Below are 143,288 nucleotides of genomic sequence, written 5' to 3' on the forward strand. Positions count from 1 at the left end.
GCGTGTATTTTATTATTTTTAATAGTTGTGAACCGCCCATAGAACTTCAGCTGTTGGGCAGTGTAGAAATATAATAAATAAATAATAGTGTAATGATAATAATAGCACCCTCCCACCCATGTTCCCCAGCGACTGGTGTTGCACACTGCCTCTGTTGCTGGAGGTAGCATAGAGCCACGAGGACTAGTAACCGTTGATAGTCTTCTCCTGCCGGAATTTGTCCAACCCCTTCGTTCTCAACTAAGATGGGAAGTTGCATCCTTTTTAAATTTAATTAATTAATTAAGGGCGCAACCCTATGCATGCTTAGGCAGAGAAAAGGCCTACAGCGCCCAGCATCCCCCAGCCAGTGTGGCTGGGGGATGCTGGGCGCTGTAGGCCTTTTCTCTGCCTAAGCATGCATAGGGTTGCGCCCTTAATCAATCAATCAATTAATTAAATTTAATCAATTAACCAATTATTATAATTATTTATATAATTAATTAATAATTAATTAATTTTAAAGGAGAACTTCAAATGCTGCAGCCGAGTTTGAATTCCTAAACGGCGCTGGCGGTCCGTGAAAAGTCAAATAAATGGGCGAATAACGAGCAAATCCCGCTTTAATCCTCGACACGTGTCAGGAGCATCAGTCCGGGAGGGGGAAGGGGAGGGGGAGGCCGAGGCCCCGCCCCCTGCCTGCCGGGCCACGCCCACTCTGGCCTTCTTCGGGAGCCACGCGGAGCCGCCCTGGCCACGTGACCGCGGCCGCGCGGCTCCCCCGGAAGCAGAGGCCCGCGCAGCCTCGTTCTGGGCGCGCCGTGACGTCACGCCCGCCCGCCCGCGCTCTTCCCTCAGCTTGGGCGCCGGCCTCTCTTCCCTCTCTGCTCGGCCCCCCCCTCGCCTGCCCCGACTTCCGTTTTCCGGCGGAAGCGAGGGAGGGATTTCCTCTTCCGGGTACGGGTCCCCAGGCGGAGAGCGAGCGAGCGAGCGCGCTTGAGCCCCCGGGCGCAGGACGGCGAGGCTGAGTGAGTGGCGGGCGGCGGCGGCGGGCGGCTCCGCGGCGGGCGCGCCAGGCCGGCGGCGCGCGCGGGGAGGCCGCGGGGCCCGGCCCGGCCCGGCCCGGCCCGGCGGCGCTTGACAGGACGCGGCCGGGCCCGGGCCGGCTGCCTGGGAGCGGGGGGCCGCCTCGGGCATCCTGGGCGGCGGGGCGCGCGCTGCTCCGCCGGCGACAGCTGGCAGGCCGCCGCTCCCGTCATCCCCCGCCGCTGGCGAGGCCGGGTGGGAGTCGTGGGCCGCGGCGGCAGGGCCGCCCGGGGGCCCGCCCGGCGCTTTCCCCGCCCGGGGGCGGCCTCTCGGGGCTGTTCGCTGTGCAGCCGTGCGTCGCTTGGGCGTCCTGCCGCTTCCTCCAGGGAGCCCCAGGCGGCCTACATGGCCGTCCTCCTCCTCCCCCGCTCCGCTTTGGCCTCACAACAGCCCTGTGAGGTAGGCTCGGGTCAGAGTCAGCCACCGGCCCGAAGCCACCCAGGGAGCTTCATGGCTGCGTGGGGACTAGAACGCTTCTGTTGCTTATTTATATATTATTGTTAAACTTCTTGCAAGGACCTCAAGGCAGTTTACACGGCTCTTCTCCTCTCCATTTTATCCTCGCAACAACCCTGTGAGGTAGGCTCGGGTCAGAGTCAGCCACCGGCCCGAAGCCACCCAGGGAGCTTCATGGCTGCGTGGGGACTAGAACGCTTCTGTTGCTTATTTATATATTATTGTTAAACTTCTTGCAAGGACCTCAAGGCAGCTTACACGGCTCTTCTCCTCTCCATTTTATCCTCGCAACAACCCTGTGAGGTAGGCTCGGGTCAGAGTCAGCCACCGGCCCGAAGCCACCCAGGGAGCTTCATGGCTGCGTGGGGACTAGAATGCTTCTGTTGCTTATTTATATATTATTGCTATACTTCTTGCAAGGAACTCAAGGCAGCTTACACGGCTCTTCTCCTCTCCATTTTATCCTCACAACAACCCTGTGAGGTAGGCTAGAATGAGAGTCAGCGACTGGCCCGAAGTCACCCAGTGAACTTCATGGCCAAGTGGAGACTTGAAACCAGGTCTCCTAATTTGTGACAACTATACCACCATAGCGATCTTCTTCTTCTGAACTCTGTTTTATATAAAAAACAACAGAAGGAACACCTACTGGATTAGAACAAATGCACCATCTCTAGCCTGGCATCTGCCCCCCCCAACCAATGGCCAGCCAGGAGCCCCATAAGTAGGGTGTGAAGGCAATGGTCCTCCTGCTGTTGCCCCATCCCCTTGCCATCTGGTATTGTGAGGTAGATTGGCTCCGGACATGGAGGTTCTGCCTTCCTGACCATAGGATGCTTAATAAAAAAACAAGCCAAGCCAGAACGAAACAGCTGTGTGGTCTGGCATTTCTGTTTCTTCCCCAGCACCCAGCCAGATTCTCCTGGGGAATCCAGAAGCTAAACTTGAGGGCAGTATCCCTCCCCTGCTGTTTCCCCCCAGTAACTGGTATTCAGAGGCCTTTGAACCTGAGGCTTATATATAGCCATCATAACTAGCAGCCTTTGACAGGCCTCATTGCTTCCATGTACTTGTCCAGGATCCTTTTAAAGCTGTGTAAGCTCATGGCTGTCACCACCATATGGCAGTGAAGTCTATAAATCAGTGACATTCTCTGTGAAGAGGTACCGAGTTTTGTTCGTGCTGAATCTACTGCCAGTCAGCCTAGTTGGATAACCATCTAATGTTTTCCACTTTCTCTACACCATCTGCCTCACCCTCCCATCATGTTTATGGCGGCAGACAAGTTATCTTTCTAAACATTAGAGGGCTTGGCGCTGTCGTTAAACAAGCCAGAGCGACTGTAGCAAACACTTTCTCCACCCCATGCACAGTTCTATAAACCTCTGTCATGCCGCCACTTTGCTTTTTCCTAAGCTAAAAGCCCTCAACGTTGTAATCTTTCCTCATGGGAAGTTGCATCAGCCCCTGGGCCATTTTGGATGCCTGCTTCTGCACCTTTCCCAGCTGCATAACATCATGATTTGAGATGATCTTATGTACTGAGGAACTGGTAGCCCTCCAGATGTTGTCGGCTTCAACTCCCATCAGCCCCAGCTAGTATGGCCAATGGTCAGGAATGATGGAAGTTGTTCAGTCACATCTGGAGGGCCACAGGTCCTCCACCTCTACTGTCCACAGTATTCAAAGTGTGGCCTCACCATAGGTTTGTATAAGGGCCTTAAGATCTCTCTTGGGAAGCCTCTGTTTGGCTCCTGGGAAGTAGGTGTGGGAGGAGGGAATAAGGTACATTTGGCTGTGTGACTGTCCACAATGTATGTGATGTCTTTAATGTGAGGCCAGATGGGTAACTGTGTCAATCTGTTAGAGCAAATGCATTCAAAATACAAGTACTGTGGCATGTGAGGGTGGCTATGCTGGATCAGACCAATGGCCTATGTAGTCCAGCGTTCTGTTCTCATAGCGCCCAAATGCATGCCTGTGGGAAGGCCATGAGCAAGATATGAGTGAAATATACTCCTACTTGTTTTCCCCAGCAACTGGCGTACATAGGCATACTGCATCTGATACTGGAGGTAGCATATAGCTATCATGGCTAGTAGCTATTCATAGCCTTATCTTCCATGAATTTTACTCATCCCCTTTTTGTTTTTCTGCTACTTCTTGCACTTTCTGATGTGCATCAGCTATTTAGTATCAGTGTTACATCAACATGGTATTTTAAAAGTCCTTCTAAATGTGTGTGTGTGTGTGTGTATATATATATATATATATATATATATATATATATATTCTTCATTGCCCCTCCTAGGACCCTGTGGAACTTTCTTAGGCCACTGGTCCATAATGTCTGATACTACCTACTCTACTAGCGATCCAAGGTCTCAGCCAAGACCTTGGAGAAACCTGCAACCTGAGATGCTTTAACTGTAGAAGCCGGAGACCTTGTGCTTGCAAAGCATGTGCTCTGCCATGTGTTGCTTGGGGCCGGGAAACCTGGGTTCAACTTCCTACCACCTTGGTTACGGGTTTGACTTGGGCAAAGCACTGTTTCTCAGCCTTGATACCCAGTCTGTGAAATGGGAGCAATCAGGGCTGGATTAACAGTTGGGCTAAGGGGGCTGCAGCCCCTTAGCCCACCATCTTAGAGGCTCCACTAGATAGCCCAGCATTCTGTTTAAAAAAAGAAACAGAAGTCTCTATCCCTTGTAGAACCCAAGATATGAGATAAAACATTCAGGCACTGTTCTGTCCAATTATTTTGTGAGAAATGAGTCTGCAGCCACCTTTTAGTGTGTTTTGGCTGGTCTAGTGTCCACCATTATCCCCCCCTTTTTTTTTATTACTGCCCTACTCTCACAGGAGTGCTGTTTCATTTTCCAGGGTCCTATGAAGGGTTCTTCTCCATGTATAGTATAGAAGACTGCCCATGTCTCAGTCTGTCACTTGTAAGACCAACCCCTGTGATTTTTGTGTTGTTGTTTTTCCCACCGTACCCCCAGCATCCTTTAGAGTCATACTTGGTGACCCAAAGGAGCTAGTCACCTCATGCCCTGTTACAGATAGCAAAAGCAAAATGGTGGCCACAGGGCATGTATTTTACCTCTCTGTAAGGATCCTGGCTTCATTGCTGGAGTGTGGTGACTTCAATTTGGAGGTCTGAAAAGTTGTATGATCGTGTAATTAGGGGCCCACACATTTTGGCATATCTTAATAGCCCGGCCCAGTTCTTTGGTTGCCAGGACTCTGCCCCCCTCCTCCCCCAGGCTCGACCACCTCAAATACAGCACAAGTGTAAGGACAGTTGTCCCCCTCACCTGAGCGCCATGATCAAGAGGAGGGCTGGAAGTTGTCTCTGTCATTCTGTACTTCTGAACCATTAGGAGTGCTTCCAAAGTACAGTGGCAACACCCGAGAGTTTTAGCCTCACTTTTGAGCATGGAGCTTGGGAGGAGTGCGGTGATGATCCCCAAAGTTGCATTGTGCTTTTGAGGTGCTGGGCGTGCCCTTGAAGTGCAGTGTAATGCTGGTGAGCCCCAGCTTTCCCTGTAAGGGTGAGGAGGATATCCCCATAACTGCACGATGCCTTATGAAGCCCCACAAAGTACATGACTGTTGAGACAGTTCCCCATCTCCGAGCTTGAGGGAAGGGCTAGAGCTTGTCTTGGTCATGTTGTGCTTTGGAGGTGCTTGGGAGCACCTTGCAGGAAGCTCCAAGCTCAGAAGCAGGAGTGAGGCTCAGCACACTCACCAAGAGAGGGTGGGATGTTCGCCATGGCAAGCATTTTGGGGGACCTCTGCCTGTAATGGTTGACACGTCCATATCTGTGTGAGTGTCTGTGTAAATCAGGGCTAGGCAACATGGTGCCCATGGGCACCAGTGTGCCCCCAGACACCTTCGTTGGCACCTGCCAAGGCACGCTATCCCTCCCACCTTTAATAAAACGATTAGTGCTTTTTCTTACTGGCAGTTAAGATCGCTTCAGAGCAAAACGAGGGCCTCCAGCTGCTGCCATCTTCATTGCCATGAATGCTTCTGGACTGCATGATGGGACTTTGACATTCTTAGGAAATGAAGATATGAGAGAGAATGCTTCTATGTGTGGTGCTCCAGAGTGTGAGAGAAAAAAGTATAGGGATAAATGAGTTTGCTGGCAAAGGAAGGGGGGGGGGTCAGGGGAGTCTTTTATGAAATCGGTTTCTGTTGGAGCTGAAAACTGGGTTCAGAGGAGTTGCTCAGTGTGTTGTGGCTCAACCCCACCTCTGCCTTGTACTTAGTGACCTGGTTTACGCTTAACAAGAAGCATCCATGGGTGAATTTCTCTTCAGGGCTTCTTGTTGTGGCAGTGGCTGCCGCTTTGAATATTCGAGCCACAGCAGCGGGGTGCCAAAGCTTGTTACATGCGAACACTGTGAGGGTGGTTGTTAGGATGGTTGACAAGCCCCACCATGGCTTGGATATTCAAAATGGTGCCGGCCGCCACAATGAGAAGCCCTGTGGGGAAGTACATCCACAGTGGCTTCTCGCTACGTGCAAACCGGGCCAGTCTTTTGGGCAGGTTACTTGTCCTTTGTGACTAACTATACCTCCCATGGCAGCCATTTTGTGGTGGTGCCCATGATAGTTTCTCAAATAGCCAAAGGTGCTCCCAGGCCTAAAAAAACATTGCCTACCCCTGATACAGATTTTCATTTCTTAAAAGGAATGTCATGGGGCCATTTAGGGAGCAATCCTATGGCTGCTAGACATTGGCTAGACGGCCATAGCATATGGTGTTTTCTGGGAACCAACCTCAGAGCCCACACTCCAAGGTTAGTTCCCGGAGAACCGACCTCCCCCCACTTCTGCGCTGCCTTGGAGGCAGTGCGGAACAGCCCCATCCTCCGCGCTTGCAAGAGGAGCGCAGAGCGGCCAAAAAGGGGCATGGCTGGGGGTCTTCCACTCTGTGGCTGTCTAGCTGAAAAAGCAGGGCAGGAGAAGCGCGGCGGGAACTATCCCCTCCGTGCTTCTCCTGCCCTGGTTCGGATAGGCGGTTGCCTCCAAGTTCGGAAGCGGCCGCCTATCTAGATAGGATTGCGCCCTTAGTCAACTTGGAATTGGAGCGAGTTACCTCTAAACTGCAGTGAGACTAATTTGCCTCGGGTCATTCTTTTGTGGCTTAGAGTGCAAAATATCCTTAATAGATATTCACAGTTTTCAATAAGTAAAACACCACTAGAACTTTGTGTATTAGTTGGTTCTGTTTTCCATCAGCTCTTGTAAGATGCTTTCCCTACTAAATGACTCTTTAACCAAACTCTGGTTTGTGGCAAATTGGGCCTTTATAAATACTCTAAGGCAGTGATCAAAATAACCCTAAGTCTGGCTGTAGGAATTATTGATTCTGATAGGTGCTATTGTCACCTGGAGATTCCCATTCCAGCCTCTTCTGAGTGCCATCACACCAGCCCACATGCCCATCTGTCAGCACTCAAATTCTTCTACCCACAGTAGAGCATGGAAAAAGGAAGTTGCAACATCTTCCTTCTTCCCCTCTGCCTGAAGAAGAATTGAGTGTTGCCAAAGGGCCGGCATGCAGTAGTACTGAGAGAAGGCTGGGACAGGCTCTCTGCTGACTAGCACTAGTCAGAACTAGGGATGTCAGAGAAATCTGCAATAGATTCAAATGAAATCAAATTTCTGTGAATCCAACCTGCAGGTTCTGCGGTGGACTGGCTTTTTCCATTTTGTGTGGATCCCATTGACTTGCAGACCAGTTTTTTAAAAACTTTGTGGGGAGATTAGCACAGGTGGGCATTAGCATAAGTGCACATTTGTGAACAAAATTATCGGACAAAAAATCTAATTCCAATTTGGAATGAAAGATGCTTGACAAGCCGTGAAACAGACACAAGGGATTCAACAAAATACTTACATCCCTAGTCAGAACCAGTACCTTCTGTGGTCGAGGTTTCTGACCACATGGAGGGTCTATTTGAGTCTGCTGCATGAACCAGCCTTTAGCTCATGGGAGGGGAACCTCCTGTCCATGGGCCTAATCCAGCCTGCGGCAGTTTCCTATTGGGCCTGTGGAGCTTTTCTGGATCCTCCAGGGGGCAAGACTTGGCCTCCAAGCCACACCCCCTGGAGGAATCCCTACTGTTATCTCCGATCTTTAATTGGAAATAACAGCAGCAATTTCCCTGCTTGTGAGGGTTGCGCAGATAATGGTGGAAGATGCAGGCAAGTGGAGGTCTTGCCTGCGTGACACCTGCCCCAATGGGGGAAGCTGGCATGCAGTGAAGCAGGGTCCTGAGAGATGCGCTGACCACACGGTGCTTGCCTGGGAACCAAATGACATGGAGTGGAGCCCTGCCCATTTGTCCCATGGAGGACTTGGAGGGGGTCATTTGTCTCCTTTTAAAAATCAAATATGTGAGCAGTTAGCTCTGATTCTCCCAACTGAGGTTCTGTATACTACTATATGACCTCGATATTTGAGGGAGCGCTTCTCCCTAAATATGCCTGCCTGAGGACTTAGATCTGTTGTAGTTGCCCTCCTCTACATCCCACCAGTATAAGACATACACTATGGTGGGACGTTGGAGAAGGCCTTTCTGTTGTGGCACCCTGGTTCTGGAATGTCCTCCCCTTGGAGGCCTGATAGCCTTGAGAAGAGAAGACTGAGGGGAGACAGGATAGCGCTCTTCAAGTACTTGAAAGGTTGTCACAGAGAGGAAGGCCAGGATCTCTTCTCGATCATCCCAGAGTGCAGGACACGGAATAATAGGCTGAAGTGACAGGAAGCCAGATTCCAGCTGAACATCAGGAAAAACTTCCTGACTGTTAGAGCAATACGACAATGGAACCAATTACCTGGGGAGGTGGTGGGCTCTCCCACACTGGAGGCATTCAAGATGAGCCTGGACAGCCATCTGTCGGGCATGCTCTGACTTGGATTCCTGCATTGAGCAGGGGGTTGGACTCGATGGCCTTGTAGGCCCCTTCCAACCCTGCTATTCTATGATTCTATGCTATTCTATGATTCTATGATTTCAGCGCCAAGTAAAAACATGGCTTTTTACCAAAGCCTCTGAGGGCTAAATGCATTCCCTAAAGTAGCGCCCTGTTTTAACCGTTTTATTGTTTTAGATTTTAATTGATATTAGTTTGTTTAATGGTTTAATATGTTTTTAACTGTTTCAATTATTTATTGTTTTATACTGTTTAAATTGATTTTATCTGTTCGCCGCCCTGAGATCTTAATGATATAGAGCGGGATATGAATGTTTAAATACATACATACATACTTGGGGAATTGCTATCCTGGAGGGACTAAAAGGCACTGGAAGTCAAGACAGGATAAGGGACAAGTATGGGGTTGGAAGACTCAGAGTGGGTGTTGGAGTCAGTAAAGTATTTGATCACAGCTAGTCAACATGGTGTGAATTTTGCAATGCTTTGGCTTGATTTCCAGGTCAACTTGCATAGTGGATTCAGACTTGCATGTTCCAATGTCACATACAAGATAGTATTTACCTTGTCCAAAAATCCAGTGCCTGAATTGGCCGTTACGCCTCGAGGACATGGTGTGTTTATCCTGTTATGACAGCTGTCTCTAGAAGGAGAAGTGCCCCAATCCAGTTAAGGAAATCCATGCCTGGAAGCAGGTTTACATGTGTGTAATCACTAGCTGGATCTTTTAGCCTTGCATCTAGTGCAGTGGACTTAATGGTAGCCCTGTGAATACCTGTGGCCACTTCTGGTAGCCACATGAGGGGTGTTTCCTGCTTCCTCCTGACCCCACCTCCCTCCATTGTTCCTATTTGGATGTCTACCGTTCCAGCACATATAACCACCAGAAGAAGTTGGACATGTGGCTTAATTGAGAGAGAGGTGAGGGGTAGGGACAGAACTAATGTAGACAGATTTGCAATGCAGGGAACCTACAACTATTTGCTCTTTCCAATACTGTTGTGTGATCTCATGAGACAGCTTAAAACAAAATAATTAAGTGGGGTTAATTATTTTAATAGGTTAAAACAAAATAATTAAGTGGGGTTAATTATTTTAATACCTATAATAAATAGGTTGCCTCTTGCACTTTGAAGATATTTAGCCTCCCACATAAGTTGACAAAAGTTACTAGCCCACAGAAAGGATGCCTGCTCCCATAGCACTTAATTTGCCATTTTATTGGAGAGGTCCTTTGGATGGTTTTCACCATCAGTTTGCTGTCATCCATGAACTTTGTTACCTCACTGCTTATCCTTGAGTCTGGATTGTTTTTGAACAAATTAAATAGCACTGGTCTCAAAACAGATCTTTGGGAAGACTCTCTATTGTGAGAACTGCCCATTTACCCCTGTTCTTTTTGCTCATTGCCCTTTCTCTTGCATCATAGGTCTCAGATAAGCGGATTAGCCGACATAACACTAGGGCAGTTGAGAGCTTGCACAATGCTGCTGTTGTTGATCTCAAATACAGGTTTGTGTATGTGTGTGAACTTTGTGGGGATGCTAAGAATTTTGGACTTCATCCTTAAGTTAGGTTGTTTGGGCAGTTATTTTGCTGGACGCATCTCTGGCTCGGTTTGTGAACTCCCCCCGCCCCTTGTGTCACCTAGCTGCCCATTCCTGTTTTCTCCTTTTCTCACGCTGCAAGGGCATTGTATTACATAAGCTGGATTTGAAACATTTGCTGGACGGCTGCTAGCTAGAAGTGGATGGAGAAAGGCAAAGTTTGCAGACCTAAGCAGAGCCACGTTTCACCACCAGTTCAAATAGTTCTGAACTTCACAGTTTTCCAGCACTTAAAACTGCAAGAGATACGATTTGTTGAAACTAATTAAACATTTACGCACCACCATCTTGACAGCAGAGGTGGCCTGGTCTCCCCGTACAGCAAAATGAGGTGACAAGAAAGGACTGTATCACTTCAGACTGCAGCCAGAAGATTACATTTTAGAATGCTCCCCTACCTTAGAAACAAATCCACCCTGGCCAGAAGTACATTTAAGATCGCCACCTTGTTCTGGTCTTTAAAAACTGATCTCCCTCCTTTTCCATCCATTCCCTCCTTCCTCTTGTGTGTTTTGTCATTTTAGTTCGTAAGCCTGATGGCAGGCCTGTCTTTTAGCTCGTGATAGATATATAGGTAGATCAAAACTGCTCTCTGAAAAAAGAGAACTGATCCAAGCAGGGCTTTTCTCCCCAATGTGCTAGTTCCCATTTTCATGGAATATTTTATAGGGAAACATTTTAAAAGGCCTGCAGTCTGAAATGGTATAATCCACCTACCGACGGCCTCTAGATCCTATTATCTTAGTGCACTCACTGTAATGCTAAAATATAGAAATACCCAAATCAGCAGTGCAGAAACAACATAAAACCATTTCAAAACCAGCCTGTCAGCTTAAAATTAGTCTATTCTCCTGTAGCTTTACAAAACAAAAGTCCTAGGATGTCCAGTCTCAACCACTGAAGCAGCCTCATTTGATCCCCCCCAGCGGCCTACCAAATGTTATCCACGGTTTTGTTGAATGATCTTGTGCTTCCTATTCTCCTAAGTGAAAATTCCTCATTGAAATTCCAGGTAGCTTTCATACAACCTATGTTGCTCTCTCTGATGTGTTCTTGGAAAGAAACTGCCAATCTTGGGGGGAAAGGGAAAGACTTTTGACAAAACATATTTGATCCTATTTTATGTATTTACTTAAGGCATTTTATAATAGTAGTAGTAGTCATACAAATATAGTCATAATAAAGTCAACAATATAAAACTAATAGATGTGCCAATGCATCATAAAAGACTATATTAGCTATAAAAGCACATTGCAGAGACCAGGACTTTAAAAGACTTTAAAAGACAGAGAACAGGCTTCCCTGTCCCATCAGTGACTTCATTCAATTCCACGGCATGTTCTCTGTACCTACCAAGGACGTTTGCTAGGTGATGCTAACTTTCTTAGGGATCCTGGCCAGTGGAGTCATATTAGAGAGAATAGACCCCCCCCCCCAATACTGAAGTAGTCCATCTCTGTTCTTAACCTGCTAGCAAAATGCCTGAAAAGACTTGTCATGGAAGACTCTCCCACACCATAGGGCCACAACAGAGAAGGCCCCATTCTTGCTTTTGATGTTAGAGGGCCCTGCTGTGGGACCTTGTTTAGATCTTGGAAGTTTTGCATGGGAAAAAGATAGTTCCTGAAATCCTTTTGCTGCATTATTATTATTATTTTAAAAAATGCTGATCAGGGAAGTGCAAAGAGACAGAAGCAGCAGCTTTTACAATTCTCAGGGTCATCTAGCTTGATGAGGTTAGTTGTCTGTTATCTCCCTGAAAAACATAAAGTCAAAAGCAAGTCTCTTCCCTACCCAACTCCCCCTGGGTCCAGCTTAGGCAAGAGATATCTTGCATTTTAACATTTGTGTTTGTAAAAATGTAGTGCGTAGCTTGGTTCCTTTTTAGAGGGGGCAGGGCATTCTGTGTGTTTGGGTATTAGCAGGTGATCCAGGTTCAACACTTGTTAGCCTGATCCTTGCACAGAAAGCATACATGGAGTCATTTATTTATTTATTTAATTTATTAATCGCCCATCTGGCTGGTCACCCAGCCACTCTGGGCAATGTACAACAACAAAATGGTTAAAACAATAAAATTCTACATTAAAAACATCATAAAAAATACCCTAACCCACCCCAAATGCCTGCCTGAACAACCATGTTTTTAATGCACGGCGGAAGCTCATTAAGGAGGGGGCATAAGAGCTGTCTTGAGTGCAGAAAAGGGCTATCCAGGGCTCTGGATAGGGGTGAATGCTCCTTCCTTGTTCTCCTCGACCTCTCAGCGGCTTTTGATATCGTTGACCACGGTATCCTCCTGGACCGCCTGGAGGGGTTGGGCATTGGAGACACCGTATTGCGGTGGTTCTGGTCCTTCTTCTCCGGCAGGTACCAGAGGGTAGCACTGGGAGAAGAGGTTTTGGACCCATGGCCACTCACTTGTGGGGTGCCACAGGGTTCCATCCTCTCCCTGATGCTATTTAACGTCTATGTGAAGCCGCTGGGGGCTATCAGGAGGTTTGCGCTGCGGTGTCATCAATATGCGATACCTCTCATTCAAATCTTCACCAAGGTTGGCCGTAGAATCCCTGTCCAAATGCCTGGAGACGGTGAGTGGCTGGATGGGGAGGAATAAGCTGAAGCTGAACCCTGACAAGACCGAGGTACTTTTGGTGGGAGACGAGGAGGCTGGGGGATGTTGACCTGATGTTGAATGGGGTACGGCTACCCTTGAAAGACCAGGTCCGCAGCCTGGGGGTCATTTTGGACTCCCAGCTGTCCATAGAGGATCAGGTGTCAGCTGTGAGCCGGACAGCGCTGTATCAACTCCATCTGATATGGCAGCTGTGTCCCTACCTTCCCGACCATCTGCTCCCTTTGGTAGTACATGCCCTGGTCTCCTCTCGTTTAGACTACTGTAATGCACTCTATGTGGGGTTACCCTTGAAGACGGTTCGGAAGCTGCAGCTGGTACAGAACGCGGCGGCTCGCCTGATTAAAGGCAGCCGCCAGCGAGATCACATCACTCCAGAACTGGAGGAGCTGCACTAGCTACCAGTTGTTTTCCGGGCCAAATTCAAGGTGTTGGTTTTGACCTTTAAAACCCTATATGGTTCTGGCCCAGCCTATCTTAAGGAGCACCTCCAGCAGCACCAGACAGGCCGCTTAACAAGATCAGCCTCGGATGGCCTTCTCTCTGTCCCATCAGCCAGGACAGCTAGACCGGTGGGGACGAGGGAGAAGGCCTTTTCTGTGGTGGCCCCCACTCTGTGGAACCCCCTCCCTAGCGAACTCTGCCATGCCCCCTCTTTAATGAGCTTCCGCCATGCATTAAAAACGTGGTTGTTCAGGCAGACATTTGGGGTGGGTTAGGGTATTTTAGAAAATGTTTTTATTGTAGAATTGTATTGTTTTAAACTGTTTTATTATATGCTTTGTACATCGCCCAGAGTGGCTGGGTGACCAGCCAGATGGGTGATTAATAAATTTAATTAATAAATAAAATAAATAAAAAGCATAAGAGACTTCCGGAAGAAACGCAAAGTCACTACTGTCCCTAAAGCCATTGGTGTGTGTGTGTGTGTATGTATCCCGGATGTGGATAGAAATCTAGGGTAGAAATAGTAAATAAAAAAGAATATAGCTGGGATAAGTCTCTCCCCCCAGAGGTGGAAAAAACCCCAGCTGTTTAGTTACCCATGGACCTAAAACTCCAGTATTCTTGCCAAGAAAACCCAATGGAACGTACCATAAGGCTAAAAGATATGACGCCGGAAGATGAGCCCCTCAGGTCGGAAGGTGTCCAATATACTACTGGGGAAGAGCAGAGGGTATTTCCAAGTAGCACCAGAAAGAGTGAAGTGGCTGGGCCAAAGCCGAAAGGACACTCAGCTGTGGATGTGTCTGGTGGTGAAAAGAAAATCCGATGCTGTAAAGAACAATATTGTTTAGGAACCTGGAATGTCAGATCAATGAATCAAGGTAAGCTAGAGGTGGTCAAACATGAGATGGCAAGATTGAACATTGACATCTTGGGAATCAGCAAACTAAAATGGACAGGCATGGGCGAATTTAATTCAGGTGACCATCATATGTACTACTGTGGGCAAGAATCCCTTAGAAGAAATGGAGTAGCACTCATAGTCAACAAAAGGGTGGGAAAAGCAGTACTGGGGTACTATCTTAAAAATGTTAGAATGATCTCAGTACGAATCCAAGGCAAACCATTCAACATCACAGTAATTCAAGTCTATGCCCCAACCACTGAGGCCGAAGAAGCTGAGGTTGATCGGTTCTATGAAGACCTACAACACCTTCTAGAACTAACACCCAAAAAAGATGTCCTCTTCATCATAGGGGATTGGAATGCTAAAGTAGGAAGTCAAGAAATCACCGGGATAACAGGCAGGCATGGCCTTGGTGTACAAAATGAAGCAGGACAAAAGCTAATAGAGTTTTGCCAAGAGAACACGCTGGTCATAGCAAACACTCTTTTCCAACAGCACAAGAGACGACTCTACACATGGACATCACCAGATGGTCAATATCGAAATCAGATTGATTAAGCTCAAATATTTTGGCCACCTAATGCGAAGAGAAAACTCTCTGGAAAAGACCCTGATGCTGGGAAAGACTGAAGGCAAAAGGAGAAGGGGACGGCAGAGGATGAGATGGCTAGATAGCATCACCGATGCAATGAATATGAACTTGAGCACACTCCGGGAGAGAGTGGAGGACAGGAAGGCCTGGCGTGCTATGGTCCATGGGGTCAAGAAGAGTCGGACACGACTGAACAATACTTGGCACCTAGCACACCTCCAAGTATTCAAAATGCTTGATTCATCTACCTCAGGTATGGGCAACCTGTGGCCATCCAGATATTGTTTGACTCAGAGTCCCATCATCACTGATCATTGCCCATGCTGGCTGATCAGAGCTGGAGTCAATCATCTGGCGGGCCACACGTTGTCCACTGCTGACATACATCATCTCAGCAATCCTTACAGCAACCTTGTAAGGAAGGCTGTAGTATTCTCTTATTGGAGATGTGGGTTGGGGAGTGGGGACTGAGATTATAGGTAGATAATCAGTTACCTTGACTTTTCAGTCTATGGTTAGTGCTTTGAAGTAATTGACCAGTGCAGCCATTTAAAAAAAATGATTGTACTATAAGTGGAATTGAAAATAAAGGAATTGCTAGAAAGGAATCTGAAATAAAACTGCCCGTACAAGGAATCATAAATAAAACTGGCAATATAAGGAATGGAAAATGAAACTTCCAGTATAAGGAATCAAAAATAAAACTGCCAAGATCATACTCCCCGTATACAAATCTGTGGTGCGACCACACTTGGAGTACTGTGTACCGTTCTGGTTACCACACCTAAAGAAGGACATCATAGAGTTGGAGAAAGTGCAGAAAAGGGCAACTAAAATAATCAAGGGGCTAAAATGACCCCCCATAAGGAAAGATTACTATGTCGGGGACAGTTTCACTTAGAAAAAATGTAAGTAAAAAGGAGACATGATAGAGGTGTACAAAACTATGCATGGTGTGGAGAAAGTAGATTTCTCTCTCTCATATAATGCTAGAACCTGGGATCATCTCATGAAGCTTAACAGTGGGAGATTCAGGACAGATCAAAGGATGGACTTCTTCACACAGTGCAGAGTCAAACTATGGAATTCACTTCCACAAGATGTCGTGATGGCCACCAATTTGGATGTCTTTAAAGGGGGGTTAGACAAATTCATGGAGGAGAAAGCTATCAGTGGTTACTGATGGCTATGTGCTACTTCCACTATCAGCAGCCATATGCCTGTGTACACCAGTTGCTGGGGAACATGGGCCGGAGGGTGCTGTTGTGCTCATGTCCTGCTTGTGGGTTTCCCATGGGCAGCTGGTTGGCCGCTGAACAGAATGCAGGGCTAGATGGACCATGGTCTGATCCGGCGGGGCTCTTCTGATGTTCTTAAGTCATTCCAGATCAATACAATTAGGATGCAAGGCTGCCTTTTTGATTTCTTGCTCTTCTAGATAATTTGGAGCAATGGCTGCTCTTGGACACATCTGCATGTTTTCCTGTTGGTGGGTGGGAAACTTTCTCCCGCTATGCCCCCTTGGGGGTTAGTGTTGATAAAAGAAAATATTAAGAATATATGGGGCCACACTGCGGCTAGAGTTAAGTATTTTTAAATTCCTGTTGATTTCAGTAGGAGAGTGTTAAGCATGTACATAGCTTTCCTACTGAATTTAGGGGGGTTAAAAGTGCTTAACATCAGCTGGATGTTACCCATGGTGTATGAAATAGGCATTTCAGTATAACCAAATCTGTGGATGTGACCAAATCTGTGGATGTAAGGCTATGAGTGGTTGCTCATAAAAGAGTTTATTTTTTTGTTTGCTTCATGTCTCTATCTGTAATGGGAATATTGGTGCTTTCTCTCAATAGCCTGTTACAGGAGTGGTCATGCAAAAGACTGCACAGAGACTTGTGCAAGTCGGGGTATGTGTGTGTTTGTAAATCTAAAGGGAATAGCCTAGCCTACACCTTGGCTCACACTTATTTTGCATGTAGGGATCTAAGGTTCAGGGGCAGTGGATTGTCCAAGATGCCTGGTGATTTTCTGGCTGAGATGGGGCTCGGATCCAGGGCCAAGTGCCCGCACTACTTATTGTATTGTGCTGCAGTGTCCTCCTCAGCATATGACAACAGTGCATTTTCTCAGTTGCCAGTGTGGGATTGGGGGCCTGTGGTGAGCACCCATATGGCATGGGTACTTATGACTGCTGGTCCTCTTAAAGCAGGGTATGAATCTGAAACTACACACACTTGAAAGTCTGTGATTTTGCACATGGCAGAGCTGCTGCCTGGGGTTCTGTGACCCTCCCCACCCCACCCCACCCCACCCCACCCCACCCAGCAATAGTGGTGGCCCATCTGCCTTACCAAGGTTAGCCTGGAGCCAGCCTGGATGGAAGGACATGGACCTGATGGTGTTCAGGGCAATACTCCCCTCCAGAGCCCCTGCCCTGGAAGTGGGCATCTTGAGCTTTTGTGCTGGGCCAAATCCCCTGGGCGGGACTATACAGACCACCTGCGAGCCCCACTGTGGTCCTGGGTGGTCCTGAAGCATTGGCATGGAGATCAATTTCAGGGAGAGAGTGGAATTTCACTGAATCCCAGCCTGGTTCTTCCATATTTCTTGTATTAAGACTCCCATCATCCCTCATCATTGGCTGCTGGGGCTGCCGAGTGTTGCAGGCCAAAACCTCTGGAGAGTCCTAGGTTGCAGAAGGCTGCTGTAGTGTGTGAAGGAATGGTGGGGACTTCTTAGGTTGTGCTGGAGAAGCTGTTTTTTGCTGTGCAACTATCTAGTAGCATCCATGCTGACACTTTTCCGTTTTTCCCCTCTAGCAAATGGCTGCTAAAATTGGAGAGATTCCTCACTTGAATAATTCCGCACCACTTGTGGACCCCTCAGTCTATGGTTACGGAGTAAAAAGGCCCCTGGATGACGGAAGTAAGTTCTCTTCTTTTTACTGCTTATGGTATTATTTGGGGCAGCGCAGAAGGGAATGACGCCTGCAGTTTGCCGGAGGTCTGCTCGTGAAAGCAGAATCTCTACAGTGGTTAGACGAATTGTCTGGTCTTTAGTAATTATCTGTAAGCTTCCCTATTCCTAGTCTTTTTCCAGATAAAAGAAACTGGGGACATTGAACTGCACCAATAAAAGCTTTGGGCAGTATCCATTAGTCTCGTTCCGCAAACTCAAATGGCGCTAGCGGAGCTCAGCTGAGTCTTTCCATTGTGCACTCACTTGCCCATTTACTCTTGCACAACCAGTTGCGCAAGCCGTCACGTGAACAGCTGTGCAAGTGGAATGCACAACCAGCTTGCGCAAACCTAACTTCAGTTGGATTCTTCTCTTGCGCGTAGTTCAGAACCTAGTTTCTGCTAGTGCAACATCATTTGTGCTAATGGAACGGCACAGTTGGATACTGCCCTTTGCGTCCCAATAGTGTCAAATGTCATGTAGGTTCTTGGAGATGCTGATTAGCTAGAAGTGAAATTCAGTTGACGTTTACCCTTATTTTGGAAAAAAGGAGTAGGCTAACAGGTAGCAGAGGTTGTTGGCCCAGATGTAATGGCTGAAGTCCTGCACAGAGTTAAGATATGCCTAAGCCCTCCTGGATTTCAGTAGGTTTCAGTCAGAGATGGGCAATCTGTGGCCCTCCAGATGTTTTGCCCTACAACTCCCATACTCCTTTATATTGGCTGTGCTGGCCAGGGTTAATGGGAGTTGTAGGCCAGAAGATCTAGAAGGCTACGGGTTGCTCACCCGTGGTTTAGATGCAGCTAATGGTATGGGACTGGTTTGACTGTGGGATTGCAGTTGGATTGGCTGTTAGCCCTGTTCAGCCCTTTGCTGTCACCTTGGTGTCACTTGGTCCTGTGACTGTGGGTCTTGTTTCACCTCTGTCCTTACGTCTTCCTGCAAGTTCAGCTTAAGCCAGGAAGTAAGAAAAAACCCTTAATGTTATTTTTACCTTTTGTGATTTCAAGGTTTTCTTCCGTTTAATGCCCAGTTTTGTACAGAGAATCAAGATAGGGGGCGTGCAAAGAGCCATATCCATTGAGACTTTTTTGCCCCCCTTAGTAGCAACTGTCTTCCCAGAAAGCCCCTCTCAGGGGTAGCGCCCCCCTCCCCCGGAGTGGCATCTGATGTGTGAGGGGCTGCAACAAGAAACAAGTTGCCCAAATTCCTGTATGTGGTCGGAAGGCCTTTTAGGAACACATGATGTCTTTAGATCCCAGCAAATATCTCTCCCCTCCTCAACCGAGGCCCACCACTGGTGAGCTGGGGAAAAATGGGAAAAATACTTCTTAAAGTATTACTTTCAGAATGATATGTTAAAATACTTTTCTTAAATGTATTACATTCTAGCTATTGCTGCCCTTTAGCTTTTCAGAATGCTGATTAGTTATTAGGAAACAATATTAAGGTGTTTTTGTGGAAAACCTACAGTACAATGTGTAATTCCTGTGTACTTTAGCCCAGTCTTCCTCAACCTGCATGCTGACTGGGGATGATGGATTTTAGTCCAACTCATCTAACGGGCGCTAGGTTGGGGAAGGCTACTTTGGACATACTAAACTCTGTACATTCCTGACTTGCTGTGTGTCACTAATTGTGCAAATGTACTCCTAATTCTTAATGCTAGGAGATGCTTATTATGTTATGAGGATGTTAATTTTCTGAACTTCCTGTAAAAACAGACTGTTCTTGTCTGTTTTCTATTAGTGATGAGTTCTATATAGTTAGTTGGATCGAGACATAGTCGTACTTGGAATAGACTCATTGCAGTCAATGGGACTTAATTTAGTGACTTCTTTAAACCCCCTTGATTGTAGTGGGTCAGCTCCAAGTATGACTAAGTCTCGTTGGTTTTTGCTTACCACAGTGGCTGCGTTCGCACATAATGCTAAGCCATGGTTTATCTTAACTATTGGTTCGCTGCTTTAGCCATGAATTGTCTTGCAGACAAGCAAACAAACTGAGGCTTGTTTTCCCTATTAACTAGAGTTTTAACCCATGGTTTGTTCTTGAGTTAAAACTCTGTGTTTCTCCTTCAACAACCCAGAATTCTAGGTTCGGACATAACAGAGAACAATCAATGCAGTTCCTGGGTTGTTCAGCAAAGTGGGATCCAGCTCATTTGCTCCTGCGTGCTCCAAAACAACCTATGGTTAACAAACTATGAGTTGTTTAATTGTTAAAAAAAAGTGTCAACGACAAGCCAGATTTCAACAAACCACACTATAGCTTAATGTTATGTGCAGACCAGCCCAGTGTGTTCAATTTTCTTCTAGCCAAGACATTATAAGTATGTTTAGGAGGCACCAGCCTGCAGCTCCACATCGGGGTATGATTATTTTGAAACAAACTTTTTCATAAGTGTATCACACAGTACCGCTGTGTGTGTTAACTGAATTATGATATATTTCAATCCCAGTCAGTTGTGTATACCTGCTAATACTGGCATTAATTCTCACATATAACAGGAGATGGCCCTGGATGGATTTATTTAATACACTTTTATCCCACCTTTCCTCCAGGGAGCTGAGTGTGGTTCAGAGTTCCCCTTTCCCTTTATCCTCACAATAACTCTGTGAGGTAGGTTAGGCTGAACCTAGGTCACCCATGTCAAGGCACAGCACACTGGCATATCAGTAGGCTTCAAAAGAAGCATTCCCTTGGGGAAATGCATTCGGGTGCATATTAGCAAGGAGCCACAATTGTTGCTGAATTCAGGACTTCTCATTTTTCTCGTAGTAAATGTTATATTTCCATTAAAAAAGAAAAAGCCCCTGCATTTTCAGTTATTGAAAATTGTACGTCTCCATGGTGGAAGAAATGTGCATCTACTCTCGAAGTAGCCCTGTTTGCAGTGCATTGCTAATGCCTTTATAATGACCTGTCCAATTCCTGATGAAGTTCTCATGAACTTAGCTTCCATGCCAGTTTGCATGAGCTTGAAGCAGCGGGGCCACAGGACCGTTGGCTTGTGATGGGAAAGGAAGAGGTGCACCCCAATCACCATCCTGAAGCAGTTTGCTCCTTGAGGGGCAGCTCAGGGGACATGTTGGTGGAAGGGCAGCAACCACAGCAGGACGAGGTGGGGCCAAGGACTGAGTGCAACCCAGGATGCCGTCCTGTGGGTTGAACGCATCCTTCCTGCCAACTGGAGGAGATTGGGCCAATTGTTGCAGTTCTCTCCCTTGGCCAGCCCTTCTCAACTGTAGGCTTATAGCCATAAAACATATGATAGTAGGGTGATGTACTTTTTAATAGTTTTTATTTTAGAAGCCACGTGCTTACTGATCATCCTGGTAGCTTCATGCTCCATGGCCAAAACACTGGGGAAACCCAAACAGGGTTCTTTCTTACTGAGCAACTTGGGAGAATAATGTTTGCACATCTTCCCTTGCATCCTAATAAGTAAATGACCTAGAGCAGGGATGGGGGACATGTGTCCCTCTGGGTGTTGTTGGAGTGCCACCCCTGCACTGAGATTCTGCACCCTGGCACCAGGTGCCACAAAGGAGAAAGCATACTGCTCAGTTTTATTCAATACAATTTCTGCAAGTACAGGCATGGGCAACTTGTGGCCCTCCAGATGTTTTGGCCTTCAGCTCTCTTCAACCCTCAGCATTGGCTGTGCTGGCAATGGCTGATGGGAGTTGTAGGCCAAAAGGACTTTTTCCTTTGCCGCCCCTCAGTTGTGGAATGACCTGCAGAAATGCGTCTCCTGACCTCTTTGAAGGTTTTTAAGCAGGAATTAAAAACTGTTATTCCGGCAGGCCTTCCCTTCTTAGAACTCTTGTTCCTTGCTGACTCTTGTATACTGTTTTTAAGCTGTGTTGTTTTATTGTTGGATTTTTGTTTGTTTAATTGTTTTTATTTCAAAGTTGTTTTTAGCTCTATGTTCATATATAGTATGCTTTTATGCAAATGGTGTTTAAACTTTGTATATTGTATTTTAATGTTTTCACTTTTGTAAACCGCCCAGAATGCTTTGGCTAGGGGTCAGTATAGAAATGTAATAAATAAAAATAAAAACAAACAGTAAAATATCTGAAGGGCCACAAGTTGCCCACCCCTGATCTAGTACAATTGCTGTGTCCACAAGACTCCTACTAGAACAAATTTGCCTGTTGGGATACTGGCCCAACAGGCAATAATTACTGAATGTTGATGGCTCACTGCACCTTCTTGACACCTTCAGTAAACGGGCATGGCCAGTCCTTTCGATTTTCAGGGGGAAGCAAGACCCAGGGCTTTTCCAGGCAGGCTGGAATTGGCTGGCTGGGGAGTCCTTTGTGAAAGGACACCTTACCTTAAATCAGGTGTGCAGAACCTTAGGCCTGGGTGCCAAATCCACCACTCCAGGGTTCTCCATATGACCATACCCTCTTTCCCCATCCACCAATCACTGCTGGTTTTCCAGCTTTCGTGCCACTTCCCCCCCATTCTAAAAGGTTGAAACGCCTTTTCTAAGGCTTCACAACTGGCAGAAAAAGCTTGAAGCTAGGTGATGCTGTGATCTTTGGTACCTTGGGGCCACCGCTTTTCCCTTCAGCCCTGCTGTCTCCTGGACTGTGGCCCCCGAAAGCTGCTCAAAATGGAATTCAGCCTTTGGGCTGAAAGACGTTCAGCACCCCTGCTTTGAATCAAGAAAAATGGATCCAATTCCTCTCGGTTATAGATGTGTATCTGCTAGCTGTTTGTTTTATGCTATTTTCAAAGAAGTCAGTATGCAGAGATGCAAGCCACTCGTTACGCTTTCCCGCAAGACTAGGATCATCCAAACAATGTAGTGATGTCAGCAAACTAATCCAGCATTGTCAGCAAACTAGTAGAGTAAGTTTAGCGGAGCAGTGTATATGAATCATAATCAGTGGGTTCACAAAAGTTCAGCAACCTGTCCTGCAACCGTGATTCATATTTAAATCTTAAGCCACTTCTACCCCTTTAGTAATGTCTTGTTTCCCTTGCTCATAGACCGCTCTTCAGGCCCATTTTTTATGCTAGTGTCATCTGAGCTCTTTGTAAGGTAGGGCTGGATATGCTTCAAATAAATGTTAATCATCAGTGGATAAGTTTACATACGTTATACATATCACGTTAGACATCTATCCCTGCGCAAGCCCTGATCTGCTGGCAAAGGCTTCATAGACCAGCATCTGCTTGAAGAGCATTTGCTAGATGTTGTTGTTTATTCGTTCAGTCGCTTCCGACTCTTCGTGACTTTGTGGACCAGCCCATGCCAGAGCTTCCTGTTGGCCGTCGCCACCCCCAGCTCCCCCAAGGTAGAGTCTGTCACCTCCAGAATTTGCTAGGTAGCACACCCCTTTCAACTGGACCCCCCCCAAAAAAAATCTTCTTTGGAGTCCTAAGCATCCAGTTGTTGATCCCTAACTTATTATTCCTGTTGTAATACGGGCTCCACAATTGCCCCGCACTCTCTTCTTGCTGCGAAGTGATGGGCAGAAATGTGGTTGCTGGAAGGTGGCAGGGGAAAAGAGGGGAGACCCCTGTCTTCCCCTCCTTCTAAAGCACTTCCCGTTTCTTTTCTTGTGTCTTATTACTTGTGCATATTCTAAGCCCTATTTTCTAATAGCCAGGAACGGCAATGAGCTTTCAGCATCTGAGGGGACTTCAATGCTGTACCTATCCATTTCTGTAAATGAACAGCTGATTGATAGAGGATTATGGATCTGAGACTCGGTGGCAGTGTGCTGATCGTAACTAGTTCTAGGCACTCTCCTAAGTGCGGGGGGGGGGAGAGAGATTTTTTTGTCACATTGAAGAAGCTGTCTATCCAGCCATCCTCCTGCTTCCCTTAAAGTAGCCTTAATCTATGCCTTGCAGCAACTGGAATTGGCTGAACTGACCTGGGAGATGGGCATGAAATGGAGCTTGAAACACAGAACTGATTCTCTTCTTCCCGCACCCTTTCAATTATTTGCAGCAAAACGTGCCTGCCTTTCCTAAAGCAAGCAGCTGAAAACCTGTAGTAATTGGCTTGCTCCAGAAACACGCCTCCTTTGCACTGCCGTGGTTTTCTTAAGGAACTGAGAGCCTGCTGGGCCGCATTCTAGCAAGTCTGCCTCATTTCTGTTTTAATTTTTATCCCTTGTATCAGAAGTCCAGAAAATTATAGTCTTTTTTTCTTCCTCTTCCCCATTTTTGGAAGCTCTTTGCTAGTTGACCAGCATGGCAGAAATGTTTGTAAATTACCTGTCTTAGTCGTTTGTGATGTAAAAGAAAGGGGAAGGAAGCGAGAGCTTTAATGTTAATATGCCTGCCCCAGGTGGAAGCTATTTAAACATGCTGTGGGTGACCAGATAAGGGGCTGTAGCAGAAACCGCTTTAGAGAGCAGTCCTATGGCTGCTAGACAGGTCTGGATGACCATAGGATTTTTTGGTTTCTGGGAACCAAGTTCGGAGCCAGGGCTCCGAGCTCAGTTCCCAGAAACTGTGCTTCCTCTGCCTCGTAGGCGGCGTGGTTCTTAATGCGTAAAACCAGTGCAGAGTGGGCAAAACGGGGGTATTCCTGGGGGAGAGGAGGAGACCATGGAAGCGTCATTACAACACTTATGTGCCCTAGGCGCCCGCCCCCCCGCTCTGAGGTCCCCAGCTAGATAGCTAAAATTGGCTGTCTAGCTGCAAGTGCAGGGCGGCCGGTGCGCAGAGGAGAGGATCCCTTCCATGCACTACCTGCCCTGCATTGGATGGTCAGCCCCCTCTGAGTTTGGAGGCAGCCAACTATTCCGATAGGATTGCACCCTTACACACTCATGTGTTTCACATGGATCTGTCTCTCTGTGTGCTCCCCTGCAATTAAGCTTAATGCAGAGTGCTGCTTATAGGCCAGTGTTTTGCTAGCTGCTGTACAGTAGCCTTCCCTAACCTGGTGACTTCCGGATTTTTGGGACTATAACTCCCATCATCCCTAACCATTGGCCCTGCTGGCTGGGGCTGATGGGGGTTGTAGTTGAAAGCATCTGGGGAGACCCAGGTAGGGGAAGAGTTGAGAAGTGAGGAGGGCTCTGACTGTGAGGGCTTAGAGTGTACCTTGGATAGGCAACACAGAGTTGAGTAGTGTAAACAGGCAAGGCCTTGATCCAGATTGGGACCACTGTGCACGGGTAGCGGGGATTGAACCTTCCCACCCAGCTGCTTTCTCCCCCTAAATTTGTGTTATGGTGTTTGTGAAGGTGAAAGAAAGAATACCTCCGTTGGGCGCATTTAATGTCGTGTGTAGTTCAGCCCTAAGACGGCCTCTGTCCTCAGGCTAGCCCACGCTTCCTTGGGGCTGCATTCACACATTCTTACAGCGAGGGTGTTGTCTGACCCCCCATTGGTCTTGCCTTGATCCATTATGAGTTGCACCCACAGGAAGGCCCTGCTTCGAGCAGTGATGTGGGGTTTGTAGCGAATTTTGAATTGGAAAGTGTCCTGGAAAAAGCTCCACTGCCTGTATTGAAGGTCTGATTTAGCATGTTTCCTTGACTTATTTAAAATGTTGTTTTCTAAACACGTCATGTAAACACTTATACAAGCTGCATAAGTGTCTGAAAAGTCTTTTCTGATAGCCCAAAGTTGTTAAACTGAAATATTTTAGGGGGTTGGGGGAATTGAAGTGCACCATATGGTTTAAATGTTTTATTAAAATGCAACTAAGCTTTATTTGGAAATTATTTTTATTGGAATACTGAGACATTGACCACTCAATAGCAACCACTTCCCTTATTTATTTATTAGGTTTATATACCACCTTTCTGTAACCAACTAAGGCAGTTATTTACAAGGATTCAGACAAGGATGATAAACACATACAAACAAAATAAAACATTAAAAATAACCTCACGGGAGATTTAAAGGAGAGGAAATGAAGGCAATGAAAGTAGTTAACATGCTAATTTTAGCCTACCTGAAGAACTGTGGGCACTAACTTATTCCTCAGGATAGCCAGCTGAAATGTTAATTAAAACCTTGATTTTAGATGGAAAATGTTTCTATGGGAAAATATCCACCCCATGTTACTGACCATGAGGCAGGTGGGTATTGTCCACGGGACACAATCTGTTAGGGAGTACTTCACATTAAAATGCAGGAGATCAGTGCATGAGCATGGCGAAATACCTGCCTGTTTTCTGTGTGTCTTCAGGGTACAGCTCTGTTAAGGTAAATCCAGTAGCCAGATGGGAGAGTATTGGAATGGCAGGGGCCGTTAACGGGAAATGAGGCTGATTTTATGCAGTATTTTTCCTTATTTTGCAGTAAAATGACTGCCGTTAAACTTAAATTGTGCTCGATAGATGTAAAAGGGGGGAGGAAAAGTGTACGCGATGGCCCTGTGAGTTCAGCCGCCCCTCCTCTGCCATTTCAGAGGCTGATGGGAAGTTTTCTGCCTGGACTGTAAACGGCAGCTTGTGTTCTGCCCCCCAGGTTCGCCTCTCTATTAGGTGTACTCTTTCCAGAGCAAAATGGGCTCATTTGACAGTGAATGGAGCTTTAGATTGTTTGCGGCAGCCTTGAGCTCCGTTGTCCTTTACATTTCTTTCCTCCCCAAGGCTTGCTGGAGAGGATAGCTGTCTTCTATTCTTATGACTTGCCTTTCTGTCTCTGTGTGTTGTGGGTTTCGTATTACACAGAAGAGGAAAGACGTGATCTCTGGAATGTATTGACAGATGCCAGTTTCTGAAGAATTCACATGCTTACAGTGGCAAGAAAAAGTTTGTGAAATTTGATAGTTTACAGAAATTCCGTAGTTTCACCATGATAGCCTTTGTGAATCAAAACCAGTCATTTTCTAAATATCCAATAGGGTTTATATTATAACCAATTTCATGACCTGTGAAGTAAAATGATGTATAAATTAGGCAAACAATGAGTACTTAAGAGTCAGGTTATGTGCAAAAATAAGTGAACCCCTGGTTGCATCAGCTCAATTAAAGGGAATAATTAGAAACAGGTGTTTAAGTAATTAGGTAGATCTTTGGGGGTGAGTTTGGGAGGCCCCACCCTATAAAAGGATCAGAAACTTTGTGAGTTTGGTATTCACCATATGATTGTGTGGAAACATGTCATACCATGATAAAAAGACATCTCTGAAGACCTCAGAAAAGCAGTTATGCTGTTCCTAGAAAGGGTTACAAAAGCATTTCTAAGGATTTGGGGCTCCACCAATCCACTGTCAGACAGAGAGTCTACAAATGAACCACTAAGAGTGATCATCCTACCAAAATCTCTCCAAGAACAAACTGGCACATTGTCCAGGAAGTTAAAAAGAACCCCAGAGTAACATCCAAGGATCTGCAGGCCACTCTCGTCCTGGCTAATGTGAGTGTTCATGACTCAACGATAAGAAAAAGACTGAACAAGAATGGTGTTCATGGGAGGATAGCCAGGAGGAAACCACTGCTCCCTAAAAAGAACATTGCTGCCCATCTGAAGTTCGCTAAAGATCACATAGATGATCCTCAAGACTTCCAGAACAATGTTCTCTGGGCAGAGGAGTCAAGGATAGAACTTTTTGGCCTCAATGAGAAATGTTATGTTTGGTGACAAACACTGAGTTCGAACAGACAAACCTCATCCCAGTCGTCAAGCATGGTGGTGAGAATGTGATGATTTGGGCCTGCTTTGCTGCCTCAGGACCTGGATGGCTTGCTATCATTGACACAACCATGAGTTTTGCAGTGTATCAGAAGATTCTAGAGGAGAACGTTAGACTATCCGTCTGTGAGCTGAAGCTGAACTGAAAGTGGGTCATGCAACAAGACAAAGATCCTAAACATACAAGCAGATCTAGAAACGAATGGCTGCAGAAGAAGAAATTCCGTCTTTTAGAATGGCTTAGTCAAAGTCTGGACCTAAACCCCATCAAAATGTTGTAGCAGGACCTGAAGTGAGCTGTTCATGCAAGCAATCCCTCACAGAGTTGAAGCAGTTCTATAAGGAGGAATGGGCCAAAATTCCTCAAAACTGATGTGCGAGACTGACCAACAGTTATAAGAAATGCTTACTTGAAGTCATTGCTGCTCAAGGAGGTTGCACCAGGTACTAAATCTAAAGGTTCACATACATTTTCACACATAGTTTAAAGAGCATCATGTTTGTATGTCATTTGTTTAATCAGGTTATCTATTGTTCTTTAGGATTATGGGGTTAGATTAAGATCTAATAACATTTTAGGTTGGAAATATGTGGCAGTCCTAAGGGGTACACAAACTTCTTTTTGCCACTGTATGAAAACCAGGCCTCAGACAGCCTTAGATTGTTAAGAACATAAGAAGAGCCCTGCTGGATCAGACCAAAAGCCCATCTAGTCCAGCATTCTGTTCACACAGTGGCCAACCAGCTGCCCATGGGAAACCCACAAGCAGGACATGAGTGCAACAGCACCCTCACTCCCATGTTCCCCAGCATGTGGTGTATATAAAGCATACTGCCTCTGTTACTTGTGGTAGCATATAGCCATGAGGACTAGTAGCCATTGATAGCCTTCTCTTCCAGGAGAACTCCAGCCGCAGTCTAAGGCTGTCTCTGAGGCCTGGTTTACATAAGCATGTGAATGAGGTGGTAGAGTCTTGAGGCAGAGATTGGACTGTACCAGTTCAAACGCCAGGTGAGGGATTCACCTTTGAATGCTCCCCCTGTTTGAGAGAGAGAGAGAGAGAGAGATTTCCTGCAAGTACATTGGGAAGGCCTTTTCCCTTGATGCCACCTTCCAAGCCACCCTCAGAGGAGGAATCTGGAGGAGAACTTTAAAAAATGGGTGTAGTGTGCTGGTAGGTTCATGCCGGAAGAATGGTGCCCCCAAGAGCTTGTGGCCATGTGTATCTTCCTCATCACATTATAACGAGCGATGAGGAAGTGGGGCAGAAATGAGAAGTGGAGGAGGAACAAACCAAAGAGGAATCCATGGAGTTCCTGGGTAAAGAGAGGAGGAGTGTTTGGGGTGGCACACACTTCTGCCTTTGTGCTGAGTGGCACTATCCTTATTCCCCTCACAACAATAGATGTCTGTTAAATCTACTTTGCTCTTGGTTCCCCAGCTATAGCAACCTAGTTCCCCACTCTGTCCCACGATTTTCTGCTAGATGTATTAGTAGCCAATAAGAGCTCCTTCAACTGGCAATGGGAATACGCAAAGATGAAACTGGGATTTAGTAACACAGCAGCAGTCCCCTATTGCGAGACGGACTGTAATAAAAATATAGGTATTTGATCAATATCTTTGGGGCCTGTATTGTTGTGAAGCCACTGATGGAGAACAGAGCAGAAATAGATTGTCCCTCTTCATCTGCGTTTATTTATCTACAACATGTGTTTAATCAGAGACTTTATGTGTTTTTTCTTTGCTCACGTATTTATTGTGCACTTCCATTTTGTCCCCCCACTTTTACTCCTGAAGTGGCCATTTCATTTCGGGTCAAAAAGAATGTGCAGGTGGCTAGAGAGCGGTTTGGGAAAATGTATCTCATTGCCGTTTGGTCGATTTCCTCGGTACTTGCCATCTCGGCCCCTCGGCAATACGATGTAATTGAAATGGTTTCAACCAGTGGTTAGCTCTGAATGGCCCATTTTTGTCTAATGTTTAGCTAGGGCTGCACTCGCATGAACAAAGTGAGCTACATTAGGTACTTCTGCAGGTGTGTGTGGGGGGGATGTGCCTTCTGCTGTTAGCACAGCGTCTTACATACAGGAAGAAACCTTCTGTCAAGGGCTCCTTGGAGGCCTCTCTCAGTCTAATCCAGTAGCCAAGTCCAGACACAGACAAAGGGATTCCTTTCAAAGCTATATTCTTCTTTTACAACTTAACAACTATACCGTTTGCAACTAGATCTGAGCAGCACAGTACCTATGCCCTAAGTTGGAACAGTTGGTCCCCGTTTGAAAGGGAATTACTGGCAGACCCCTAAACTTAAGGACTAGGGAGAGTCCCTCCCCTTTTCCCTTGGATCCTCTGGGCGCAGCCGTTGTTTGCGAGCTAACCGGGCACTACGCCTCCTTTCTGCGCCCTCCATCTGGCGCCGCTCTCTGCGTCGGTGTCGCGCATCCACCAAGTCTGCTATCTGCGCTCTGTCACTCCCTGGACTGCTTTCTAAGCTAGGAATGCTGGTGGGAGGAATCTCCGTCAGCTGTTGGCCCTGGGAAAGAGGAGCGCGCTCCTCTCCCAGGAGCAACTGCTCTTCCTCAGAATCAGAACTACTCTGGGACTCCATGGGCTCAGTGTCCACCCTGACACCTTCCTTGTTGGGCAGATCATGTTTGTGAAGTCATAGTGCAGCCCTTCTCCACCCTGGTACCTTCCAGATGTGTTGTACTACAATTGCCATAATGCCCAGACAGTATGACTACTGGCTGGGGATGATGAGAATTGTAGTGCAACAAATCCCAAGGACACCAAGTTGGGGAAGGCCATTGGAGTGCATGGATATCTTCTGTAGAAAGCGAAAGAGTGATAGTCCGCCTTTTGGAGTTGGGGTCATGTGCCACCAGAGGGGAGAGGGGGAAGACTTTATGTGCTGGACTGCATGATTGCAAGGTGGTTATTAATAAGCCATTGTGGCTTGTAAGCCACCAAGCATGAGCTGTTTGCGTGCCGGCCATATTTACAATTACCTTTCGCTTCCCTGGCTTGTGATACCTGAACATAGCGAGGGTGGTTGGCTGAGGTGGTTAACAAGCCACCCAACAGCATCCGAACCCAGCAAGGGTGGGTGGAGTGGTTAACAAGCTACCCAACAACCCAAAACATCCCATCGGTTTTGGTTGGTTTGTTAACCACACCAACCAACCACCCTTGGTGGGTTCAGATGTCACAATAAGCCATGCTGGTGAGGGGTAATTACGCAAATCGGGCTGGTACAAGCAGGGTGGTTAACAAGCCACCGTGGCTTATTAACCACCCTGCGATCGCGCAAACTAGGTGTTTGCTTTTAAACTATAGGGCAATATTAGTCCGAACATTTTACAGCTCTCTGTCTTCATTCCTCCTGACTGTGGTCAATACCTCTCCTTTTATAACCCAGTTTGTGGCCTAGCCAGATGTTACATTAAACATTTGATGTTGTGTGACTCTTTTTTTAAAACCGCAGTCACCAGGGTCTGTGTGTGGGCTTGGTATTGGGGCCACAGTGAGCAGGGGCATTTTCAACCCTTTCCGTCCATGCCAGGGTCCTGATGAAAGTCTTCACTTCCCCAAAGCTGCTTGCTGGGGGGGGGGGGGGGCAGCACAGTAGGGAAACTGCAGTTGGTGCAAATTGCAGTTTCCTTCACATGTCATGTGGCAGCTTTCAGGAGGGGTGTGTGTGTGTCTGTATCACAGCATTGGGAGGAAAAGGTTTTGAAAGAAAAAAAACTTGCCTCAGTCATGATTACCTGTTTCCCCCATGGCTACTATTTATGGTTTAAAAAAGAATCATGCGATGCAAAACTACACATTTAACATAACCCTTGGCCATCTGACTGGGAGCAAAATGTGGTAAAATGTCATTCTATGAGCACGTTTTGTGAGAGACACAGGGCAAGGTATCAGAGAAAATCTACAGAGTAAGAATTTTTATGGCAAGTGTATTTAGGTTTGTATCTCTGGTCTCTGTGCTTACTTTGTATACCTTTAAGCTTTACATATTATCACAGACTGTACATCTTGTATTGTTTGGCCCCACTGTTTATAACCTATTTCTCTGTACCTGTGTATCATTAATATGCCAACTGAGGATAACACTTTACACATCCGGTGAAGTGGACTCTAGCCCTTGGAAACTTATACCACAACAAGTCTGTAAGGTGCAGCAAGGCTTGTTCTTCTAGAACAACTATGTGTATTCAAGAAAATGTTCCAAACCTGACCTTTTCAAGAGATTCATAGAAATGTGTAAGTGTGATTCATTTCAAGATGGTTGCTATCTCAAGCCAGCTGACTGGATTTACTTAGATATTGTTCTCACCCAACTGTCTTATGGTTTTTATCACAGTGTTAAAAGGTAAAACTAAAAAAACCTGGTTCTTTTCCTCCTGGATTGGTAACAAATTCATCACTTTCAGGAATTGTGCCAGCATTCGCTTGCAGGTTTTAAAAATGCATTTAAAATCAATTGGTGTATAAAATGTTTCAAACTAATTTGATTCAGGCATCTTGCCAAACTATGGTTTGTAGTTAGAACCAAAATCATGACTTAAGTTTCTAAAAGCACAACAGCAAACCATGGTTATCTGAGCTTTTTTCTATTCTCTCAGCATCCTTCTGTGTGATGCAGCAGCTCCAGAGACACTGTGATAACTGTAGCTAACTATGGTTTGTCAATTCAGACATCATGCCAAACCATGGCTTGCAAACTGATTCTGAACCACGTTTTCCAATCCCGGTTTTGCTGGCTGATCACAATCCATCGTTTCTCTATTCAAACTTTGCACCAAACTGTAGTTAAACTTCCTTAGGAGCAGCTTGTGCATACTGCCTGTATTGAGCCAGTGGGCCAGTTCAGACATCATGATAAACCATGGTTTATTGTGAGAGGAAGAAGCCACAGCAAGCCTTGGGCTTGCATGCTTCCCCTTCCCCTCTACTCCTGTGATCATGAGGAGGAAATCAGAAGTTTTCATTTCAGTTCTTGATTAAGCGCAGCTTGTAATTTTATTCAGACCCGACAAGCCGTGGTTAATCTTAACCATGGTGGTTTGGAACAAGCCAAGATTAACTGCAGCTTGTCACTTTGTCTTAGAACCCTAACCAAAGTCTTCTGGGTTTGGAAGAAATTACGAGGTACAGTTAATCAAATAAGGTGAAAGCTTCCAAACTCTTGTAGTCACACTGGAGAGGACGATGGGGAGCATGTAAGCCTGAGGTTTGCTATGGTTCATTCCCCTCCCAATAATTCATGGTTTAGCATGACATCTGAACCAGTTTGGTTTGTCTACTCTAGTGAGATGAAGTTACCTGTTGCAATACAAGGGCAATCCAGTAGGAAGTTTTGTGTGGTGTTTTCCTGTAGCCTTGCGCCCCCCCCCCCCATTTCATATTAAGTCCTTTCTGTGGGAGAGATGAATGCAGTCAGTGCTAACGGAAGCATTGTGACGGGGTTGGGGTAAGACACCATCTGGCAACCTTGCATAGCTCAGCTGCTCGTATTGAGTAGAAATGTGATAACACATACAACTTGGTGATGGAAGGTTCTTTAACAGCCCTATTCCTTTAACAGGTCTTCGTGTAAGTTGGCTCCATGGAGCACAGATAAGAGAGACCCAGAGAAGTATGTTGCAAGCCCTCTCTCTCTTCTCTCTCTCTCTCTCTCTCAATGCTTTTGATCTAGACTAAATCTCCCCAAATCTCTGTGTTTTGGCTTCTCCTTTTTGTTTTTCATGTATACCAATCCGCTTGATCTTTTTATATTGGATTTAATTTGGGGAGGCTGGTGGTGGGGTGTGGGGGGAGGCAATACTTTTCTAGGGATTTGGGGGACAGGCAGGATTCTCTCCCATGCTTCTCAGCATGAGGGTGAGGTGGATCAATTTCCTATTCTGTGTTCAGCTGGACACTTCACTTCAAGAAATCCCCTCCTGTTTTTGTCCCATGTAACGCATTCATTTCAGCCACTGAACCCAAATTGCTGTTTTTGCTTTGCTCCTCTTTTTCCCCCTCGATGAAAATGGTAAGAACTCTTTTCTATAGGGATGAAGTTAGTTTATCCGTGCTAATGCTTTGATTTTTCTTCTTTCTCTCTTCTCTGCCACAGTAGGTAACCAGTTAGGGGCCCTGGTACATCAAAGGTAAGCAGTGGGTTATGTTTTATTATTTATTGATCACTTCTAATTGTTTATTGATCTGCCATCTGTACTGGAGTGTTAGGAAGTCAGAGGTTGAGGACGTGGCAAAACTGTGTAGGCTCAATTTCTCACTCCACATCTCAGGCTGAGGTTCTTTGCTTATGCTTCTAGATATTGTATGCGTCTCTTGGGGAAAGAGGCAAGGTGTGTGTGGCATTAGTAACACATATGGGGAGGCCTGTATTGAATTAAACTTGTGTCTTCGGCTGGGATCCTTGGAGCTACCTTGGGCAGCCAAGTGAATTTTTTTTTTTTTTACATAGAACAGCAGATTCCTGTGCCATATCATGAACTGCTTTTAAAAGTCCAAGTTGAATTCAAAAGCAGATTGTCACGTAACATTCAGGAGGAATTTGTGCTCAAGAATTGCATGCCCAGAGCTGCCTTGGCCACACAGATCCAGCATGGCTGTTTGGATCCCAGCCTTAGTTTTGGCATTGGAGCAGGAACTTTATGTAATTGCAGTAGTAGATATTAATCCCTCCTCGATTTTTGTTTCTCTGAAACCCTTAATATATCTACTCATCAGACATAGTAGAATTTATAGAGCATGCCTTAAGCGTTCCAGTCACTTCATGTTACCTTTGTAATAGCTCCCACAAGATGTGATAGTTTAGAGCAGGGGTGGGGAACCTCAGGCACAGGGGCCAAATGTGGCCCTCCTGGGGCCCCAGTCTGGCCGTGCCCCCTTTCCCCCAACTACTGGTGATTTTGTGGTCTCCTGGCTTTTGTGCACATTTTCCCCCATTCTGAAAAGTTTAAAATTCCTTTCTTAAGGCTTAGTTACTGGAAGTAAGAGATTTATGCTAAAACATGCTGTTATTGTTTGTAATTTTTGCCCCTACCCCTTTGTCTTTAGCCCCGACTATCACTGGAATGAGGCCCCCGACATCTTCTCCAAAACCAAATTCGGCCCTCGGGCCAAAAGATGTTTGTCACCCCTGGTTTAGATGCTTAGATGGCATTGAAAGGAGATTAGACAAATTTGTGTCAGAGGAGAGATCTATAAAGGGCTACTAAACATGATGGTGAAATGTTCTGAAATTATGGTGAAATGTATTGCCTTCATGTTCAGAGGCAATAAACCTCTGAATTCCACATGTTGGGGGGCACACAGTGGAGGGGAGTTATTACCGCCACGTCCTGCTTGTGGGCTTCCCAGAGCATCTGGTGGCTATTGGGAAGCAGGATGCTGAATTAGATGTACTAGTTTTGATCTGATCTAGCAGGGCTTCTCTTACAGCAACAGCTCAGTTCTATATCAGGTATACATGGTTAGCTTTTGTGGATAAAGTGTTAGCTTTTGTGGATAAAGTTTTTCTAGTAGACAGAAGGAAGACAGTGTTGATGTTCTTAGCCTTTTAAAAAAATACACTTGTGTATTTTTTGTATTCCTTTGTAAACCTCTTCAGAATTTGTTCAATAAGAAAATGTATATAAATATTGTTAATTGTTAATAATTATTAGTAATTGGCAATAGTCGGACACGACTGAATGACTGAACAACAACAACAACAAATATACAGCTTGTCATTGAAAAAATGGTTATTAATGATTATCAATAAATAATAAATGTACAATAGTTATTAATAATACATGACATGCATAAGTTGAAGTGTTGTATTAAAAACCAAAAGTGGTTGATGGCTGCACGCTGCTTCCATCTTTAACTCCATCTGCCATCAGGAAAAATTCAGAAAAATGGCCTATAGACATGGGAGCTAAAAGATTTCTGAGCTGATAATTGGTGAGTACAGAGTGGGTTTCCTTGGAGACTTTGAAATAAGTTGAGTCTGCTAAGTATTTGCAGTTCTAAGCATCATTTAAAAAGTCCTGTTCATCTTCTATAGCTACTAGGTTAGGTCCTTGATCCTAGTTGCTAAATACGGCACCAGTGAAAAAGGGCCAAGAATAATGGAACAGGTTGACTTGAACCAAGGCACTTCAGAGTTTGAGCACATAAACCTTGTTGGATCAGACCAAAGTCCAGCTAGATCAGCATCCTGCTTCCAGTGGCACTTGGACCTAGTGCGTCTGAGTAGCCCACAAGCAGGCCGTAACAGCGATACCCTTCTTCTGTCTGTCCTCAGCATATGGGACTCAGACCTCCTTTGAATATAGAGGTTCCACATCGGTAGCTTGGGTAATAGTCATTGACAAGTGAGACCCCTAACAAAATGTGCTGTGTCCTCACCTCCTTGCAGAAGTGTTCTAGGTTCCAGCCACCCATGCCCCCCCTCCAGGATACCATTAAGCTGCAAGGAGCTTAAGCAGGCAGATCCACTGTCCTTCTCTTCCCACCCCACATCACATTTCCCCGCTAACTGATTCCATGGCTACTGAGAGTGCTCAGTCCTCATTGGGCTGGGTTGGGGGAGGTTGCCCCCTAAGGGAAAATATTATGCATGTTTAGATAAAAAAAGAAGTCCTACAACACTCTGCATGCCCCAGCCAGCCATGGCTGGCTGGGACATGCTGGGAGTTGTAGGAGTTTTTTCTGTCTAAACATGCAAAGGATTGCTCCCTTAGATTTTTAAAGGTGGATTTTGTATATTTCTGCAAACTTCAAGGTTCCCTTGAGCGTGCTGTTACTTCCCTCTTGCTTCTCAGTGGGCCTTTCTGAGCTCCAGGCCTGTTCGCACTTACCACCTGAGTCTGCTATTATAGTCACCGATATACAGATTCACGGAGGGTAGGCTGCTTTAAAGACCACTGAGGTTCTGTAACAGTTTCTAGAGGGGTAGCTGTGTTAGGCTTGCTGCAGAAACAATGGTGTCTCTTGTGGCACCTCAAAGACTAACTGTTTAGTGTTTTTTTTTGTGGAGGGGGGGCAGGTGATTTTGTGGACAGATGTGGACTCTAGTCCATGAAAGCTTATATCACAATAAACTTATTCGTTTTTAAGGTGCCACAAGACTCTTCCTATACGCACGTGTGCGTCATCACATCTCGTTTTAAGAGTTTTAAAGGCAGCCTAAAAATAAGGGACATCCTGGGTCCAACACACAGAGTTTCTTGGTCTACAGCAGAAGCTACATGCAACATTGCTTTAAGCTTACTTCAGTTTAAAAACAACATCCTTTTTAATATGTTAAAGTAAACCTGGGATTCTTTGGGGACATTATGGCAGGCGCTGCCTGAAAGCCTGATTATTCAGTGCGCGGCACAGCCGTAGCTGTGCAGCTTCCAAATTGTTGAGCTACTTTCTACTTCAGTTTCTGGGAACTAAAACTGATTTTTGAAATGTAATGTTCCGTGACTGTTGATATTATTGGGAAGGTAAGAATTTGTATTCATTGTAATGAGCCTTCCTTTCTGTTCCCTTCAGGGCAGTAATAACCGAAGAATTCAAAGTGCCTGACAAAATGGTTGGATTCAGTAAGTATTCCGGTTGAGGTGATTTTTCTCTTTGCGGCATTTGGGTCCTCTAAAACGCTCATTCCGCTGAAGACTAATTTGTATTATGATAGGTAGTGTTCTGTGTAGCGGTGCAGGTTCTGTTAATGCCGCTGAGAACGTGGCAATTTGGGGGAAATGCTTTTTCTGTGAACTTTAAAATCAATTGAGGATAATTTAGTTACTTCCTGACTGCTTCAGCAACCTGCAGTTAAAGATCTAGATAGCAAACTTTGCTGATACTGTGCCTAGGTGATGAGCATAGAGAAAATTGCAGCAGGAGAGGGGCTGCAAATGGAAGAGGATACACCATTGAGGGCCCATTTAAAGAGAGGCCTCATAGTTCAGAGACAGAGCATATGTTTTGTATGTTCAGGGTCCCAGCTTTAGTCCTTAGCGCCTCCCATTTTGAAAGGCAGCAGGGGTGAAAACAACCCTGCTGGACATGACAAGGGTCCATCTATTCCAGCATAGATGCCTCTTGAATGCCCAAAAAACAGGACTTTGAAGGCACTAGCCCTTTTCCACTGTCGCTGCTGTGAAGGTAAAACTAGGTACCCTACTTGGGTACATGGAGGTTCCATTTAGTCGTCGTCATGAATAGACCGCTCCTCATTCATTAATCTCATTCCCTTTCTAAAAGCCAGGTTTAGCTACTGTCCCTCTTCACCCCATCCCATCGCAGCACATTCCTTAATTTATAATTTATGAATGTATAAATACACGCGCACACACACACACACACACACACACACACAGTTCTGATTTGTTAACAGCAGCAACAGTGAAATTGTGACCAATTCTGAATTTTCTTTCAGTTATCGGCAGGGGTGGCGAGCAAATCTCCCGGATTCAGGCAGAGTCAGGCTGCAAAATTCAGATTGCGCCAGGTAAGGCTATTCTCTCCTCCCCCCCCCCCCCCCCGGCCCTCATCACACCATTTCCAGGGAAGCAGCACAGCACGCATCTGCAAGGCTTTGTCAGGAGTAAGCTAATGACGTTTGTTTCTTTAATCCTGCTTTTCTACAGTAAAATTGTAGTCGAAGTAGCATGTGACCAGAACTCTCTTTTCGCGATAGAGTATGGGAATATAGTATCTGCTTTAAAACACTGTAACTTAAAAGCTTGGGTGTGGAAAGAAATGCTATACAAAACTTCCTTTTGGGGTCCCTTAGCTCTCACCCCTAAGGCCCCTATGCAGCCTGGGCCAGTCTCCAGTCCTTTGCCCCTCGCCTTTCAAATGAGGGGTCAGTCCATACCCAAGACACACACACACCCATCCCACCTATGAATGGAAAAACCCCAATAGGGAGAAAACGCTTTGCTGCCCTTTCAGTGGCCACCCATCAGCAAGCGAGTCTGTCCACCGGTGGCTGTGACTTTATAGCCTGCCCCCCGAATGTGCTCACAAGGCACCGAAAATGCACTTCCAGATTGAAGGGCTGGCACAGCAATCTCATCCGCTCCCTGGCTTTGATGTCCCGGGCAGTTGTCCTTGGGTGTAAGAGAAACCACCTTGGGGCGCAGGTGAAAAAAGTCCCGCACCCTATTCTGTTGCTATAACCCAGGGGGAGCCAACCTAATCTGTTCTGGATTCCCCCCTGTGGCTGACGGGCTGGATGATGTCAAGAGGGCAAGGGCCCTCCCGGGACATCATTGTGTATGCCCCAGACCCCTTTTTCCTTTCTCTGTACAGAGATAGGCATGGAGCTCTGTGTCTCTCTCTGCACGGGGAAAGCAACTGGGCTGGCAAGCAACGAGCCAGCTCCAGCTGGGGAACAAGTGGCAATGGAAGGGACTTGGCCGGGTGTGGGGGAATCCCCTTGCTATCTCTGATCAAACATAACATGGGGATTCTTCTCTGCAGGCTAGGGGTGGGGCTTGCGGAAAGGAGGGGCCCACAGAGGGTGTCCAACCCTCTGCGTGCCAGATTGGGCCCTTTGGCCGAAGGTTGCCCTCCCCTGCTGTAACGAGCCTCCAGACCTGTCTGTGAAATCACAACCTAGCCTTGAGCACACTCCCAAGGAGCAGTTTAGATTTTCAAGAAGTCGAGCATCCATTCTGTTCTCCCAGCAGTCTTTCGTCTAAACCAGAGCTGCTGCCGTCCAGATTGCAACACACATCCCAGCGGATTGGAACTTAAGAACCATGAGTGGACAACAACACTTGTGAAACAGGGTTTTCCTGCCTCCTTTTTCCCTGCTGCAGCCTCCTGGCGCCCCCCGCCCTGCAAAGTCACTCTTTAGAATCAAGGGACCCTTAGGAACAATGCAGGATCTGGGGCAGGGAGAAACTGGAGAACCCCACCCTTGCACGAGTGGAGCAGTCGTCCACTCATGCAAGCAGGCCTTGGATCCATGTGTGCCTTTACATGTGCGCAAAAACCCCTTCCTCCAAGGAGCTCAAGTTGGGTTGTGTGGACTCCCTCTCCCCAACTTCAGCAACCCTGGGAGGGTAGGTTAGGTTTGTCAGAGAGCAACTGGCCTAAAGTCTCCCTGTGAGCTTCGTGGCTGAAGAGCTGGATGATGCATGGGCTTTGGGGTCCATTAGTGTTGCTTGCCGCCCTGATGGCATTTGAATAAGACACCGGGGGTGTGTGCTGTCACTGGCTTGGCTACATGCAGGGTGTGTGTGCACGTGCACGCACACACACGTGCTGCAATTTCACACAGGTACAGGACAAGGTCAGGTCTTAATAATTGATAATATTAATAATTGGTGATAGAATAATGATAATTGATCATTGAGAATAATGATGATAAAATTGAGACTGGGTACAGAAGACTTTCACCGGAGACTTTCCTCCCACTGGAACCTAAAATCAAAAGACCAAGCATCCAGTCCACATGGGTGCAAAAGTAGCCTTGAAAGTGTCTGGAGCCAGTGAAGTGGCCGGATGAGATCTTTGGCTGTGTGTGTGGGGGGTGGGGGGGAGGTCAGTGCTCTGCATAGCTCCTTGCCCCCTATGACTAGCGAAAGCAAAATTAAGTCATGCCGACTAAGGGAATTTATGCCAATTTACGCACTTTGTGTGATTAAACAGAGTGCAGAACTCATTTTGTTGAGTTTTCCTTTAGTATGGATTACACACAGCCCTGGCTTCAGATCCAGGTGGAAGTTGATATGCTCTGAGATTCGTGGGATGCCCAGTACCTGTTGTCTTTTTTTCTTTTCTTTTTCTGCTTTACCTTTGCAGACGGTGGTGGGATGGCTGAGAGACCCTGTGTGCTCACCGGCACGCCAGAGAGCATTGAGTAAGTTTTTTAAATACATATATATGGTTTGCTTTCACTCCCTTCCCTCTGTTCTCTTTCCTCTTTCTGTTTTTTTCCTTGTCACCTTTTCTTCTCTCAGTTGCTGCCACAAATGAGTGACAACCCTTGGCCAGCTGTATACTTGCTGTGCTCCAAGCCTCAGGTTTTTTTAGCTTGCTTTTGAAGTCTTCCTTTATTTTTACTCCCTCTTCCCTTCCCCAATGTAAACACTCTCATGAGTCCTATGCAGAAATGCTCTAATGAGTTTGCTTGTGAGTGGGGAGTGCATTAAGGCGGAGGTGGCAACTTTGGGAAGTCTGGGGGCCATTTTTGCCACCCCCAACACCCCACGTGGGCTGCAGCTCCCCCCAGGTACCAAAAGTTGGGGGGAAATAACAACAAAACAGCATTCGGAGTCGCTACAGAGTGCCCAAAGGGTCAAAATGTTGCCCTTTTAGACACTCCATAGTAGCTCCAGATGCCATTTTGTTTGCCCAGAAACCATTATTTAACCCTCCTCCCCTTTTGGGGGGTTCCCACCAAAATTCAGGGGGTGGCAAGGGGTTGCCTACCCCTGCGTTAAGGGGTTGAAAGGTTATATCAGCCTTGCAAAGAAGGCCACAAAAGCTTTAAGTAGCTTTTACTTCTGACGTGCATCTGTATCATCATTTATGGCACATTGTGATCCACAACAGGGAAAATGACTCCTCCCCAATCTGGAAAAATTGACACAGTTTGGTCACTTGGAGGAGGGCTCCCCAAACAAAGCTTGGCTTTTGAAAGAGTACATACTTTTGGGGGGGCTTGCCACCAAACCCTTCCTCCCCCCCCCGCCCCCAAGTCCTCTTCCATATGCACTGGGGGAGGCACTCTGTTAATAGTGGGAGACGCTTTGGAGGACTCAGGGGGAGGCAAGGGCTTCCTTCACTTTCGTTGCAGTTCAGCAAAGATAAGAAATAGTCCAGGGGGGACTCTGGTGTTTCTTACCTTCTCCAAGCTGCCGTTTTAATGAGAGAAGACCTCTCTCTGATCTCCTGGCTGACCACAGAGGAGTTATTGATATGTTTATTTGTTTTATGTATTACATTGCTATACAGTCCAGTAGCTGAAGCACTCTGGGCAGTTCTCTTGCATTTGCGCCAAGAGGGTAGATGCTAAGGAGAGGCAGCAGCATCAGAGGCCTCCGAAGAACACCACAAGCAAGAGCTTGTGCGTGTGTCCTGCTAGAGCAGGGTTGGGGCACCGTTGGGCTCCAGCTCTCATCAGCCCCAGCCAGCATATCAGGGATGATGGGAGTTGTAGCCCCAGCAACGTCTGGAGGGCCACAGGTTCCTCACCCCTGTGCTAGGCAGTGAGGAGTGCTTGCCCCGATGAATGGGGGTTTGGGCATCTGGCCCGGAGGCTGTGTTCACTGGCCGTTGGTGGCCAATCAGGTGGCTCTTTTATCCATGGTGGCTGAATTCTCAGGATGTCTCCAGTTCATCGCCCTTCCCAGTTTAAAGCGGGGCTGGAGAAGGCCACCTCAACGCCACCAGCACCAAGCCTGAATAAAACTGGGAGGTGTCGTTTCTAAAGTTGCCCCCAGCCTCAGACTGTCCCAAGTTTGTGCATTTGGCCCATGCATGATGGAAACCCCACTCGCCACTGCCGCTTGTTCGGTGCAACATGACCCTCGGCGCTGCTGGCTGTTCTCCCCCCCCCCCGCCTCCTTGCAAGACCCTGCCACCTGGCAGCCCAGCGGGGGGGTTCTGCACTCTCTAGCCCTATAGAAACTTTAGGGACAGTGTTTCCTCCCTCCCCCTTCCCAGGAGCTGAGCTTGCCTCTCCCAAGCCATTTTGAGGACCTCTCCCCGCTGGGACTTGGAGCCACGAGCCTCAGCTTACAGGAACCCACTTAACAATATGGAGCTGCTCTTTCTCTCCCCCAGCCTCTGGGTAGGTGGGTTTTTTCCAGATCCATCTGTGGGAATCTTCATTTTCTTTTAACAAGTTGCATTTGGATGATTAAAAGCATTGAAGGAAAACCCTTGAAGTTCTCAGACAGTGTGTGTGTGTTGTTTTGTACAAAAAGGTCTGTTCTTCATTATTTTTTCGGTTTAAGGAGTTTTCTCATTGGGCTACAATTCTGCAAGCACTGAGGCAAAACAAATATAATTGACAAGAGCATGCTAGATGGCAAACAATATGGGGCACTGGGTTTTTTTTTTTACATTTTGGTGGGACTGAGGTGAGTTCTACCCCCACCTCTTCCACTAAATGGATTAGTTTTGGAGCAAAAGACAGCTGTAAAAATAAAAATCCTACAAGATCTGCAAAGGGTGTGGGTGGTTGCATGCATGCATTTTAGAGAGACACTGGGCAAAGACCTGAGCCCCCTGTCCTATTTGAGGCATTCTGCTGAAAACTCTAGTTCTTCAAAAGTAGGCAAGGACCTGAGTTTGGTTGGCTGCTGCATGTAGTCAGGGTGATACTTGGGTTTTTATCCTGCTTAAAACCTGCGCGCCCATGCAGAGATGGAAAGGGTGGGGGGTTTTGTTTCACTTTTGCTTCATGCTTAAAAAATGCTGTACACATGGCTGCTTGAGACAGGCTCCACTTCAAAGGTGGCTAACTCATGTCCCAGGGACCATTAACACCAAGGGGCAGGCGTGGCACTTCTGGACAGGAGCAGGAAGGTCAGGCTGGCTTTCTGACCTGCCTAGGAACATAGGAAGCTGCCTTATACTGAGCCAGACCATTGGTCCATCTAGCCCAGTAGCGTCGACGCTGACTGGCAGCAGCTGTCCAGGGTTTCGGGCAGGGTTTTTTCCAGCCCTACCTGGCAATGCTGGGGATCAAACCCGGGACCTTTTGCATGCAAAGCAGGGGCTCTGCCACTGAGCCTCTCCTACACTGTGCCGCTGCCTTCTGTGCAACCCGGTATATTGGAGGCAAAACTGCAGCGCACGCTAAGGGCTGCTGTCTTAAAGGGAGACATTTTTCTCCCTCTCAATACTAGAATGCAAAGGGGTCCTCCTATGAAGCTGATTGTGGGGAGATTCAGGACAGATAAAAGGAAGGACGTCTTCACACAGCGCAGAGTTAAACTGCGGAATTCGCTACCGCAGGATGTAGTGATGGCCACCCGTTTGGATGGCTTTAAAAGGGGGCTAGACAAATTCCTGCATGAGAAGGCTATCCATGGCGGCTAGTCCTGATGGCTGTATGCTCCCTCTAGTGTCAGAGGCAGTATGCCTGTGTGCACTAGTTGCTGCGGAACACGGGCAGGAGGGTGCTGTTGCACACGTCCTGCTTATGGGTTTTTCGTGGGCAGCCTGTTGGCCACTGTGTGAGCAGAATGCTGGACTAGGTGGACCCCTGGCCTGCTTCAGCAGGGCTCTTCTTATGTTCTTACACTTGGTGTACTCTTGACACAAACATTGGCTTCTGCTGGTCTGACATAGTTGAGATTTAACCCATGGGTGCTTTCTTATGTCAGCAACGTAGCGTGCAAACAAGTGTGACGTGAGACGTCCCGTTCCAAGGGTCGAGAACGACGTTTTCTTTTGTCACAGCAGTACTAGTGTCACCTGCAGTGGGTTGTGTTGTTGTTGTTTTTTACTCTGTGTGGAGTAACAGCAAATCAAGCAGGCCTTTCTCCACCCCATCCCCAAATGCATTTGAGCAGGGAGTACTCAACCCAGCCGAAGCAAGGATGGTTGGTGTAAATCTGCCTCTCTAAGGTGAGACTGGCAAAAGGAAAGTGCCATGTTGGGGTGGGTCTAGGTGGGAAAGGCCGCGAGGAAAAGGTCTTTGAGATGTTCACTGCATTTTGTCATCCTCTTCTTCCGTTCCAAAGTCGACGGGGATGTATCTGAGAGGGAGTCTGATCTGAAACGCAGAGTCGCCGCAGCGACTGCCAGTTATTTCCTCATTTCTGTTTCCTCTCCTTTCTCCTCCTTCCCCCCAAATCTCCTTCATTCCAGTGACGTTCTCCCCCTAGACCCAGCCAGATGGGGAATGTGTGCCATCTAATAGGTGTTTTCCTTGAGGAATTACTTTTCTCTGTTTCTCCCCCCCTAACAAAGACAGGCAAAGCGGCTATTGGGGCAAATCGTGGACCGCTGCCGGAATGGGCCTGGTTTTCACAACGAGGTGGATGGCAACAGCACGATCCAAGAGATCCTCATCCCGGCATCCAAAGTGGGCCTGGTGATTGGCAAAGGTGGAGAAACGATAAAGCAGCTTCAGGTGGGCGGAACGCCGTTTCTCCCTCAGAGTTGTCTCACCCTGTCGACGTGAGGAGCCATACTCTGTCAGGGGAACTGTGAGGTCCCTGGCGATCTTGGCTTTCTTTGCTAGCTTGCGCTCCTAGAACAGAAAACAATTGCCCTGCTCAAGTGGAGTGAAAGGTCGATCAAGTCCAGTCGCCTTGCGTGGCTGGTGAATTATGGGAGCGTTAGTCCCACGCATCTGGAGAGTACTGTCAGGAATGAATCTGAGCACGTGGAGATGTCTAGCAGCTCAGATCCAGAGAGAGAACAGCCAGAACAGGGGGAGGCACCCTCCCTAGTGAGCTCAGATATGGCAGGGCCTTCTTCCCAAGACCTTGGCGCACAGATGGCTCAGCCTGAATGCCTCCCCCCCCCACTTCCTTCTCCATGAGAACCCAGGGTTTGAAGGAGGAGGAGAGTGAAGGGCATGACTTGAGGGATGCTAGGGGCCGTCGCAGAGCGAAGCGGAAAAAGTTAGAAGTGGAGCTCAGACGCTCCGCCAGGTTGGCCACTCATGGAAGCCAACATAGGAGGGCGCTGCCCTAAGGGAGGGGCATCCCTGAGAAGCTAGTCTAGCCGAGAAGTTCTTGCTCAGACTGCTGGCAACTTCTCTAACTTCCACTTCGGCTCCTCGGTTGATATTCGTAATTGTGTGGAGTAGCTGTTTCCATTGCAGTCTGAGAGTTTCCTAGAATTTGCATTGGTAAGGAAGCGAATCATTAAGTAATAAAGTAGTGAGCCTGAAGCCTGGTATCCTGGAGTGTGTTGATTGCGAAGGGGGAGGACGAAGGATTGTGACAAGTACCAGGCTGGTTCAGTCCTTCCCTTGGGGCAGGAGCATTGGACCTCTTTCAGCCTGCGGGCTGAATTCAATTTTGGAGAAGATTTTGCAGGCTGCATTCCAGGGGTGGGTGGGGCCGAAAGCAAAACGCTGCAAGCTGGAGGCAAAGAGTGCAGTGCCAAAATACTAACCACACCAGTGTATTTTACCTTAGGGATGTAATCCTGTTGGGATTCCCATCAGCCTTTGAACTCAGAGGCTGACGGGGGCCCTGTGCAGAGCGGCAGTCTTCACCTCCATGTTCCCCCTGCTCTGCATTTTTAGCTAGATGGGTGTTTTAGCCCATCTAGCTCATGCGTCGGGGAGGGATGGGGGCTGTGGATAGCTCATATCCCTGCTTCCCCAGTCCCCTCTCTGCCCACTGGAATGCTCCCTTCTGTCCTCTCCGAGGTCGCCTTTGCGATCATGGAGAGGCAGCCAGTTTGGTTCTTTCCATGCCAGCTGTGAGGGGGAGGGGAGCTCAGACTCCCGGGTCCGAGTACTGTCTCTGACATCGGATCCAGGAATCCGAAGTATCCTATCCCCTCTGCAGCCACCGCTGACTCTGTCTAGGGGCCACAGGATTGCTCTCCCCAGCTCTCACTGCCCATAACTAAGCCTTAGGAGAGGCATTTCAATCGTTTAGAATGGGGGAAAGCAGCACAAAAGCTGGGCAACCACCAAACAATCAGTGGTCGGAGGAAAGGGGGTTGGCCAGGGAAAACGGGGGGTGGCTATCCGGAGAACTCCGGAAGGCTGGAGTTGGCCCCCAGCGCTGAGTTTCTACATCCCTGTCTTAGGAAGTTGAATTCCCTGGCCGGTGCCCTGTTCAGTGGCTAGTCTGCCCTTCCATGGAATTGCTACATTATTTCCTGAGGGTCTCTCTTCGTGGACATGCCAAACGCAGCAAGAACGCTTCTCATACAAAGTGAAACTGCGAAGGGAAGAGGCCCTTCCCTGATCGCTTTTCCACTTTTAATTTTACGATTGCTTGCTTGTCTGAGCCAGACTGAACCCCTTAGATATTTGAATGACCCAAGCTTTACGGGCTCCTGTTGCTTCTTCCTTTTTCCTTCCTTTCTATTTTCATAACGTTCTGCCTGTTTTGGCATTCTATTTATTTTCATGTTTGTCCATTGTCTGCGTGGTGCATGTGCAGGAACGAACAGGCGTGAAAATGATTATGATCCAAGATGGCCCTTTACCGACTGGAGCGGATAAACCTCTTCGGATTACTGGAGATGCTTTTAAAGTACAGGTGTGTATCAAAGAGGATTTGCAGTCATGCTGATAGAATTTTCGAAGGATTTGGAATAATGGCACAGTTGGCGACGCTCATGTGAGCGGTGCTCTCGGATTTGTGTTGGGGGACAGGGATGGGGGGACAGACAGCTCAGGTCTAAGGTCCAAACAGTCCTCTCCCCATTTACATCTGGCCCCCTTTACATTAGTGACCCACCCAAATTGAGTCTGGCCAAGTAAAGAAAACAAGAAGGAAAGCCTGCAGATCCTTGAACTGTGAAAAAAATGAAGCCACCTGCCCAATGCTTTGTGAGAGTACAATACAGCAGAAGGAGAGCCAGTGTGCTGTAGTAGTAAAGAGTGTTGGAGACCCATACCCAAACCATACCATACCCATACCCAAACCCATACCAGGGAAACCCATACCCAAAGCCCCACTTGGTCATGAAGCTCACTGGGTGATCTCGGACCAATCACTATAATCACTCAGTCTGTGCATTCATTTTGGTGTTACTCTCTGGCCAGCTTAACACTTGCCAATGTGGCCTCCAGTACGAAAAAAGCTCCTGCTCCTTTTTTCATTACGTTACATGAGGCCGGTAAGGTCTGGATGTGGTTCATATGATGGACTCCCCCCCCAAAATTTGGGATCTTGGTCCAAGTAAACGCTATATCCAAGGCGTATTTGCGTCAAGGAACTTTCTGCAAACTTTCACGGTCTGCATAAGCCTGTGTGGGTGCGGTAATGCAAACACTCCAATACTGGACTCGGGTGATGAGTGCCAACAGAAATGGAGCCACAGGGGCACCACTAAGAAACAAGAAGGTGAGGTAACAGCATGTGATAGGAAACCGAAGGCTTGCAGAAGTACAAAAAATATCCCAAAAGACCTCAAACCCTAAGGGGGCAAAAAAGGCCAGCCCAAAGGGGATTCAGCATGCTCAGAAGCCATAGAATAGTGTATATCCATTGGAAAAGAGAAGCAGGGAAGGGGTTGGAATGGAGTGCCCTGTTTGAAAGGGCTGGCTGGCTGGTGCCCTGACTGGCTGGCTGGTGCCCTCCTGCTAGGAGGTGAGAATCCTTTGCAACGTATTCATGCAGGTCCCCCTTGTTTTATTCTTAATATAAATCCATTTTCATCCTCCTGAATTCTATAGCAAGCAAGAGAGATGGTACTGGAGATCATCCGAGAGAAAGACCAGGCAGACTTCCGGGGCGTACGGAATGACTTTACTTCCAGAATGGGAGGAGGCAGCATAGAGGTATAGATTCTTTTGTTTTTCTTCCCTTGCAGAATAATCAGTGGTGGTTGGGGAGGAGGGGTCAGTCTTTTTCCAAAATTCTACTTTCAGAACTTTCAGGTGATTGAGCAATTCCTTTAGCTATGAAGCTCCTACTTCTGAAAAGAAAAACAGTTCCTCACCCTGGTGTGCTTTGCTTCATGTGGATTTCTAGAGTCTCAGCTGAGGTCTTCCATGGCTCTGTAACCAGAAATGCCAGAAGCTGAATCTGGGACCTTCTCAATGCAAAGCATGTGTTTGTCCAATAAGCCTCTCTCCAGCGAGGCAATGATCTTCTCTCTGAATGAAGATGGCACATCCTTTTCAAGAGGAATCTTGAAAAGATTTGGCACCCTGTTTTTAAAAATAATGGGTTTTAATATGGAATTTTATTTATTTTATCTTTTATAGTTCACTGCTCTGGAATCTGTTCAGATGTGGAGCCGTATACAAGTGCAATCAATCAATCAATCAATCAATAATCACTTCCTTAAAAAAATTAAAAGAGGGGGTGTCCTATAATACAAAGGCTGGGTTCTGGTGTGCAGACCTTTGGGCCAATGTCGTCTATAATATAATACAATATATTCCACGTTTCAAAAAAAAATTCTGGGGTGGCTTTACAGCAAACACAACCAAAATGCGGTTATTAAAACTAATAAGTGATTAACGGTATTCAAGCACAGTGTAAAACCAATGTAATCAAGAACTAAATTTGTTTAAAGGGCTGAGAATATAGGAAGACATTTGCCTGGTGCCAGAAAGATAACAAAGTAGGCACCTGGTAGACCTCCTTGGGGAAAATGTTCTGTAGCCTGAGCACCAGGGCAGAAAAGGTCCTCCTGCATTGGCACCCACCTTGCCTCAGATGGTGGGGGCACCCAGAGCCTTAAAAAAGAATCTGAACATGCAAGCGATGTTAATTTTGCATATATATTAGAGGCATTGGCTGCCTTTGGACCATGGTTTGAAGCTGGCTTATTCCAAATAAACCGTGGTAAACATGGAGTGCCTATTTTTTTGATCGAAAGGTGGGGTACAAATGAAATAAATAAACATTAACTACAGTTTGTCAGTTCAGTTGATGCAACAAGCTTGTGGTTGGGTAAGAACCGAAGTGGGGGCTTCCAGACTCCTTGTGATCACACTGGGGTAGGGAGCACATTACACCCTGAGGCTCACCTCGGCTGGTTCTCGTCGTGCTAAACTATGATTTAGTACAGTGTCTGAACCAGGCTGTTGTGTCTTTGAAACTTGGCACAAAGGAACTAGTCTTCTGCTCCTAAATGTTCCTGTGGAAAGCCTTCGGTGGGATTTAATCCCATGCATGTGTGTTTCAGGATAACATCGTAAAGAGCCTGTCAAAATGTTACTCATCCCATGAGCAATAGCCGCTTTTAATCCAAGCTCTGTCTGTTGAATTCCCCTTGTGATGGGCAAAAAGAAAGTTGAAGGGAAACCCTGATCAGGCTGCCTGCCTGTTCTCATTCGTTGTTTCCTTGCTTACCTTCTCTGTCCTTCACATCTAATTAACCTTGCTCCTCCCCCTCCCAGCTGTTAGGGGAAACTATCTACTAAAGAAAAATCATTCCATCAGGCTGCAGCAGAGGGAGAGATGGGAAGTAAGGCCACACCATTGGCTCTGCTGAGAGAACAGCTCCTGTTGGCTTCTCCTTTGCCTGAACTGTTTCCATCCCAGTTGTCCCTTATAGGACTGTTGTAACTTGAAAAACTGGTGCCCGAGTTTGCTTTTTTCCTCCTCCCTCCTCCTCCCTTATTCTTTTTGCATCGTGTCTTTTAGATTGTAGGTGTGATGGCAGGGACTGTCTTTTTTTTGTTATTGATCTTAGGTAAGCTGCTCTGGAAGCCTTTTGGGCTGAAGAGCAAGGTAAAAATGCTTTAAATAAGTACGAGAGGTAATGGACAGAGAAATGCTATGATCCTCTCCAGCTTTCTCTGCTGGCCCCCTGGGGAAGTCTTCAGAATTCTCCAGAGCCAGAGCCTGGCATATCACATGATGAGTAAACTAGCCACTTAGATTCTAACCAGAACACCTTGGTTCTGCACTTATTCCAGGCCTGCAGTGGCATTGGGCCCTGTTTCTGGACCAGTGGAGGATGGAGGGTTTAAAAAAATACTCTTAATTTTGATTTGATGGTATCCGTGCGTTTTGGTTTGGAATGTCTTATGTGCTGGTGGTTATAGAATTGTTGTTACGTCTTTGCTGGAATGTGTTACTGCGTAATGTGTGGTGGTTCTTGTACCATCAGTAAACTGCCTTGAGTGACATATGGCCTGGAAAGTCTATGAAATAGAATATTCAAAGATCAATCTTGGGCACCTGTGCAGCTATCCTAGAGCGTGGGGTAGGGATGGGATAGCCCAGGGGTGCAGAACCTCTTTCAACATGAGGGCCAAATTCCATCTCAGAGAAGCTCTCGGGGGCTGCATTCCACCAGTGGGTGGGGCCAAAGGCAAAAGGGGAGGGGCCAAAATACCAGCATATTTTAGCTTAAAGCTCTTGCTGCCCAGTAACTAAGCCTTTGGAGAGGCATTTCGGCCTTTTAGGTTGAAGGCCTGATTCGCCCCCTTTGCTGTAAAGGATAGTGAGGTTCCAAGGTAATAGGAGGGGCTTAAGGTAAACCCATCCCCTGGAACTTAGTCATGTGGATGTGAGTGTAGCTTCTTCCAGATACTGGCAGGGTACGTTGGGGAAATAATGCTTCCTTTCTGCCCCCTTTCCAACATAGGTGCAACTAACTCCAAGAATAGCGAAGTTGAACTTTGTATGGGATGATCTGTCACCTCTTCCAGATTGGGGGGTGGGGTGGGGGGGGGCATTTTAAAGTACACAGATGTGCCCCTTAGTGTTATATTAATGCCTAGGTGGTGTGTGTGGTTAAAGGGGGCTCTTCCAGTCGTACCCCTTCTCACTGCTTTCTCCTCAACTGGCAGGTGTCTGTGCCCAGGTTTGCTGTGGGAATTGTAATAGGAAGAAATGGAGAAATGATAAAAAAGATCCAAAATGATGCTGGTGTTAGGATTCAGTTTAAACCAGGTTTGTAGACCTTTATTAATTAATTAATTAGTTAGCTGGTTGGTTGGTTGGTTGGTTGGTTGGTTGGTTACATTTCTGTACCACCCAGTAGCCGAAGCTCCCTGGGCGGTTCACAACAGTTGGCAATTAAAGCAAAGATCTGTCTGATTTCTGATGTACAGCCAGTAATTGGCAACCGTTTTCTCTCTCTCTCTCTCTCTCTCTCTCTCTCTCTCGTATGAACCTGCTTTCTGTGATGTCAGACCATTGGTCCATCTAGCTCAGTATTGTCTATGGTGGGCATAGTTGGAATCATGAGAGTGTTGTGGGCACTCTCACAAAATGGCTGCCATGGAGAATGGCTGCCATGGTGGCCACGGCTGGTCACAGAACCCATTTCCCAGAAAGCAAGGTGGTGAAACTAAAAAGAGAAGTACCTTGGCCAAGAACCTAAGTATAAGGCAGAAGTGGGGTCTCAGCTCCAAAACACAAAACCACTCTTTGGAACCACCGTTTCTGCTCCAGGGCCCATTTCACAGGAGGGAAGCTGTTGAGGCTCAGAGATGTGGGGCCCAGAGGCATTCTTGGAAATAATGATGGTGCAGGAGGTTGAGACTTCCCTTTGCAGCATGCCGGCCACCCAGCTACTTTTCTTAATTAAAAAAGAACGTGAAATAAAATACAAATCAGGGAGCCTGGTGGACACCAAGTGAGAGGTGTCTGCAGCATATTGGTCCACCTTGGAGACCCCAGCTGTATGCTGACCAGCAGGAGCTCTCTAGGGTTTCAGGGACGAGTCTATCCCACTCTTACCAGGAAATGCCAGGGATTGAACCCAGGACTTTCTGCATGCAAAGCAGGGGTTCTGTCACTGAGGTTACGGCCCTATCCCCCACCTCGTTTCAGTGCAAGGCCATCGCCAGAAATTTGGGGAAAGGAAGGGGGCACGCAGAGCAGAAGGGCATGTTTTGTGCGGCACTGGAAACCAGTGCACCTTTCTGTCGCACTGGAGGCCTTTTCCTCGCATGGGGGACTTGTGCCTCTCTGCCTTTTCTCTCTGTTTGCATTTAATTTAGGTTCTGTTTCCTCTTGCTCCACAGATGATGGGATTAGTCCAGAAAGAGTCGCACAGGTCATGGGCCTTCCAGATCGCTGTCAGCATGCAGCTCACATCATCAACGAGCTCATTCTCACGGCACAGGTAGGTGGGGCTGCCTCTGTTGAGGGGTTATAGCAGGGGGTGTGGAACATGGGGCCCTCGGGGGATTGATGATGCACTCCTACTACTCCCACCATCCCTCAGCATTGGCCAGACTGCCTGGGGCTGATGGGAATTGGAGTCGAAGAACATCTGGAGGGTCACCGCTTCCCCAGCCCTGCTGTGTAAACTCGAGTGCCGGGAAGCTGCAGAGACAAGTTCCAGCGCATGCCTTCGAGTTGCTTGTGCCCAAGCAAGGACCGCTTATGTCTTGCCACTAGACAGGGTCAGGGAGAGGTGCGGGCGTGTTTCACGCCGGTGCTGTTTGGATCATGGGTCTCTGTGCTGCGTGAGTGCACCTGAGCTGACAGCAACAATTTCCCTTACCCGTCGTTGCAGCTGCCCCCTGCCGCGAGAATACTTCCCCTGCTAGGAGAGGGGTCTTCCCTACTGCAGAGAGCACCGTGATTCAGGGGGCCACGCTTATTTGCGATTGCACTCGTCAGGTAATGGCCCTCATCACGTGCTGGCCCAGTGCTGCGTAGATGAAGCTGCAGTTTTGTTGTGTCATCCCAACTGGATGATGGCAGTGACAGTAACACTCTCAAAGAGTTTTTGTGGCAACGTTCTCACCAACTGGATGGGTTAACAGGTAGACTGATTCTACTGGTGTCCTCCAGATGTGTCGGACTACAACTCCCATCATTCCCAACCAGTACTGTTGTTTGGCATGCTGGCTGGGGGTTATGGGGGTTGTAGTTCTACACCTCTGGAGGGCACTGGGTTGCGAAAGGCTGCCTTAATTCATCTACATAGGTTAAGATGAAGAACATGGCTTCGGTTACCTATGTTCTGTATCTCCCACTTGAAAAAGCTGACTTTAGGTCAAAGGAATTTTATGGATGTTCTTGGATATTAGTTTATTTATTTATTAAATTTATTAATCGCCCATCTGACTGGTCACCCAGCCACTCTGGGCGATGTACAACCCACCATAAACAATTTAAAACAATAAAATTTTACCATAAAATTTTTTTAAAAAAAAATACCCTAACCCACCCCAAATGCCTGCCTGAACAACCTGATGAGTAGTCTCGTACTTGACTGGTGAGATGTAGTATAAAATTCTGTAGGTAAATTAAAGATGAACAAGTGCAATCCCCACCCCAGACACCTGCCTTCACACTTACTAGTCCTCATAGAAAATGGTTTGAAACTTTAAAGCGAGGGTAGGAAACTTCAAAGGCTCCGGGGGCCAGTTCTGATCTTCTGGGTCCGCACTTCTGCATGTGCCACTGAATTTTGGCGACGGCAGCAGGAAAACAGGCAGCAGTTTGCCAGTGAATTTCGGCAGCAAACAACGGTGCCCCCAGAATGCCAAATTTAGCTTTAAAACGAGGGGGGCGCACCTTGTTTTAAAGCTAAATTTGGCCTTTTTACGTCATTGTTATGGTTTGCTGCTGTAATTTGGTGGTAAACCACTCATTGTTTTGCCATGGCCGCAGCAAATTATGTGGCAGCAGGGGCAGACTTAAGGTGTGTGTGGGGGGTAAAATTAACACACCACCTTTAGGAAGCAGGCTTTGGAAGCCAGGTCCAGCACAGTCACAGAGGGCCAGCAGTCTTCTTGCCCATTATACAGATAGGGGACTTGGAAACACAGAATTAGTGGCTTCCTTAAGGTTAGCTGTGAGTCCTTGATGTTTAAGCAGGCCTTGATTTCAAGGGTCGGCACTAGCCCGTTGGGCAGCGCACACGCGTGATGATGCAGCAAGTGACAAGTCCCAGGAGGCTGTACGCATGTTCACGGCTGCCATGTTCTTCCCTTCAAGGAGCGTGATGGTTTTGGAAGCCTTGCTGTGGCCCGGGGAAGAGGCCGCGGCCGCGGAGACTGGAGCGTTGGCACCCCTGGGGGCATGCAGGAAATCACCTACACTGTGCCGGCGGACAAATGCGGCCTAGTCATAGGCAAAGGTGAGCGACTTGGGGATTTGATGCTCTTCCCTATGGGCTTGAGAAGGAAGGATGCTTGAACGTCCCTAATGTTGTAGTAATTGACTACTCAAGGACTGCTTTCTCTTATAGAAACCTACCCAAATGATCAAATCACCTTCTGGCACCCTTCTTTGTTTTACAATAACCACACGCACTCTCGCTGTCTGAAGCGGAGCACAAGTGTACACAAAGTCTATACAAAATGGGGCCTTTTCTGTATTGGAGCCCTAACTATGTTACTTTCTTCCTTGGAAGACGCACCTGGCTTTGATGCTAATGCAGTTAAGGCTCCGCTATTTTAGCAGACATTTGGGGACAGCATTTTATTACATTTGTATCCCAACCTTCCTCCAAAGAAACTTACCACAGTGTACATGGTTGCCACCCTTTTAGCTTCACAACAAACTGGTGAGGTAGGCTAGGTCATGAGTGACTGGCCCCAGAGCCACGCAGTGAGCTTCATGGTTGAATGGGGATTTAAACTGGTCTACATCCAGTACCCTGACAATGTCACCACACTAGATGGTCAGTTGTGACTATCCCCTGTGTTTTCTTGGCGTGCTTTCTACTGCTGCTGTTGATATGATATAACAATACTTGTGTTATATTGCTGTTAAATTGCCTTGTGGATCCTAAAAGATACACAGCTCGGGTATAATGATTTTAAACTAGCAAATGGACCTGGCTTCGCATGGGTCGGAATAGCCCTTAAGAACATAAGAACAGCCATGCTGGATCAGACCAAGGGTCCATCTAGTCAACCAGGAACCCACAAGCAGGACATGAGCACAACAGCACCCTCCCACCCATGTTCCCCAGCAACAGGTGTCCATAGGCTCACTGCCTCTGGTATTGAAGGTAGCACATAGCCATCAGGACTAGTAGCCATCGATAGCCTTCCCCTCCAGGAATTTGTCCAACTGCCTTTCAAAGCCATCCAAACCGGTGGCCACCACTACACCTCATGGTAGCGAATTCCATAGTTTAACACTGTGCTATATGAAGAAGTCCGCCCTTTTATCCTGAATCTCCCACCAGCTTCGTGGGATGACCCCAGGTCCTAGTATTTTGAGAGAGGGAGGAAAATGTCTCCTTGCCCCCATTCTCCACACCATGCATGATTTTGTAGACCTCTATCATGTCTCCCCTTACCCACCTTTTTCCCCCGAGCGAAACAATCCCAGCTGTTGTAAGTTTAGTATGATACAGCGAAGCCTTCAAGCAAATCTACACAGTGGTCAGAACAGGACACATTATGTCCACCCCAAGTGAACCCATGACCACTGGCTAGGTATAGCTCCTGCCATGATGCACCCTTATAGCCCCTTGAGGGAAGGGTCTGTCCACCCCATTCCTGTGAGGGAAAAGCGGTCGACCCACTAATTAATCTTAGCAACCCACAGAACTGTGCATGACATGCTGACAACCGCTCATCTATTTCAACAGGGTTCACTTCTCTTCCACTGAGGTTGTTGGGGCACCTTCAGTTTTGCTGCCACTATTCGATTTTACAGTGAGACATACATCTATTTCAGTCACAATAGATGTATTCTCTTACTTGCTAGGGGTAAATTGCCTGAAAAACATATAATTCTGACTTGCCTAATACTGTATTTGCAATTGGCATCGGTTCATTGTTACTAATAAACTTACGAAATGGAAAATTTCTGCAGAAAAACAAATCACGACAATTTTCCACCACATATCACCGAATCCAAGACATCTGAAGGATACCATGTTGGGGAAGGATGTATTGCATCATACAGATGAGAGTTCAGGGGTTAGAGTGCATGAGCCTTTTGTATATGCCATGTTAACTATGTTGTGAACATTTGACTAACTCCACCTAGCTGGCTTTTGAAGGGGAAGTTGAGACGGTAATGTCCTCTCCATTGTCCTGGGATGGTCATTCGGCTCCTCCCCTACCTGAACACCATTGTGCATTGTCCGTAATACTCAAATTCTACTTCCTTTCCTTTTCCTTCCACCATTCCTTTTCCCTTTCTTTGTCATGCCTGTTAAATTGTATTTTATACAGTGAACCACCTTGGGAGCATTAGCAGACAGGTGGTATATTTTTAAATGTAGTATTTATTTATTTATTTATTTATTTACAGTATCTTTACCCTGCTCTTCAGCCAAAAAAAGTCTCCCAAGGTGGTTTACAAAGATTAATAATGACACAGCCCCTGCCCTCAGGCTTACAATCTAAAAGACATGACACAAAAGGAAAAGGGATTAGGAGGGAGGGGGGAGAGAGAGAGAGAGAGGAAAGACAAGCAGAACTCAGTCACCAGTTTTATTTATTTGTTTATTACATGTATATCTCGCCTCTTTTCCTCCTCAAGGAACCCAAGGCGGCGTACATAATCCTCCTCCTCCTCCCCGTTTAATCCTCACAACAACAACTCTGTGAGGTGGGCTGGGCTGAGAGTCTGTGACTGGCCCAAACTCATCCAGTGAGTTTCCATGGCTGAGTGGGGGCTAGAACCCGGATCTCCCGGCTCCCGGTCCAGCACTCTAGCCGCGGGCTCTCTTAGTTTCGAAGTTCTTACAGGTGTACTTTCTGCTAGGGAAGGATGAAGCTGCCTACAACCGTTCCTTTCCTGGCCAATAGATGGGGCCAGGTTGGTCTCCCTCTTGCCATGGTGTTTTTCCTGGGAGGCTGAGGGTGCAGCCTCCAGTGGTCCTTGGTTCTCTAGCCGACGGTAAATCGATAAATGTCGCCATTCCTTACTGGATGTGGGTTCACAATGGCAATCTTGTATTCTCCTCCCTAAGGAAGTTTTAAGATATGGGAATTCCATCTATTAAAAGTTTAAACCACTTCAGCACAAAGAGGTAATACTGCAGAGTGGCTCTTGGATGTACTCATGAACTGTAGCACTGAGCTTTCCCAGTTTACAGGTCTGTTGAGCAGCTGGTCATAGGTCTTCTAATTTGCACTAAATATTAGTGCCTGTGTGCAGTCCTCAGCACAATCAGCGTGTCGCCAAAGATAAAAAGTGTGTGTGTGTGTGTGTGTGTGTGAGAAACCCAAAAATGTTCTCCCTCCCACTAGCATCAATATTCGGCTGGCTCATAGAAAACAGTTGGTGAGTTTCTTCCCCACCTGCGGACCCACCTTACCCTTTGAGCTGGGCGGTGGTGATGGCAGTAAGAACAGCTCTCCTTGCGTAAAAGTTCCTGAGCGTGAGCTTTGGGGGCATCTGTACAATGGTCAAGTGATCCCTCTGCGTGCCAGCACTTGGAGACAGACGGCCGCCTCCCTGGGCCTCTGCTGGATTTCCATGATAAATGCACTGCTCTTGACAGATAACGTGGCCAGCCCCACTCTTGTCAGTGCAGCCTTTTAGTGCTGTTTGATTAATTGCTTTACAATTTCGCATCCAGCTGTGGGGGGCCCAGCTCGAGCGCTTCTGCCCCCCGTCAGGTGGAAGAATGAAAGGCTCCTGTTGAATGAGGCTCCGCAGACAGGCGCCATGTGCTAAGCGGATGGCCTTATTCGCGAAAGGGGCTGAAAGTCTTCTGGCTTCGGACAACATGACGTTGGTCACATTATATTTGCATCCTCCCAGAGTCTAAACCAGAGGGTCTTGCTGTGCAGTTGGAAGGGAGTTGGTCTGGGTGGTGACATCCCAGTTGAAGGCAATATGGCCGGAGGCATCGTGGGCTGTGGTGGCAGTGTTCATCCCTGGCATGTGTCCGTTCAGTGTTTGTAGGGTTCGTAGCTTGCAAAAACCTGCAGAACTTTGCTTTGGCTGGAGGCAGACAAAAGATGAGTGTTCATACCACAGGGAAACAGTTCCTCTGTTATACCACTTTTCGCTTCCATTGAAAGAACTGTAGCCTGTCTCCAGCCAGATTTGCAGAGTCTTAATCAAGAGTAAGGGTTTACTGATTCGGGGGTGGGGGGAGCCATACAACCTTTTTCTGAACAAGCCCTTTGTTCAAATTAGTGTGGACTGGCACAAGCAGGAATTATTGGGTAAATAGGTAATTATCAATCCCTCTTTCGTCCTTGAGGAAATGACCTGCATGTGAAATTCTTCTGCAAGCTTCTCAGGGGCCAAAGGTCTTACCACCAAGATTTCACTCCAAGGCTGTGCGTGGACGTCTCCAGGGCACGAGAAAATATTACACATCTTCCTTAGGAAACCTTGTTTGAAGTAAAGAAGATAATGGTGCATTAAGCTTCTCCTTCCTGATCTCTGACACCTTGTCAAGTAGGGCGACATATTGCAAATCCTGACTCACCTGTGACATTTATTATGAGCGTAAACGTTAACTGATGGGCTGCTTATGCCTACTGCAAGAGCTTTCTGAATGCAAAATAATATTTCGTCATTTGTCTTTAGCACTGTCTCCTTAGTATTATATTAGCACTAATTTAATTGTATCAGTAGTAATTATTGATTGATGAGTCAGTCTGTTTCTGATCTGTGTCAGTTTTGCATTATTCAGTCATACATCTGTTCCATCCAGTTTCCTCATCAGTCTGTGTTTTTTAAAAAAGAACTAGATGCAAATCTGCATTTTTGTATGCAGCTTTCCCTGATAAATATGTATGCAATTTTTGAGATGAGAATGGTACCACAAAATTTGGAGAAGTGTGCAATCGAAAGGATACCTGTGTTCTGACCAGCATATTAGTCCAGGAAGTGAAAATTCAGTCAGTTTGCATAAAAACGCAGACCAAATGAACTTGTCCCCCATCCTTAGTAGTAACAAGACAAATACCAATACAGTTTTATATTATAATGCATTGTGAGCAATTAAAAAAACACCCTACGTAATTGCTTAGAGTGCTTCACATTACATAACTGGATTATTTTGGTTATTATTTCTTTCTTTGTTATATTCATATCCCCCTTTTCCTCCAGCAGTTATGACTTAGGACCAGGATCCCTGATGAATTGCTTGTCTTTATATGTGCCTGCTCAACTATTCAGACAAGGATGGGCAGAAAGTAGATAGGGATGGCTGGATTTCTGTGTGGTTTGCAATAGATGAGCAAGGATTTGACTCTCAATGCACCCGCTTGTACCCCCATGGTGATCTCCAATCTCAGATTGGAGATAATAGTGGAGATTCCTCCAGGAGGCCCCCGGAGATTCCTCCAGGAGGCCCCCGGAGGAACCCAAGGAAGTTCTGCTGGCTGGATGCGGAACCTCCACGGACCAGAGATTCTGTACCCCCTGCACTATACCTTCTGCCCACCCTTGTTCTAGATAATCCATTCTTCCTGTTATTGCTCTTACTGTTAAGACATTTTTCCTAAAGTTCAGCTGAAATCTTCCCTCCAGTAATATAAAGGCCCTTGGAACTAGTCTTTCCTCTGGGTAGGGATGTCTGTCATTCAAAAATCCATCCCTTTTGGAGCCCGTTGGATTCCCCCTGCCCACCTGGCTTGGCTTGCATTCATGAGCCAAGCTGTGAGCTTTTCCCAAAACCCAGAAACTAAACTATCTTCGGGGGGGGGGGGGGGGTCGTCCAACAATAGAAATTTCACAAATTATACCTGCAATTTGTGTAATTTGCGCAAATTGCGGCCATAATTTGTGCAAATTGCTTCCGCAAATGATGGCCGCAAATGATGGCTGCAGTTTGCACAAATCTCTATTGATGAAAAAAAAAATGGAAAATCCGCGCGCTGGCCAGCCTCGATGCAGATCTAGGTGGGTCAGCTCGTGGGTAAGTGAGCCGAAGTCTAGGGGGCCAAGCTGATGCAAGCTCAGTGAGCTTCTCTCTCTCTCTCTCTCTCTCTCTCTCTCTCTCTCACACACACACACACACACACACACACACACACGGACGGACTCCTCCGCCATCCCTGCCCGTGGGACAGCAGAGAACAAGTTTTGGCCTCCTCTGCGTGACAGACCTTCAGGTATTGGAAGAGTGCTGACATGTCCATCTCCAGGCCAAACCTCCCATGTAGAACATACTCATTATGTGACCAAACAGTGCCTGAACCACTTCGAACCACTTCAGACTGCTTGGGAGGTTAAATTACAATACTTGCTGCTCCTTTTTTTAATGTATGCACAAAACACTTGCATACCAATGAGAAGGCTGTGCTGGAATCTCGTCCCTGCCATAGTTGTTTTCACGGTGCAGCATTTCTCCAAATATATTGGGAAGCATCCCGTCATGTAATCTCCCATTTGCTGTCAGCAGTGGTACCGTCCAGGAATTTTTTTACCACTTGGTCTTGGTTGTATTCCGCCAGATCAAGTTTCGTCTCCGGGACCAGAACAGCAACAACTGTTCTATTCTGAACCAGAAGGAGTTGTGTGTTGGAGGGATATCAGCAGCACACTCTGTAGTTGCAAGCTTGGGATCTGGGGTGGTGAGCGTATCTCAAATTGCTGGTGTTGCACCGACCTGTTGGAAGTTTTGCCTGAATTGAGCAAGTGGCCACAGATGCTCAACTAATTGGTTTTGTCCGGCTCAATCACCGATTCGTCGCCTTCTCCCCTCTTGCCTGGGGTTTCGGCTGGTGGCCTTATCCAGGACACGCATATTGCGCCTCCCCTCCCCTTTTGTCTCCATTGAGCAAGGCTAACCTCCACCATTGTGTGAAATTACAACAGAAGAATCGAACCATTGTAGTTGCAGTGGAAGCCTTTGTTAGGCAAATTTCATTAAGAGACTCAGACCCTCTGAGTGCATGTGTGTGTCTTTCCCTCCTTTTGGCCACCCGGTCAAACTAAACTTTCATTAGTCTTGTTCCACTCTAATACAAGCCGCTCCTGTTTTGCTCTTTTTACGGAGTTGGCATCCTTGGGTTTCTCATTCGTGGCAGGCGCCCGCCCACCAGTTCTCTGATATCGGAGACCGCTGGCGGGGGGGGATTTCTAGACGAAACTGTGCACTGGGGAGCAGCGCCTACCGCAAGAATTAAAACGAATTGCAGAGTTAGCTGTGTGCCCAGTTATGCACTTACACAGGAGGCTGCCTGTTGTGCCGCGGCATGGCTTGCTGCTCTGGCTGTACCTCTTTCTTAATCGCCCTGCAGGGCTGAGTAGTCCTGTTGTGTCTACACTGGGAGTGATTGACCCAGTTTCACCCATTGCATTCCGGTAACCCTCCAGTGCAGAGGGGCAAGGAATGATTCATGCAAATGTGCAAAGCTGCCAACACTGTCGCTCATTTTAAACACCCACAAATGATTTCTGGGACATTTTGCTGCCCCAAGCCAAACTCTGATGTATCGCTGGGTAGTAAAATGCCCCCAAACAAAACCAAGTGGGTAAGTGTGTCAGAAGAAGAGCGTGTGCATCTGCTTCCCCAGATCAGTTTTTGTTTGGATCCCCCACCTACCCACCCAATATGTTAACATTGGCTAGGACCAAGAGGCGCCCCAACAGTGAAAAACAGTAGATTACTCGGGATATTATTACTTTTTTGGTCCCAGGTTCTTTTTGGTTTTTAAAAAAATCAACCACGTGGCCGCTTAAATCTGCTTCAGTGGATCAGTTTTTATTGGATGTGTTTTTTACCCCAACATTGCCCCCCCCCCATCAATAGTTTTCTGGGATATTTTATGTCCTAGTCGCTTTTTTTGCTTTCAGAAAGAAAACTAACTCTCAGGGTTAAGGTGCCAGTTCCACGCACCCTGCCCCCACACACTTTCTTGTGTTTTCATTTTTACTATTTACTGATTCTGTTTATTTAGTATTCACACCCCACCTGTCTATGGGGAAACGGAGCATGGGGGGTGGTGGCTTGTATCATCTGCCTACAGGACGTAGCATCCACCATGATAGGTAGGCCCAGTCTGCATCGTTGGGTCTCTCCCTTCCCCCATGATAACTACTGAAAGCCTGAGCAAGTTCCATCCTTAATTGTTTTTTCCCCCCTCTTCCCCTCGCCCTTGCTCTCCTGCAGGCGGAGAGAACATCAAGAGCATAAACCAGCAGTCTGGAGCCCATGTGGAACTTCAAAGAAATCCGCCTCCCAACACAGACCCCAATGTCCGGGTATTCACCATCCGGGGTGTCCCCCAACAGATTGAACTTGCGAGACATCTCATAGACGAGAAAGTTGGTGTGAGTGCAGCCCTCTTTTATTTCTACCTGTGCCCACCTTGGAGGCCCTGGGGTGGGTGAGCTACCAGCCCCGACACCACCCACAAAACAAAGCCAGCAGGGTCAAAATGCCCACCGTGATGCTCTGTCTGCCTTCCAAAGCTGAGGCTTTTTGTCAGCGAAGGTGGTGGGAGGTCTGCCAATAGGTGTGGGGTGCAGAGTTCCGTCATATGATATTTTACCCATTGACAGGGGGAAAACTGTTTTGAGATCGTGAATTGCCCAAAGCCTCAGTGGGAGAAGCCCCAGAAGCCCAACTGAACCCTTGCTATGCACTGTACATAAGAACTGTTGCTATCAAGAAGTCTTCTACAGCACTTCTCACAGGCACTCCTGTTAACCTTGCATTGTGAGCACAGAGATCAAGAGTGGTAAATGATGCCTGTTGTTCCTCTTCTAGGGTTCCAGCCTGGGTGGACCTGGAGGTTTTGGTCAGAGCCCCTTCAGCCAACCACCTGCTACACCTCATCAAAAGTAAGTTGTCTTGCTTGTTGTCTGACAGCTCTGATGCTGGATGCTGCTTTCCGAACATGGGCATACCTTGTAGTGATGATAGAAGAGCAGCAGCATCGTTCGTGATGCTTTAAAGATGAAGAAGGGAGTTCCTTGCCCTCTAGAAGAGGAACCTTTTTACTGTCAATGTCTTGATTAGCTTGGTTGAAAGCTTCCTTACCAGCATCTGCACTCTAGCAGTTAAGGATGTGACGCTTAACTTTGTTCAGTACACGGTGGAGTGGGGGGACCTGCATTCAGGCATTCTCCTTCCCCAACTTGGGCAAGGTTCCCTTCATCAACAGTATACTTGGGGAACAGAACGGGACAAAGTAAATACTATATTGATTCATTTAGAGTATTGCTAGGCTGCCTTTCAGGCCAGGAGCCCTCCTTCCAACACAGCTTACGACAATAAAATAGACTGGTACAATTTCATAAAAGCAACTCTCGAAAAAACAACAATAAAAGCACACAGACATCATCAGGGGAAGGGCCAGAGTAAGCAAGTAGGTTTTCAGAGCCTTCTCAAAAGCCTGCAGTGTTGGGGCTTGTCAGACCCTCGATGGAAACCCATGTCAGAAATGGATCATCCTTCCCCTTCGCAGTCAACACCACAATAGACACAGCTTCAGGCTAATATGACTTTATTTTGCGAGAGACTAGCCTCTCTACAAATGCAGATTCAAGGAAACTCTCAGACTGCCCCAGGCCCTAAACAACTAATCAACAATCTCTAAGCAGAGGAGACAACCAGAGGGTAGAGAAAGTTGCTGGCAGTTGGGTATGAACCACCCGGTAAAGTTTGCTTCACAGTGATGCCCCTCCCTTAGGGTGGCTCCCTCCTACATTCCAAGTGTAGCTATCCTCGCAGAGCGTCTGAGCCCAGCCCCTAACTTGTCCCACTTAACTTTGCAACACGCGCTAGCGTCTCTCAAATCACACCCGTCTTCCTCTTTGGGAGCTTGAGTTCCCACAGTGGAGAGAGGGGACAGGGACTGAGCCGGGGCCTGGGCCTGGGCCATCTGTTTGTCAAGGAAGAATCTCTCCCACCATCTTGGGGCTCCCTCCCCCAGGCTTTGATCAAGCAGTTCTAACTCTGACTCAGAATCAGAGGTGTCAGACATCTGAAAGGGCTGGGACTCATCCCTGACAATCCATTCCAGAGGTATAGGCCCACTGTGGAATAACCTGGAGAGGCATTGTTGGTGTGGGGACACTGGAGATCTGGATTGAGAGGCCTGGAGATCCACATTGGCCTGTGGGCTGGAGGTATCTGACCCCTGCCAAAGAAGCTTAAAATCTCAAATATGACACAGGGGAGCTCCAGAGAGAGATGGAGGAGGGGGCGGACAGGCGAGGTATATGCCTTCAGATCAGTTGCACGCACTTGGGCTTGGTTTCAGGAACGAGGGACGGGGCTGTGCAAAAGTCCTCACAGAAAAGGTGGTTTTTGAGGATGAATTTGAAGGAAGAGGCGGCCAGGGCCTGTGCCAAGGGTTGGCATGGTTGGGCACCTGCCAAGGGCCCACCCCACAGCAGGGGCCCACTGACCAGAGCCCCCTGGAGTTGCTCCTCCTCTTCATCACTGCAACCTACTTGTTCCCCTGCCTCTTGCTCTGGCCCAGAAGACGGTGGTGGTGAGGAGGAGAGGAGGAGCAGGCGATGCCACGGCCTCCTTGCCCTCTGCCTGTCAAGCAAGAAAGTGGGAGCATTGAGGAAGAGGAGCGAGAGCAGCTGGTGACCATGGTGGTGAGAAGGTGGATGCACTGAAGGGGGGGCCCATTGGGGGTGTCTTGCCCAGGGGCCTCCAAAAACCTGGAACCGGCACTGGAGGCAGCTTCACAGAAGTGTGTCGGGAGGCAGTGCCAGGCATAAGGGGTAGCAAGGGAGGAAGGGCAGAGTCTTTTAAGGGAGTGAGTGATCTTCAGGCAGCTGGTGAGGAAAAGGTCACAAGCAGGAATATCCTGGGATGGGGCTACTGGGGCCACTGAAGACCTTGAAAGTGGTGATGTCGCTGTAGTGGTGTGGCTCACTGCTGGAAGCTTGCCTGCGGCTTTTGGGTTCCCACAGTGGTGGAGAAGAGTGGGTTGACACCTGGAAAGCACCTAGAGCTGAAATGAACTTTATCTTAACTTCCAAATCTTGCGGTTTAGGGCGCAATCCTATGGCTCCTAGTCAGTGGCTAGATGGCCATAGGATAGGTCGGTTCCCTGAGAACGGACCTCCACACGGCAGCGCGGAACAGCCCCGTGCTCTGCACTCGGAAGAGGAGTGTGGAGCGGCCATAACGAGGTATTCCTAGGGGCGTGTCAGGGCGGGGAAGTCGGAAATGCTGGTACAACACATCCTACATGTTATCTGGCTGCCGCTTCCCATGGCTAGACAGCCAAGATCGCTGTCTAGCCATAAAGGCCGGGCGGCTGAAGCGCGGAGGAGACGATCCCCTTCGTGCTTCTCCTGCCCTGCATTGGATAGGCGATCGCCTCCGAGTTCCCCCATAGGATTGCACCCTTAAATGTGTTAGAAATTTGGCATCAAAATTCTACTGTTCTGGTGGCTGGGTGTTGTTGTTTTTGTCTCCTATTTAAGGGGATGTTTCCATGGATTTAATACCAGCATGTAATAAGTGCTATTGCATGTCTGCTGTCAGATATAGATTGCTGCGAGGTGGGGGAATCTTTGGAAGTAAGGTGGTGATATTAACGGTACAAATATTTGCATGTCCAGAGCATATTCGTTACCAGAGCCCAGACGATAACACTTCAGCAGGCAAATTCACTTTAGGTCTCTAACCATATTGGGGAGATTCCTTATGCTGAAAAATCCATTGCTACGCTGTCATTGTCCTTTATATGACTTGGTTGGCGTTGAAACTGTTTGGATCTACTGCTTGTGTTCAGCAATATGGTCTCTTTCGACACCTGTGGTCAGCATCTAGTACCTCGATGATCATTGATACCAACACACCAGCATGGCTGGACCATTCGGTATCATACCTTTATATCACTAATGGTCTTGTTATCCACAGCGGTCCTCAGGCGTTCATGACGCAGGGTTGGGGTGGCACCTACCAGACGTGGCAGCAACCCGGGCAGCAGGTTCCAAGTAAGTGTCTCACAGTCTGAACGCTTGTGGGGCAGGGGCCTTACAGCAGCACTGTATGTCAGGCCAGAGTTTCCCCTAGATTGCAGTGGGGAGAGGGATGCTGCCTTGTTAGAGCCTTTCTGAAGCCTGCGAAGCAAGCTCAGATGAGATTGAAACTGGCACAGGAACATCGGATGCTGCCTTATACCGAGTCAGACCATTGGCCCATCTAGCCCAGTATCGTCGACCCTGCCGGGCAGGGTTTCAGGCAGGATTCTTTCCTTGCCCTACCTGGAGAAGCCAGGTACTTCTCCAGGTACCTGGGACTTCTGCGTGCCAAGCAGCATGCAGGTGCTCGATCACACTGAGCTACGACTTGCTCCTTGACTCACTTTCTCAGCTTCTATGCTGTGCCAGCTCTCAAGACTGGGAACGTAGCATTGATGTGACCAGTGCTCCTACCTGCCTGCAGGGGCTGAACCTCCTGCCCCCCTCCTCTTTGCCTCTAGCCACTGGCCTTGTGCTTTGCTAGGCTTCTACTGAGCACCAAGAAACACCACTGCTTGGCTTCCTCTTTCTGCCCTTTCCTTCTGCTGCTTCCTTCTGCTGCCCTTAGGGATACAAGTTTTCCTGTCCATTCATGTATGAAAACGGAGGGGATATTGCCTATGAGACTTCAGGCCATGATTAAATAACTTTAGGGTGCAATCCTATGCATGTTTAGGCAGAGAAAAGGCCTACAACTCCCAGCATTCCCCAGCCAGCCAGCAACAACATTCTGGTGTTCCCTGTCTGAGATCAAGCCAGGCGCTCTAGTAGCAGCCTGTGACTTTCCAAGCAGGCTTCACTGCTTTCTTCTCCTGCTGCCTCTCCTCCACCTCCCTTGCCCCCTCCCCTCCACACGTCTTCTAGACTTTAATTACTTCCCCACCATCAATAAGTTAGCAGGCTGGGGTGAAAACACTCTGCCTTGAGACACAAAGTTTTTCAGCACATCCTTTCAGCCTCCTGCAGGCTTTAATTCTTCTCGGAAGAAAAGTCATTCAAGGGAGCCCTTTGACATGAGTCGGGGAGCCGTCAAGCTGGCCCTGACCTTCGCGAGCTCAGTTCCTGACTTCTCGCTTTGGTCAAATCCTTTTAACTGCCCTTCAGACTCCCAAGTTAGGGCTTCGCTGACCTCCCCGATTTTCCCCCCTTCACACTTTCAGTGTCTTGTCTCTCTTGGCCATCAGTACTTCAAAAAGCTCCATTACAATGGGCCATGGTGGTTTTTAAATGATCAGAAGGTGCTGTTGTTTGACTTTTTTGCCTCACTTCTATTGAATGTTTGCAATTTCTCCTTTATACTGTTACATTTTCCTTACCTTTCTTTCCTGCATCTCAATTTCCCTGCTTGCATGTGTATTCTGTGATTTCCTTCTCAAGTGCCCTTGAGAGCGAAGGAGGTCTGAAATCTGGTTGAGAATTTAACCATCCTTAAAACTGCAGCTGTCCCCCACCCCCACCCCCGCCGCATTTTGTTTTCCTTTAAGCTTCTCGTCCTCATGGGTCTGCAGACATAGACCTGGTTCGCATATAATGCTAGCCCACAGTTTCTTTAACCCATGGGTCATTGCATTCTGGCTTGTTGTGATCTGCAAACTCACCCATGCTAACAAACAGGTTTATTAACCGCAAACAACCCAGAAAGAGAACCCATGGACCTGATTCACACATAATGCCAATCCAGGGTTTTATTTAACCCACGGGTTGCGGAACTCTGGGTTGGTGTGATGTGTGAACCCTGCCATAGTGCTGACTTCCTACAGGCGGTGGCGGCAGCTTCTGGAATGTGTGTGCTTCCTTCCAGTCAGGAGGCATGGCCAAAATGGAGATTTAAATGGTGGGGGGAGCTCTTCTACGAGCAGGCCATTCTTACTCTTGCATGCTCTGCCAGTAAGTATTTGCAGGGGAGGGGGGAATGGGTGCCCCAGCTTTGAGGTTTGGGAGGCACTTGAGTTAGAGCAGGGGTGTACAACCTTTTCGGTCCCAAGGGCCATATCCAATGTCTTGCCAAATCTCCTCTCCTGACATATGCACAAGCATCCCTACATTGAGAGAGGCACCTTCTAAGGGACCTTTGAACTCTGGGCATGGCACATCTCAGCAGAGGTGGCACAGTCATGCACATGCACACTGGTTTCTTTGAAAGGGGGAGTTTGAACATGCAAGAATCAAAATATGCTCAGTAATTACTCTTGGGAATTAGCTGGTTGGCCAAAGGCACTATAATATAGGCAACAGTGCATCTCCGGGCACCTTTCTTGGTTTCCACCAAGGTTCCTCCCACTTAAAAATAAATGCCAGATTTTCTTACTGGCAGCTGGGATCGCTTCAAAGCAAAGTGAGGGCCTTTAGCAATTGCCGTGGGGGTCAGGGAAGCCAGCGGGGCCTTGAGGAGCCAGCTGGGTGCCCACAGGCCCCAAAAGGTTTGCCAACCCCTGGTGCTGAATGTGACACAGTGCAGAAGCAGAATCGTTCACTGAATTGTCCCATATGTTCTCCATGCCTCTGTTCGCTCCATGCTAGGCTGAATTTTGTAAAGTGAAGGCACCACATTCTGCCCGGTACTGGAGGTGGGTTCCTTTGCACCAAGCAGCTCATGAACAAATGTCTGCTGTGAGGATGCGGACTGCACAAGTGTGTGGCACCGTACACACACGCCCCTATGCTGCTACCTTTGTAGGATGTGTTGTTTCTGCGCTGCAAGCAGCAGGGCAGGGAACCTTTTTCTATTCATAAGTAAACAGAACACAGCAGCGCTTTCAGATAGCATCCCAAACATCTTTGCCTCTGCCGGGCAAGCCTTAGATGTAACCAGGAATCACTCTGCAGCTTCTTCCGCAGGGCTCGCCCTCTCTCCCCTGCAGGTATACGCTCTTCTCTCGGTTCAGCAGCTGATTAGCAATGCGAGCTTTTTCCCTGCGAGGGAGATGGGGTTGGGGCCTGGGGAAGCGGCTGCAGGAAAAGGTGAGTGGGGTGCCAGTGGCTTTGCAGGCTGTACCGGGAGCAGCCAAGAGCTGCATGTGGCCCGCGGGTTGTGCACCCCTGAGTTAGAGGAACCTACCAGAGCTCTCCCCTGAAGTCAGTAGTCTTTTTAACCCCAAAATAGAGACAGGACTGAGTGTGTTCTGCCTACCGCATCTACGCAACCATGAAAAATAGCTGCTGGGGCACAGAAATGAGCATCGACCCCTTGAAGGTTCTGAAGGCAGCTTCAGAAGTGGTGCAGCCAGTATATAAAATAAGAGTAGTCAGAACAAGGCTTATAAGGGATACAGTTCTAATCCGACCATTGGCCATGCTGGCTAGAGAGGGCAAGTGTTGTAGTTGAATGCATCTGGAGGGCACCACATTGGGGAAGGCTACAGATCTAATCTATGGAGAGGAGAGACTGTTTCCGAAGACTTGAACCAAAGAGCTTTTTTTATATACACCCAAAGGGTTATGGGTTTTCCTCCCTCTTTAAAAAGAACAGGGCTCTGTGCTGTATCTCAAATGCTTCTTGATGTTACCTTCAGATTCAGAAGCACACAGCATGAGTGAATAGAGGCTGCCGTTCCAAAAACATGCAAGTCCAGAGCCTATTGGCCATGCAGAACTAGTTCCACATGGTTCTCTGGAGCGTGTGGCTTGCCCACTCCTGCCAGCCTCTATTTCCTCATAGTGATTGATAATACAGTGTTATATTGAGGAACTTGACTCTAAAGTAGAGATGGGAGGGACCAAGGGTGAAGAAGTTGTCTAGAAATGCATGGGAAGCAGGAGTAGTTGTTTGAAGGCTGCTTGGGGAAACCAGTAGCCTGTCTTCTATCAAGAATCCCTCACTTTCTCCAGAGAATTTTTTTTTTCTTTCTGGTCCCTTCCATTTTTTTTTCTGGTCCCTTCCATTTTTTTTTCTGGTCCCTTCCATTTTTTCTTTGTGGACTCTTCCATATTTTTTTTTTTTTTTTGCTGAGACTAGAATTGTTTAAGGGAGCCATGTGGGGTTTCCACTTTGTGTGGCCCCTTCAGAATTGAATCTAAGGGACTAGCATCATTGGGGGGGGGGGGGCGGGGGGGGAGATACATCTTTCCTACCTTGCAGGGCTAGTGTGTGATCAGTAAGAAATGGCTCCTTGTTCCTCATGCATCTTGTTGTTTCCCATGATGTCTTGTTCAGGCCAACAGAGCCAGCAGCAGAACAGCCAACCAGATTACAGCAAGGCATGGGAAGACTATTACAAGAAACAGAGTGAGTAGAGCCGGGGGGGGGGGGGGGGGCTTCATAACTAATTTTCCTGCAGCATGGAGAGGCCAGCTTAGCACCTCCCCACCCCACTGAGAGCTCTGCACAAATTACTGTGCCGAAGATGTCACTTCTCGCCTTCCCTCTATTTGCTTTTAGTTGGCAAGTTGGAGGGGCGGGAAACCAGGCTAAGGGGCTTCTACTTGCTGAACCCAGAAATCCAGGTTCTGTAACTTAGAATAAAATGGGTCAATTTTTTACATTTCCTTCATATTCTTGTTCGCTCCAAGTACTTGAGCATTTTTGTTCCAGCTTCCTTGGTGTGTTGGCGAGTTGCAGGGTGGGAGAGTAAGGTTTTACAGTGAGAGTAAAGTTAAGATACAAGGAATATCATGAAGCTCTAGGAATGGATAGACAGCAGAGGAACATTGAGTAAGCATTAGGGCCCGTAGGAAACTGAAAGCTGGGGGAGAGTTCCATGTTTTTGTATACCAGAAGATGTCCATTCCTTTTGTATGACTGCATATTTGGTGGTGAGTTTTTTTTAAAATGGGGTTGAGTTGCCTATCAGAGGGCAGTGTGGAAATGTGGTACAGTGAGCTGGTTTTGAGCATGGCTCCATGACAGGCCACTGCGGATTTGCTTCAGTGGTCTTGTTCTTGCAAAAAAGGTTCACTGCCAAGGAATCCCCCTTAAAAGCAACTTGTAGCAACTTCCACTGTATAGTAGATAACACATTTTGACCCAAAGTTTCTTTGCACTTATTCGGGCATTTCCTGGAGAGCACGCACTCATGTCTTCACAGGCATCCATCAGATTGTATGAGTGGGATCGTGTTTGAACCGCCCCCCGCAAAAAAGTTCCCTGCACGTGGAAAGCTAGAATCTTTCTTCCTGTTGTGCTAGCTTTGCACAGCAGGGACACTTTTGTATGTGTGTTAAAGCTTGTTTATTACTCGTCTATGCAGGCATGAAGCTTTATCAGGGTTTATTTTTCCCCAACCATGGTTAGGCATCGCTCCTTCCAATAGTGAACTCTGTTGAGTGTGCCAACGGTTTTGTAGTCAAAATGGCCCCACCCACAAACAAGAAGGAGGCATCTGTGTACTTGGGGGAATCCTAAGATACACAGAAGTACAAAAGGTCTTACAAATACCCACCACACACAGACACCCTGCATGCATGTTCTCACACAAGGGTTAGGGGAGAATGCAAGGAAGGAATATGTTAGATGGGCCAGCATGGCAGTTAACAGAGCCACCACTCAATGGCCTCCACTTCTCCAAAGCCTCCCACAGCTGGCCATGTCTGGCAGGCTAAACATGAAGGGCACTTCTGAAGCCATGGGGATCACTGAGCAGAGGGGACAATGGCTCTTCTAAATTCAAGCAACGTTGTGGACCCTCGTATTACATCTGAATACTGAAAACCATGGTTCAGGGTTGGCTGCCAACCAGAATGCAAACCCATGGTTTTTGATGTGGGTTTGTAAATCATGGCCTGTGCTAACAAGGGGTGAGGCATCACATTTGCACCAAGCAAACCATGGTTAGTGCAGTTTCCAAGGTGACAAGCAGACACCCACAAAGGTGGGGGTTAGCTCAGCAAGGTACACCATGGTTTCACTATTAACACTTGTGACCTTAACCAAAGTTACAGCAGCCAACCGCGGTTGAGCATTGCACAGCTGGGGCCCTGGATTCGGAAAAGGGACCTGGGTTGGTAGCCACATTCCTACTTTTTTTTTTCTTGTTTACTTCTTCTGATGCTTGGCTCTGTGCGTGTGCGTGTGTTGTTTCCTCCTGCTCCTCCAGGTCACGCTGCCACTGCGGCTTCTCAAGCAAGCTCTCAGCCAGACTACACGATGGCCTGGGCAGAGTATTACAGACAGCAGGCTGCTTATTATGGGCAGACATTAGGGCAAGCTCAGGCCCACAGCCAGGTGGGTATCCCTTCTCTCCACATCGTACTCCTCCTCTTGCCTAATTCAGCCCTGTGCCCACTAATCCAGGGGTAGGCAGCATAGTGCGGCCCCCTGTGCCCTGAAGTGCCCTGCTGATCCCTGTGTGTTTTATTTTTAAAACAAGTGGACCAGGAGACCTTCATAGGAAGGACAGGCAGCTGGGAGCCAGTGGTTTCCTCTGAAACACTCCAGGCCAAAACTCCCCCCAAAGGAAGGAAAAGACAGACCGCGTTATAACTGCCTGGTAAATGCAGTTGGGGAACCAGGGGAGAGTTAAATTATCCCACGATTTGCCATTGTTCCATGCGAACCAGGTCAATAACGATGAACGATAAGGACGTAAGAAGAGCCGTGCTGGGTTAGGCCAACAGCCACTCTAGTCCAGCGTTCTGTTTACATAGTGGCCAGCCAGATGCCCCAGTGGGACGCCCAAAAATAGGACAGGAGCACATTCTCAGCCTCCTGCTCATGTTCCCCAGTAACTGGAATTGAGAGGCATGCTGCCTCCGATGCGGGAGGTGATATGTAGCCATCAGGACTAGCAGCCATTGATAGCCTTCTCCTCCATGATTGGTCTAATCCCCTTTTAAAGCCGTCTAAGTTGGTGGCCATCGCCGCATTTTGTGGAAGCTGATTCCATCGTCTGGCTATTTGCTGTGTGAAATGCTTCCTTTAATCTGTCCTGAAAATAATTTTATTCTGCTCTTCCTCCAAAGAGGCGTATGCATGGGTTCTCCCTCTCCCACACCCCCAAACCCTTGGAGTCTGGTTATGCTTTTAAAAAAATTATTAAATTATCATTTCATCAACAAACAATACAGCCCAAAAACACAACTACACCATGTATGAAATAACATATCGACAGTGACCTGCATATAGCGATATAGATATATAAAACTGTAGGTTAAAGGTCTCCTTGAGGCTCTACTGATCTAGATTTAGCTAGGGAGTATTAATTAAGTCCTTCCAGATGATTACATGTGCTTGTGGAGGTTTCAGCTCACCACAAACATCGCTCTGGTTGACGAAAGAAATCCAGAATTGTCAACATGTGTAAAAGTCGTTTTCAATTGCATTATTGCACGTGGCCCTTAGCTCTTTGGTTAATTTTTCTAGTAAGAATATCCCAAAGTCTCCTTCCCCAGCTTTCAATCGATGGCCCGCTTGTAGATTTCCAGACTGATGGATTTCCATTCTTGCCGCAGTCCAGAAGAGCCTTGGTAAATTCTTATGCAGTAGATGCTGTTGTCTCCCACAAAGAGGGACAGTAGTCCCAGTTCTGTTGTTTTACATAGTGTCCTGATCTGTAACTTTTCTTGCCAAACAAAATACCCTATACTCAGAATCTCTCTATGACTTCATAGTCCCACCGTATGTGCTTAAAAGTCCCTAGTCTGGTTATGCTGGGTGACATTGACCAGCTGAAAACTACCCAGTAAACTTTGTGGTTGAGCTGTGATTTGAACCTGGGTATTTTAGGCTACTACACCACACAGTTCATCTGTGAACATACATGGCAGTCCCATTTGGTGGTTACGGCTAATTGATAGCTCTACTCTCCATGAGTTAAATTCTTCTAAAAATTAAAACTCCAGGTGTGGAAGCCTTGCCAAAGAGCTTAGGTTAGCTGCTTCCTTCCTGTCCCTCAGCTGGTGAAAATGAGACTTTTCTGCCAATCTCTTGATGCTTAATATTAGAATCATAGAATAGTAGGGTTGGAAGGGGCCCACAAGGCCATCGAGCCCAACCCCCTGCTCAATGCAAGAATCCAAGTCAGAGCATCCCCGACAGATGGCTGTCCAGCCTCGTCTTGCATGCCTCCAGTGTGGGAGAGCCCACCACCTCCCTAGGGAATTGGTTCCATTGTCGTATTGCTCTAACAGTCAGGAAGTTTTTCCTGATGTTCAGCCAGAATCTGACTTCCTGTCACTTGAGCCAAGTTGCACTCTGGTTTTATTGAACTGTAGTTTTTTCTTGTTTGCCTGGGTTCAGTTTTTTGTAGTCGATGTATTTTTATTATGTTCTGCCTGTACGTTGCCTCAAATGCTCATTGAGCAGAGGAGCGATCCAACATCATACAATATAGAATGTGCAGTATAGGAGGCCTGCAGGATGAGATCAAAGGCCTGTATAGAGTTGGCCAACCAGGTGCTTCTTGGAAACCCACAAGCAGGCCATGATGTGAAGAGCTGTCCTCCCGTTGTTTGCACCCTACCAAATAATATTCAGGGAAGACCGCTCCTAAACCTAGAGGTTTTCCTTCGGAGTACTAGTTGCTGGGGAAGAACAGCAGGGAAGGGCTGGTGGCATCTGGTGGCCACTGGAGAGCAGGATGCTAGTCACAATGTAAATTCATGGAAGAGAAGGCTACCAGTCCTGATGGCTCTGTGCTCCCTCCAGCATCAGAGGCAGTATGCCTATGTACACCAGCTGCTGGGGAACATGGGCAGGAGGGTGCCGTTGCACTCGTGTCCTGCTTGTGGGTTCCTGGCCGACAGCTGGTTGGCCACTGTGTGAACAGAATGCTGGACTAGATGGACCCTTGGTCTGATCCAGCAGGGCTCATCTGATGTTCTTACCTTTGTGGTCCTCTTAGACTCCTCTTACATTCTTGAACAGCTTTCCCCAACTGGTGCGCTCTAGAAATGTTGGGGGCCGTTCTGGCTGGGGATGATGGGAATTGTGCCCTCCAAACATCGACTGAGGTGTTTCTAGAATTTCACTGGAGATATTTAACACTGATTTCGCGCTCTCTCTCTTTCTCTTTGCAGGAGCAGTAGAACAAGGTCCTTGACTCTGTTTCCCCCCCCCCTTTCCTTTCCTTTCCTTTCCTTTCCTTTCCTTTCCTTTCCTTTCCTTTCCTTTCCTTTCCTCCCCTCTTTCTCTTTCTCTTTTTCTCGGAATCATTGTGGAAGCAAACCTTTTTTGTAACAGAGGTTTCTAGATTTGCAACATTTTGATGAAGACTCTTCGTTTGTTTTTTTGTGAAACACTAGTTGTTAGGATAATCTATACTGAACTTTTTCTAAGAATCAGGAACAATTAGTAATGTGTACTAAACTTTATGGACATGCTGGGTAATTTTTTTGGTTTAATTCTTTTTTTTTTTTTTTTTGGCTTTTTGTTTCCAAATTTGTAAGAAAAAAGAGAGGAAAAAAGATAAGTGAAACTCCGGGATACTTTTTTGGAGAGAAGCCAGAATACAACTGGCATCAAAACCTCCCCCAGAGCAATGACATTTCAACAAGTGGTTTTTTTGTGTGTGTTTTTTTCCCCTTTTCTCCTTGTGTTTTAATTTTAAATCTTTTCTGTTGTAACAGAAAAAGGCTTGGAAGTCTTAGGTGGTATGTAACAAATTCTAAAAAAAAAAAATGAAATTTTTAAAAAACAGTATTTAAATATTCTTAAATATGTAAATTCATTAAATATTTTACTTCTAATTTCTTGTACCTTGGCTGTCTTTTTTGATTTTATTGCATTTTTTTTAAAAAAGAAACTGAACTATGGTATGTATTGTAATTAATTATGTGAATTCTTTATCAAGACAGTTACTGTTTGCTGTCAGGCTGGTTATTGTGGGAGGAATTTTGTAGGGGTTGTATAATTTCTAGAGATCTAAAGGGGTAATATAAAAACAATGTGTTAATTTTTTAGCGATACTATTTTTCTTTCCATGTCTCCATTGTTGGTTGCATTTGTGTATCTAAGACCTCCAAGCTTGTCTAAAAAAACAAACAAATACCTTTTGTCTATTTCAGAAATAAATACTGTTATTTTTAATATTAAGATGAAACTGCTATTAGTACCTTTAACAAACACTGTGGAACATTAAATCATATAAAATAGTAGTAACTATTTTTTAATTCCAGGGTGTGTGTTTGCTTTTTTCCATTTTTGTTTTATGTTTTTAAGTATTTTCTTATCTTAATATTTGTCAAAATTTACTTAGAGAAATAAAATGAAATCTAGTATTAACCACAGGTATGCGCTAAATAATTTTTTGATTTAATAAAAGGGATAATATGGTTTCCAATGTTTACTGTAGTGTTTTCTTGTACAGATAACAGTGTATTTTTAAAGGAGAAAAAAAAACGGAAGTAAAGCTATTTTTTCTTGACATTTTTAAATGACCTGCAGGACATTCCGTTTTGAATTGTACTGAAGTTACTGTTCTAGGATCCTTCCCCCCCCCCCTTATTTCTTTATAATGCTTGAAATGTCTAACTATACAGAAACACAATTGGATAATGTTGAGCATGATGTGTTTTAAACAAAAATGTTCTTTTTATTTGACTGACAGTTGCATTTTACACTCTCTCTATAATAAAAAAAAAATCCACAAGGTAACTTGTGGGTTAAGTATTAAACTCTGTTTGATCACTGCTCCTCTTCCTTAAAGGTAGTCTATAGAAGCAACATTTAAAACTAACCTTGTCTCTTGTTTTAGCTCTCAGGGGTGGCTTGTGTGTGAGCAGTTTTTAAAAGCTTATTATAGTGACTGGTAGCTTCGTTGTTACCCAAGCAAGAGCCTTTTCTTCCCTGGTGAACTCTGTTAGATGCCATGTCAAAACGTCTCTTTGAACCATGTAGCTGCAAAGGGTTTTCTCTCTCTCCCTGCCCCCTCCCAAAGCAAAGGTGCAGCCCCAAGGCACAAGATCATCTCCGAAAGAGAAGCATTCTATAAGCAGGGCGATTACAAAGCCTTCCACGGCAGCTGTCCAGACGGTTCGATGGCTCCGCCGAACGTGAGCTGGCGGCAGGCTGGTTGCATGAATCGGTCTCTCTAGTCCAGCATTCTGTTCCCCCAATGACCAACCATTGGCCTCTGGCACTGGAGGCAATACCTTGGAGAGCTCCCTTAGAGTTCCAACTGGTTCTGACTGAAACCCGGAGCAGATTCACCTCCTCACTGACATCGGAGCCACCAGCCTCCACTGCCCTCCCATTCCGGTCTGTATCCGTGATGCCCCTTGCTAAAATATTGTTGCCTTCCTAAATTCCCAGCACTGTAACTCTTTCAGAAATCATTGCATCACTACCACTCACCATTGACGGCATCCTCCCAACTCCTGTCACTGATATTATTTCCCCCCCCCTCCACTTTTTCTGTGCCTTGGACTCAATGAAATCAACTGAAATTGTGTGTGTGTCTTTTTTCTTCATCTACCTTATTTGCCTCTTCCTTCCCCACCTCCCGGTGTAGAGAAACTTTTCACTAGTTTCCCAGTCCTGTGACTTCTTTTTTTAATGGCGACATCCACCATCTTGCGTCTCATCTCCTTTTCATGTGCCTACCCCGTGTACCTCCCCAACTACCCTGGCATCTGTTCTGTCTTTTTTTTAAAAAAAGATGACCCCATCTGCAAAAGTGGCAACTCAGAGGCTTGTTGAAAGCCGGAAGAAAAGGGGGGGATATGGCATCTCTTAAATACACCTCCAGAGAATCAAGACAGGCACACATGAAAGATGGAATGGTAAAAGCCACTTGAGCAGAGAAGGGGAGGGGGAATGCAAGCCGGAGAGGAGGTATAAATGCTGATGATGGGGCTGGGAATTAGGGAGGGGGCATTATTGAGGAGACTTCCTTCTAATTCATCTTCCAAGCTCTGTGCCAAAAGAGCATTTGGCATGTTTCTCAGGGAGCAATTGTGTGATAATGAACCCAAAGGTGTCCCTTAATTGAAGATGGCGCATTGTTGCTCCACTGACCAAGAGCCATAAATGGTGCAAGGGAGCGGCCGAGAGGATGCATTTTCTTAAATGTATCTGTAAGTACAGATGAGAGTGACTCCCTAGTGAAATATCCTTAATATGAATTATGGAACTCTACTCTCATGCAACCTTCATTTTTCTCCCCCCGCCCCGCCGCTCCTTTTTAATATCGAGTGGGTGGGGCAACCAACTCGACTTTGCAAGGCCCTCAAAACGGAGCCAGCCATTAAGAATGGCGCCTTACAAAGCTGGGTTTTTCATCAGCAGTCTGGTGTCAAGGAAGAATTCTTAAGTGCTTGAAATGATACCAAATCTAGCAATCGATTTTCATCTCTTTTCCCTTCACCCCACCCCGCCCGCATTAGAGCTGCAGGGTTGACAGTGAGGAGAACTTGGCATTGAGAAGCAACCCAATTATTCCTTTTGCGGAATTGTATCTTTCCATTAGAGTTGGCTCTTATGAATAGCAGCCAGTTACACACTAGACGCTGTGTCCTTACCAGAATCATTCCGAACTCTCCCCACCCACCTTTTATTATCAGGTGTAAGCATTCTCCCACTTGCTGGAAATTAATTATATCTGCCCCTGTATTGAAACTCCTATCTTTTCTCTTTGAAATTCTTCCAGTGTCAGTGTCTTCAGCACTGAGAACCCAGCCCTGTTGCAGCAGAGCAAAGTTCCATCTAATTTATTTTTATGTATTTTTAAATTTCCAGGCTGCCTTTCCCTAGGCAGCTTACATCATAAAATCCCGTGCAATAATAAAATCAGCAGAAATTAATAAAATCAACAAATACCAGCAATAAAAACATACAGCCCAGACAGTACTAACATCTAAAACAGAATTGCAGCCAACAGCCAAGTACAGTCCAATAAAACATACTTTGAGAAAGGTTAACTGCCCTCAATGTTGGGCAAGTGAAAAGAATTCCATTGCTGATCTTCAAGTTCATAAAAATAGCATGTGCATCAGCTCTCCCAAAGCTGAGGTGTGCTGCTTGAGGCCTACAATCTCCAAAGGCACAAATTAAAGATCCCAGACCAAAAAAGAAAGAAAAACCCCACCCAATGGTCATTCAATCCCAACAAACATTCAAAATTCCCAATTTTTTTCAAAGCCAACTGCTTCTACCTTTGGTGCATCTTTTCCCACCCCATTCCTTTCCTAATGTCTCATCATGGCCATCCCAGAGAACAGTCTCACCTTCCACCTCTTTTGTCTCCTTCACCCATCGCATATCAGTGAGTAATATGGAGGAACCTCAAGAGAAAACTCAGGTGAGAAAATGGAAGGCAAAACTTGGCCAGGGAGAAACAAAAGGACGACAGCAGCATGTACAGGTGAACGCTGAGGTCTGCAGAAGTACAAAGTTTCGAACAGCTGAAGGAAACTTGTTCTGGGCTGTGTAGAATGGAAGAAGGAAAGCATTTTACCTAACTGACCAAGTTCTAGTTAGCTTCTGTAGAGAGCAGAGTTATTCCTCAATAAATAAGGAACCCTCCTTAAAAGGGTCATGAAAGTCACATTTGAAATGGTCTACTTGGCTAACATAACTTTATATCCTTGCAGACCTGACTCCATTATCCCAATGAATTAAGAAAGTCCCAAATTGGTCAGCATTGACTTGCTTGCCCGTCCAAATAAAGAACAAAGGATGGAGGCAAATGCTAGTTCTTCAGAGAGGTGTTATTGGCATAGCAGGGCCATCTTTTAGGCTTTGGTGAGATGGGCTTGGCAGGTTTTGGGAGCATTTTGTGGTGCTTAAAAACCTGCCAAACCTGTTTTGCCAGAGACCAGAGTGGGACTAAACAAGCAGCGCAGACCATTCTATACAATTCTCAACTCTAACCTAGCCATACTTGAATCCAGCACATTCTCCAGCCTATCCTTTATTATTTATTTTTATTTATTGCTTTTATATCCCACCTTTTTCCCCTCTTGCAAAGAACCCAAGGCGGCTTACATTATCCTCCTCCTCTCCGTTGTATCCTCACAACAACAACCCTGTGAGGTAGGTTGGGCTGAGAGTCTGACTGGCCCAAAGTCACCCAGTGAGCTTCCATGGCCAAGTGGGGACTAGAACCTGTATCTCCCAGCTTCCCATCCAACACTCTCACCACTATGCCACAGTGGTTTTATGAAGTCTGTTGTTAAGAACTGGGGTAACCTACAAGTAATACATGTAACAATCCCAAATGACCTTGTAAAGAAGTTTGCGTTTAGAATGTATCACAGGAAAATAGCATGAATGCGTAGACAGTTCAGGCAGTATCCAGTGGTGTCATTCCACAAATTCAAATAGCACTACGCAGAGCTCTACTGAATATTTCCATTGCACAAGTGGATGCCCATTACGTTTGTGCAACTGGTTAGCACAATGGATTTCAGTTATGCACAATGGATTGCGCAATAGGTTTGCACAACAGGTTGCACAAGCATAACGCACAATCACTTGCACAACCATAACACTTGTTAGATTCTTCTCTTGCACATAGTTCAGAAAGTAGCTTCTGCTGAAGCAACATGATTTGCACTCATGGAATGACACAGTTGGATACTGCCCGGTTTAGGTCCAAAATTCAACAATAAAGCATAAGAGGAATTTAAAAAATGGAACATGGCCTGCTCCAGGTATTATTCTGCAGCACCTTCTTGAAAGGTTCAGTCAACTTTATAATTCATCACTCATTGAATTTGGAAGATGACAAGACTTTGTCATATTGTTGGCCTCTGATGTGCCTTACAGAAATCGCCTGAGACCACCGAATAGTATCTGAACCTTCATAAGAAGAGCTGCGCTGGATCAGACCAAAGGCCTCTCTGGTTAAGCATTTTGCTCCCACAGCAGCCAACCAAATAGCTCTGGGGAGCCCACAAGCAGAACACGAGTGCAATAGCACCCTCCCATTGATGCCTCTGATACTGGAGGTCATATATAGCGACTATGACCAGTAGCCTTATCCTCCATGATGATTGAGGGCATCGTAGCATGTCTGTGTGGTCTCTTTTTCAGGGGACAGTCCTGTCTTTCAAGGGCTGTCCAATCCAAGTATTTTAAAGACAAAGAACCATCCAAAGGAAGAGCTAGAAGTCCTTGAAATTGCCCATCAACAGCACTCAGACAACAGGCTGAGCAAGGCACACAGGTCACCTGGTCAGAGTCTTCCACACCAGGGTGCAATGTACTGTATTTCTACTTAAATTAAAATAGTAATTTCTACATTTCCATTTCCACATATAAATTAGCGCATGCAGATTTTAATGCAAATCTGTGTCCTGTCTTTCGGGGCAATTCTTAAGTGGCCATCCAATGGATGAATCTGGTGACCCATTTAATCCACAGACACGCGCACAGGTAACACCCCCTTCATTCTAGGTTCCCCGGCTGAGGGAAGCATTTTCAGAAACACTTTACCCTTCTCCTTTACCAGTACATCTATCCCTGCGGCCAATTCTGGAGCACAGAGACTTTTCTTTCCTAAGGTCTTAAGATATTACTAATTCAAAAGCAAAGAAGCCTGAAAAGATGGTAGGTCTGGGATATTATGACTTTTTCCCACTGTTCTTTTCCATTACACAGTGATACATTATGGTCTATTGTCTTTTGTAGATTTCTCCCTCCTAGTGATTTGGATACATTTGGTAATTCCTGCAGTAGGCAGTAGAAAGCACCTTTAGAACGACTTCTATTGTTTTGACTTCCATATTCTTTGCATTTTTCTATTACTAAGTTCAGATCCTTTGTTCTCTTTCCTTTAATAGATTTTGCGCCATGTGCATGTGTTTTTGAAATGGCTGTCATTGTAATGTAGAATTTGGCTTTGTTATCGAGAAATGTCTATTAACGTAAATTCTTTCATCGAATTACAGCTTTATTCCTTTAGTAGTAGTATTTATTTAAATTTATTTTCTCCCAGGACTTAGAGGAACAACTGTTTGGGGGCAATAGCCCAGCAAAACCTAAGCACCTTTAATAGTACTGTCAAAAAAACCATTGTTGTTGTTGTTGTTCAGTCGTTCAGTTGTGTCCGACTCTTCGTGACCCCATGGACCATAGCACGCCAGGCCTTCCTGTCCTGTGCTCTCTCCCGGAGCGTGCTCAAGTTCATATTCATTGCATCGGTGATGCTATCTAGCCATCTCATCCTCTGCCGTCCCCTTCTCCTTTTGCCTTCAGTCTTTCCCAGCATCAGGGTCTTTTCCAGGGAGTTTTCTCTTCGCATTAGGTGGCCAAAATATTTGAGCTTCAGCTTCAGTATCTGTCCTTCCAATGAGCACTCAGGGTTGATTTCCTTTAGGATGGACTGATTTGACCTCCTTGCAGTCCAGGGGACTCGTAAGAGTCTTCTCCAGCACCACAGTTCGAAAGCATCCATTCTTCGGCGCTCAGCCTTCCTTATAGTCCAGCTCTCACAGCCATACATTACTACTGGGAAAACCATAGCTTTGATTAGACGGACTTTTGTCGGCAAGGTGATGTCTCTGCTTCTTACTATGCTGTCTAGGTTTGCCATAGCTTTCCTCCCAAGGAGCAAGCGTCTTTTAATTTCATGGCTACAGTCACTGTCTGCGGTGATCTTGGAGCCCAAGAAAGTAAAATTTGTCACTGCTTCCATTTCTTCCCCTTCTATATGCCAGGAAGTGATGGGGCCAGATGCCATGATCTTCGTTTTCTTAATGTTGAGTTTCAAACCAGCTTTTGCACTCTCCACTTTCACCCTCAACAAGAGGCTCTTTAGATCCTCTTCGCTTTCTGCCATTAGGGTGGTATCGTCTGCAAATCGGAGGTTGTTGATAATTCTCCCAGCAATCTTAATTCCGACCTCTGATTCATCCAACCCGGCATTTCTCATGATGTACTCTGCATATAAGTTAAATAAGCAGGGTGACAATATGCAGCCTTGTCGTACTCCTTTCCCAGTTTTGAACCACTCAGTTAGTTGTTCCATGTCTGGTTCTTACTGTTGCTTCTTGACCCTCATACAGGTTTCTCAGGAGACAGGTAAGGTGGTCTGGTACTCCCATCACTTTAAGAATTTGCCACAGTTTGTTGTGATCCACACAATCAAAGGCTTTAGCGTAGTCAATGAAGCAGAAATAGACGTTTTTCTGGAATTCTCTTGCTTTCTCCATGATGCAGCAAATGTTGGCGATTTGATCTCTAGTTTCTCTGCCTCTTCGAAACCCAGCTTGTACTTCCGGTAGTTCTCGGTTCGCATACTGCTGAAGCCTAGCTTGTAGGATTTTGAGCATCACCTTGCTGGCAAAAAAACCATAGTCTGCAGCTATTGGGCCATTCTGAAGTTGATAGGTCTCATTTGGGGGCGGGGGAAAGCCTGCCATTTTTATTTCCCACAATGCCTTAGAGTAACACATCAGGGAGATTGTGGGAAATCTAAATCGTGAGCACCAGGAAAGATGTGTTCGAAGGGCAGGCAGATTAATGCAGGAACAGGATGGAATAGACTAATAAATGAACACATGTGAAACTGATGTGGACCAGAAATAGACCTGATCAGTCCAACATTCAGTTACATGGTTCTTTTGTGTCTTCTCTTCACACACACAGTCAAAAGAGGACATAGATGTACATAAAAGCTGCACATTCTAATTTCTATGTATAGATGCGAATTTAGAAATAATCGTAATAATTTAAATATAATACATTTCACACCATGGTGTGGAAGACTGTGACCAGGTGAACTGTGTGCCTTGCTCAGTCTTCTGTCCAGGTGCTGTTGATGGGGCAGCTTCAAGGCCCTTTAGCTCTTCCTTAGGATGGTTCTTTATCTTTCAACTGGAATTCAACCAAACTGCCCTTCAAACTGAGGACTGTCATCTGTAAAGCAGGGTGTGTGACCACCCAAGCAGTGACCCAAGGCGGGGTCTTTTCCGTGGTGGCACTGAGGTTGTGGAATTTTTTCCCTGGGAAAATCTCATTTTGCTCCTTTTTGATCGATGTTTAGGGCCAGGCAGGGCATTACATGCATCACTGGAATGGCAACCAAGTCAGTTTCTTTCTTTCTTTCTTTCTTTCTTTCTTTCTTTCTTTCTTTCTTTCTTTCTTATTACATTTATATCCTGCCTTTTTTCCTCCAAGGAACCCAAGGCGGCGTACATAACCCTCCTCCTCTCCATTTTATCCTCACAACAACCCTGTGAGGTGGGCTAGGCTAAGAGTCGGTGACTGGCCCAAAGTCACCCAGTGAGCTTCATGACTGAGTGGGGACTAGAACACGGATCTCCCAAGTCCAACACCCTCAGTGCTCTACCACACTGGCTCTCAGCTGAGGGAAAACCATAATAGTAGACACAAGGTGGGGGATTTTCTTCAGGACCACATCCCGTGGGGTAGGGAGGCTTAACCTGTTCCTCCCGTGCCACGAGATCGCAACAAAAAAAAATCTCTCCCAGAAGGTGGTCTTAGTCCTAGAAGAGAAGCTCCCTTTGCTAAAGGTAGGTTTATTTCAGGAACTGTTTGGGGTCTGTTTTATTTTCAGTTTAAGTGCTGTAGCTTGGGTTGATCTTTCTGTTCTTTGTGTGTGTGTGTGTGTGTGTGTGTGTTAATGATCACTGTTTATATGGTTTATTTTGTTGTTAGCCACATCAGGGGTCTGTGTGGGAATTAGGGCACAATCCTATGCATGTTTAGACAGGAATACTTTCTACAGCTCCCAGCATTCCCCAGCCAGTCATGGGTGGCTGGGGAATGCTGGGAGCTGTAGGACTTTTTCCTGTCTAAACATGCATAGGATTGCGCCTGAACTCCCAAATTCCTTCCTTGCAGCAATTCCACTGTGTTTTACCACTGCAAAGGAGAGGGCACCCTGTCTGTTGGTTCCAGTGTTTGGAATGCCCTCCTTAAAGTAGTACGGGTGCCTAATTTACAGTCTTTTCAGTGCCAGGTGAAGATGCATCTTTTTTACCCCATCATTTTAATCCATATAACCCAGGGTTGCAGAACCTCAGGGGTCCAATCCAGCCTGCCTCAGGTCCTAATCCCCAGATTACAATCCCCCTCTCCCCGTGCCCCCAAGCACCAATCATTCGGTGGTTTCCATGCAGGATTTTCCCCATTTTAAAAGATTGAAATGCCTCTCCTAAGACTTAGTTACTGGCTGTATTAAACCGAAAGGTGCTGGCAATGTTAGCTTTATTGTGTTGTATTAGCGCTTTTATCATTTACTCTTTTAAATGGTAGACCAGCATGAAATCTCATGCAATGAGTGGTGGTTTAGAAATATTTTAAATAAAGATCGATAATTTTTTTTTTTTTTAAATTAAGCTGACAGTATCCATCCATTGGGTGTCTAGGATAAGAGTCCAATGAAAGTCCTACTTAGAGTAGACCCACTGGAAAGAATGGGATTCAGTTAGCCATGATGAATTTAAGCCCCATTCATTTCAGTGGGTTTACTCTAAGTAGGATTTTAGTTGGATTCTATTCCTGGATCTCACAGCCTCCTGTTCAGCACACAAACCTGTGGACTGGGGCACTGATATCTTAGGCTGCAATCCTTAACACATTTACTAGGGAGTAATCACCCATTGAATACAGTAGGATTTACTCCTGCATGAACATGGATAAGATTGCACTGTGAGCCCTATACAATCATTCTGTTAGTGCAAATTATTCCCGAGCTAGATGTGAAATTTAAATAGATTTCCTATATTGCTTCTTAAACCAAAGGGGACATGTCCAGCTGCCCATAAGCAGCCCTGGGTGGTTTCACCTCTTCCTCGTAGCACTGTATTTACAGTAATTTGTGTTAGCAAAGTATAAACTCTGGGGAGTTTAGCTGCTGGTGGTCCAAGCATTATTTAACTCTTAAGTCTTTTTATTTGACAATACGCTGATTTAGTGGGATCTTATTTCCCTTCACTGCATTTATAATTTATTGGGGGGGGGGTTACACAAACCCATTCACAGACACTTTCCTTCCCTATCAATTTGTGAGGGGTTTCTTTCTCCTCCTGCTCTGTATAACGCATAGTTGTGTAGATTTCTAGTGGAGAGGCTGGTGCGCAAGTGAAAATGAATTTGAAGCAGTGCATTCTCACATTAGTTTGCACAGATCTTGCGCTTTATGTGTGTAATCTGGCATGTGTTTTTTTAAGGAGTGCAGTTCCCATCATCCCCAGCCAGCACAGCCCATGGCCATGCTAGCTGGAAATGATGGCCTTTGTTGTCCAACACATCCGGAGAGCACCAGGTTGGAGAATGCTGCTGGACTGTATTTCGGGTGCAATCCCCATCATCATAATTTTAGAGTGCTTTTATCCTGCTCCCCAGCCAAAGGGAGAAAAAAGGCTTCCGGAGGCACCACACAAAAGGAAACCGGAGTGGGGAGGGAAAAGGAAAAATTTAAGTAGATTTTCATCCGGGCTGGTAGAATGGTCCTACTTCTCCTCTCATCTCTCAGGGGAGGGGCAGTCCAGCTGAAGCAGGCCCTGATGGTCCCTTGGCCTGTTCCTGTCACCCTCGCCCCTCCTTCTTCTAGTAGGAACCAGCTGGAAGCTGGTAGGTAGGTGGGCTGCAAACTGTTGGATGCATTTAGTTGACTGATCTATCGATTTAAATTTGCATTTAGTTGACTGATCTATCGATTTAAATTCTATTGATTCACGTATAGGTCAAAATAATATTTTTGAAGGAAGATGCATCCTTCCTTTGCTTTGAGACCTTGCATGCCTGAGTCACAGTAGGCACCATCTGAGAAGACCCTCTCCTCCCATGGGTGTGTGAGAGCAAAGTGGGAACTCCTCTTTAATTTGCCAACTAGAAGTATCAGAATTACACACACACCCATCCCAGGGTGCAGTTCTATGCATGTTTAGACAGAAAAAAGTCCTACAACTCCCAGCATTCCCCAGCCAGCATGGGAGTTGTAGGACTCTTTTCTGTCTAAACTTGCATACAGTTGTGCTTTTAGTCAGTTAACAGTGTGATCCTATGTACATCTACTCAGAAGTACACCCCATTGGGTTCAATCTGGCCTACTCCTAGGACCGTGCGTATTGGACTGCAGCCTTAACGCGTTAATCTATTAACCCTCCTGCTGAATCAATTAAACATTGCAGTGTTTGTTAGCCATTGGTAACGCTCTACGGTACACTTGTGTTCAGCTATTAATTTCCCCCCCTGTCTTGCTTGAGATTCAGGTTCCACCCCCTTCTCTTATCTCTTAGGGAAATCCTCTTTCAAAGAGTTCCTGGGCCCAAATGAAGCTCCTCTGATCTCCCATTGTCCCTCCTGGCGGGCTCTTTAATCCCAGGGCGCAGGTGTTTTTGCCCCCAGAGCGATTAGCCAGACCCTTCCCATTGTCCGGGAAGAGCCTGTCACTGGCTCATCTGCCCCACCCCGCCGGACTCTCAGCTGCAGGAAACCTTGTCCCTGCTATTCAAGGGAGAATATTAAACTTCTCTGCGGCCAAGTCAGAACAAGGGTCCCCCTTGGTCCTTGCACTTTATTTGTTTTGGAGAGAAAAGAGGCTGACAATGGTGCAGAGGAAGCTGAAAAGTCTATCATCCTTAGTGGTCTACCGTATTTCTAGCATCATTCAGAGGTCACCTGTCAGCAGGGAAACAAAACAAAACAAAACATTGGAAGGTTTATTTTGCTGTTGCTTTCGACTTAATCAGCCTGGCCCACTCCAGTGGCCAGCATGTGTGTTGGGCTTCAGTTCCCATCATCCCCAGACATCTTATCTGGAGAGAATTGTTCTTAGGCCTACTGTAATGCATCCCACAATGTCAACTTGGTCAATTGGTTAATGAATCAAATTAAAAATGTTTTGATGGCCAAAAAAAAAAAAAGTGCCTCTAAGCCAGAGTAATGGAATTAGCTTGTTGGAGTTGGTGTGGGGTCATATTATATTTTCTACAAATTTATATGGATTAGAGGGTTAGAAGACCTCACCGAAACACAGAAAATTTCATTCATTCGTTCATTCATTTACAATATTTATTTATTTACAATATTTATATACCGCTCCTTATCTAGAACACATTTCAGAGTGGTGAACACAAGAAATAAAATAGTTAAAGAAAAAAAAAAAAGATTAAAACACCACATTAAAATTATACTAAAACTTCCTTGAGAGAGGAAGTTATGCATGTTCTTGCTGAGAACCTTTATTATTTATTATTTATTTATTTATTATTAAATTTATTTATAATTAAATTTATTAATCGCCCATCTGGCTGGTCACCCAGCCATTATTACATTTATACCCCACCATTCTTCCTTTGTGGAACTCAAGGTGGTTACATGTGGTTCCCAGGTGGTCCCCCCTGTACACATGACCAGACCCAGACCTGCTTAGCTTCAGTGAGACAGCTGCCTCATGTGCCTTCAGACCATGCCCTAGGACCTGGAAATTGTGTATTGCTCCTGCAATCATTCAGTAATGTGATTTTGAGAAAATATGGTTGAAAACGGTCATTTGAAATGGAACTGTACTGGCTACCCATAAGGTCTTCTTGAATCTCTGGAATTTGGAGTATTATTATTATTTTATTTATTGCATTTATATCCCGCCTTTCTTCCATCATGGAACTCAAGGTGGCTACATGTGGTTCCCAGGTGGTTTCCCCTCCAAGCACTGACCAGACCCAGACCTGCTTAGCTTCAGCAAGGTAACTGTCTCATGTGCCTTCAGCCCATCCCTGGGACCCATAATTTTGTCTTACTGTTTCCTTGTAAACAGTAATGTGTATTACTGTTTTCTTGTACAACTGGATTGGGGACCATTATAATTTGTATCATTCTAGAATTCAGAGGTTGGTTTGTATATAAATTGAATGATATACTTGTTGATTCCTGGGATGTTTTTCTACTTATTACACCTCTGTTCCATTAACCTGTTATTTTTTGTCTGTGACCTCTGTTTAACTGGTCACCATATAGATATACTTTTTAAAAGTTAAATTCTGACAGCAACAGCCACATAACTGATGAAGTAGCTTTAACTTTTCTGGCTGCAGTGAACTTTTGTGCTGATTTTGTTTATCATCAGTTTATGAATTGTAATGCAGAAGTGTAACATCTTTGGATTTAAAACATGTGATTGGCTTGTTGTAGTGGCCAGCACTTTGTACTGTGTTGTATGTGCTTAGGGGATTGTAGGATGGGGGCTGTACTTCAGTGTTCGGGTACAAACTTTGCATGCAGAAAGTCCCCATTCAATCCTCAGCATATGAACATAAGAACACAAGAAGCTGCCTTATATGGAGTAGGACCGCTTAGCTCACTGTTGTCAACACTGACTGGCAGCAGCGGGTCTCCAGCATTTCAGGTAGGTGTTTTCCCAGGGGATCAAACCTGGGACCTTCTGCATTACAAAGTAGGTGCTTTACCACTGAACTATGGAAGCTCCAGGTAGGGCTGGCAACCCACCTGTCTAATACCTTGGAGAGCCACAGTCGGTCAGTGTAAACCAACCTTCTTCCCCAACCAGGTGCCCTCTAGAAGTTTTGGACTACATCTCCCAGCATTCTTGACCATGGGCCATGCTGGCTAGAGCTGGTGGGACTTGTGTCCTCCAGGTGTTCTGAACTTCCGAGTTGGAGAAGGCTGGCACAGACCATGCTGAGTGAGATCAACTGATGGTCAGGCCCGGCAGGAGGCAGCTTCCTCTATTCCTCAGAAGAGGCATTCTGCCCTTGCGTCTCTCCCATGCGAGAAGGAAAGCCTCTTCCAAGATGATGCCTCCTCCTGCAACACATGTCATCTAAAAAGCAACGTATGGTGTGTGTGTTGTCTTCAGAACCACTGTGTGTGTGGGGGTTCCCTCCTATGCAAATTGGCTAAAACCTGTATTATTAACTGACGATGTGGATTTAACAGGGTGACGGCTCTCGTTATTACATACGAAGTTACCGTTGCTGCACATGGTATTTTACAAGGTGATGTAAGCAAGAGGATGGTGGGGAAAATGAGCAAGGTCCTGCCTCGAGGCACTCATGGCACAATCCTCTGCATGCTTAGGCAGACAAAAGTCCTTCAACTCCCAGGGAATGTGGGAGTTGTAGGGCTTTTGTCTGTCTAAACAAGCAGAGGACTGCACGCTTGCAATATCAACTTGGACAGTTGGAGACAATGAAAGGCCTTCCGTTTGCAAGGGCAAAGGCAAGAAGGTGACTTAGGGTGGCCCTGTGTCCTACTTTACAAAGGGCATTCCTCTATTTGAAGGGCTGTTCCACTGTCACTCCCTGGCCACTGGTATTGAGAGGCAATACTGCCTCTGATCCTGGAGGAAGTAGATAGACATCAGGACTTCTAGCTATTGGCAGCCTTCTCCATGAATTTGTCTCATCTCCTTTTTATGGCCATCTGAGCTGGTGCCCATCACCACATCTCGTGGCAGCACATTAACCATGCGTCAAATGAAGTACTTCTCCATCTGGAATCTCCCAGAGAGGAGACTCCCCCTGCCTGTTTGCCCCCCGTCTGTCAAAGCAAGCAAGTGGTAGCAATGACGAGAAAGGGTGTAGAGAATTGGGGCCTCGCATGCTGGCTCTGCCCCCTATGTCTTTGGATGAGCTGGCTGCTCAGCCTCAGTTCAAACCTTGCTGTGTTGAACTGGCAAAGACTGAAAGGGAGTTCTTCTTGCATTCACTTGGATGGGAGCAGAAGTCTCCACGTGATCGTGGATCCTGCTTTCTCAGGAGATATGAAAGAGGCCTGTACACTTTTTCCCCACCGTGCGTTGTTTTATAAATCCCTCTCCTTTTATAAACCCATCGCTCACCTTTCCCCCCATCCTACAAAAGTCCTAAACCTTCTAAGCTTTCTTCGTAGGGGAGTTGCTCTAAACCCCTGGTTATTTTTGTTACCCGTTTCTGCACGTCCTCCAGCTCTACAATATCCTTTTTTGAGATGGTTGTATGTGCATATGCATGTGTGTGTGTGGGAGGGGGGCACAGCTCAGTAGCAGAGCACCATCTTTGCATTCAGAAGACAATCCCAGGTTCAACCCCTGATGACCTCTCCAGTTGGAAGGACGAAGTAGCAGGTGATGGGGAAAAAAACTTTCTCTGCCTGACAACCAGGAGAACTGTCAGTGGGAGTAGACCAGGGGTTAAGCATGTGATGTGTGCCAGATGCTTTGGACTCCGATTCCCATGAGCCCCAGCCAGCATGGGAGTTGTAGTCCAAAACATCTGGAGAGCCCCAGGCTGCCAACCCTGGCAGTACTAAGCTCACGTTTTATGCCCAGGGTGTTGAATGCCTTTCTGCCCAAGGACCAGTCTCAGTCTCCAGTTTGGTCACATACAAGACTCTTAGCAGGCCTGGGAAAGAGCTCTTCCTGAAGCCCTGGCAACCCCCCGCTGCCAGTCAGAATATGCAGTACTTGGTTATCCCAGACGTCCTTAAGTGGGTGCTTTCTAGATATGTTGGACTACAACACCCATCAACCCAGCCAGCAGGCCAATTGCCATCTGGACAATGACTGTTTGGTGTGGGCTGACTCAGAAAGAGGCTTTTTTGCGCACTCGCCAAGAACCGCTTTTCTCCTCTCTGCTTTCTGCTTCCTCAGTGCATGCAGCTATTTGCAAAAGTAATCTTGAAAATATCATTGTGCAAGAGAAAGGCAGAGTAGCTATCTTACTCCGGTTACCAGGACGCCTGCAGAGCCAAACAGACAGGCACAAAGCCTGAGTACCTTCTAAACTATTATCATCGGACTGTTTACATTTGGTGGTGCCGAGATGTATTTACATGGGAGCTGTGATACTGCAGAGAAGTCAAGACTCTGCAAACAAAACAACCCTTGTCAACATTTCCACTGCTCTGATATCAGACCGCTGGGCGGTTGGCACCATACAGGTACATCTTGAATTCCCTCGAGTGCCATCTTTCAAAGAGGAGACCATTAACTCACAATGCAACATACAATTGATTATACTGTTGCTGCCTTGCCTTTCCAAATCCTTGACCTTGGCAATTAATTTAAAAACGACGACAGCAAAACACACCCGGACTTTTTCCTCTTTGTGCTGGCAAAATATTTCCCCCATTTTGGAAGAGGAATAGTATTTGCTTCTAAGGGCTGCATGCTTTTATCAGTAAATTAGGGGGCAATCCTATGCATGCTTAGACAGAAAAAAATCCTGCATCTCCGATCTCCCCAAGTACCCCAGCCAGCCAGGAAAAATGACAAACTGAGAGAAGCTGTTATGGGCTGGTTCATCCAACCCTACATGCAAAGGATGTGCTCTACCAGCGTGGCAGCTGGGAGGTGCCTGTTTTAATGAATTAAGGGCCCAGTTTGGCTGTATGGGGAATGCTGGGAGATGTAGGACCATTTTTCTGTCTAAACATGCATAGGATATGGCCCTTAAGCATTTCAGTATGCAATGCCTCTGAAGTGGTACAGTCCTAACCAAGCTCGACCGATTGATTATTCTACTTGTGCCAATTAGGACTTAATTTGAGCTATCTTGTTTCATAGAGGAAGTCTTGCTGGAACTGAGAGTGAAGAGCACCTATTTAACAGGTGTGTTTGGAGGCTGGTGGTGAGTTAAATGACACTCTACACATCCTCAGAAGCAGCACTTAAAAAAAAACAAGGAACAGGTAACTTAATATAGTTAAGTTAGATTGTAAGCAAGCCCGCCAGCTGGGCCTGATAGACTTGTACAATAGGTGTTTCACATGTTGGTACCTTTGCAGGGCTTCAGTGCTAGAACCAAGGGTTAATTCACCTGATTTACCAGGTCTGTTGTGATTATTTGGCATGTTGCTAGGCTCTTTAAAGACCCAGGCCCACAGGTCAGAAATCTGCATAAAATCTGCATCTGCTGATTTATATCTATATATGCAGATTTTGAAATAATTACTAGGATTCATTTCAGTTTCACAGGAGGCAAAGCAGCCAATTAATTTCTCACCCAAAACATCTCAGCTAAAATAAATTATGTAATTAATTTGCGCCCTAGCCAAGATCATCCCAAACCAATGGAAAAGGTCCCCCCGCCCAAGCTTAATTGGAAGTGAAGATTGAGGGGGGCATGTGAGAAGTGGGAGAATGAACCCTTCCCTCCCCAGCTACAATCCCCCTTGAAAATTGCCCCTCTGCATGGTGATTAAGCTGAGGGAGAAAAACAACAACACCCTTCCGTTGGTACCGATGGATACTATGAAATAAATGTGGGTCCCTGGGAAATAGATTTCCGGCTGGGGACACATGAGCCCAGACCTAGCAATGCCCATCGGGGCAAGTAAAATACAGTCTACATTTGCTTAGGGTTCTCCTTTTTCTAAGGTCACAGGTTCTAGGGCTGCACCAAGGCCTTGAAAACAGGTCCTGGAACAGAATCCTGCTAGAACCAATTGTCAGGGGGCATCAGGTTTCCAGACATGACGGAGTGTCAGTTGCATCTCCTCTGTAGTGATCAGAATGCAGTCTGCACATGCTTAGAGGCAGCTTTTTCTCAGTCCCAGGATTGGGCACTTGGCTGGATGCTGTTAGAAACAGACGTTTGAGCTAGTGGGATGCTCAGTCAGATCCAGCAAGGCAGCCAACCCTCACAGTTGTACATTCAAGGTGAAGTCCTGTTGTAAACAGCTGCTGTCGCTGAGCGCCACTTAAAACAGAGAATGGCTCACAGTTTCCAGATGTGATCAGCAAGCACTGGTTGCCGCTCCTCCGGGGTGAGCAAAGGACCTTTCAGATATGCCAAGAAGTACTCTTTGTCTTAGGTTTGAGTCCAGTGCCCCAGTTACGGGAAGGGTCACTTAGCTACTGTTCTTAAAGGCACTGGAGGAGGAGGGCATGATTTGCATACATTGTACAGCGGGGAGGGAAGTCATGGTGGGTCTGGTGGATTTTGAAATGGGCCCCCTTGCCCCAGGTGGAGCGCTGGCTGAGTACAGGTGTTCCAAACAGGTCTTGTCTGGGGCTGAGCGTGGCTGGAACCCAAAACTCCAGGTGCCTGCAGGAGTCTGGTGGCCAAAATTCAGGGCACCACAACCTGGCCCTTCCTCCCTGTGACCACCCAAAGAGCAATAATAGGTGATGAGGGTAGCAGAAGCAAAGTAATTTTTATTCCTGTAGTGATGACGGTGCTATGATTTCAGTGCGTTTAAAATGCAAAAATGCACATGCTTGGAGTATACACATTTTAATCACTGTTGGCCAGAATTTTGTTGTTCTAGCATGTCAGGAATGTAGAAGCAGTTGTAATGCATGGGGTGGGGGTGCAGGGAGATAAATGTTCATTGAGCAGCTAGGTTAGACCTTAACAGTGTTTCTGGGGGCCCCTTTAGATGGCCATATGTATTAATTCAGTTGTGAAAGAAGCACACAAGGAACATTTCTCCCCTCACCCCAAATGCCATTCCCTGCTTTTATCTGCCTGATACCTTACAATAACAACAAAACTCTTTGCCGACCCTATTAAAAAAAATACTCTGAGCATGTGCATCTTAGATAGCTGTTTTAGAGTTCTGACTGGAACCCAGAGTGGAATAAAATGGGCTTTGCTTCACCTGCCGTGCTCTGGCTGGTCGTGTGTGTGTGTGTGTGTGTGTGTGAGCTGGCCTGCGGGAGTTTTGGACTTTGACCCCAAGGTCACGGCTATCTGAAGCCTCCCCCCCATAAGATCTTTAAGTCCAGGGTCTAAAATTCCCCAGCTGCACCCCTGGGTGCTTGATCTTGGCGTGCCAAACAGAGTCGCCGTTTCATCCTGCTCTTGAAGTCCCTTCGGCACCTCTTCGCTCCCACTTCCAAGTTTGAGTCCCAGGCCTGTGGCCAAAGGGTGCTGGGCCTCTCACCGCACCCCCCCCTGGGGGGGGGATGCCGCCCTGCCTCCTTTCCTCCCTCCGCGGCCCTTTCTCCAGGCCTGGCGCGCCTGGGCGCACCGAACAGTTGGCCACGTTCCCAAGCGCCCAGGCGCAAACGGCGCGCCACCTCTCCAAAGGGGGGCCCTTTCTGGGCACGCCTCTCTCATTCAGCGCTTTTCGAGGCTGCCTGGGGACCCCGTCGAGGATCCCCCCCTTTTTTAAAGTAGCTCTAGTTTCTCGGCCTCCAAATTATCGGTTCTCTTTGCAGCCCCACTTCAGACCTGACTGGGAGTTACGAAGGGAGTGGGAGGGCTTGTACTTTTCCACGTGCCAGTCACCTGCCTTGTCCTCCCCCTCTCCAAAGAAAGCCCCCCCTTAAGCTGTTTTTCTTTCCTTTATCTTCTCTCTCTATTGACCTTTTTTTTCATCCCCTTCCTCTTCTTTGCAGGCTGTTCCAAATGAGCTTCGGATTGGATCCAGATTGAAGCGCCTTTGTCTCTCGACGTTTGTCCGAAGCTAATTAAACGTGATCCCCCGCAAACAAACCTCCCCTCGCCCGGATCGCCTCTCATTCAGGTCGCCCCCCCTGCCTTTCATGCCACAAAACAGCCAACCCCGCTCGCCGCCCCCTCCTCTCCCTCCTTGAGTTAAAGCCCTTCCAAACATTGGCGAGGTCTCCTTTTGTTCAGGGGGGTTTCCCAGAAAATACCCCGAAATAGCAGCTTGGCCCTTTGTGCGCCAAAGCGAAACAGCCTCGTGAATGAGCTCTCCTCCACCGCACCTTGAGAGGGGGGATATGCCGGGGAGAGGGGAGAACGTGAAGCCTCTTCCATCCGAAATAGAGGGCAATCTCAGGGTCGGGTCGGGTCGGGGGGTGCAGGGACAAAGTTGGCTTTGCAGTCTGACTTTCATTCCGGGGCGGGGGGCATCTGGGGCATGCGGATCGGACGGGTCACGCTTCAAAAACCAAAAACCGTTACTGATTTTGGTGAGCAAATGTAGTTGGGGTGATACGGAAAGGAGAGCGGCCGAGGATTGGGGGCGAGGTGAAGAAAGGGAGACCGAAGAGAAAGCAATAAAGGAGAGAAAGTACCGAGGGAGGGTCAAGACAGGGAGAAAATAAGAGGGAAAGAAAGAAAGAGGAAGACAGAAGAGGAAGGCAGGCAGGCAGGCAGGCAGGCAGGCAAACAGAGAGGGGGGAGAGAAAGAAGGGAGAGGTAGGGAAAAAAAGAAAAGAGAAGGAGGGAAAGAAAGTGGAGAGAGAGGGGGAGGAAGGAAAAGAAAAGAGAGAGAAGAAGGGATAGAAAGGAAGGAAGGAAAAGGAGGGGGGAGGAGGGAGAGGAAGGAAGGAAGGAAAAGAGAAAGAAAATTACAGAGGTACCAAGGAAGGGAATTATAAATAAAAAGAAGGAAGGAATATGACAGAAAATGAAAGAGTTCCGGAAAGTTAGCATGGAAGTTTGAGGGCGCGCTCTCCGGTGTAAGATGAAACACTCGTCTTACTGCGAAAAGAACCAAGTTTGGAGACCATCTGGAGAGCCGGTGTAAAGCCAGCAGAAGCGGAGGGACCTCCTTCCTTCCGGGGCCGAGAAATCCCCAAATCTTTTTTTCTTCCTTCCTAATGGGTTGGTCTCTCCCCCCCGCCCCGGATCAATAAGGTGTTGCTGATGCTTCCCAGTTGAACTAATATCTTTTTAATGACTCCGAAACAGAGGAGCTTAAAGATCTGCCCTAGAGCCTGGATTTCATCCAGCAGATGTTTGGAGCAAATCTCCCTCGGCCCAGGCAGCGAAGGACTTTAGTGCCGGGGACGGGGTGAGCCGTGGGGGGCGCGTGGAGAGATGGAAGAGAGAAAGTTCAAAAGAGAAAAGAGGCTTTCAATCCCCGGTTAAAAATGTATTTCTCCCTTATTAGCAACGGGCCTCATTCTGATCCTGGGGACCAGGGCTGCCAATCGATTTGGCGAGGGAGGAGGGGTAAAAGGAATTAGGACTCAGCTGAGCAGGGACGCCCTAAAACCAAATGTTCACACCCGACCCCCAAACAGGGGGCGATGGAGGCTCTCTCTGTGTCTCTTTCTCATCCTTTTTGACCCCCCCCCCTATTTGACTCCCCTGTGAATAAGATGCGTTTGCCCAAAAAGGCAATGTTCGAGGTTTTCGACTGTAGGTTCCTTGCGTGCAGGGACCTGTCCCGTTTTGCCTATGTAATGCTATAACGCGTAATGTAAGTCGTGGGAATTGACTTTAGCACAGGAATATCAGGCATGGATGTGTTAGGAGCACAGGAGGCTGCCTCGTACAGGGTCCACAGAGTCCAGCATCGCCTACACTGGCTGGCAGCGATGGCTCCCCAGGTTTCCAGTAGAATTTCAGGCAGGATCCTGTCCTACCTGGGGATCGAACCCGGGATGTTCTGCATGCAGGCCAATGGCCCTACTCCGAGCGCAGCCAGGGGAGGCTGGTGACTCCGATGTCAGTGGGGAGGAGAGCCCGCTCCGGGCTTCAGCCAGAACCAGCCGGAGCGCCTTCGCGCCTTGGGGAGCGCCTTCCGCGCGCTGCCCGGCTCTGGCTGAAACCCGGAGCGGACCCGCCCGGCCGCCCGCCCGACGCCTCTGGCCGCAGCCCTCTGCAAACGCGCGCGGGGCGGCCGTGGGTCACGGCAAGGCAAGGCCGCCGCCGCAGCGTGGGAAGGGGCCCGCTTCCGCGGCTCCTCCGCGAGGCCGGCTCCGGCGGAAACCGCGCCGCAGTAGCCCCGCTCGACTCGGACGGGCGGCCGCCTGCCCAGGCGCGCTTCCGCGGGCGGACGCCCCGAGCGAGCCGCGGCCCCCGCCCGGGCCCCCCCCGGGCGCCTCCGCGGAACTTGGCCGCGCTACGCGAGACCGAGCTCCCGGCCCCTGCGCGCGGCTGCCGGCCGGGGCTGCGGCGCGCGCTTCGCGGCGGCCCGGGAACGCGCCGGGCGCAACTCCGCGCCCTTGGCGTCCCCGGCTGCTCCTCGGCCTCCCTCGCTCGCTCTCACGCGCGACGCGGGCGCGCCCCGCCGCCCCCGCGCAATCGCTCGCTCTCAGCGCGCGCGCGCGCCTTCGCTCTCACTCACAAGCTGTCTCTCTCTCACACGCGCGCGCGCGCGCACAATTCACGCGCACACAATCGCTCTCACACGGGCACGCACAGGCACGCGCGCACACAATTCACGCGCACACAGTTTCTCTCTCTCTCACACACACGCGCACACAATTCACGCACACACAATCTCACACACACACGCACAGGCACGCATGCACACAATTCACGCGCACACAGTTTCTCTCTCTCTCACACACACGCGCACACTTTCTCTCACTCACAAGCTGTCTCTCTCACACACACGTGCACACAATTCACGCACACACAATCTCTCTCACACACACACAATTTCTCTCAACACACACACACACTTTCTCTCACACACACACAATCTCTCACTCACAAGCTGTCTCTCTCTCACACACACACATACGCACACAATTCACACACACACAATTTCTCTCTCTCAACACACACACACACACACTTTCACTCACAAGCTGTCTCTCTCACACACACGCGCACACAATTCACGCACACACAATCTCTCTCACACACACACGCACAGACACGCATCCACACAATTCACACACACACAATTTCTCTCAACACACACACACACTTTCTCTCACACACACACAATCTCTCACTCACAAGCTGTCTCTCTCTCACACACACACATACGCACACAATTCACACACACACAATTTCTCTCAACACACACACACACTTTCTCTCTCACACACACAATCTCTCACTCACAAGCTGTCTCACACACACACACGCACACAATTCACACACACACAATTTCTCTCTCTCTCAACACACACACACACACACTTTCTCTCACTCACAAACTCTCTCTCACACACGCGCGCACACAATTCACGCACACACTATTTCTCTCTCTCTCTCTCTCTCTCTCTCTCACACACACACACAATTTCTCTCTCTCTCTCTCTCTCTCACACACACACACTTTCTCTCTCACACACAGTCTCACTCACACACACACAGAGTTCATGCACACACAATCTCTCTCTCTCTCTCTCACACACACACACACACACTCCTTCCTTCCTTCCCTCTCGTACCCATGTGTGGAAAAGCTACCAACTGGGCAGAGAAAGTTCATCCGATATCTTTCTTTTTTAGAGAGGTGTATATGGAATGAAAGGGACGACTGAGTCCCGGGCAATCACGTATCCCCCCCCCCCCGCCCCCCATTCACAAATCGGTAATTGTAGCAACAGAGAGACATTCAAGAGCTATTGAAGACTTCTTCTTTTTCCCCTTTCAAAAAGAGAGTGCAGGAGAGAGAAAAGGAAAAGAGAATCTGCGTCCGCCGCCCCCCCCGTTAGATTTCCAAGAGCGTCCCTCAGCTGCAGAACCGACCAGTTCTCCCACCGCCCCCCCCCCCGCAAAAAAAAAGAAAAGAAAAAAAGCTGGGCGGAAAATATTTTATTTTATTTGCAGCCAATCAAATCCTCATCAGCCCCTGTAGATGATCTCTGCGGTCTTCATTTGATACCCCTTTAATACAAAAGGGCGCTTTTCACGCACTCCCTTTTCTCTTGTCTTCCCCGCGCTCTTTAAGAGCAATAAATGTTCGGGCGCAAGAGCCATAAATCAATCTTCGCTCTTTTCCCATTCCTATTCATGCACCAGGGGGCTGAAAGAGGTTTGCGAAGGACCCCTCCCCTCCCGATTCATCCCCCTCCCCAAAAAGCAGCTGCTGGGGGCTTAATCTCTTTTCTCCCCCTGACATCTCGACTCATATGCTCCCCTCCCCCCGCCCATCACTCCATTCTTGTGCTTTTTCTTGCTTCTCTCCCCACACCCTCCTTCTCTTCCACATCTTCCCTCATGAGCCCCCAAACATGTCCACTAGTTCCCCCTCCCTCCATCCCCTTGTAGGACTGGAAAAAGGGCGGCGGAGGGGGGGGTGGAGGGGAGGGGAGGGACGACCCCATGGATGTCAAATTGCTCTCCGAAAAGACCGTGCAAGATTGATTTGCTCCACTGTTCTTCTCCCTGACGTTATTTCAGAGGCTCTCTGAATAGGAAACCAGAAAAGTCTAAAGCTGGAATAAAGATGTTCTCTTTCTAAAGGAGAAAGCAGGGAGAGAGGGAGGGGTCCATCAAAATCAGCAGTGGAGAAGGGGAAAAAAGAAAAGAAAGGGGGAGAGAAAGGGAACTCTCGCTATTGAGCTCCTTGCAATACGAACACCTTCGAACAATGCTGCGATATACTAGGGGATTCTCTATTAACACCCATGAATATTAAAGTCCTTCTGAAGGAACTATGGGAATATAGACAGGGAAATACTAAGCCAAGAATGAGCTCCAAAGAAAACGGCTGCTCTATTAAAGGCCATGAATATTAAACTGGTTTCCTCTGAAATCTTTGGAGAGAGAGGGGGGGGGGGTAAGGACTCGAAATAAAATAATCAAATACAAGAGAACGGGCAAGGAGGTTGCAGGCTCGTGAGGGCGAGAGTAAATTTGAGCGAGAAGTTTAGAAGGTCACACACACATGCAGGGGGCAGTTATGGGGGGGGGGGGCATAGAAACCAGTGGGGTTACATCTAAGTTATGGACTGATTCAGTACCATGGATTGTGCACCACTTTATATCAGCGCGTGCGGCATCACAGGTGCAAGCCAGAATTTGGTTCACCAGGAGCCAAGACAGACTGAGGAATGGAACTTGAGATAATCAAGACAGTGTTCTTTAGAAATACTGGCATTTATTTATTATGGAAGAAGGGGCAGACACAACAAAGTGGCTCAAGGGGCAGACCTCCAGCTTGGCTCCCAGGAGATTTATGGTTCAAGCCCACCTGTTCCTGGTGACGGTCTCTAGGCCGAGAACTCTATGATGACAAAAGTGGTGGTAGTGGTGTGATGGTGCTGAGAATGGTGTAATAGAGCAGCCTTCCCCAAACTTGTGCCTTCCAGATATTTGGGAAGGCACAAGATATTTGGGAAGGAGTGTGTCCGTACACAGACACACTCTGCTGATATCAGCTCAACTGGTTCTGCTTTCAAGAGTATCCCCAGTGTGACACACCCTCCCTTTCCCACTTGGAACAGCCCCTGGAGGGGCAGGACAAGAGGAGGGGGTTATAAGGGAAGGGATGGATCCGGAGTGCTGGAATCTGTGGTTGTAAAAGAGGGGTGGGCAATGTGCAGCCCTCGCCCTATTTTTGAAAGTCCTCTGAAAGTGCTCAATTCAAACTTCTGGTAAGAGCAATTTGTCCCTCCCCTAGCAGCCTGCTGGGTGTGGCGCAGAAGAGGGAGAGAGTGGGTGGCAGGAAGAGATAGAGAAGGCGGGGGGGGGGGAGAAAGAGATGGGGTGGCAGGGGGAGGGAGGGAGGGAGAGAGAGAAGGGGTGGAGGAGAGAGAAAGGGAGATGGGGTGGCAGGAAGAGAGAAGGAGTGGTGGAGAGAGATAGAGGGAGATGGGTGGCAGGAAGAGAGAGAGAAGGGGGAGAAAGAGAAGGGGTGGCCGGGGGAGCCCTCCACAACCATGTGTGGGGGGCTACAGTGTTGCATTTGTCCAGGGAAACTCGGGTTCAAATCCCCACTCAGCCATGAAGTTACCCGAGTGACTTTGGGCCAGTCCGTATAATCACTCAGGCTAGACTACCTCACAGGGTGGTTGTGAAGAAGTTCTCACTTTCTCTGCACTGGCATTCCCCAACCTGGCGCCCTCCAGAGGTTTTGGACTACAGCTCCCATTAGCCTCAGCCAGCATTCAGGGATGATAGGAATTGCAGTCCCAAATATCTGGAAGGCACATGTTTGGGGAAGGCTGCTCTATTACACCATTCTCAGCACCATCACACCACTACCACCACTTTTGTCATCATAGAGTTCTCGGCCTAGAGACCGTCACCAGGAACAGGTGGGCTTGAACCATAAATCTCCTGGGAGCCAAGCTGGAGGTCTGCCCCTTGAGCCACTTTGTTGTGTCTGCCCCTTCTTCCATAATAAATAAATGCCAGTATTTCTAAAGAACACTGTCTTGATTATCTCAAGTTCCATTCCCAGCTGTAACTGGGAGGGGCTGTAGCTCAGTGGCAGAGCCCCTGCTTTGCATATGGAAGGTCCCAGGTTCAATCCCTGGTGTCTCCAGGTAGGGCTGGAAAAATTCCTGCCTGAAACCCTGGAGAGCTGCTGGTGCCAGTCAGTGTCTGCAGTACTGGGCTAGATGGACCAAGGATCTAACTCAGTGACCTATTTAGCATGTAATGACAACCCAGAGTATGGGTTGGGTATGGTTGCCGTTGAATTGTGGGTTGTTGTTACATCATGAGTTGTTACATGCGAACCCTGCAGTATGGTTTAACTATGGGTTGTTAACCACAAACAACCCAGAGTTCACAAACCACGGGTTCTCTTCCTGGGTTCTTCATGGTTAACAACCCATAGTTAAACCATAGTGTAGGGTTCACACATAATGACAATCCATGATTCAACAACCCATGATTCAATTACAACCCATATTCTGGGTTGTTGTTACGTGTGAACCAAGCCACTATAAGGCAGCTTCCTGGGTTCCTAACCACAGTTCTGTTTTCCTTCTACTGTGCTTCTCCTATTCTTTCTCCATATTGGGTCCCATTCAGGGTGAACTTCTCAACTCAAACTGATAGTTAACAGGATACAACACCACTGCTGCTCAGTGGAAGGCCATTGGGCTGCTTGGGACAGGTAGCTTTATGGCAGGGGTGGTCAACTTGCAGCCCTCAGCCTAATTTCAAAAGCCCTCTGCAAGCAATCAGTTCAGACCTCTGGCAAGAAAGATCGGTCTCTTTCCCCTGACAGCCCCCTTGGTGGTGGGGGTGGGGAGGGAGAGAGAGGTGTCAGAGAGACAGTGAGAGAAAAGGGAGTGGCGCAGAGAGAGAGGGGGGGAGAGAATGGGGATATCAAAAACGAGAAACAGAGAAAGGGGCTGTTAAAGAGAGAAAAGGGGTGTCCCCACTTTCTTTTGGCTCTGGCTCCTCCCTTCACTGGCTTCAGCCCCACCCAGTGCCCAAAATTTTTTGGATCCCCAAAAATCAGGGGGAGGGAACCTCCTTTCATGGAGAGCAGATCCTGGACCCGACCATCGTTGTTTGCTTCTCCCTCTTAATTTCCTGATTTCATATGTCTTTCTTTGTCCTCAGCCCCACCAGCCCTGTTTTCTGCTCCACCCTCCTAACCAGACTGGCTTTCCACAGATGTGTCCAAAAGGTAATACAGGGTAGTGTGTGTTCCCCTTCCAAATATATTTCCCAGTATCCCATAGGTTCCCCTCACTTTCAGTCACAGTATATGAAGGCCCAGTATTTTCTTTGATTTATAATTAAAACCAGGAGGCCTTTCTCATTTGCCTGCTGCCAAGGGCAGTTTGGTTGGTGAGTACAAGCGACAGGGCCTTTTCAGTGGTTACCCCAACACCTCTGGAATCTGCTTCTGTCAGGGGCTTGTCAGGCCCCTTCTTTGCAGGTCTTCAAGAAGGATCTGAAGACCTACCTGTTTGCACTGGCCTTTTTGTACTCTGTGTGGGCTGCAGGGTTTTTTTTTTTTTTGCTGTTATTTCTTTTATACTATATTTATTTTATTCTAGATTTATTTATGGCCTATTTGTATACTTTTGTATTTTTAAAAAATCTATATATTTTTTATTTAATATACGATATATATTTTATTTTTATACTATAGTTATTTTATTCTATATTTATTTATGGCCTATTTGTATACCTTTGTATGTTTTAAAAAATCCTACACACCATTTTGACAGGGTTCTACCCTTAAAAGCAGCCTAATAATAATGACAATAATAATAATACTTTTTATTTTATTTTATTGCATTTATATCCCTCCTTTTTTCCTCTTGCAAGGAACCCAAGGCGGCTTACATTATCTTCCTCCTCTCCCTTTTATCCTCACAACAACAACCCTGTGAGGGAGGTTGGGCTGAGAGTCTGTGGCTGGCCCAAAGTCACCCAGTGAGCTTCCATGGCCGAGTGGGGACTAGAACCCGGATCTCCCGGCTCCCAGTCCAACACTCTTGCCGCTACACCACACTGGCTCTAATAATACATACATACATACATACATACATAAAATGACGCCTCTCCTGCATTTCCACATCAAACTAGCACTCCACTAGTCAGCTAACAACATTCAACAAATAAAGCAATCATAACAATAAAAAATTAAAACAATTTGAAAGCAGAAAGGGACAGTCTGGCAAACTGGGATGGCCAAAGATATTGTGCTGCCTGAGATGGAGAAGTAAACATCTCCTCTTTATTCCCCCCCATCCCCCCAAGACATGGTGAATAGTACCTACTGCTGATCAAGTAATTCTGACACTTGAAGCAGAAAATCCCACAATTGCTTCCTCCCTCTCCTTGGCAGTAAACAAAAACAACAACAATAATAAAAAAGAACTAACAATTTGCTGCTCTTTCATGACTCCTCAAATCGGCCACCTGAGGTGGGCACTTCACTCTACCTAGTGGTAGGGCCGGCCTTGAATTGGCAGATAAAATCAAAACCATCAGAGTCTGCATTTTTTTTAAATGCGCTAATAAAATGTCCATCTAAACAAAATAGTTTTCATTAGATGGCGGAAGCTTAAAAAAGGGGGGGGGGTGCCAAACACAACAGACACTCACAACTGGGGTGCGGCTACAGAAAGGCCGCCTCACAGATCTCGACCAAATTGGCATCAGCCCATGACGGACTGCAGAGATGGGTCTGTCATCAAGACTTAGGGTGTGAGCAAGATATATGGAGGAAATGATCCGTCAGGTATTCATTTATTTTAAATCATTTATATTAGGGCTGTGCACAGACCACAAGATTCTGTTCAGACCCTGTGTTTGGTTTAGAAAATGGCCCAGTTAATCTGAGACCAGTTTGGAGGTCACTTGCTTTGACTTGGGTATTGAACCTGAGTTGAGATTTGGAAATCTGAAGCTGAACCATGTACAAAATTCCTTGCTTATGTTGCTGATTTCTGCAGGTTGTCTGAGATTCCTTGGAGACCAGACTTATTGCATGGGTAAATTACGAAATTATGATCAGATTGTGTTGAAGTATGCACATTCTCCAGTGTTTCTTGGAGGTTGTGCATATTGCCCAGAGAATGTACAGAACACTGTCAAGATATGCACAGGCCTCAGAGATTATGCATATTGACCAGAGAATGTATGAAATGCAGCATTCCCTAAGGCCTGTTTGAGATTATGCAGAATGGCTGGGGAATGTGCAAAACGCAGTTGAGTTATGCACATTCCCCAAGACCTGCTGGGGATTATGCATAATGGCTGGGGAATGTGCACAATTCCCTCTTTGTGAACAGATAATACACATATTCTTCCGGAGGCATGGTGAATGTGCACAAGGGCTGGTTGTTACGCACATTAGCTGTTCAACTCATACTTCCCCCCCACACACACACATCCTGGGGACATGACTAAGAATTCTGTAGCTGTAGCTAAGGGGGCCCTCATGCCTTTGCCACTGCACCAAAGGATAGAGCATTCCAGAGGACTGGGACCACTAAAGCTCCATTTTGCACAGTCAGTCCATCGATCCATGACTATTGCTTAAAAATCTAGAGATCACATAAAGCAGGGGTGGGCAACCTGTTTTCTGTCTGGGGCCGCATGCCCCCATGGGTAATCTGTCAGGGGCCGCATGTTGGCAGTGAACAGGGCCAGAGCCCACAGTGTGTGGGTCACCTCTTTTCTCTTTCAGCCACCCCTTTCTCTCTCTCCCTCTTTGTTTGTATGCAGCAGGCTGCCAAGGAAGGGACAGATCATTCTTGCCAGAGGTCTGAACTGATCTCATACAGAGGGCTTTTGTTATTAGGCCAGGGGCCGCAAGTTGCCCACCCTTGAAATAACGGATCTAGGTTTTCTCAATGCACCACCACGCACCAGCAATAGCTGCTGCAATGCAAGGCTGCATGTGTGGAGTTGACGGCAGGCCAAGGACATTTTATCTTGGAGAGACTTGGCAAATGTTTTTTCTTTAACTTAATTCTCAGAGCCTAAACTGACTGCCAGGTTTGAATTGTGAGAGGGATCGTTTGCCTCCACCCCTCTCTTCAGTCAGCTAGTGGGGTCTGAGGACAAAAGGACATAAAAAAAAGATACATCTTGGGCTGAGTCTTATATTCTCACCCCTTCTTTAACCACACCCATTTAACTCGACTCTTCCCATCTTTGTCTGTGTCCCCTCTTTAAAGAGAGACCATTTGACTATGATAGAATAAATACAATATAATTAAAATATAGTTGCCTTTATTTCCCATTCATGCCTTCATGAGCTGGCACCTGAAAATGGCACTACCAAAGCAAAAAAGGGAGGTATCAGCAGACTAGGGGTAACTATGAGGTTTACAAGAGTACTAAACATCTTTAGGGGGCAACCCTAGGGGTAAGGCACCCCCAAACAGCTCAATCAGGACCAAAGGCTGCAGAATGCTGACTGACTGATGAGAGGAAAAAGAACGGAAAACTGGCTGGGAAGGAGATTTGAATGGAGTGGCTGCTGGCTGGAAAAGGAGGATGGCAGAAGAGACACATTGATATAAAAAGGGTAGAAAGAACTTTCTTGTCTAGACAAGTTAGTTCCTGGTTCACATGGAGAAACTATTTTTAGTTTAAAAAGACTTTAAAAACCCCACAATAATTTGAGCACTGAACTCTGAGCTGAAGAGAACACAATTGCCTGCCTCAGCCCAAACCACAGTGCTTAGGGAGGTGGGCTGGGGAAGCAATGATTCGGGGCTGGACCTACCATTAGGCAGAGCGGGGCCGTGGCCTCAGGTAGCAGATTTTGGGTGTCACGGAAACAATCCAATGACTAATTATTTAGGGCACAATCTTATGCATGTTTAGACAGAAAAGGGGCTACAGCTCCCAACATTCCCCATGCAGCAGTGGCTGGGGCATGCTGGGAGTTGTAGGCCTCTTTTCTGTCTAAACATGCATAGGATTGTGCTCTTAATTTATTTTTATTATTTGTTTGTTTTTTCTCCCAGGGAGAGCTGCTTTGGGGATGTTCTGCCTCAGGTGCCAAAAGAACTTGGTCAGCCTTGGGTATTACGCACCATGAGATGCACGGCTGGGATGGGGGCATTTGCTGCAGTGAATGTTTTGGGCCGACCCTGAGAGCCACAGCAACACCCAAACAAGCAAACTTAAAAAAAAAAAAAAATTGTACAGCTTATGAACTTAAGATGGGTCCTTGAGGACCAAACGAAAGGCCTCTCGAGTCCAGCATTCTGTTTGCCAGAGGGGCCAAGCAGACAGAAGCCCAGAAACAGGACGCAAGTGCAACAGGGCTCTCCAGTTCCTGCCCTCCTAGAATGTATGTTGGTAGTAACATCCATAGGTTCATTTCATACATAGCATTATAAAATATGCATGACAAATTGGTCTGCTCCTCCGAGTTGTAGTCAACATTTTAACCATACATTGCACCTTCCAAGATCTTTCTTTTTCATTTCTCTTCTAACGGAGCAGCTCCAGCATCTTTCCACTTGCTTACCAGCTCAATCCCTGCTGTTGTTAGAAACCTAACAACCAAATCTTATCTGTCTTTCTGCATCAGGTCCTCAATATAACTGAACCCTGGTCTCGGGGTCTTTTTTTGCTTTCCCTATAGCATGTGGCTTGGCTCACTTACCTGAGCAAGTGATTCAAGCAGGTGTTCCTTCAATCAAGACAGGTACCTGGTTTGATTCTGAATGTTTTGCTTGGGCATAATGGGCCAACTTTTTGCTTCTGATTTTATCTTGGTTCCCCGCCCCCACGCTGCTTTTATTTTGTAGCTTAATGTTTGTACTGTATGTTTTTAATGTATTGTACACTGCCCAAGAACTGTGGTTATTGATTGGACAGTTTCAATGTACAGTAAATAAAACAAAATGTGGATTAAAATATAGAGCAGAGGTGGAGAACCTCTTTCAGCCTGAGGCCAGATTCCATTTCAGAGAAGTGGGGGGGGGGACGGGACATTCCAGCAGTGGGCGGGGCTCATGGCAAAAGGGGTGGGGCTAAAATGCCAGTGTGGCATAGTGGTGAGAGTGTTGGACTAGGACTGGGGACATCTGGGTTCTAGTTCCCCCTTGGCCATGAAGCTTTGCATATTTGCACTGGTTGCCAAGGGCCATAATTCTAATCTGCCAGGAGTAATCAGGTACAGTACCAAACTCTTTCCATGTGGTCTTGGGTGCTTCACATTATCTGATGGTGGAGGAAGGTGTGGCATGGTGGCTTCCACATCCCTGGAGCAAGGTAAGAACCCACCTTCAAATGCAACCAGTAGCTGTACTGGTTACTGCTCATATCTGTCTGCACCCATATTTACTAGTCTTGACTTTTTCCTTGTAAGTCTTTTTTGTAAAACATGAGACTTTGTACCCTTTCCTTAGTGGAAGGTGTGTTGTGTTGGTAGCTGGACATGCAAATAGGGCTGAGGTGTGGGTGTAGATTACAATAACGGCTGTTATAAATCACACTTTTGTCAGGTTTGATGATAGATTGCAGAGTGAGAGAACTAAGACCTGATCAGGCATCTATTTGTAAACTGGTATCTGTTCAAATGAGAAGTGGTATATAAATTTTTCAGATAAATAAATAAATAAATAAATTTTAATATCTGGCAGACTGCATAGCAATTAGTTCTAGTTTTAGTGCTAGGTGACTGTGAATTTTCCTCTCCTCCTCCTGCAATTCAATTGAGTTTAACAAATAACCAGAATCAATCAAGGCATTAAACCAGATAGTGCATGATGGATGGTTTTTGAGTTACCTCCACGTTTCAGTTTTTAAAATCATTTTTGACTCACAAGTCTAGAACTCCATTCTTTAAAAAAAAAAATATTCTGCACCTCATCCCAGATACCTAAATCTTTGCACAAAAACTATCTTCAGTTGTGTGTGAATTTGCATAATTTTTCTTATTCTGTATAATTTATGCTGTGACCTTTAAAAGCAGTTTACCAATATCTATGGTCTTTACAGTCACGAGGGTGGAGTAACTCAAGAAGCCCAGCCATATCCAACCACTGGAGATTTTATTCACCACCCTGTGGCTTCTGACGTTTTGCCAGGTTGACCATCCTCATGTTATCTTTTCGGTACTAGGTATACTGTATTTTTAATGTTTGTAATCTTTGTAAACTGCCCAGAGAGCTTTGGCTATGGGGTGGTATAGAAATGTAATTGATGATGGTGATGATGATTAAACATACCACTACAGCCATGAGGACTAGGAACGTACACAGTCTCTGTCTCTCTGTCAATGATATCTGAGATTCTACAGGAGTGGATTTTTACCCAGTGCCATAATCTGGGCTTCTGCAACATTGCTGTACATCCCCACTCTTGCTGTAGCTCTTCAAAATGAAAGACTTGTAGCTCCACAGTAGAGCTCATCCTTTGCATGCAGAAGACCTCAGGTTAACTCTCCAGCATCTCCAGTTCAAAGGAATAGGTAGCAGGTGATATAGAAGACCTTGGCCAGAGACCCCAGAGTCAATTCAGACAATACTGAGGTAGACAGACTAATGAGCTGATTTGGTATCAGGTAGCTTCCTGTTACTGTCCAGCTGTTTAGGCACAGTGGTGCAGCTAGGGTAGGACCTCGGGAGGGCTGGCGTCCAGGCTTCTGCAGCCTTGGAAGCCCCAAATGACCAGCCAGAAAGCAACAGCAACAGGCCTGCGGAGTCCCCCTGGGTCTGGGTTTGGTCACCACAGCCCCCTTTCCTTATTGTTTTGTTTTTTTTTAATTTATGGATGGGGGTGGCAGGCTCATTTTATGCTCATATACAGATGCGCATTTTATTACTGTTACTTTACACACACACACACACACACACACACACACATTAACCTTTTCTACAATGAAATGGGTGCATCTTTCCAAGCCAATTGTTTTGTTTTATTTATTTAATACATTTCTAATCTGCCCCGATTTCTTTTTTAATCAGGGTTCACAAACAGTGTTGTTGTTGTTGTTGTTGTTGTTTTAATTCCCTCTAACTTAGCAGATACAAAGCATGGAATAATGGTGGCTGGTAGTTGGGAAGAGAAGATAAACATTAGCTGTGCTTCACAACTCTACTAATACACATGGCTATCTAAAGCATCCTTTCCCCCAAGATCATTAAGTCCAGGATCTAAAATGACCTGGCTACACCACTGCTCATGTGACCTAGGCTTCTCCGGACATAACATTGGCTGGCTGAGACCCAATAAGGACACGGTAGGTCTTCTAATTCCACAACATGCCACCTTAGATTGTTTGATGGCTTTGCTGTGATTTGCTCCTGTGCTGGTTATGGCGTGGATGCTTCTGCCTCCAGCCTCAAAGTCTGGCCTGGGCATCTTTTCATAGAATCGTCGCATCATAGAGCTGGAAGGGATCTTAGAGGTCATCTTGTCCATCCTCTGCTCAGTATAGGATCTGAAATGTGTGATACAACCACTGCATCCCAGAAAGATGGATGTCCAACCTCTGCTTAAATACCCCCAGTGAAGGTGAAACCACCAGTCTGTTCTACTGCTGAACAACATTCTGTTAGGATGTTTCTCCTAATATTTAGCTAAAATCTGCTTCCCTGCAACTTACACCCATTGTTCTAGTCTCCTGTGCTCTGGACCAACAGTGAACAAGCCTGCTCCATCTTCGGTGTGATGGTCTTTCCAATATTTGAAGACAGCTGTCTCCCCTTAACCTTCTCTTCTCCAAGCTCAACATACCCAGCTCTTTCAACCATACCTCATAGGACTTGGTTTCCACAGTAGGGATCGAGAAATCTGCCACGTTCACTCCCCCCATATTCCAATTGGTTTAATCTCAAGTTCTTCCCATCTTGCATATTCTGAAATGTGAACATTTTGGGACATTCCTATAAGAAAAACCAAACTGAACAAAATCTTCACCCATCCGCACTGGCCAAATTCAACCAGTACAGCTATTTTCGGCAAAGAGAGGATTATGATGTGCACGCTGGCCATTTACCTCTTCAAAATGAGAAGCCTGCCAGAAAAAAGAGGTAGAAACCCCTTTGGGTTCTAGTATCAAGAGAGAGGGAGAAAAATGTCTCCTCCACTTTCTTCCCACCGGGCATTTTCGTACACCTCTATCATGCCTCCTCTCACTCGCCTTTTTTTCTAAGCTAAACTGTTGTAACCTTCCCTCATAGGGGAATTGCTCCAGCCCCTTGATCATTTTAGTTGCCCTTTTCCTGCAACTTTTTCCAACTCTACCATGTCCTTTTTACGGTGTGGTGACCAGAACTGGACACAGTCTTCTAAGTGTGGTCACACGATAGGTTTGTATAAGGGCAGTATGATACTGACAGTTCTATTCTCAGTTCCTTTCCTAATTATGCCTAACGTGGAATTTGCCTTTTCCACAGCAGCTGTACATGGGGCCGACATTTTCACTGAATTGTCCACCACAACAGACTCCGAAGATGAAGGCAGCACGTACACACACGCTTAGAACCCCATCACTGCCAGAGAAACCAAGGAACCCACTTTTCCTGCAGAGCCTTCAGATCACTGGAAGCTGGAGGCTTCAATGCCAGTGGGGCGGTGAATCTGCTGTGGCTTTCAGTCAGAACCAGTCAGAACTCTAAAGGAGCTCTCCAAGGTGCCTTTGGCCCTGCCCATCCTTGGAAGAGCTTCTCTGGAATGGAATTCAGCCCTCTGGTTCTGCACCTCTGTTCTAAACAAATAGTCACTACAGGGAGCGAGGTAACGCCAATACCATAGCATGGCCCGATCAGTCTTCCACATTGCCCTGGTCTATGGGATCTTGGGTCACTTCTCCATGAGCTGGTTGCCTACATGCAAGTTATTCAGTGCACAATCCAATGCATGTTTGTTTAGACAGAAAAAAGTCCCATGGTTGGCTGGGGAATGCTGGGAGTTGCGAGACTTTTTTCTGTCTAAACATGCATAAAATTGCATCTGAGGTGGATTTGACAGGCCTGAGGTCTGTTCTAGGTGAGCTTGAATTTCCAAGGGGGAGTCTAAAATACCATATGTAGTGCAGCAAAGGAATTTGGACCCTGGACTTAACTATCTTAGGAGAGGGTGGCTTTACGCAGCCATGTGTATTAGACCAGGGGTCCCCAACCCCGGGGCCGTGGACCAGTACCGGTCTGGTACCAACCACGGTACCATGGACCCAGGAACCGGGTCATAGGGGTGTGTGAAACCCCCTTACCTTGGGTCCCCGGGGGTCCGCAGTGGGGAAGTGATCCATCCCTCCCGCCGGAATCCTCACCGGTCACAGCTGGCTCCGCTCCGCAGCGAGTCCGCAGAGCTGCCAGCCAACTCTGGCCACTGGTGGACTTCCAGCTGCTGGGATGCAAATGGCGTCTGCATAGGGGATGTCATTTGCATCCCTGTTCAAGTAATAGGCTACGTAAATCTTTACGTAGCCTATTACTGCAAAGAACAGGGACACAAATGGTGTCCGCTACACAGACGCCATTTGCGTCCCAGTGGCCAGAAGTCCGCCAGCAAAACCATCCCCCCCCGGTTCATGGAAAAACTGTCTTCCATGAAACCAGTCCCTGGTGCCAAAAAGGTTGGAGACCGCTGTATTAGACAATTAATATGTCTCTTCTTCTCCACATACAACTGCCATTCCATGCTTTACAACTGCTTCTACATTCCTGAAATGTTAGCACAACAAAACTGTTTGCCAACCCTGATATTTTTTTAAAAGCCCCCTGAACTCTGCCCCTATACAATTTTGCATTTTAACCTCACTGAAATCATAGGACAATCATCACTGCAGGGATAAAATGGAACTTTGCTTATGCTGCTATGATGAACTCATCACCTGATGCCCTTTGAGTGGTCCTATCACTCCCCCTTCACACCACCTTGCAGGCCCTAGAGTTTGACCCAAAGATTTATCCCCAAGTTGCACCACTGATGCCACAGCAGTGAAAATAATGCTCTTCCTGAGATCTCTTTAACTACTGCTCATAATAATAATAATATATCATCATCATCATCTGGGGATGATCATAAATACCTGGTATTTATAAATGATAAATAAATATCTGATGATAAATAAATATCTGGGGATGATGATAAAAAAAAAAAAAAAGTTTGATAAATACCCAGAACTTTGGAAGGGTCTTTTACCATGAAGGTGCTATGATGCAACTTTACTCACGAGTAATCATGTTGATTGTTCCATCGGAGCTGTTTCTCCTGGGCGACTTGCAAACTTTCATACGCATATGCCCTGGAAGCAGCTGGTTTGATGTGACACTCCTGCATTTCGCGCACCCTACAAGCCCCCCTCACACACACACACCCCCCCTAATTTTGCGGGCACGTGGGCTCACACATTCCAGAACGAGAGGGGAAGCAATGCAAGAAACCGCACAAGAGTTTTTTTCGAGCCTAAGATGGAAGAATATATACAGAGACGGAGCGTCTAAGTTTCACATCATTTAAAAAACAACAACACAGGTAGAACCAGACAGAAATTATTTAGTGGGGCAAACCTTTCCCCACCGAAGACCTCCAGGCGAAGGTTCTACTGCTAAAATTCTGTGTAATTAAAGGCAGAGGAGCAAAACCAGTAAATAAAGGCAGCAGACAATGCTACCCGTGGACGGGATGCTTTCTGGAAGAGAGACGCCTGGATTTCCCCTCCGCCCACCTTATCTAAAAACAACTCTGAAACCATTTCCCTGGGCAATAATGAACCTGCGACAGCTCTCGGCTGCTTCACATAGGATTTGGACAGCCGTGGTTCAAGCTCATCCCTACAAACGAGCGGAGGCTGGGGGCTCCGATTTTGGTGGGGTGGGATTCCGTTCTGGGTTTTAGTCAGAACCAGCTAGAACTCGAAAGGAACTATCCAAGATGCGGAACCCATTTGGGAGATAGGTTTAAGCACCTTGGATAGCTCCTTTGGAGTTCTGTCTGGTTCTGACTGAAACCCAGAATGGAATCCCAGCCCCACCGAAATCATAGCCGCCAGCCTCCGCTGCTACAAATGTAACGTGTGCATGCGATAACAGGCGCCTTCGCAAACACGTGTATCACCCATGTGCCTTTATGAGGGACTTGTGACTGGCTGTTTCCTGATCAACTATACAGGTCCAAGCCTGTGTATACTCCAGACAAAAAGGTTTAAACCCGGGCAAACCTGGATTTGCCTCCGCGTAAGCTCTGAACCCGCACACGATACCACATTTCTAATAACTAACGCGGGTTTTAGAGGTCGCTCCCTCCACGTTTCAAAAACCCCAACGCGCGTAGAAGCCAGCTTTTCGGATCCACCGATTCGTTTTAACCACCCTGATGGTGAAAGCGGCAAAGCGATCGGCGGCGCGTTGCGGGATCACTAAGCCGTGTGAACTGGTCTTGAGAACTCGTCTCTTAAAGTGGCACAAAACTCTGTCGATTGCGCACCAACAGATTAACACGGCCGCCCCTTAGGATACAGTACCGCCAGGAGTTAACTCCCCAGTCCTTATCTATTGATCTGAATGGGAAAGCAAATCCCCCCCCCCCCAATAATCTAGGGAGATTTTTTTTAAAAAATTATACCCGTTCCTTTGAAGAACCCATCCCTCTTTCCTCTGGTAAATCTCTTCTTTCATCTTTGCGCACAGTATATATTTTCTTGGGGTGGGGTGTGTGTGGATCTCCTTCTCTCTTCATTTTTGTTCAGAAAATGACAGTTTGAGGGTGGAGAGGGAGGGAAGGAGAAATTCTTCTGGTATAGAAGGGGAGGGTTCAGAAGGAATTCACCTGGTTGGACGCAAATAGACTTGGCGTATTGAAGCCAATTTGAATTGAGTTCCAGGTGTTGGCTGCATCTAAGCTATTTCAGATTTCTGTATTTTGGGGGGTTTTTTGTTTGTTTTTTAAGAATACCAATTCTGAGATTGCTTTAGGTCTTCTCCCCTGTCTATAGCCCGCCCCCGATCGCCAATTGCTTTGCAAACGGTCCCGTCACGAAAGAAAGTTGAAAGCTGCGGAACCTTAGCGGATGTCACTTCTTCTCAAACGAGTCTCATTGAATTCACGGGAGCCTCCTTCCGTATATACATAGGATCGCGCGATACCGCCTGATTTTTACATTTTATTTTAAAAGAAAAAAAATCCACGTTTCTCGGTGGAATGCGTTAAGGCAGGTGGAGAATATAAGCTAACATCGCCGCCTTAGAAGCAGCTTCTGTTAATGGGTTGGGGGTGGGGAGAGAAATTTCCCCCACTGTTTTTTTTGCCAGTCAATCACACCTTCCTTGGTTCCGAATTGAAATTTAAAACAGACCCCCCCCGCCCACCGCGTGGCATTCAAGGCACCCCCTGGAATTCTATTAGTGGTTCATAGGCGATGTCTTGGGGGCGGGGGGCGGGTTTGACGTGGTTAAAAAACAAGCTTTAAAAGCACATCCACATTACGGAACCTCTATTTTATGAATTTAAACGGATTTGAAACTGTTTGGTGTGCTGAACTGCTTCGAAATGAGTTAATTAGTGCTGATCTGTTTATTATTATCCCTACTACTATTACTAATTGGGTCGGCAGGGACTTTACAAAACAAAATTTCAAAAGTTTCTCCTTCTCAATCTCCAATCCAGTTTCACTCCGAATTTAAAGGGGAAAATATTTAGGAAAGACAGACTAATTTTTTTTTGGGGGGGGGGTGAACTCTACTTTTCTTTCTTTTCAGAGACAAATCCTTCAGCCCGTTTCTGATCCCCCGACCCATTAACCATTTAAAATCGTTTGCTTTCGTTTTGGAAACGAAAAAGTGTGTGTGAAACGGGGTGTGTGTGTTTAAATCCAGTTAACATTTTTTTCCTCATATTATTCTCCCCCCAACCCTTAACTGAAACAATTATGTTTCAAATGTGTAACTGTGAAACGGTTCCAATCAGCGAATCGATAGAAGATCTCCGTCTGAGCCATCGGTGTACCCAAAGATGTTCTCCGATCATCCAACCCTTAAGAGTATTTCGTCTTGGGGTTTCCCCCCCCCCTCCCCACAGAGTACGCTACAAAAACCAGGATGCTGTGTGTGTGTGTGAACGTGAGCGTGTAAGAAAAACCAAGCCCCTGTTTCTTCCCTTCCCTTTTGTGTGTGGGCTAGGGTGGGGGCACGGGGCGCGTGTCTTCATGTTCAAACGACCTGTTTCATACCTGGCGCGCACACGGAGATGGAGAAAAAGCGCTCCGTGAAGGGGATCAGAACGGCCCTTCTCCACCAACAGGGCTGTGATTTCCCCCCTGGAACAGGGGCTGTCTCGAGTCAGAAGCGAATCAAACTTTTTAGGGGGCAGAGCAGGGCTCCTGGCTGTTGGGTTTCTTGTCTCTGTCGTTGTTGCAAAACTAGAAATCGGGGGCTGTGATTCGGGATTTGGAGGAGGTGTGTATGGGGGAAGGGGGAGAGAAATATACGTATATAATAAATTGATTAAAGTTCCAGAGCCCTCCGGTCTGAGCCGCCTCTTGGCAGTTCCCAAAGCCTGAGTGGAGCGCGCGGGTCAGTTTCCTTCGCCTAGTCAATTTCACCGCTGCCTGCCTCTCCCGCGTCCCACCGGGCTTTCCGCACGCGCTCGCTCGCCCGGCTTCTGCCTGCGCTCGCCCGCTCTGGCCTTCCCCCACCCCGCCCGTGTTTGTTTCATGTTTATTTATTTATTTATTTATTTTACTTAGGAAGATGTCAAACGAAATTGATCCTGGCTCCAAAAGGCTCTTCGTTATCTTCCCCTGACGCTTCAAAAAGGAAACAAGAAAACAAGCAACCTTTTCCAAGCCAGGAAAGAGATGCCCTGGGCCTGCCGTGGTGTGTGGTGTGATTTATTTATATTTTTAGTCCTCCTCTTTGCCTCTCCCTCCTCTTGTTTGTTTCTCAATCCCTCTCTCTCTCCCCCCCCCTCCTCCTCCTCCTCCTCCTCCTCGAGTTGAGTAAGAAATAGCAGGTGTCTGTAGATGCGTTTCCCTCTCTCCTCTCTGTCTCCATTGGTGCGCTCAGGGTGGGCTAAGAGAGGCAAAGATTCTCCGCCTCCCCCCCCCCCTTTATCTGTATCAGCTTCCCCCATCCCCTCTAAAGAGGGAGGGGGGTTCTCTCTCTCTCTCTCTCTGAAGCGTTGGTTCATTCTGGTAGAACAAGTCTATCTTGCAACGTCAGGGGAGGGGGGTCATTAATAACCAATTAGAAAGGTCACTGGAGCGCATATATACCAGCCCCAGAATTTGGCCGAGGGAGTTCTGCCACTTGCAAAGGAGCCAGGAACTTGGGGTCTCCGTCTTATCTTCCCTTAACTGCTCCCTCCCCGTGCACCCCACTCTGAGCCAGCTGCCCAGGATTTCTGCCTCCACCTCCAAATCGCCCCCCCCCATACACCACATCCACAATCGCCCTCTCCTCTCCCCCGCCTGCTTTCCTATTGCCTCCCCCCCCCCCGCACGCACACACTTGAGTCTCCCCCTATGATGGGCTCCGTGCTGCCTGCGGAAGCCCTGGTGCTCAAAGGCGGACTGAAGCCGCCCAGCCTCTCCTTGGCCGAGGTCATCACGTCGGACATCCTGCACAGCTTCCTCTACGGCCGCTGGCGGAACGTGCTGGGCGAGCAGCTCTTCGAGGAGAAGGCCGGGGCAGGAGGGGCGGGAGCGGGAGCGGGGGGCGGCCACAGCAGCCCCAGAACTGCCTTCACGGCGGAGGTCCTGGCGCAGTCCTTCTCGGGAGGTGAGTCCCTCAGAGAGCTGCTGGAGGGTCCGCTGCTGGGATGGAGACCCGCCGGTGTGTGGATAACCGTCTATCTTCTCGCTCTCGCTCTCTCATCTCTCTCTCTCTCTTCTCTCTCTCCCTCATCTCTCTCTCTCATCTCTCTCTCTCTCCCTCATCTCTCTCTCTCATCTCTCTCTCTCTCCCTCATCTCTCTCTTTCTATCTTCTCTCTCTCCCTCATCTCTCTCTTTCTATCTTCTCTCTCTCCCTCATCTCTCTCTTTCTATCTTCTCTCTCTCCCTCATCTATCTATCTATCTATCTATCTATCTATCTATCTATCTATCTTCTCTCTCTCTCCTCTCTCTCCTCTTTCTCTTTCTATCTTCTCTCTCTCTCATCTCTCTCTCATCTCTCTCTCTCTCCCTCATCTCTCTCTCTTTCTATCTTCTCTCTCTCTCTCTCTCATCCCTCTCTCTTTCCATCTCTCTCTCTCTCTCTCTCATCTATCTATCTATCTATCTATCTATCTATCTATCTATCTATCTATCTATCATCTTCTCTCTCTCCCTCATCTCTCTCTCTTTCTTTCTATCTTCTCTCTCTCTCTCTTTCTTTCTCTCTCTCATCCCTCTCTTTTTCTATTTCTCTCTCTCTCTCATCTATCTATCTATCTATTCATCAGTTTAAAATGAATCGAGTTTCTGTATGTGTGTTGCAGAAACTGGGACAAGATACTGCCAAAGTTCAAACACTTTCCTCTCGATTTCAAGGAGAAAAGTTAAGTATGTTCTTACTCTCCCAGTGAAATCAGTGGGGATCTCATTTAGGAAAGGATCGTGCCTGTGTGTGTGTGTGTATATATATATATATATATATATATGAGAGAGAGAGAGAGAGTGAGTTTATATATAGATGTACATCTACAATCTATGTGCATATGTAGGTGTCTATATGTGTGTTTATATATAATATCTATGGGTGTTCTTCATGTGCCCTGTCCACCCAGGGTTCTGTTGAACACTTTTAAAAATGCGAATGTGTGTGTGTAAATAATGTACACATCTCTTGCTGTGAGTATTTAGTGCTGCTGTGTGTGCACAACTCTCGATATGCGTACCTGTTTGCATACCGTGCGTGTAGTGATTGTGTGGGCTATTGAGATTTTTATTCTTGGTAAGGTGCGAGTCATAGGGTGCTCTCTCTGGAATATCAAAATAAATCATTAAAAAGAAGAAGAAGAAAAGAAAGCAGAACCTCACCCCACTCGCCTCACCCTAAAAAGTAGAAGAAAAGAATGGGATAGTCAGAAGCGAATCCTCACTTTCCTGCCAGCACCAGTGCAGGTGAGTGGCTGCAGCTGGCTGAGAGTATCCAGGTCTCTCTTCTTCTGATGGCACAAAGTCACAGACCAATTCCAGAGTAGGACAGCTGAGAGGTTACAGTGCATGCAACCCTCTATTCTATCCCCCCGCCCATCTGCAACCCCTCCCCAAGCAAGATAATTAAAACAGCCTGCTTATCTACCGTCCCTAACATTCATAAGAAAGGTTCCTAAAGAGCTGGGGTCCTTAGTCTGCCCATCACCATTTCATCAGGTCTCGCTCTGCTGTTCCTCCCCGGTTCCTGGGTTTCAACGTTCCAACCCTTTTTATATTTAACCAACATTCTTTCTCGCCCTTCCTCCTTCAAAAGAAACAGCAACATGTTTTCTGCCTCCCAGCCTTCCCACAAAGTTTTTAACCTTTATATATATATATATATAATCCCCCTTTTCTGACTTTCCCACTCCCGTCTCTCCCTCCAGTTTGCTCTTCACTCAGCCCTTTTCCCGCTTGAGCCTTTAAAGCCCCTGGCATTTAAAGTCTTATTAGGCGTGTAATAGCAGTTGACTGATAAAGGAGAGGTTTTAAATTCATTTAGTTAACTTGGGCCTGGCCTGTAGAAAAAGTTCCCACTTAAACCAAGAACTTAAAAAGGCGGTGGTGGGGGGGGGGTGGAGTTGAAGAGAAGGAGGAATGGCAGGGAGGGGTACATTTTCTTTTATTTAAAATGTCTCAAGTTCTTATTCCTCATTCATCAATCTGGGGGTGATCTATTTTCCCTACCGTTGGCATCTCTGTGACTCCCAATTCCCCCCTCGCTCTCCCCCCCCACAAGATTACTGTTCCTTTCTTAATGTACCATGAAAACTTCATTCTGTTGCCTTTCAGATGATGTCAACCAGCTAATCTCCCCCATTTTGTAAAGAGAAATTCCTGCGCCTTTTAGAACAAGTTTCTTTCGCCATTCAGGGCCCCAGTGTATGGCAACAGCATTCTCTGAAGGCTAATGAATTTAGAATTAGCGATTTTCCTTCCAAGTGACTTGAATGAATACGGATCACTTTAAACAGCATGACAAATTGCTTTATGGACTGCAATAGACACCATTTAACCCCCTTTTCTCAGCTGCAGACCTCTCTGTGCCCAGCACTCTGGTTTTCCCAGGTTCTTCCCCTGGCTGCCTTAGAGGGGAACCTTGTAAAACCTTGTCCCCCCCATCCCCCCGATGGGGCACACAGAACACACTGTGGTCAGGAAGATGGCTCACAGGGGGGAATGCAGGAGCTATCACCTGAAAATGCCCCAGGGCAGGGTCTGTGTGGGGTGTGCAAACCAGAAAGATGTTGCACATCATCAGTTGTAGCTCCGTGGCGTAAGGCGGATCAACAAGACAGGGTGTGGAGATTGCAGGCAAAAGGCTGTCTCCCATCCATGGGGAAACAAGGGGTGCCACGAATGTGTGCAGAAGCTAGTTGTTTTCTGGACACATGTAAGTGTAACTCAGATGTGCACAGGCCCCTAGTTTGCGCATACATACATTTACTGGAAAGAGCCACTTTTAGGGGATTGTGGAGGGCAGTGAGCCAGGCAGGGCCCACAACAAAGTCCTACGGCTCTAATCCTCTGCTCCCCCACAAACACAGGCACCTCGCTGAATTGTCATCTGAGGGCCAAGTGATGTCCTTTTAGGGTTTGGACCACAATGTGCCATCTCTAGTATTCCATTTGTGGCTGGGTGGCATGGGCTCAGGCCTGGCATATGACTGTGGGTGTGTTGTGCATGGCTGCAGCATGTGATGCACTTATCCTCACACAGACACATGGCATGTGGTGTGCTTGCATAGGGGTGTGCAATGCATAATTATTTCTGCAAGAGCAGCCTGGTGTGGTGTGAAGATGTTGGCTACTGTGTGCCTGTGTATATTCCTGGCACACTTATCATATTTGTGTGGTACCTAGCTATATAGGACAGGGAGGGTGAATGGGGAGCTGGTGTGTCTTTGAGCATGGTGTATAGGTCAACTCACCCAGAATCCTGCTTCCAACAGACGTCAGCAGAGTGGTTCCAAAAGTACAAATGGGGCATGAAGGATCCATTGTTTGTCCCCAGCATCTGATAGTCAGATAAACGTGTGCTTTTTGTTTTTTAAATGGCCTTCTGGCTAAAGAAAGAATAGGATTTGCTCAGTAGAAGGTTTACTGTTCTTCTGAGCATGGGGCTCAGTCCCATTTAGCTCTGTTTCGGCTCGTAGTAGTAGCCAATGCCAGACCTGCCCCATCAATATTTGTGCCAAGCTGTGGTGTCTTACAGGAGTGCAATGTGTTTTTTGTTGTACACGCGTGCATGATGTATGTATAGAGAAGGTCAATGAGTGCTTGAAAACTAAACAGTGTGCATGATCTACCTAAAAGTGGGACCTGAAACAAAAAAGTTGCAGTGTAAAGTTGCTCAGGATGTCAGCACCCATTTCCCAGTTTTTCTTTTCCAACTGACATTCAACATTTCAGGACTATCAGTCTTCATCGGGCTGTTTGGGATTTAAAAAACTTCCTTCAGGCTTTTTTTGGGGTGGGGGATTGTATTTCTGCAAACTTTCTGGTTCTCCCGAGAATGTTGACCGCTGTCTTGTTTTTCAGTGGTCCTATTTTGGCTCCATTTCTGTTGGCACTCACCACTTGAGTTAGCTGTTAGAAGGACAGGTCTATCTAAATGTTGTCTAATTTAATCTAATGAGGGGTATTTGTGACACAGAGGGCTGTGTTGGGGTTTTAAAAATGTTGTGTGCTATTTAAATATTACAACTGTATGGAGTGGGCATGAATATGTTGTTGTCATGTGCTTATGGTGTCTGTTGGCATATATGCTGGCATTTATGAGATTTGAAAGCAATCGTGAATATTTATATGGATGTTTAGAAAATGTGCCTCAATTGACAGCATAAATAGGGTATTATATATATTGCCCTGTCAATATACATAGATGCAAAGTAAGACTGGAGAATGTAAATTTTTCTGAGAGATTTTGTGCATTGTGAAAGATAAATAGATTCTCCACTTAGATACTGCTACAATTTACAGACTTATTTATAACAGTCATACTTAGAGTAGAGTCACTGAAGTCAATGGGTCTCATGATAATCACAAATTAGAATCATAGAATAGTAGGGTTGGAAGACCATCTAAGACCATCAAGTCCATCCCCCTGCTCAATGCAGGAATCTAAGTTACTTGTCCAGTTTCTAAATCTAATGGGTCTACTCTAAGCATGATTAAATCTGGATCCAACCCTTAATATGAAAAGTATACATGGCGTTTCTGTAATGATATAAACCAGCCAAGACTAGGCCATTTAGAATGTGAAACCCCTTCTGCCCCGAGGGGATTATGTTCTACATTGAACCAGCCAGGGGAAGATGATACCAGTGGAAAGATTCAAGAAGAACAGGGGATTGATGTGAATCAGTATATACAGTTGTATTATATTGTATTGCATACATGGATCCGACAATCCATGAAACTCTACAGACAAAACTACATTATCCAAGATCACTTGGATGATGCGTTTTGACTGAGCAAGGAGCAACACATCCTGTTTGGGCTGCTCATTGGACTGTTTCTTGTGACAGCTTGCATGCGCCACTGCACACCTTGCACCATCTTCTTAGAGCTGGAAAGTGGCGCGGAAGGGTTTTTCTGAGTTGATAAATGCGAAATCAGTGGTGTTTATGTACATTTTCCGTTCAGCATGCACGGACCCCAACAGGGTGGGTGTGCATGCAAAATGCATAATCAGTCTTCCAGCCCTGCTCCTGCAGCTCTGCTAACATGTAATACCAATTTCAGCCAATTTAATCCAGTTTTGGCTTCCCCGAATCACTCCGGAAATCAGGCTGTGTGTATTGTGCTTAGGCTCCTAACACAACTTGTTCAGTTTCCATCATGCCAGCGAGTTGAACATCGCTGTAAGCCACTCTTGTCTTTAAAAAATGATGCTTCTGGGAGAGGACAGGGGGAGCAAATTCACAAACAGAAAAACTCAGCTTGCTGGCACAAGCATTTGGTGGCCTTTCCCCCGCTCCCAGGTGGTTTGTAGTGAAAGATGAATTTCCCCCAAATATAGGTATCATTTCTTTGGACTGGGCTCCGGCTGTTCCTCTTGGGCCATCCAGGCTGGTTCACACTTTTTGTTTCCTCTGAACAGTGGCAATTGTGGATGGGGATCAGAGGCACAGAAAGCAAGCGGCACATAACTCATGGAACATTTTAATCACGAAGGTTACGGTACCGGTAGAGTAGAAACAACTGAATTTGTGCAAAATATATAATCAGCTTCCATGTTTGGACAAACACTAGCCTTTAATATTCAGCATGTCAAGTCCATTTTGGATCAGCAGGGCAACACAGTAATTTCAGACTCTGGTCTTAATGATTTTATGCCCTTCTTCAGCTGTTAAGCACACAAGTGTTTCTCTCCTCCAGCCACTGCCATTCCATGCTTAACAACTGCTTCTACATTGTGGATATGTTGGAACAACAACAAAACTGTTGACCAACACTGATTTAAAAAGGAAAATACTCTAAGCACCAGGAGTTTTGCATTTTAAACTCCCTTCATCCCAGCACCATCATGGCTACAGAATAAAACAGCGTTTGCTTCTGCTCCCTTTATGCTTTCATCACCTGTTGCTCTCTTGATCGTGGGGCCCTAAACTTCAGCCCTGAATGGCACTACTGGTTTGGATGGCCAATTAATTTGTATTCCTTTGGCCGTTTTTGCACGGCAAAGTTGCCATGAGTTGATTTCTCCCCTGGGCCACTGCATGCTGGCTGGTTCTTCAAGTGCCCTGACGTGTTTTCACAGCCATGATCCTGAGCTTTTGCCTGTCACATTTCAAATGTTCAAACCTCTACAGAGATGTTCTTTCAGCAGTCCTGACATCAACCATGCATGTTAGGCCAGGGTCTGTTATTTTCTCTTTACTGCGAGTAAAGGATTGAGGTTGGGAACTGACTGGGTCACCCAAGGGAACCCAATGAACTGGTGGCTGTCACGGTGAAATTTGAACCTGGGGCAAAACGTGATGATGGTCATTCGCATACCAATTCATGGTGTATCTATGAGCCATGCTGGCTAAATGGAGCATCCATGTACAGAAGCAGTGTATCTCAGATGCTGGGCAATGTCAAACCATAGGTGAAAGACCATCTCCTTTGTACTCTGCTCACAAGTGCTCAGCGTCGCTGCTGGCCACTGACTGAAGCAGAATACTGGGCTAGTGAATGGCCCCTTTGTCTGATCCAGCAAGGTAGTTCTTATGCTCTGCTCAAGGGTGTCACTAGGCTTTGGCCCGTGAATCTATTCTCCTGAGCAGCGGCGGCTGGTGACTCCAGTTGCAGAGGGGCAGGACTCCATTCTGGGTTTTAGTTACCACCAGCCAAAACTCTAAAGGCGCTATTCAAGGTCCTGAACCTTATCCCTAAACTGGGCACCCAGTCACCAACCTCCAGTGGACCTGAGCATGCACTGATGCTAGTAGAAGACTCCCTTCTTACCTTAATTGCCATGCAGGGGGTGATTTTCGAGGTGGTGGCAGCTGGAAAGGGAAGAGTTAACCCTCCCCTCTGTACATGCTGGAAACCTACCAAGCCCTACCCCCTTCATGGCAATCGAACTTAGGGGGGAAGTTCTTTCCATTGAACCCTTTCCATTGGTTCCAGTGGAATCTCCTCAACCTCATCTCTTTTCTCCTTCTCTGTCTCTCTCCCATGCAGAGGTTCAGAAGTTATCCAGTTTGGTCCTGCCTTCAGAAGTTATCATTGCCCAGAGTTCCATCCCTGGGGAAGGGCTGGGCATCTTCTCTAAAACCTGGATCAAAGCCGGCACCGAGATGGGACCCTTCACAGGACGCATCATCTCACCAGAGCACGTTGATCTCTGCAAAAACAATAATCTCATGTGGGAGGTAAAGGCAGGAGGAGAAATGGACATGTGCCGTTATTTATTTGTTTATTACATTTCTATACTGCCCAATTGCCTAAACTCTCTAGAGGTGCCCTACATACACGCATCTATCCATGGATAAGCACGTGCACACACCCGCACACACCACACTGCACTCGTACATGAATCTTGGGCTGCTTCTCCATGTTCCGTGGTTCCGATTCACCCATCTAAAGCATGCCCGGTTGCTGGCATGCATGCCACCGGTGATGCAGCATGGATGTTGTGATGACCACCAACTTGGATCATCTAAAAAGGGGTTAGATAAATTCCTGGAGGAGAAGGCTATCAATGGCTACTAGACCTGATGGCTACGTGCTGCCTCCAGTACCGGAGGCAGTATGCCTATGTGCACCACTTGCTGGGGAACATGGGCGGGAGGGTGCTGTTGCACTCCTGTCCTGCTTGTGGGCTTCCCATGGGCAACTGGTTGGCCACTGTGTGAACAGAACGCTGGACTAGATGGACCCTTGGTCTGATCCAGCAGGGCTCTTCTCATGTTCTCATGTACCATTATGTACTCCCCTGTTCCTCCAAGGGGTGGCAGGTTCCAGGGTCCGCACTACCAGCCCAATCCATGTTTACTCAGAATTTAGCCTCTTTAAGTATCATGGGTTGAAAGTGTGCTGTTCATTTCCTCTGGCTGAGAGACAGAGAGAGCACTGGAGACTTAGCGGCACCTTTGTAATATTTGCTTTATTTACAAATATATAAGTGGAGGCAATTAGCAGGCATTCTTAAAACGCAATGGATTTCCTACAGAACCACCAGATCCCAAGAGGGCTTTCCTTTCAGCCTACTCACAGCTTGCTTGTTCTTTTCTCTGTCTCCTGATCCAAACTGCCATTTCTCTTGTGTACCTCTTCTGAGAACTCGGCACATTCCCCATCTCTGCAGGCGAATTTCTAAGCTAGGAAACATTCACAGCCATTTTAGCACATGAAGGTCCTTTTGTGTCAAAACCTGCTAGGGACAGGAGAGAAATGTGTTCTGTTTACATTTTAAATCAGACTTCCCTAACTGTGCACTTTTGAAGCAATACACAGAGCAAAAGTCAGTTAGTCTTCGAAATTCGGACTCCTCTGAATTTTGCATTGGAGTTCTCCAATATAAAATGCATTAAAAATGAGTATGTTCGTGGAATGTGCACAGAAAAATTTATATCTGAGTGAAGGTCATGTGCAAAAATGCATTATAATGCAAAAATGGCTTGCAAAAATATGTATATTAGGCAAAAAGGCATACCAAAATGCATGTAAATATGCACATTTTTATGCAAACTTTAAAAAAATTCTTAAAATTGGGGGTGAACTGAATTAAGTTTAGGAAGAGCTGGATTTAAGACTGGAAAAATGAGAAAGTGAGAAAGAGAAATTAAAATTGACGGATCCATCCAACCCTGCAGTACACATTGCATGGCACGTAGAAGGTTCCAAGTTCGATTCTGTACATCTCTAGTTAGAAAAAGCAGGTAGCTGTGGATGAAAAGTCTGCTCCCCACCTGAGAAGCTGTTGGCAATCAGCATAGATGAGGCTGGAACAGATCAGGGGTGGGCAGACTTCAGGCTTGGGGGATCCATTCTGTATTTTTTACTAGAACCCCAAGATCTAGCAGCTAGAGCCTGGAGCAGAAGACGTAAGCATAGAATTAAAAAATTCTGAGCTCAGGAATTTGTTTTCAATACCAGGGCTGAACAGACTGTCCCGCCACACAAAACTCCATTCCTGGTTACCTCAAACGTTCTCCATTTCAGCACAGTATAATTGAGGAGTGGGGTGGGGAGGCTGCTGTCAGTTTGCTGCTGGTGATGCAAAATAATTAGGGGTCAGAAACGCTTGCTAATCTACTGCAAATCACTCAAGAGATCTACCTGTAGATACAAACCTACCTTCTGTCCAGGTCTGGATGGACAAAGAATCTAATCTGGTATAAGCAGCTTCCTGGGTTCCCATCCAGAGGCATTTAGGGGAAACAGGAGCAATAGACCCCATTGCAAGGAATTGGACAGCAAGGCTGTAACCACAGTGCGTTTATGGAAGTGCTGGGCAGAAGCAGAACGGTCTGTGGGCATTGCTGTGGCACGAATCCAGGCGTTTCTTCTGGCCTGCCTCCATGCTTCTGTCTGCTCCCCAGCTCAGAAGCCAGAGGCGACGTGGCATCCAGGCGCAGGAAGCTGCTTATGGGCTGTATTTGGTCACCACGACTGCAAATTTCAGAACGATGATGCTGTGTGTGTGTGTGTGTGTGTGTGTGCGGGGGGACGACCCTATGCTTGCTTGCTGTCAAGGGCTCCTTGGAGGCCTCTCTCAGTCTAATCCAGTAGCCAAGTCTAGACACAGACAAAGGGATTCTTTTCAAAGCTTTGTTCCTCTTTTACAACTTAACAACTCTACCGTTAGCAACTAGATATGAGCAGCAGAGTACCTATGCCCTAAGCTGGAACAGTTGGTCCCCGTTTGAAAGGGAATCACTGGCAGACCCTGAACTTAAGGGCTAGGGAGAGTCCCTCCCCTTTTCCCTTGGATCCTCTGGGCGCAGCCGTTGTTTGCGCACCAACCGGGCACTACGCCTCCTTTCCGCGCCCTCCATTTGGCGCCGCTCTCTGCGTCAGCGTCGTGCGTCCATCAAGTCTGCTTCCCGCGCTCTGTCACTCCCAGGACTGCTATCTAAGCTAGGAATGCCGGTGGGAGGAATCTCCGTCAGCTGTTGGCCCTGGGAAAGAGGAGTGCTCTCCTCTCCCAGGAGCGACTCCTCTTCCTCAGAATCAGAACTATTCTGGGATTCTATGGGCTCAGTGTCCACCCTGACACTTTCCAGTGAAATTGATTGGCAGGCGATGCAGCAGGATAGATGAACAGGAGTACTTCTCTGCACACGATGCTGGGCATGAAGGGTAGGCATGATTGGGCACTTGCCGAGGGTCCACACACCCCAGCAGGGTCCCAGTGGCAAGACTCCCCTGGGGTTGCTCCTCCACTCCGCCATCACAACCTGCTAGTTCCCCGGCCTCTCGCTCTGGCCCAGGCAAGGGTGTTGGTGAAGAGGAGGAGCAGGAGATGCCGCAGCCTCCTGGCTCCCCGGCTCTTTGCCTGTCAAGCAAGCAAGTGGGAGCAATGATGAGAGAGAGGATGAGGAGCAACAGCGGCTCGTGACAATGGCGGTGAGAAGGGAGGGGGCCCACTGAGGGTGTCTTGCCCAAGGACCCTCCAAACCCAGGAGTCGGCACTGGCGCATTGCATCAGCACTTTAATTTATGGGCTGCCACAAGATGAGCTAATGACCACCACCAGGTTAGATGGCTTCAAAAGTGATTTAGCACATTTCTGGAGGGGGTGTGTGTTGCGATATATTATTGATACAGATTTATTGATTTACAGTGCACCATCAGTGTAGAGCGTCGAGCTTCACAGAGTATGAGATGGCAGGTCCCTGCCCCAAGGAACCTACAGTCTAAAATCTGAGATGGGAAAAGAAGCGAGGAAGGCGAAGCAAAGGGAAGCAGGGAAGGAGAAGCCGGAAGTTCCGGTTGCATGTGCTTAGCTTGAGTCACAGTAAGACAGTGGCAGGCAGACTCCAGGCTTGTGGACTCTACTTTGTTCTTTACTAGAACCCCGAGAACTTTTTGCCAACCAGTTCTGGTTGCAAAAGAATGAACAAACTTTGAGCCCAGGAATTTGTTTTGAGTCCCGGAACTGAGCAAGAGCTCCCCATCCATCCAGACAAAACCCCACTCCTGGGTGCCCCAGGCTTTCTTCATTTTAGCAGTGTAATTTCGGGTGGGTCGGGGAGTCATTTTGTTGCTGCTGTTGTGAAACAGGTGGGAGCCAGAAATTCTTGCCAAGATCTACCTGCTGCCCAGCACTGCAGCAGGGCATGGCAACATGACAGGGCTATTCCTTAGCTGTGGGAAATCTCTACGTTCAGAGGCAGTTTACCAGTTTCTGGGGAGCAAACTGGGAGAGGCCTGTTCCCTTTGCCCCAGGTATGTGAGCTTCCCATCACTATCTGCTTGGGAATTCTCAAAAGCAAGAAGTTGGACTAGATGGCCCACTTTGGGTCTGATAATACAGGGATTTTCTTACTTTCTTATGTTCTTATCTTGACGGTGATGATGACGATTATAACCCGAGTCATTATTATAATGAATCATTATTAATAATGACTCATTAACCCAGGCAGTCAACCTTACTCACACATAGGGATGGGCGGATCACTTACCCCGTTCCGGGGCCCCTCCAGAATCCGTCCAGGCCGGCTCTGCTCCGTGGTGATCCTACGGAGCCAGCTGCCGGCTCTGCAGCACTGGTGATACAGCTGCCCTCCATTGCCGTGCTGTATCGCTGTGCTAAGTCCGGACGCAAATGGTGCCCACTAGGCCATTTGCGTCCCTGTTTTCACGCGATAGGCTACACCAATTATATTTACGTAGACATTTGCGTAGCCTATCGTGTGAAAAAACAGGGATAGAAATGGTGTAGTGGGTGCCATTTGTGTCTGAACTTAGCACAATGATACGGCACGGCAATGACGGCCGGCCATATCACCAGCGCTGAAGGGAGGTGAGTGCTCCATTCCACCACGGACCCCAGTAGGGCCGGATTCTTGGAATCTGGCCTCATTGGGGTCCGTGGCAGAATTCTCTGACATCCCTACTCGCACATCTAGCCAAGGGCACCTGTTACATCATTATCATTATTAATCTATCAGTGCCCCATCCAGCTTTTGTGGGGGCTTGGGCAAGACCTCCTCAATGGGCCCCCTCCCTCAGTGAGTCTGCCTCCTCACTGCCATTGTTACTAGCTGCTCTTCCTCCTCCTCTTCCTCATCACGGCTTGCACTTGCTTCCTTAGCCGGCAGAGAGCCTTGGAGGAAGTCGGCCGCGCCACCTCCTCCTCCTCACCACCACCGCCGCCGTCTTCTGGGCCAGAGCGAGAGGCGGGCGGACAAGGAAGTGGCAATGGGGAAGACGAGGAGCATGTCCAGGGAGCTCTCGTCAAGGCCGGGGTGTCGGCCCTTGGCAAGTGCCTGGCCATGCCTCCCCTTGGCACTGGCTCTGCAAACAGCCATGGAGGGCCATGCTCCTCGCGTGAGAACCAGAAGCAGCAAACGCCTTAGAATTCTGCAACAGGGCATTCTGATGGCCTTTTCAGCCAGAACTGGAACATTCCCAGAGGGCTGGCCTAGCCATGGCTCTTACGCATGAGGGCTAAAGGGAAGAGCCTTCGCAGAGTCCGCCTGACACTCAGATGCTGGGGGCAAATAGGGCTGCTGCTTCTGACGTGAACTTGGCTGTCCATGACAGCCATGACCTTGAGCAACAGACCCTCCCCGGGGCCCCTGCCACAGTGGGCCGCTTCCCTGCCACCACTGTCACCAGCTCCTCTTCCCCATCACTGCTGCCACTTGCTGCTTGACAGGGCAAAGCCACAGCCAGGAAGGCCGGGGCATCTCCTGCTCCTCCTCCTCACCACCACCGTTGTTTGAGCAAGGGCAAGAGGCGGGTCAACAAGGGGGTTGCCACGGGGAAGAGGAGGAGCAACTCTAGGGGGGCTCTTGCCAGTGGGCCCCTGCTGGGGTGTGGGCCCTGGGCAGGTGCCCAATCGGGCTGACACTTGATGCTGGCCCCGGTGGCAGCAGCAGCAGCAGCAGCAGCAGCAGCAGCAGCAGCAATTTAATTTTATTGATTTCATTTTCATGCTTGCTTATGGCAAAAATCAATGCACCATCATAATCATCAAGCACTGTTAACTTGCATTGACTTTAATAATGATAATGATAATGATAATGATAATGATGATAGATAATCTGTTAAGGAGAAAAGGATGAAAAAGCTACACAACGCCTTCTGACTGGTAGTGCCAGGAACCCTCCATTTGGAAGCACTGAGAGACTGAGGATGTTTGGACTAGGAATGGACGATCCGACAGGCTAATCAGACCCTGGTGTGGGGCCCATGATTTTGATAATGCAGCACTGATTTTGACAATCGTGCTGGTGCAGATGAAAAATGCATGCTATTGGAATAAGCATTGCACATGATGTGCTTTGATTTACAGGACAGCAACAGCAATTTTTAAGTGGTCCACTGAGCCCCCCCCCCCCAGCAATTTTCAAGGGGTTTGTATGGGGGAAGTTTGAGAATTGCCACTTCAGCGCCAGCCCCTTGATCATTTTGGATGCCCCGTTCTGCCCCTTTCCCAATGCACTGAAGTCTTTCCTGGGACGGGGGACTGGAGTGCATTTCTTCAGGGAGGGGTGGCTGCATTCCAGGGACCAACTGCTCTTGCCTTGACCCCCAGGTCTTCAATGAAGATGGAACGGTCCGTTACTTCATCGATGCCAGCCAAGAAGACCATCGCAGCTGGATGACGTACATCAAGTGTGCCAGGAACGAGCAAGAGCAGAATCTGGAGGTGGTCCAGATTGGCAACAGCATCTTCTACAAGGCCATTGAGGTGAGGAACTCAAGGATGAGAGAAAGCTGAGGGTAGGAAATGCAGGGTGAGAGAAAACAGAACAGGCCACGTACTTTTGACCCAGGTTGTCGATGCGTCTTTGTTCTTGAGACAATTTCTTTGAAAGGTGACAGGGAGTTTAATGTAGGTGTCAAGAGGAAAAGCTAAAGCATTGCAGAGATTTGATTCAAAATGTTGTGTAGATTTCACAAGTACACACATGTGCAGGAAAAATTACAGAGCTAGCTTCAGGATTTGGCTTCCTGAGAATCTCAGCTTTGTCCTCTTGTGTTTTTTTTTTCAAGTTAGTAGTCCTTAAGATTGTAAAAGTAGGCTCGAATGGGCGTGGGCAGCATCTGGGGAAAATTTGAGACAGGTGTGGGGTGGCTGAACAAAATGTGTGGGGAGGAGCTGAGTCCTGTCTCCCATGAGGCTGCGTAATCCACACCCCATACCCTAAGGCAGCTTCCCCCAATGTGGTGCAGGTTGGACTACAGCTCCCATCTTCCCCAGCCAGCATGGCCAATGGCACAAGTTCTCCGATAGATGGGACTTCAGAATAACATGCACAAATCTGAGAAAAGGTTCTGGAGGATGGACTTCATGAAATCACACAGTTTGCAGCATGTCCTAGAATCATAAAACCATAGAATAGTAGGGTTGGAAGGGGCCTCTTAGACCGCTGAGTCTGCAAATACCGGGTTGGAATCAGGGCAAGGCATACATCTTTGAACCCAAACTGTGCCCTTCTGGTCTTGTTTTGTAGGATTTATCTTGCATGCCAAGAAAAACAAGTCTGAGATGGTCTTATTATTCTTACCTGCCTTGAGTGCCATTTCTTGGTAGAAAGGTGGGATATAAATCAAATCAACCGACAAAAAAAGTTTGCTTTCTTGTTAATTCGGTCCTGAATCTACACCGGTTGGGTTTTAGGCACCCCGGCAGGTAACCAAGCTAAGTCCAAACGGCCAAACACACAGGCTAAAAAGTTGTGCAAGCTTTGTCAATTGTAGCGACCGCTTTGTCAATTTCAATTCTTTTCCTTAATTTTATTTATGTTACATGCTCTTTTACTGCTGAGAATGTAATCCCAGAGAACGTTTCTAATGCTCATATAACCACCAATCTACTTTTCTTAAATTTTGAGATTTGCTTAAATAAAGCATTCAATGGATTTCAATTTACTTTTTCTTCTGTGGTGATGTTTGCCTGTTTGGACTTAGCTTGGTTAACCATTGGAGTGTCTGGAACCCAATTTCCGCCAGTTCTGAAGTTAAGCAGGACCCAATTCACAGTGCCTTCCTTTGTGTAAACCCAAGGCACGTAGACATGTTTTGTTTTTTAAATCACAGTTAGTAAAATTGTACTTTTTCATCTTGTCTTTCCTTCATGGAGCTTAAAGTGGTATTTATGGGTTCCCAAGAAGTCTCCCATCCAGACACCGACCACACCTAGAAATGCTTAGCTGCAGCAAGGTAGCCACATCATGTGACTGCGGACCATGCCATAAAAACAGGGGTGTTGTTAGGCCTGGGCCACAAATCTATTTCGGAGGGCTCTGGCTCTATTCCACAGAGCTCTGAGTACCCATTGGTTCCAATCGAAGGTGTTTTTTCTCAGTTTAATTGCCATGCCGGGGTGGGGGGTGGCACTTTTCAAGAGGGATCACAGCTGGGGATGGAAGCATTAACATTTCACTTTTCACATGCTACACCCCCCAAAAAAACACCCCTCTTTTCCCCTTGTTGTTGTTCAGTCGTTCAGTTGTGTCCGACTCTTCGTGACCCCGTGGACCATGGCACGCCAGGCCTTCCTGTCCTGCGCTCTCTCCCGGAGTGTGCTCAAGTCCATATTCATTGCATCGGTGATGCTATCTAGCCATCTCATCCTCTGCCGTCCCCTTCTCCTTTTGCCTTCAGTCTTTCCCAGCATCAGGGTCTTTTTCAGAGAGTTTTCTCTTCGCATTAGGTGGCCAAAATATTTGAGCTTCAGCTTCAGTATCTGTCCTTCCAATGAGCACTCAGGGTTGATTTCCTTTAGGATGGACTGATTTGACCTCCTTGTAGTCCAGGGGACTCGTAAGAATCTTCTCCAGCATCACAATTCGAAAGCATCAATTCTTCGGCGCTCAGCCTTCCTTATAGTCCAGCTCTCATTGTCTGCGTATCTGAAGTTGTTGATAATGAGCTTAGTGAAAAAACTTTTTCCCTTGGAAAATGAAGAATGTATTTTGTCTGCGAGGATTTGGAGGAGGACTTATTCGGCTGGCATTGCTTCCTGTGAAATTCAAATAAATCCTAGCAATTATTTCTAATTTTGCATATATAGATCTAAAGTAGCACCTGCAAATTTTAGGCAGATTTCTGTGCTGTGGGGTTGGGTGCTGAATCTTTCAGGTGCCCTGCCAAAATAAGCAAAACATGTATTAAGATCCTCTGAAAAAGTCGAGACCTATTGAAGTATAGCTGCTAAGGGCACAATCCTATGCATGTTTAGACAGAAAAAAAGTCCTACAACTCCCAGCACCCCTTCAGCTAGCTATGCTGGCTGTGGCATTCTGGGAATTGTAGGACTTTTTTCTGTCTAAACATGCAAAAGATTGCACCCCAAAAGGCTAAAACTGGCCCTGGCTGGGGAATGCTAGGAGTTGCAGGGCTTTTTTTTTCTTTTGGTCTAAACACGTATAGGATTGCACCCTTAGATAACCCGCCATTCTTTCAGTTTCACCCTCCCACTCCACAGTCTGTAATCTGGGGTCAATGCTGACTACCTTGCAGGGTTGTTGTAAACATTACAACAAGATCATCCTTGAACATTCTAAATTGCCATATGTGGGCTAAAAATGAGGTCTGCAACCTGAAGAAGATTGCCATCCTGTATATACTTTTACCTGGGAGTAGGTCCCATTGAACTCAATGGGACTTCGTTCAGAGGAGAGTAGTTCTAAGCAGACGTTCATCCGATGCACACGTTGCTGGGTGTGAGCCATGCAGGATACAGCAAGACAGGCCTGAGGAAACATGAACTGCATTGCACAGGAAGACACGCCGGTGCATTGCACAGCAAGATGCAAAGTGGAACAGAAAGGTTCCCTGTGTGAACAGAGGTGTGCTGGTGAGACACACACCCCAGAGGCTGTTGAACAATGGTTTGGGATAGTGGCAGTCTCCCAGTTTAGCTTCCAGTCTTCCTGGCCCCGCTGGCACAGAGGAAGCCACCACGGTATCCCAGGAAGGATTTTTGCTCAGCAGCAGAGCACCCACTTTGCATCAAACAGAGCTTTGTAACTTGTTCTGGCCGTCCAGATGTTTGGGCCTACAAGGCTTTCCATTAGCTGTGCTGGTGAGGGCTAGAAGGGAATTGTAGGCCAAAACATCTGGCGGGCTGCAAGCGATCCACCTTTGGTGTGCAGAATGCCCCGGGCTCAATTTACGGCAGGAATGGCCTGAGAAATTTCGTTGGCTGAGGTGAAGGACAAAATCCCGCTGCCCCCGTGCTATTCCGTGTGCAGAGGCTGGCTGGACTGGCAACAGTGGGGATAAAACTGTGGCGCCTGAGGGCAGCAGGCTTGCCTAGTGGGTGCAGGGCAGGCCTCGTAGTACACACAGCTCTGCCCTCTGACACTTCACCACTGCTTCCTCCCCTCAAACAGCCTAATGGCAGGGCCGGCCCTGTTAAAAGATCTCGAGTTGCAGTCGTGCTGGAAAAGACTTTCCATAAACAAATTCAGTGAGGGCTAGCAGGTGGCCATTCCCTGCTGATGTCCCACCCACTCTTGCGTTCAAATCCCCCACGAAAGGGCTGTTCTGCGTGTAATGCCAACTGCGCTGGGTCGAATTCTGTATGTATTTCTGAATGCCTCCCCGACGCAAAGCGCCACACCTGCAGCAAAGGATATGTGTTGCTTTCAAAAACCAGTCTCAAAAAGGCAAGACCTGTGCCCTTAATTCGCAGCCCCACAAATTATAATTTGCCTGGATGGATTTAAAATACCTCCCCACTTAATCATGTAAAGTCGCAAAAGGATCCTGTGGTCTGTGGTTGAACATGTGAGCATTTGGGTGGGGGGGGCACTGCTTGAAGGGACCGGCTTGCATTGCAGAATGTACTCCACCAGCAGGGATGTCAGACCACTGTATGGATTGTTGGCATGTCCCAGATTTTAGCGTGTTCCCGTTTGTGAGCTTCAACTCTTTAAAATTGGTAGATTGATCTTTAGCTGCAATCCATATGCAGATCTTTAGCCATATGGCTAGGGGAGAACCTCTCCTCCCCAACACACACACACGCACACACACACAGTGGTGTGTGTTGAAAGTTGTTGTTGGGTGTGTTTTGAACAGCAAACCATCTTTTCGCTGAAGAGCCAAGCCACTTTCCCCTTTCAAACTGGCTAGCCTCTTCTGCCAGTTACAGTAACAACTTTCAAAATGCCTCCAGCTGTGCATCTACATCTCCCAGTGTCCATGCATATGGCTGCCTAAGTCTGCCGGGTAAAGCATTAGCTAATCGATCTACCCATTTTAAAGGGTTTAAGATTGCAAACGGGCAAACGCGAACTCACAGAGTGGGCTCGCTTCCCTGTCTGTGGAGTGCATTCTGCAACGCAAGCCCGTCCCTTCAAACAGCGGCCCCCACTCAACCACAGCCTACGCGATTCCTTGGCACACCGGTGCTAAGTACTGTTATTATGTGGCATCTCTTGTGTCTCAGGTTTTGCCTCCTAATGGGAAAATAATAGTTAAGATTTTAGCACGGGCTTCTTGGGGGGGGGGGGTGTTTTTCCTTCTGCAGAAGGTTTTGAATGTCTCTCAACAACATTTTGCTATTTACTTTTCAAAAAAGAAAATAACTGCTGTATGACTCGATGGAATGAGAGGAATTTTGTATCTAGAAAACGGAATTGTGATGCATTTTTCTGCAGCACTTTCAGATTAACCCTTTAATCCTCATAAAACTGTATTTGCCTCCCACTAGAATGATATTGCAGCTGGTATAGAATAATGCAGCCTCCCCTAGCATGGGGCTGTCCAGCCGTGCTGGATTACAACTCCCATCATCTTGTTTCTGGGGATGATGGGAGTTATAGTAATGGTTAAGAGACTGAGGTTGCAATCCTATACATGCCTACCTGGGAGCAAGTCCCATTGATCTCAGTAGGCCTTATGTCTGCATAGACATGCATAAGATTGCACTGTAAGCTACAAATCTATAAGTCCTTGGTTCAAATTTTCCCTCTGCCTGGTGAACTTGGTCTGTGGTCTTAGACAAGCTGTTGGTCTCAGTTTCCCAACAATATGGAGATAATAGCACTGGCCTTCCTCACAAGGCTGTTGTGAGGACTGCAACGTGATCATAGACGCGATGCAATTTGAATTTCATCCCCTTTGGGTTTGGCGCATGGCCAAATTTCCCCATGTTCTTCCTCGGTTTGGTCAGGCAAAAAACCCGGTGGGCATCAGCAAAGTCAAATCAAAGTCTGTCTCAGCCTGAAAAGAGGCAAACATTTGTTTATTATCGGGCAAGTGTAACGTAGCTGCATTTCTCAGCTATCGGACATTTTCAAAGTGAATGTGCGGTGAAAGGAACATAAAGGTATCACTCGAAATTATGATGGCTTTTGTGTTATCCCCCCCTCCCCATTCTAAAAGGCTGAAATGCCTCTCGTAAGGCTTCATTACTGGCAGGAAATGCTTCAAGCTTCAATGTGCCGGTATGTTTTTGCATTTTTTGCCCCACCCCTGTTGCCTTCGGCCCTGCCCACCACTGGAATGTGCCCCCCCTCCCCCCAGAGCTTCTTTGCAATGGAATTTGGCCCTCAGGTTGAAAGAGGTTCAACGCCCTTGCCTTCAAAGGGGATCAGACAAATTCACGGAGGAAAAGGCTATCAAATGGCTGCAAACTATGGAATTCGTTACCACAGGATATAGTGATGGCCACCAATCTGGATGGCTTTAAAAGGGGGTTGGACAAATTCCTGGAGGAGGAGAAGGCTATCAATGGCTACTAGTCTCGATGGCTATATGCTACCTCCAGTATCTCAGAGGCTGTGTGCCTATGTGCACCAGTTGCTGGGGAACATGGGCAGAAGGGAGCTGTTGTGTTCATGCCCTGCTTGTGGGTTCCCGGTCGACAGCTGGTTGGCCACTGTGTGAACAGAACGCTGGGCTAGATGGACCCTTGGCCTGATCCAGCAGGGCTCTCCGTAGGGTCTTATGTCCTGATGGCTCTATGCTACCTCCAGGATCAGATGCAGTCTGCCTGTGTACACCAGTTGCTGGAGAACATGGGTGGGAGGGTGCTGTTGCACTCATGTCCTGCTTGTGGGCTTTCCATTATGGCATCTGGTTGGCCATTGTGGGATATAGAATGCTGAACTGGAGAGGACTTTGGTTTGCTTACATTCTTAATAAAAGCATGTTAACACCGACAGATTAAAAACAAAGATCCGTCTCCCCACCCACCTTCCCATCTCCTCTCTCTCCCCAGATGATCCCTCCAGATCAAGAGTTGCTGGTTTGGTATGGAAATTCCCACAATACCTTTCTGGGCATCCCTGGCGTGCTGGGCCTAGAAGAGGAACAGAAGAAGAGCAAGCATGGTGAGGAGACGGTCCAATTCTGGTGGTGCTGGGAGAGAACAAAATTTGCAGGGCCAGTAGCAGAAGACCGTTCTTAGGACCAGTTCCTTCTGCTGAGGGAGGGAGGGGGGTTGTTAGGGCAATATGGGGGGAAAGGCCAGTGAGGGGAGACATGATAGAGGGTACAAAATTCTGCTCGGTGTGGGGAAAGTGGCCAGGGAGACATTTTTCTCCCTCTCTCATCGTACTAGAACCCAAAGGGGTCCTCCCAGGAAGCCGAGTTGTGGGAGATTCAGGACAGATCAAAGGAAGGACATCTTCACACAGCACGTAGTTTGGAAGTCTGTGGAACGATGGAATTTGCTACCACAGGATGTGGTGAGGGCCACCAGTTTGGATGGCTTTAAAAGGGGGTTGGACAAATTCCTGGAGGAAAAGGCTGTCCGTGGCTGCTAGTCCTGAGGGCTGTGTGCTGCCTCCAGTACCAGAGGCAGTGAGCCTGTGTGCGTCAGTTGCTGGGGAACATGGGCAGGAGGGTGCTGTTGTGCTCATGCCCTGCTTGTGGGTTCCCGGTCGACAGCTGGCTGGCCACTGTGTGAACAGAATGCTGGGCTAGATGGACCCTTGGCCTGATCCAGCAGGGCTCCTCTTACATACTTACGTCCTTACAGTCAATTAAACCCCCTGTCTTTTTTTGCAAGCGTAGGGAGGGTGTCTGCCAACTGTCTCCCCACTGGAAGAGCAACCAATGCACACAGAGATAGAGAAGGGCAACTCCTTCGATGGCCGTTTAATGCTGCTACGTCTGGGACTGGAATTGATCCAGTCACACTCAACAGAGATATAAGAGAATTACTTCCCCTGTCTGATCCCTTCCCCCCAGTGCATCTGCACACCGACACCCCAGTTTATTAATCCAGTTAATTATTATGTAGAAGCACGGCGGGAGAGGCCTCACTCTAGGTGCCTTCCTCCTCCTTTTCTTCCTCAGTTAAGGCTGAAATCCTATGCACACTCAAGTCCGGTGGTCTACACATGTAGAATGCCATGGTAAAATGGATTGATCCACCAATATAGTGCTTGGGGAAATGTGTTTCTGAAAGCTCTCCTTCATTTCAAAGCAAATATAAAAGCATATCCCTGCAAACAGAAATATAGCACAATAAGAAAAGGCCTGGGCTAGGACGGTTTCCCTCGACTGGCTAGTTTTCCGCTTGTTGGTGTGTGTGAGTGTTTCATGCAAAACAGCTGTATCACTGTAGTCTCAAGTGGTACAACCCATTCTACCCTCTCTGCTTGCGCATACTGATTCCTTCTTACGTGGGAGTAAGTTCCGTTGATCTCAGTGGGGCTTACTTCCACATAAATATGCACATAGGATCAGGCCCAGTCTACTCTACCAATTGGAATCCGTTTTTAAAATAATACTTTCACTCTCATGGAGTCCTCCCCCGCCCTGGCTGCACCATGCCCCAAAGAAACCTAGGAGGTGTAGTTTGCATTAACAGATTCTGTATTAAGACTTCCCTTCAAGCTCCTTGGATGTGCAGTTAACTGCTGTTAAAACTGCAGTGCAGAAATGGCCTTCCTGCAGCTGAATTTATTTCGTTGCAGCTTCCCCAAACAGGACGCCACTTGGTATTTTTTTCAAGCATCAAGCAAGCCCTCCCTTTTTCTTTCTAATTTACACAGACTTTTACCTCTTAATCTTGCGGCTGTGTTTCAAACCGAACAATCTGTTGCTGTTGATGCTTCCATCTTCCTTTGCTGTGGTCACAGTCAATCGAAAGGGGATGCAATTACATCGGATGCAATTGACAAATACGGAGCATTTTTCTTTAAAAATTAGCAAGTATGCTTTGCAGGATTGAGGGGAGGTGGGAGAGAGGGATCCAATTTTGGGGACAAAGGCCATCAGTGTAAATATCGAATTATTTAAATCAATGGGTCTTTACTTTTTGTTCATGTTTGATAGAATAATACTAATTTTGTGATATGATGAGCCATAATAAATATTAACATTATTTATCTCATTAACAACATACATATAGAATATGGGCTTGATCCGTCCCCCTCTGTGGGTGCAGCTGCTCCAGGCATGAGTAGCTTTCAAGGTAGGGTCCCAAGGAGAAGGGGGAATGGATGGGTATACCAGGAGGTGTGCAATGGCCTCCCTTGTGCTAATAATGGCCCGTGCAGAGCACACACAAAAGCCAGGTGGGAGGGAGGGAGGGAGGGAAAGGAGGCTCCCTCGCGGGGATGGATCACGCCCTACATCAGAGGTGCAGAACTCTGAACTCAGAAGGTGCAAATCCAGCCCTCTGGTTCCTAGCTGGCCACACACCTTTCCCTTTCGCCAGCCACGGATCGTTTGGTGGTTTCCTGGCATTTCTGTAGTCTCCCCCTCATTCTAAAAGGTCGACATGTCTCTCCTAAGGCACATCGGAAGCTGCCTTCTACTGAGTCAGACCCTGGGTCCATCTAGCCCGGTTTTGTCAACACTGGCTGGCAGCAGCGACTCTCCAGGGTTCTGGGCAGGAGTTTCCCCAGCCCTACCTGGAGATGCCAGGGATTGAACCTGGGACCTTTTGTGTGCGAAGCAGGGGCTCTGCCACTGAGCTATTCCGGCTAAAAACAAAGTAAGATTCTAGTCCTCATGGTTTTTGATAAAGGGGCTGCTTTAAAGAGGGACGGCATCTTCCAATGTCCCCCTTTAAAGCAGCCCCTTTATCAAAACCATGAGGACTAGAATCATACTTTGTTTCTAGCTGGAACGGCTTTAAAGGGGGACATCGGAAGCTGTCTTCTACTGAGTCAGACCCTGGGTCCATTTGGCCCAGTTTTGTCGACACGGACTGGTGACAGCAGCTCTCCGGGGTTCCAGGCAGGAGTTTTTCCAGCCCTACCTGGAGATGCCAGGGATCGAACCTGGGACCTTCCGCATGCAAAGCAGGGGCTTGAGTTACGGGCACTCCCTAAGCCTTAGTCAGCAAGAGCTTTAAGCTAAAATATGCTGGTATTTGAGGGGCTTTTTTGGCCTTGCCCTTTTTGGCTCTGGCCTCGCCCACCACTGGGATGCGGCCCCAGAGAGCTTCTCCAGAATGGAATTACGTTCTTAAAGAGGTTCTGCATCCCCGCTTTCCATTACAGAATAATTTTCGTTAAAATTAGGGCTGCGACATTTAATTGATCAGTCAGCTTTCTAGATTGACAGTGCAACTGTATGCATGTCTACACAGAAGGAAGTCCCATTGAGTTCAATGGGGCCAACTCCCAGGTAAGTGCAATCCTGTACCCACTTACCTGGCACTGAGCCGCACTGAACTCAGTGGAATTTGCTTTTGAGGAGATGTGTATAGGATTGCATTGTCAAATCTTTTCTGTGGTCTTATTAACTGGGCAGCCAAGTAAGACAACGGTTATACATATATAAAAAAAGAACCCTTCGGGCGGCAAACGCGGCCTTCACAGAGAGAGACACGCACGCCCCATGGGGAATGCCTCTTCTAAGATGAGGCTTGCTGCTCTGGCACATCAATGCACCACTTTAAAACAATGTGCTCACCTGCTTGGGAAATACTGTTTTTACCCATGTCCCAATTTGTGCAAATTTAACCGATAGCCTAATCGACCGAACGCCAGAAGACCAAAAAAAATTAATAAATTGTCTGTAATCGTCTTGCAGCCCTAATTATAACCTATATAAGTACGAGGAAAGTTATGGCAACTCAGTGCATGAGTTGGTTGTGCCGCTGCTGTGGCCTAGAAGCGACGCGGCTCTTTCTATTTGCCCCCTAGAGGACTTCCATGCGGTGGAGGCGGGCGCCAGCTCCACCGGCCGCATGCGCTGCGTCATCTGCCACCGGGGGTTCAACTCCCGCAGCAACCTCCGCTCTCACATGCGCATCCACACCCTTGACAAGCCCTTCGTCTGCCGCTTCTGCAACCGGCGCTTCAGCCAGTCTTCCACGCTGCGCAACCACGTGCGCCTGCACACCGGCGAGCGCCCGTACAAGTGCCAGGTCTGCCAGAGTGCCTACTCCCAGCTGGCTGGGCTGCGGGCCCATCAGAAGAGCGCCCGGCACCGCCCCCCCAATGGCGCCTTGCAGCCGCACTCGCCTGCTTTGCCGGTGGCGCACCCGACCTCTCTGGCTCACCACATCCCCACCATGGTGCTGTGAGGACGTCGTTCGCGCACTGCTTCCGGCGCTGCGAACTGGTTGGCGCCGAGCCATCGGTGGATGGGGGGTGGGGAAGCGGGATTCGCGGCGGTCCAGCCACGGCTCTTCGCCCTGGTTGCTAAGTAGAACCTCCAAGTTCAGGAACAGCCTACATCTGAGCAAGACACGGGCAGGCCTCTGCCTTCATCCTGCTGTTGTGTATGGTTCCCGGAGACGTCTGGCTGGCTGCTGCTGGAAACAGAACACTGGGGTAGACAAAGCTTGAGTCCACAGCCCAGCAGGGCAGTTCTTACGGGAGCGTAGGAGCTGTCCTGACTTGGGGAGAGAGGCCTCAGCTTGGGCAAGGCGGTGCCATCCTCATGTGGAGGGAGCGGGGAATGAAAAGCCTTACCGAGTTTCCACCCAAGGTCCTTTCAAACGCAGCCAAGAAGCTGGAATGAAAGAGGGTTTCGCGGCAGGAGGCCTAGAAGGGACAGGCTGCATGGTCCATTAATCTAGGAAACGAGGAGAGCGGAGCGTTTCTGGGAACGAGCCAAGTGTGAATGAACGTCGAAGACAGAGATGCCGGTCAGACCAAAGGTGGAAAGAAATAGGACGTGGGGTGGAGGGAAATGTGCGTTGTAGTTTTATCACACAGTTCCTCTGTTTATGGCGCATGGGTGCTTTCCCATGGACAGCTCCTAGCGCCACCACTCCGAAGGCAGAACGCAGCTGCTCTGGCTTTTCCTCATCTAATGGATTGTTTTGTGGTAAAGAAAACGATGGAAGGAGTGACAGGAAAAGAGGGGAGTGCTACGGACGGAAGATTTCCGTGAACGACGCAGGGCAACCGGATATTAAAAGCCCCGTCTGGAAGCTGCCCTGGTGCAATGCAGCGGCAGAGAGAGAAAGCCAAGACAACTTGATTCTTCCAGAGATCTGCCCCCATTTTGTATCAAATCCTCACCCTTATTCCTCGGAGGGTCTAGCACGGCACGGGATGGGGTGTCATCAGACTTGATTGGCTCCCACAGATGGGGACGGGGGAACACAGGCGGTGATGACGTCACGCTGCATTACACCAGATCAACCTTCTCCAGCTGGGTGCTCTCTGGATGCATCTCTGCACTGGGGATGCTGGGAGTTGTAGTCCCACACGTCCAGAGGGCATCCAGTTGGAGAAAGCTGCACTAGACATTACTTACCCAGAAGAGGGGAGAGAGGGAGAGAGATGTACATAAGCAGCAACTCTGTATCTCTCGCAACTTTGTTCTGTTGTCCCTGGCAGGTTTGCCTCTCAGCTTTGCTGTGAACTCACTCAGTGGTCTTAACCACGTTCCCCCCCCCACTGCCCAACCCCATCACATGCAGAAATGGGGATAAAACTGCATCGGCCCACCTTGCAGGGTTGTTGTGAGGATGAGTGAGACCTAGGCCGTGAACTGCTCAGAAGGCTCAAAAGCGTCTTTCGGGATTCTCCGTATTGCAATTTTTTCTAAACAAATTCATGACGCATATTCGCAAGTAGCCCTTAAAGTATCGGGCTTTTATTTATAATGTCAACCCAGCTTCCCTCGGCTTCCCCGAATCTTTTGCCAGGCTCT

At 47.2% G+C, this 143,288-nt stretch overlaps 2 protein-coding genes across 13 annotated transcripts; both read left to right on the top strand.

Moving 5' to 3' along the window:
- Positions 1-940: 940 nt before the first annotated feature.
- FUBP3 (far upstream element binding protein 3) lies at positions 941-76,218 on the top strand. Of its 12 annotated transcripts, XM_084820931.1 has the most exons (21): positions 941-1,007; positions 9,906-9,988; positions 17,484-17,589; positions 32,850-32,900; positions 33,384-33,417; positions 36,803-36,852; positions 37,689-37,760; positions 40,067-40,124; positions 44,192-44,354; positions 46,357-46,455; positions 47,598-47,702; positions 50,676-50,778; positions 51,858-51,958; positions 53,788-53,929; positions 59,799-59,840; positions 61,844-62,004; positions 62,444-62,517; positions 65,567-65,643; positions 69,824-69,895; positions 71,703-71,830; positions 74,623-76,218. In XM_084820931.1, exons 3-21 carry the CDS (start codon positions 17,487-17,489, stop codon positions 74,629-74,631), a joined length of 1,644 nt encoding a protein of 547 aa, XP_084677057.1. In that variant the 5' UTR covers positions 941-1,007; positions 9,906-9,988; positions 17,484-17,486; the 3' UTR covers positions 74,632-76,218. The 12 variants fall into 12 exon arrangements, with proteins under 12 accessions (XP_084677057.1, XP_084677061.1, XP_084677064.1 ...); XM_084820935.1 differs by lacking the exon at positions 59,799-59,840; XM_084820938.1 differs by lacking the exon at positions 59,799-59,840 and having other exon boundaries at positions 33,387-33,417.
- Positions 76,219-116,926: 40,708 nt separating this feature from the next.
- On the top strand, positions 116,927-141,705 carry PRDM12 (PR/SET domain 12). The gene is made up of 5 exons (XM_084820810.1): positions 116,927-117,182; positions 124,260-124,450; positions 130,789-130,944; positions 137,434-137,545; positions 141,323-141,705. The coding sequence occupies exons 1-5, from the start codon at positions 116,927-116,929 to the stop codon at positions 141,703-141,705; spliced, it is 1,098 nt and encodes a 365-aa protein (XP_084676936.1).
- The last annotated feature ends 1,583 nt before the right edge of the window (positions 141,706-143,288 follow it).

This window comes from Heloderma suspectum, chromosome 14 (assembly GCF_057233095.1).
Source record: "Heloderma suspectum isolate Gila_16-S chromosome 14, 16-S_ref, whole genome shotgun sequence".
Taxonomy (NCBI): domain Eukaryota; kingdom Metazoa; phylum Chordata; class Lepidosauria; order Squamata; family Helodermatidae; genus Heloderma; species Heloderma suspectum.

Excerpts from the sequence above, each read along its gene's own strand:
- FUBP3 (XM_084820931.1), top strand. The coding sequence starts at position 17,487 with ATGGCTGCTAAAATTGGAGAGATTCCTCACTTGAATAATTCCGCACCA. Across the intron at positions 47,703-50,675 it reads TGGGAGGAGGCAGCATAGAG|GTGTCTGTGCCCAGGTTTGC; the intron begins GTATAGATTCTT and ends CTCAACTGGCAG. Across the intron at positions 65,644-69,823 it reads ACCCGGGCAGCAGGTTCCAA|GCCAACAGAGCCAGCAGCAG; the intron begins GTAAGTGTCTCA and ends TGTCTTGTTCAG.
- PRDM12 (XM_084820810.1), top strand. The coding sequence starts at position 116,927 with ATGATGGGCTCCGTGCTGCCTGCGGAAGCCCTGGTGCTCAAAGGCGGA. Across the intron at positions 117,183-124,259 it reads GGCGCAGTCCTTCTCGGGAG|AGGTTCAGAAGTTATCCAGT; the intron begins GTGAGTCCCTCA and ends TCTCCCATGCAG. Across the intron at positions 124,451-130,788 it reads ACAATAATCTCATGTGGGAG|GTCTTCAATGAAGATGGAAC; the intron begins GTAAAGGCAGGA and ends CTTGACCCCCAG.